This window comes from Varanus komodoensis, unplaced genomic scaffold (assembly GCF_004798865.1).
Source record: "Varanus komodoensis strain SLA01 unplaced genomic scaffold, ASM479886v1 scaffold19, whole genome shotgun sequence".
NCBI classification, from domain to species: Eukaryota; Metazoa; Chordata; class Lepidosauria; order Squamata; family Varanidae; genus Varanus; species Varanus komodoensis.
In genome coordinates this window covers 13,825,582-13,969,760 of record NW_025335550.1, presented here as the reverse complement: position 1 = coordinate 13,969,760, position 144,179 = coordinate 13,825,582, and the positions used below count along the sequence as shown (strand labels likewise).

The 144,179-nt window shown below is 43.0% G+C and overlaps 3 protein-coding genes across 3 annotated transcripts in view; all 3 read left to right on the top strand.

Annotated features, from left to right (window-relative positions):
* Positions 1–8,189, top strand: part of TTC39B (tetratricopeptide repeat domain 39B) — an 83,577-nt gene extending 75,388 nt beyond the window's left edge. Inside the window, exons 18-19 of the mRNA XM_044427623.1 lie at positions 1,068–1,184; positions 5,153–8,189. Of these exons, the coding sequence (XP_044283558.1) occupies positions 1,068–1,184; positions 5,153–5,249 (214 nt within the window). The 3' untranslated portion in view covers positions 5,250–8,189. The remainder of the gene's footprint in view (positions 1–1,067; positions 1,185–5,152) is intronic.
* A 49,483-nt stretch (positions 8,190–57,672) lies between these two features.
* On the top strand, positions 57,673–133,976 carry FREM1 (FRAS1 related extracellular matrix 1). The gene is made up of 36 exons (XM_044428113.1): positions 57,673–57,968; positions 69,222–69,316; positions 71,708–72,009; positions 74,800–74,996; positions 76,070–76,393; positions 77,698–77,806; positions 79,880–80,011; positions 80,837–81,181; positions 82,683–82,825; positions 84,025–84,221; positions 84,768–84,858; positions 86,403–86,570; positions 88,535–88,743; positions 90,107–90,200; positions 91,451–91,703; positions 92,488–92,685; positions 95,895–96,080; positions 97,135–97,331; positions 99,134–99,359; positions 101,948–102,092; positions 105,405–105,550; positions 107,061–107,252; positions 107,899–108,163; positions 112,932–113,346; positions 113,765–113,966; positions 115,543–115,687; positions 119,939–120,068; positions 121,967–122,039; positions 124,619–124,768; positions 126,190–126,419; positions 128,464–128,511; positions 129,141–129,296; positions 130,054–130,182; positions 131,659–131,774; positions 132,643–132,728; positions 133,777–133,976. Exons 1-36 carry the CDS (start codon positions 57,747–57,749, stop codon positions 133,974–133,976), a joined length of 6,516 nt encoding a protein of 2,171 aa, XP_044284048.1. The 5' UTR covers positions 57,673–57,746.
* A 6,422-nt stretch (positions 133,977–140,398) lies between these two features.
* CER1 (cerberus 1, DAN family BMP antagonist) lies at positions 140,399–142,113 on the top strand. Its single transcript, XM_044428111.1, has 2 exons — positions 140,399–140,896; positions 141,820–142,113. The coding sequence occupies exons 1-2, from the start codon at positions 140,399–140,401 to the stop codon at positions 142,111–142,113; spliced, it is 792 nt and encodes a 263-aa protein (XP_044284046.1).
* Positions 142,114–144,179: the final 2,066 nt, after the last annotated feature.

The window sequence follows — 144,179 nt, the reverse complement described above, 5'->3', positions numbered from 1 at the left end:
TAAGCTATATGATCCAACCCAGCTACAACTGGGTAGAGCCAGTGGATGCAAATTCTTTTTCAGTGTTCATCAATGAGAAGTTCAGTAAAAGGAAATCAGAGGTTTCTGACACACTTCCTCAACTTCTCTGTTTATCTGAATAATAATTTAACTTCTGGTTTATCATGTGGCAAGGCATTTTGGGAGCAGCAGGGGCAGGGCTGCTTATAGCTGCCAGTGTTCCTTCTCTACTAAGCTTTAATTGCAGCATGACAAACCAAGTGGTTCATGTATTCCTTGGCACGGGGCAAACTAGAATAAGGAACACTTCACTTGCATGTGTGTGTGATGAAGCAAAGGTGTGGGGATCCCTGTGTTAACTTGCACTTCCCCTGAAAGACCAAGTATGCCATTTGGGAGTGTCCTTGAACTTGGTGCTGTCTGGGGGAGCTCAGGTGGTGGCAATGACCAGCAGTACTTACCACCAACCTAAGCTGGCTCAACCCCGTGTGGAGATGGGATGATCTTGCTTTGGTCTTTCATGCTGTACATGGAGGGCTGCCTTTAAAGGTGGCTTGGAAGCATCAGTTGCTGCATAATGCAGCAACCCAGATATTTATTGATGGGTGGTCAGCTGATGTGGCACTACTACTGTCCCAAGCGCATTGGTTGCCAGTGTGTTTGGCAATTTGAAGTGCTGGTTTCAGCCTTTAAAGCCTTGAATAATTTGAGCCCAGGTCACTTGAAGGATGGCATGCTTGCATTCTGTGATAATTGGCAGAGGCCCTTCTAGCTTGCTTGCCACCAAAGGAAGCTAGGCTGGGGAATACAAGGAGGAGGGCCTTCTTAGTGGCAGCCCCACACCTCTGGAATCAGCTTCCACTGGGTGTTTGCTGGGCCACTTCTTTGCAAGTCTTAGGAAAGTTGTGAAGACCCACCTGTTTATGCTGTCCTTCCCCTAAGTTCTGGGCTGCTGGTTCAAGGAAATATCTGTTATTTTGTGAGGGTGGGGAATATCAAATAATCTTTTAAAAATTCATCTGTTTTGTTCCCATGAATAATGACACAATGTCCCCTTGATTTCTCAGTGAGAAGCAGCTGAAGTATGATAATTACCTAGTTCCATATACAATGTACGAGTTGGGTCTTCTGTACAAACAACAAGATGAAAGAGAAAAAGCAATAAGATGTATAGAAGCTGCAAAGTAAGTGATGGCTCCTCAATCCAATTTCAACAGATCAAAACAATCAAGCTTCTTTTCTTGAGCACACTTAGCAGTTAGTATCCTTGTCATTGGTTTGCATAAGTAGGGAAGCCCACATTGTGGGGGCAGGGGTATCTTACAGCCTCTGCATCCACAAGTGAATTCCCGTTGAGGGTGAATATTTTAGCATCTGTCCCATTTCCTTTCCGTTTCTATGTACTACCTTATTTTCAAATGCAATGGCAAGAAGTAAGGAGGAGTTTGAGAGTATTTGCATGAATTAAAATGGTCAGGGTGTTACACACATAATTCGACACACGCCTGTTTCTAGAAAAGAAATGGAAAAGTGCATATTTGTACTCTGTCAAAATGGTACTCAGAATGGTCAATGCCATCAAGAGGGTGAGGATTGATCCTTGTGCTTTAACGATGCTTCAGTTGCCCTTAGAATGAATACTGTTAGGGTGCAAGTAGAGAACAAATAAAAGCAAGTACGAACTATCTGCAATAAAACGGTAATTCTTTATGATCTCTGTGCATCACAAATATGGGCTCCAGGTCATCAGGGAGCCCCATTTTGAGAAACTTCTATAGCTGAGGAGGTTTGGCAGCAGCCCTTCCCCACTTTCCAAGTGTGCATGTCTCTAGCAGTTTCCTGCTTATTCCCGCAGTTCTCTTTCCCCCTAGGAAAATTCTCTGCATTCAGTCAAATCTGAAAGCATTTTTGCTAAGGTTTCCTTCTCTCTTTTCTTTTGTCTATCATTTTTCATCCCTTCATTTTCCTATGTTAGTTTCTTTTCTTTGTTTATCTAGTGATCCACCCTTGGACAAACTTTTTCCAAAGTATGTCCATTGTGGAAGTAAGCTTCCTCGACAGATGGACATTCTTTGTACCTCTTCTGTGTGATCAGAGGTCGCAAGTGACACCTTACCAAACAAGCCTGGAGAAAACAAGTTCACCAGCTATGGCTGTCTTCTGGAGGAAGGTCCTGGAGGCTGCAGAAGTGCCAGAGGAGAGAGGAGACCTTCTTCCAGCCACACTGAAGACTGGTCCACTTTGCCACGGCCTGCACAAGTGCATCAGCCCATGGTCTAGCTCAGAATTAGAGTTAAGCTGAGCCTCTGAACAGATAAGACCCACCCACACCGGGATGGTTGTTCATACTTCATTTGGCAAAAATGCTAACAAAAACAGCCAGCGCTTCCAAATCATTAGCAGCTGCTGCTGCTTGAGGCTAAAAAGAAAAGAAAAGCTCTAAAATGGTGACCGAATTGGTATGGGACCAATAGCATCATGGCTTTCAATTCCCATTCCACCAACGCTGCAAACCCCAGTACAGATAGCTGGGCTGGTCCCAAACTCAAGGCCTGGTTTCAATCATGTTAATGTTGGAGGGGAAAACCAGGGTTGGTCCCCAAGCCAATTCACCCTGCTCCTTTGTTGTGTTGTCAAGATCAGTACGGATTTCCCACTACATCTTCTTTAGTACAGGAAGACCATGTCTTCAGATGTGAAGAACAGCATCCATGTGAGACTTTGCTCTGGGATAACTTACAGCCTGTGACACAAATTCTGAGCTAGACAGGAAAGCTGTTGAGTCAGGGCCAGCCATGGGAAGCCAGATGTCTGAGAACACTATTCTACGAGGACTCCTAGAGCCTACAGGCTGTGAGGGAGCAGATAGATATAGAAAGCTGATATGGCCTGTCTTTCACAACTGGGAGACCCAATCTTGACAGATCTTTATTGGGGCAGTAAAGGATGTAGCTAGTTCCTGGAATTACTGCCATACAATGTTTTACTGAGGCATGTACCACAGCTCCAGGAACTCAGGTTCCAGCATGAATGCAATAAAAGCACTCAGAGTGAGAAATGCCTTGTGGAAGGTCTTGAGACATGGATGGTTCGAACCACCGTCACCAGCAGTACGCCTGTCCTTGCTGAGATATTGTCCAGGACAGACTGGTTGGTCTTGAACAGTTTGAAGGAAACCTATTTTTACGTCACAACTGAAAGGTCACACTAATGAGTCCTCTGCTTCAGAATTGGTACTGAAACCTATCAGCTGGACGTGCTTCCTCTTGACCTTGCTGTCACCCCAAGGATTTCATGAAATGCATGGTACTCCCAAGTCTTCACATTCCCTCAAGGAGATCTTATACCTGTGAGTGGGATGCTTTCCTGTCCTTTTCACATTCCGAAGATTTTAACCCTGTCCGGTGTGGTTGCACTAAGTTCTTCAGTTAAAAGAGTGTTAAAACTTTCTTACATGTTTATCTGGCTGTGGTTTCCATTTCTTACCTTCCAGTTGAGGGTTTTTCTGACTTCTCATATTCAAAGGTGAAGTAGTTCCTCTGTGGTGCCCAGGATCCAGCCCAAGTTGGAGTCTATCAGTCATCCTGCAAGGTGCTCTTTCCTAAGTGGATTAAATTGCTGGCAGTGATAGATCTTTGCCTCTTGTCTTGCAAAGGGATTATTTTGCTTGCTCTGTTGATCTGTGCCTTGTGTGCAGGCCCTCCTTACCACACCTTTCATAGAGACAAAGTGCTTCTCCAGCCAGCACCAACTTCCTTTCCATGGTGATGCCAGACTTCCATCTCTTACCAGGATTTCATCCTGCTAGCCTTATTCCCTCCACTCTTTACTACACTTGTGTCAGCCTTCATACTCTGGATGTTGGCCAAGCACTGGCCTTTTGTAAGTTTAGGACTGGCCTTTCCTTCAGAAAATAACCTCGTCTGTTACAGCAAGGTCACCATGCTAGATTAGAGTGAGAGAACTAAATCATCTTGGAGCTGGATGGAGACACTATAGAACAGGCAGGGGTAGAAATCGCAGGGTATTCTTGGACTCTGTCAAGAGACTTCAGGCCAGTTAAGTATTGTCTGCCGTTTCTCACTGTCTGTCCCCCAAGCAGTGTGAGGCTCCCTGTGGGTGGAGTCAGGTTCTTTTTGAACAGGAGGAAAGGAGGGGCATGTTCCAGTTTGGAATCAGCTGTTCACATGGATGGAGGCTGCTCCCATGCATCAAAGGGGATGTTACTCTAAGTTACGCTGGCTGTAAATCTGTAGAGCTCATGAAAGGACTGTGCTTCTAAGGTTTTGTGTTGTCTGCTTGGAAAGGGGTTCCCAACAACAGCATGAGAGCAAGCCAGAGAGAGACAGCGCATTCTTGGTAGCAGCCAGGAATAATTCTGCCTTCGGCAAGGGGCAGCATAGAAATGTTTTAATAAATAAATAAATAAATAATGCAAGCTAGTAGTATAGAATTTGTATTTCTTTCACTTTTTTCTGCTTTTCTGCATAAAATGCCCTCAGACAAAATGTGAATACACACATTGAAGTATTTTACAAAACACATCGTAGACAAACATTTAAAGTGGCAGTTTCAGCACTTAAAGTAGCACACAGGTAATTAGGTGGCTAGGGTATGCTTGGAGTGCAGAACTTTTTTCCTTCAAAATCTTCCTAGAATTGCCTCCTAAGGCTGCAGTCCTGTGCTCACTTGCCTTTGAGTGCATTCCCTTGAACTCAGTGCCAGTTATTTCCAAATGCATTATAAACAACACGATAGATTACCCAAGAAAGGGCTACCTGAAAGGTAGATTTTCAAAGTTTTCACATTTTTGCAGTCCGTATGAAAGGAGGAGGAGGAGGAGCTGGCTGGAGCTCCCTATCGAAGAATTCCATAAGTTTGGACCACAGGAGAGAAGGTTGCTTTTGTTTGCCAGCCTTATTTCAACAGACAGACTTGGAGAGTCTTAAGCCTTCAACAGACAGTCTTAAGCCTTGCTTGAGCGTGTTCATCCATAGATCATGAGTTTAGATGTAATAATTTCTACATAGGTTTGCATCATAATTTTCTTTCTTTAGTTTTCTGTTATTTCTGAATGAAAGGGAACAACAACAGCAACAAAGAAATGCTGGTGGGAGTCATTGTCCTACTAATTTGTTTCCACTTTTTGCAGAAACAATTATAAGGAATATTCCATGGAATCCAGGTTACACTTCAGAATCCATGCAGCACTTAACAGTCTGAAAGTGACTCCTGCTCCAACGCCTTGATGTCGTTTGAGGGTGATGTGTAATGCAAGTGTCTACAAGTTAATGTTTGAAAGCTTACAAAAATCATGTAAATGATGTAACAAAAGAGATGTCGTTTATATTTTCTATCATTTGTGATATTTGAACGTTTGTCATCCTTTTGAGTGCTTCTTTTTTCTATGGTCTACATCCATATCTCTGCTTCACATTTTGGAAGAAGACATTCTATTTTGTTTATAAAAGAATTAATTTAATGCTTGACACAAAAAGAGAGTATTTTAAAAACGTTGGTGCAATAAAGAGTAATTCAAACACTTTATTTTTTTATGAGAAGACTAATATTGTTTATGCATGAAACTGATGGTTCTGTTCAGTTTCAGCACTTCATGAAGGCTTGAATTTCTGCAATATCTTTTTCAATTAGGACTTAAAAAAACTTGGCTGCTGGTAGCCGTAGTTGTGTATTTGGATTTGAAGCTTCAATGTACATACCAAAGATCTGACTTATCATATCATAGCCAAAACAATGAATGGCTTAAAGTCATTTCATGAATGTTAGGTGGAATTCAGTGCAATATACTGATAATGCAAGTCTACACAAATTAAGGAAAGGCATTTTTGGTTGCCCTCTAAAACTGTTTTTAGGATATATGCAAGAAGTCTTTCTCAGTTTATTTTTCAATTGTGCAAGGTTACAGTAAAAAAAGAGAGAGAAATCTTGAATAAAAGTAGCAATTTAGTTATTTATTCCATTGTATATATTTAACCAACTGATCTTTCCACTTCCAAGGGTGAGTAGATTTGGTACTCCTCTTACCTTTTTGAAGGGGGTGCCTTCACACTTGAACTTAGTTATGAATATATGTTGAGGAAATTGACATCCATACAGGATATTTGGCATATTATCACAGAAAGACCTTTTTTAATACATTTGTACTCTAAAAGAGGTAGACATTCTTATTGTCTAGATCAGTCTCTTACTGTTATAATCTCTCACATGGAACCTGCAGACAGATGCCCATTTTGTGGGCATGGGTCCAGGTTTAGTCCCTTACTGGTATGATGTAGATATATCTGAAGGCACAAACAACTTCTGTAATTTAAGGACCAAAACTATCCATCATGAATGTTTACTGGATTCATGTAATATTGTATATTTATGATTATACATATAGGTTGAGGTGACAGTTTTTCATTTGCCCTTGGCACCTTTTGTATTTGGGTTATTAATTATGGGCTGCTAAATTAAATGGAAAGTTGGGCTGCTTGAGTTTTATTTTGTTACATAGCAATTCAAGTATAACTTACAAACATAATTATGCTGACTGATAATGAAACACACTGCTATAATCAGTAGTTGTAGAATAAAGGGACAATTCTGGTAAAATTTTCCAATATTTAATAAACAGGCTTTCACACTCATGGATGACTGACAGCTATGTTCAACAGCCTCCTTTTGTTTCTTGCTGTAACTTTTTTTCTGAAATACTATTTAGTCAATTTCAGCTTTTATTAGTAGTAGAGAAAGCATTTCTCACTCTCTCTCTTGGCATTTTAGGGTTACTGCAACAGGATTTCAAGGGAGCAGGTCTGCCTTGTTTAATTCTGGATAAATTCAAAGGAAGAGAATTTGTGCCAAGTCAAAGGGACACTTTACACATCACTTTTCCAGGGATGTTAACACTCTTGCCAAGGAAATCACATTTTTCTAGCACATGTAGCTTTTTGCTTTCGATCCATGTGACAGGTTGCATGTTTGACACTTTATTTCAGTTCCAACATGAGACTTGCAGACGAACAGATGTGATTTTTAAATGATTTTGTTTTATTTGCTGCCTGGTGACTATTTTAATTTTTTTTGTTTCTTAAATGCTCATCCACAAGTATTCTTAAACTTTCATTGCAAATTAGAATTTTTTTTAGTGTTTCTATGTCCAGGGTTTCATGTGGAAAACTTGAATATTTAATACAGACTATTAGACAAAATCTGATAAACTTATGTGAAATCACTTCTAGGTTTAAATAATTGTGATGTTAAGTATAGGGATACAGTTACTCAATATATTATGTCAATTTTGCTCCTAGTTATAATTTTGCATTAAATTCATGACAACAATGCTATGCTGTATATTTAAATGTCAGTTATTTTAGTAACATGCTACTTAAATATATATTCATATATTTTGCTTTTAATATCTGATACTGGTTACCATCTTCTAATAGAAGTGTTAATAAGATATTAGACATTTTTAGAAAGAAGGTTATTCAAGTACATGTGGATTATAATGGTTCTGTTTGGCAGCTGTCTTATAGCATTATCAAGACTGGAAAATAGTGTGGCAAATTGACATAGAACATTTTGCCCTTGTAACATAATGATCAACAGTCAACTCCCATATGAGGAAGAAGTTTGTGTTCAGGATCTGGTTTATTGGACTTGACTGTGAATGTAGCTTTTGTTGTTATACTGCCTGACAAAAAATCAGTAGTAATCTTATTGGCTACTATTGTTACTGTCTTGATTGCATTTTATTCCACAAACCTGTCTAAGAGGATACTCTTCTTAGCAGTGGGCTGTTAAAAAATGAATAGTCTAGTATCCTATCTATATACATTTGCTTGGAAACAAGTCTCTTTGGTTAACTGAAGTTATATCCAAATAAGTGTGCGCAAAATTGCTGCTTTAGTGTGCTGATTACAGTGGAGCACAAGGTTTATAATAGTGTAACAGCCGCATTTGGACAGCCAGAAATGATAACCATACCTTGGTGTGAATTATGGCCAAGGGTTCTGTTACCCTGACTTACTATGATAGAGAAGCAACAAAATAAATATATGTATTTGAAGAAATACTGCATCAGTGATTAATAATATCTTTAACTGGCTAAATAGCTTGTCCTTTGATTGTCAAGGAAGTATGAACACAGATTTAAAGATTAAAGTCCTCCATATTGAAAACAAGAGCTTCCTGCACTGCTTCTCCTTACTGCCCTTTACAGGACTTACAGAGGTCATGATGTGTTAAAGTTGGGTAGGGGGTTTTTTAGGGGGGGGATCAGGATTTCTCTCAACATGTAGCATTTTGCCAAACTAAACACACCTCCCCATGAAATCAGATGACAACCAAAACATAATTCATGCCATGTAGTGCCTAAGGGCATTCATCCTTTCTAGAAATTGGTCTGTGGGTGGGATGTCAGAATATTTGAGTGTTTCTGTCGTCGTAAGATCAAGTTCATGGAAACAGTAGCTAATAAAATCATCCAATTGCACACCATGATCCTCTTCCATGTAGAACATGCCAACTGAAAACACAAATGAAAACAGAATTTTCAAGGTCAGTGGGAGCAATCAACCATATATTGAAAACTTGGTGGTAACTACTTCTCCATCCATCCATTAAGATCATAATGTGCATCATCACAGAAATGCAATTTTAACAACATAAATCATCCCAAGCAGCATCCCCTGGAGCGGGCATGGCATGTGCAGTCCTGCCCCCTTCATGCTAAAGGAGACGTACGAGGGACGTTCAATGCATTCTTGGTATCAGCATGAAGAAAAAGGAATAATACATTGAAAAAAAATAATTTTTCATTATAATCCCCCATAACTTCAATACACTTATTACATCCAGAAATTAACGTTTCAATCCCCTGTAAAAAATACCCTTCCTCCTTGTCTAAAAAATGTGCGTTAATTGCCGCCTGGAGCTCTTCGTTGTCGGAAAATCACTTTCCACAAAGATCTTTTTTTAAATTCGGGAATAGGTAGTGGTCACTGGGGGCCAGGTCCAGGCTATAGGGTGGGTGGTTTATTTCTTCAAAACCACAGTCTCGCACAGCAGCCTTCGAAACCTGCGCTGTGTGAATGGGCGTGTTGTCTTGAAGAAGCAACACACCTACAATCAGTTTTCCCTGCCATTTTTCTTTAATTGTTTCTCTTAAATTATGCAGAGTGGTTGCGTAAGATGCTGCGTTTATGGTTTCACCTTTTTTCGTGTACTCGATCAATAAAATTCCCTTTGAGTCCCAAAACACTGTGGCCATGATTTTTCCGGCCGCTGGAGTGACTTTGAATTTCGTCGGAGGGTCAGCACCATTTTTATGCCACTGCATGAACTCCTGCTTACTTTCAGGGTCACAGTGATGAACTCAGGTTTCATCTCCAGTAACAATCCGGTCGAAAATACTCAATGGATCTTCACCACAGAGCTCTAAAAATTCCCTACAGCACTCAACTCGCACTTGTTTCTGAGGCGCCATGAGCATTCGCAGCACCCATCTTGCACAGACCTTTGAAAGATTAAGATGGTCATGAAAAATAGTAAATGTGGTACCAATGGATACGTTTGTCATCTCTGCTAACATTTTGATTTTTATTCGGGCATCTTCCTATACAAGTTTCTCAATTTTTTTCACATTTTCTTTCGTAGTGGCGGTAACCAGCCCGCCCGAGTGAGGGTCATCTTCAATGCTTTCTCTGCCCCTTTTAAATTCACTTGACTACTTTTGAACAGTAGATAATGAATGTGCAGAGTCCTGGTAAACAGCCACCATCTCTTTGTGAATGATTTTTTGACTTTTTCCTTGTTTTGTAAGGAACTTAATCACAGCGCGGTGCTCCATTTTCTTCAACATTGTCGCCTCAGTCATCATGGTCGTCTTTCACTGAGGATTACTAGGGAACTAATGATCACACTTCTTTGAAATTTTGCATGTATACCCTCAGATAGTGTCATTAACTAATGAAACAAATTACCCACATCAATAGCAAATCAACCCGATACCAAGAATACATTGAACTCCCCTCGTAAATATGTAGATCCTGTGGGCCTCTTACGGCCAGGAGCGACTTGCGCAGTAGGGCTGAAATATGCCCAAGTCTCATGCTACTCCTGCTTGCCTTGTTACTCCTGGAAACTGAACATGCCTCCTGTTAAAGGCCATGCACAAAGCTATGCAACCTTGCCTTTCCATTTCCTCAAAGATTAAATCAAAAACCTTTCTGATTGCACTGAAGAGCTGATATTTTTACCGTCTGAATGAGTGAGGGCACAAAACATGTCGGAAACGGGGCACTGGTATGACAGCTCCACCTACATTCCCACCAGAAGGTCTGAAGTGGATTTTTAAGTACATTCAGTTACCTCCTGTTTATTGGTCTGGAAGCTAAGCAAACATTAGTCTGCAATGTGTATTCACAGATCATATCGCAAGGGTTTTGTCTTGCTCTTTCATAGAAAATAGACTAATTCATTTTGGTGTAATAGCAAGCATTCCAACATCTGGGAATACATTGTGCCAGTCTAGCCTTCTTTAAATTGATAGACCCTTGAAATTAAGATTGTGGTTTTGGAATTCATGACATTCCATGAACTTATGGATTTATGCAATAACTACTTCTGAAATTTTGAGCTTTTGAGTGGTTTTGTGTTCTCATTTGAGGAAGCACTTTTTGCTCTGAAGTAACTAGTCAATGAGAAGTTTGCTGTGATATAGCTCTCTAACTTGAATATATGTTCTTCAGATCTCTCTCCCTCCTAATCTTTAAAATGGACCCTGTTTTCCTGGCAGTTTTTAAAAGACTACATTCCAGTTTCCAATTAATAACAGTTCACTCTTGTTCTTTTAACATGGCTTTGTAACTGCTTTTATTTGTTTCTAAGATTTATGAATTGTCGTATGGCTAATAATTTTCAGGGCAACATTCAATCAAAACAAATCACATATCCATATAAAATCAAAAGCAGCATAATAAAACAAAAGCAGCAGAGACTAGAACAATTGTCATTGCAAGAAGAGTAACTAAAATTATAACTGAAATAAAATGACTAAAGAACGACATTCGAATAGAAATTACTGGAAATTAAAAGTCTTGGGAGAATAAAAACCAGCTTTGCCTGGATCCAAAAAGAATTAAGTTGGGGTTTGATAAACCTGGGGGGGGGGGGGGGATTCCACAAATCAGGGGTGGGGTAACTGCTGAAAAGATGGTTAAAATGTCCAAGCATCATTTCTTTAGGCATGTGGGTATGCATGCTGCATTAAAAAAAACCCTTAATAAAAATCACATTAGTGGCACTTTGATGGACTATTCTCATTTGCTTTGCTATTCCTATATATAACCACTTAAAAAACTATAGCAATCCTATAGGTGTCTACTGAATATAAGTCTCATTGAAATCATTCTGGTTTTCTTTCAGGTAACTGGGTATTGGATTTCAGCCGTGCCCAATGTACATCCACTTAGCAGAACACCAGAATGTAGATGGACAGTGTAGGTGTACGCATATGTTTAAGATACAGAAATACAAATTGCAGTGGCAGAAGGGAGGCCTACCCAGTCCAAGCATGCTTTAGCTTCTGAAACGTTAAGGCCAGCTTTAACTCTCTGACTTCCTACCACCCTTTATGGCCATGTTTCCATGATAAACTTGGGCCCCTTGGTTAGGCTGGCTTCTGTGCGGCAGAGCAGGTTTTCTCCCCCGCAGTTGTGCTCCAGAGTTCAGCTTCTGCCTAGCTCACTGCGCTAAGCAGAAGCTGTTGGGAACTGAGCGCGCCTTTGTTTGCATAGCCCTGTCCTCTGCCCATCTTGGTGGAACCCCAAGGAGCTCCAGGTGGGCTTGCTAGACTGCAGTCGTACCTGTTCTGTTCCAAGCCATGCCGCCCCTCTTCAGTCTTGGGCAATGCTGTGCTCCATTTTCCTCAGCAGATGGCAATCTTCCCAAATGCAAGCTTTCTCCTGATCTTCACAGATTCAAATGCGAGTGCCACGGTATTCTGTGCTTTGCAGCTCACCCATCGAAGCAAATTATCCTGCAATCCTGCTGCTGAGCTGCATGACTCTTTGTCCTCTGAGCAAGACAGAGAAAAGTTTCTCTTGGGGAAGTGCAGCAAAAGATCACCCTGTCCCAAATGACACAGTTTGTTTAGTTTATGTTTTAAAAAGTGTGCTTAATGCTAGCCATGAGGATGCGCTTATGCAGTATTGATCCAGCCCATGAGTGCAAGAAGAGGAATTTAACTGTTCCCACACCTTTTGCCAGGCATACAGTACAGAATCCGTGTAGCTTTGCATACTATATGAGAAAACAATTGGGGGGATTTTGCTTACATGCCATACCTGTAAGCTTCTCAGAGTCACCTGGTTGGTCATGGGTGTGAAGAGGATTTTGGATTAGATTAGCCTTCTCTAGTCAGGTTCCTTCCATTTGTACTGGGCCACAAGCTTGCATGGCCAAACATCTAGAAGGATCTAAGTTAGAGAAGGCAAAACTTCAGTATGATCCGGCAAAGCTGCTATTGTGTAGGAGATATGAAGGACTGAGTAGGAGAGATGCTGTGACTTTTCAAATAATTAAAAGAATAGATGGAGCAGTTGTTTATCCTGTCCACTGACAAGAGAAGGCCTCTGTCTTTTTGACCCTGATAAAAATTGGGGTTTGGTTTTTTATTTACGGGAAACATTGGAAGAAATTCCCATACTACACAGTTGGGCATTGGCCTGTGAGCACATTTTAAGTTTCATGGGTACTCTCACAAAATGGCTTCCATGGTGGGCTTTGTGAGTCACCAAAAACCCATTACCCAGAAGGCAAACTGGTAGAGACAGAAAAAAAGTGCGTACAAAAAAGCTGAATACAAGGTGGGGGTGGGGTGGACTCTAAAACAGCCTCACCCAGAAGGCAACTGAGGAATCTTGGACAGCTTTAATGGTTCAAGAAAGAGTGTGAGGCAGCTGGAAAGTCTGGATCCTCCAGAAAATCATTTCTGTGCCCCCGCAGAGCACAACAGGGACAGACACACACAACTGCACAGCAAGCACACAAACTGAGGAAAAGCACACCACACTAAAATCAACCGATACACGTGACAGCAGACTCAACAAACTAGTGATGCGCACACACATGCGCCATGCACGCATGCGCAGATGCAACCTGCCCTTGCCCTCAAGCTGCTCCTCCAACGCCTGGCCTTTTAGGCTGCTCCCCCAGCAAACTGGTTTGCTCCCCGGTCCCAGTGCCTGGACACACTTCAGGTGAAGCGCTGAGCGGCAGCCTGCGCCTCTTTATTTTCTAGGAATGCTTTAGGCATTCATTCCTTGGAAGACAGTGCTGGAGGCCAGCATGTCACTCACCAACATGCCCGGTCATTTTTTTAAAGAAGAAAATCTTAAAAATATATCAGGAAGGGCAGGAAAACGGTTGGGCCCCAGCGGAGGTGTCCATGGGCACTTGAACGTGGATTATCTCCGTTCTTGATGTCTTCTTGGGATGTTTAAAAGAAAAGGCAGTTCTTGCAATGCTTTAAGTATAAGGCAATTTGCTGCATGAAATGCACGTTCCAATCCGATGTCCTTTTCAATCACAACCTTAAAATCTCCATGCATGTGCGCTTGATTTGGGATGGTAGGCCTGTTGCAGGGAAACAAGATGGTTGATCTGATGTTATTTGCCCTTCCTTTTCCTTGCTTTCTTTTTTGTTTTAATGTAAAATGCAAGCGGACAGGACAGGATGCTCATACAGACCCTGATCCAGTTCTAGTAATATAGAAGTGTTAGTGCCTCCAGAAGAAGGAACGTACCAGTATCAAAAAACAAGTAAGGTCCAGTGGCTGTTGCAAACTGAGTATCAATGTGTGCCAACATCTGTTCTTGTATGCTCAGACGCCTGCTTCCATAGGTGAATATCCTTTGCCGGATTGCAGGGAAATAATAATACCAACACCACCGTCAAATGCTGTGAGGCTATCCCGTGGAAGAGAAACACGTAGCAAACGAAACTAGAGCGTGGGAAGGCTCTTAAACCTGGAAGAGAGACCAGATGCCCTCTTTCCTTCCAGCTGGTGGATTAGTCCAAGCTGAGAAAGGAACAGAGAGCACAGGGTCAGGCCACTGAAATGGCAGCTGCAGCTGCAAGGCTTACTTTTAAACCTATTTCATTTCAACAGAAAGGCATATCTGGCATAACGTATTCACAGCCTCGAACACATTCCTCTGGGGAACATTTCTAGTGGGAGAGAGAGACACAACAGACATATCTGCAGACATTCTATAGATCAGGGAAGTTTCCCTGCCCCATATCGAGTGTTTAATGGATCGCTCCTTTTTTGTGACAAAACTCCAAGCTCAGCTGGAACTGTACTGAACAGACCATGCAAATAGTGAGAGCTTTCTGAGTCCAGTTGGATTCGCTGTGGCACAAAGAGACAGGCACAGAATTCCTTGGCTGGAGAAATGAACAGTGAATGCAGCCTCAGTCACAAAACAGCTCCCTGGGATTTGGCTGTTGAGAAAAAGTAATTCTGACCAAACACTTCCACATGCAGAGTCACTTTGTTTTCCAAGTGGCAACTCACTGGGAATAAGAAACCCAAACCAGTCTTCCTACCTCCCTACAAACAGATGTTAGAAAGCAACTGTATTTGTTTTGTGGAGATACCTCGCTTCTTCCATGAGGTTCCTCCATGTGCAGGCAGTGAGATGTATCCTGGTTTCTAAATCAATGACTGAAGCAAGCACTTTTTGCATCTTTCTTTTTGTCCCACGGTCTCCTTTCCCCCTACTTTTTGGCACACAGAAAACCCAAACTGGATCCCAACAAGTGAGCACCGGCTCTAAACTCTAACAACAATTTATCAGCAAAGACTCCCCTCCTAGTCCCCACTGAAACTATGCATTATTTTTAATGGCATTTTGTTTCACAAATGGGGTGAATATATTTCCCACTAAGACATGTTTTCCTCCAGTATGCATTTGTGCTAAATACTGAAAAGTTTGAATACCAATGGAGAACTGCACTGCGATTTAGGAACTGTGAATTATATAAGTTCCTGCTAAAATGCGAACCAAAGAAAATTCTCTGCCAACCTTGTTGATGTCCCCACAACTGCTGCCAAGCCTAGACAATGCAAATGGCCACCATGTGCAGTTGCCACTGATAGATCTATCCATCATTTTGTCTCATCCTATTGTGGCAGTAGATGCCATAAAGCAAAGAAATGTGAACAATCATTGACGTCCTTTCATATTACTAACCTTCAGTGGGTAAACTTTAGCTAACTTTGTTTTCAACATTGTTATGTATGCAGTTATACAACCTGGGCAACTTGTGGCCATCTAGATATTTTGGCCTTCAGCTCCTATCAGTCCTAGCAGGCATAGCCAATGGTGTGGGATCATAGGAAGAGAAGGTCAAAACATCCCAGTGGCCACAATTGTACAGTAGCTCACAGGTACCCATCAGCATCAGTAAGCTTCCTTTGATGAAACTAAGAATTAAATGGGAGGTCAAACAGTGATGCAGGATACAGTGAAGTTGAAAACCTTGTAGTTTTGGTAATCGTATTTGGTAGCCTTCCACTTGTGAGCCCATCCTCAACGAGGAGCCTGCTGGAAACAGAAACAAACCAAACATTTTCAAAAATTAACCCATCATGATATAAATTTATGTTGCATATCTTGCTGAATCGGAGCATACTTCTTGTTCTTTGCAAGTAGTGATGGTTCCTTCCTACAAGACCAACAGACAGAAACAAGAATGAAGGATTTTATTTATTTATTTATTAAAATATTTTTATGCCACCCCATTCGCCGAAGCCTCGGGGCGGCTTACAAGAAGAGTAAGACAAGCCTGAGCTGGGTGTAGCAGTTTTGCTTTTTTGTTACACTAGCTTCACGTGTAGGGGTGGCCAGGCACCTGCCAAGGGCCACAACTTCAGCAAATGGGGCTGAGCCCCCCCCCCCCCACTTTCAACCTGCTTCACCCACCTCTCGCTCTGGGCAGGCAGTGGTGGAAGGGAAACGAAGGAGCAGTGGATGCCCCTGCCTGTCAAGCAAGTGCCGAGGACGACAAAGGGCAGGAGAAAGAGCAGCGGCAGCCAGAAGCTAGCGTCACTGAGGGAGGGGCCCTGTTCACGGCGTCTTGCGAGGGCCCTCAGAATCCCAGAGCTAGCACCAATGCCGTGCTCTGCCATTCTTTTTTTTCTTCCCCGAGATGCTCAGGACAACATACATATTCCCTCTTCCCCATCTCATTCACACAACATCTGTGTGGCGTACGCTGAGTGGAGAGCGTATGTCTAGTCCCAGTTACCCCTTGAGCCTTTTGACCAAGCGGGATCTGAGCCCGGTCCTCTCCAGTCCATTGCAGTCCATTGCACCTCTCCGTAATGCAGCTTGCCCATGTGCCAACAGCCTCTCGTCCTCAGCATGTTGAAAACAGGTGGGATGCCTCGTGTATGCTATTGAGAGATTAGCACTGCAAATCCATACGGGGGTCTCTCTTCCAGGCAAGTGGCCTGTGATGGATCAGGAAGACCCACACTCAAATTTCACCTTGGCCATGAACGTAGTAGGTGGCCTTCAACCTTCCCCAACCTGTTGTGCTTCAGATGTGCTGCCTCGGGTGTGACAGTCCAACACATCGGAGTGCATTGCAATAGGAACGATTGTTCTGGTACCCTTCCTTCCTTTGGGCCCACCTGCCCCATTCATTCTGAAAAGTGAGAAGGATGTTTCCCTACTGGAATGGGCTGTTATGAGAAGAATTAATGTCTAGATGGATTTGTAAGACTGTGGGGGGTTTTAGTTATGTTCCGCAGGATTTGCTCAATTATCCTCTCTACATGGGACTGCCCAGGTCATCTGAACCCAGCGAGGTCTGCATCAGGCATGGCTTCAAAAACATCCCAGAACTCATGGCTTGCTGTGGGCTTCTGTGATGGCTTGGAAGCCCTGGGAAGCCATGTGTTGTGAAGGAAATCACCCCCCTCCCCACCTGACTATTATGTGCAAATAGCGTTGGAAATGAGCAAAACAAATTTGCCCTGAGTTTACAATTTTATTTCTTTTATTTTATTTGCTTGCAGTTTTTATTGCCATTGATTTTATTTGTTTAATGCTCTGTGAACCTTTTCAGAGTGCTTTAATTAAGGACATAAGCATTCTAGGCATCTGTAAGAATAATAAACATTGCACTGCTTGATAGCATTTAATGACATTGAAACAAACAAATACGGAACAGCAAATTTCAAACTTGTGTACCTCAACAATATGAAAAGCACGAGTGTTTTCTTAGAATTCCTTTTCCTTTCCTGTTTTGCAGATTATGATCTATTGGATAGCACTGGGTCTCCTTTTCTAGCTTTACAGTTCATCTAGGTGTACAGAAACCATATTTTTCAGGAATGCAAACATTTTCCTGGAGGTCCACATTCCAGACTTTTTATTTTTATATTTTTTAATGAAATCATTTTATCAAAAAAACCCCCTACCATCCACCATCACTATGATTAAAACCAAAGGATTACTAAAATGCTCGTCACTTTTGTAGCTATCTTTTGCTCAATATGTTGGATTAATGCTTAAAGAAAAGTAGGCCCAATCATATTTCAGGCCCATTTATACAGATGAACATTCAAGCTATTCCCAAGAGGAAACTGCATGGAGAAAAATGATGCTGGTGACTGCGATAGCTGAGAACAGTTGGAGCGGCAATCCAACTCTTCTGGAGGGCCCACATTGGACGAATGACTTACCAAGCTGGCTCATAGCAGGCACAATCTGAAGTGTGCATTGCTCCTTTTATTCCACATGGGAGCAGAAGCTTCTTCTAAAATGATACCTTCCTTAAATGAAAATAATCTGTGCTTCTTGCTTTAGGCTATTGGTTTTATCATATGCCAATTGAATTCATAGATTGTCTAAAACTCAGACAGAAATGGACGTATCTTTATGATTATTAATATAGTTTCTATACCACCCCATAGTTGAAACTTTCTGGGAGATTCACAGCCATTTACAAAAATAGCTAAGCTAAACAGATAAAAACAGATGCTGCTAGAAGGAAAAAACAATAAAATATAGTGTACAATTCTAATATATGAAATTTAAAACAACTTAAACAAAAACAAATTCAAGAAGAACCAGACCTGTTGACTAGACTCTACTCAGCTGCAGTCCTACTTTGGAACAGCGGGATGGGCCATCCTGAGCTTGCAGCCTGAATAGGCCAGTCCAAATGGCAGGCAAATGGTGCCGCATCATTCTTTTGTGTGTGTCAAAGGGGTATCACTCTCTCTGTCCAACATACCTGAAAGGCATGTAGCATACAGGTAGCTGAAGCCATGGCACTTGCAAATTAATCCTGTGAGTTTAAAAAAGTGTGGGGAGGAAACAATGAAAGACTCATTTTAACAGCGTCTCCTTTTCCCTGTTGCCCTATGTCAGTGCTTGTTTTAGGTTCTGGGGCAATTTCAAAGCTGCCCTCACCAGACACCGGACTGGGTTTCGGCAACATGGGAAGCTGTATGCTGCCAGGGGTTTAGGCAAATCATGTATGACCAGCACATGGGGGGCAGGGAAGAGGAGCCAGAGTGGCTTCCTTTTCCACCACGATCCTGCAGACTCAGCCAGTATCTGCCTTGGAAATAGTTATGCGGAGAAACAGTGCCTCTTTCACAGAAATAGTTATCTGTTTTCTTTATTTACAGCAGTTTGGGAATATCCCAACTATTTCACCATAATCTCCATGATCCGTCTGGTACATGTGTGAGTTCTTTACAGCTCAAATATGACCTATTGGTCCCCAGCTGTTCCTGTCTGTTCTGAAGCGACCTAGCCTCTGCTGTCAATCCATAGCAGATGGGGCTGTATACCAATTTTTGGCAATCCAGCTGCATTGTTGCATTCTTCCCCAATCCCCTTTCAGCTTAGCTTTGCATACCATGAATCATATGAGCAATCAATCCCCCTTTACTGCTCATTTTGTTGACTTCAGAAAGCCATGAATTTATCTTTGAAATCCATTAGCAAAAAATACTTTTTCTTGGCTGCAAATTAATCAATTCCCTTTTACAAGCTATATTTCAGGGTTCTGAATCTTTACTAATGCCCCACCTTAGACATTACATTACAAAGTATTTTGCTTTCCCCTTCCTTCCATCTCCTTAAAAATAGATGCAAAGACTAAACTTGAAATGTAAAATGAAACCTACATTTCACTCCATCATCTACTTCAGTGTTCAGGTCCAGTGAACTATTATTTGTGGAACCGAGAACAAGAAAGAGGCTCACATGTTCTTCCTCTGCTTCACATGCCCTCTTGCACGCTGGGCTGCACAGAAACATCCTGGTTGGTTAAACCAGTTTCCCATAATATCCAAGGTGGGAAACTGATTTGAGTGCTTCCTGATAACCAGGATTGCAAATGTCAGCGCAGTCCTGGTTAGATCAACGCCAGACCCCAGCTGGGCCCTTCAGCCACTGACGCTTTTTTTTCACCCTGCTAATTGCATTGCCTGGTTGTGCTTCAATGCTGTAAGGTAACCCAGAGCTAGAGCTCTGCCCACTTACCTCCTTACAGGAGAGCCTGCACCTGTTTCCACTTCCCCTAGGAAAAGCTGACTCCGCCTGCACGGACAGTGGCCACAATGCACACGACGTGACCAACGGCTTGCACAAGAGGACTGGCTGGGCAGAAGAGGACTGACAGAGGTCTGTGCCCTGCTGAATTCTGCCAAAAGTTCCCTCTAGGACAGGTGTCAAGAACCTTTCTCAGCCCCCGCATTTTTCATGCCGGGGATTACACAGCTGCTAACCGACAACAAGCAGCTTTATTCTGTGGGGAAAAAATCTGCTTGGAACTTGTTGAAAGTTGCATGGAAGTTATGGAACGCGTTAAGTCTTCTAGATGGTGTCTATTTCAATACTGGGAAGCCCTTGGGAATGCGGAGTCCAAAGCTGCAGCTGCGTCGTGAACTCCTTTTTCTTGCCAGCCTCCCTTCATGACTGCGTGTCATGTTGACAATATGTTTTCCTCCTTTCTCCCACCAAAGTGTTAAAGAATTCACAGGAATGTTTTTCTTTTATTAGGGTGTGTTGATACGGCACACTGAGACTTTGGTTTGTGTATTTTGCTGGTCCTAACTGGGTGGGAAGCATATGCTGTGCAAGTATTCTTTTAATGTTATTGTTTGGTTATATATTGAACGATCATGCGTGGGAAACGGCTTTCCACAGCCTGGAGTCTGCCGGATGCTTTGGCATTCAGCTTCCCTCAGCCCCAGTCAGCCTGGTCAATGGTTAAGAGGGCTAGTGGGGTGGTTTGAGTGCTGAACTGGGACTGGTCCTCACTCAACCGTGATGCTCACAGGGTGACTTTGGGCCCGTCACCACCAACATTCAGCCTAACCCCCCTCACGGGGCTTTTGTGAGAATAAAATGGAGAAGAGGAGGGAGAAGAACAAGGACACCTCCTTGGGCCCCCTTGGAGGACAGGTGGAATATAAATACCACAAATAAAATAAATTAAAATAAAATAAAATAGGTTAGCACAATCCAGGCAAATTTAAGCACTTGGCAATACAATCCCATGAGTGGCCATACCCACCTGCGCCCCCAATGGCACCCATCTGATAAACAGGCAACCTCCCATGGCAGTCCTTTTGTGAGAGCTCCCACAACCCTTCTTAAAATTCCAAATGTGCCTCCCAGCCCAAAATGTCTGGGGACCTCTGACCATACCACCAGTTCCACCTCTTGTGAGTCCATTTCCACTGAATCAGTTTCAACTCCTATGTCAATTTAGGAACTCGATTACTTCATTTACTATGTTTTGATGCATAATGGTGACACAAATGCAATTATCCTGTCGATTTCAAATAGACATAGAAATGACTTGTTTCTTGCAGTTCAGCGCCTGTGTCTCTCATTAAGAATCAAGTACTGTTATAGCCAGAAAACACTTCTAATAATTAAAGTATGGATGATTTACTGAACCCATTTAGAGCAGAAATGGATCATCCCCTCAATAGTATTAGCAGGTATGTAATCACCTGTTGTTAATTGTTAGCTTAAAATAGTTTTTGTGGAAATATTGTTTAACTGAGAGTGTTATGGCAACCTCTGAATGCCAAGTGTTGCTTAATTTTTATATATTTTTAATATTTTCATAGAAAGAATTAAGAGACAGATAAAGGAAAAAAGAATAAATATATATAAGAAAAAGAGTATCAAGGGATATTGTACAAATATAGCATATAAATTTCAACATCTAATAAGTTCAAAGTATTGTGTAAAATTAAAGTGCAATCTGATGGCTGCCTAGACAGAAAGAAGAGTCTACTGTTCCCATCTTGCCAGAATGGGATCATTGATCATTTTCCTGTCTGAATGTACTCAGGATTGCAGTTCTAGATTTACTGCACAGCTGCAGCCATGAAACCCACAAGATAATGGCTACTAACTTAAAACAGTGCCTTTTGGATCTCTTCAAAACATACATCTTGCACAGCCCCATTACTCATAGCTTGGGATTAAGAGCCTGATACTGCAGATCAAACAGCCAGGGAGGCTTCATGATTTTATGTGCTGCATAGATGATTGCTTCCACATGTTCACAGCACAGACCTTCCACATGCGCCCAGCCAGTGAATACAGACTGGAGCTAAAATGACAATGTCACCATCACCCTCCATTACTAGCAATTAGCCCAAAGTGTACAAAAGTCCCTGAGAAGGGGAGTTGTTCTTGAAGTCCCCCAGTATTTATGATTCTGCCTCCTGACTTGGACCCTTCCTACACAGGGCTTTTAACCTGCTCGGAAAATTCTCATGCCGTTGTAGCTTGAATCTCAATTCCAGGGCAAAACCTGTCTGGTTTGTGCAACTGCTGTCTTGGAGATTTTATTATATTTAAGCAGCATAAAGTGTAGTAAAAATCAGTAAGGTTATTTCTCCACACACACCCCTTGTGAACGAGCTCCCATGTCATCAAAGTTCAAGTCAGCAGTTCCTGGGAAAGACTCCGCACGGGAGCTGCATGGACGTCTTTTCACAAAAGCGTGGCTTTGCTGTTTTTGTTGGGTACCATCAAGTGGTCTCCAACTTCTGGCAACCTATGAGTGAAAGCCCTCCAGAATGTCCCATCCATAACATCTCTGCTCTGCTGTTCTAAATTCAGGACTGGGGCTTCCTTTATCCATCTCTTACTTGCCCCCCCCCTTTCTTCTTCTGCTTTTGACTTTCCTAGCAAGATTGTTCTCTCCAGTGAAAGATTCTTGTCTTGTCTTGTCCCTCTCATGATGTGTCCGAAATATGACAGCCTCAGTTTTGTCATTTTTGCTCTGGGTTGACTCGATCGAGGGCCCACTTGTTCATATTTTTGTCATTCCAGGGTATTCGCGAAGCTCTCGTCCAATACCATGTTTGGAGTACATCCATTTTCTTCCTGCCAGCTTTCTTCACTGTCCAGCTTTCACACCCACACACAGTGATCAGGAATACAGTGGTGTGGATGATCTCGGCCTTGTTCTCCTATGCAACATCCTTATGTTTGATGATCTTTTCTCCTTCCTTCCAAGTCCTGCCAAGTCTCAATCTTCTTCAGATTTCCTGGCTGCAGCCTCCCCTGGAACTGATAACAGAGCCAAGGTATATAAAACCTTTCACAACTTAACTGTACGAATAGCGAGGGGAAACGTTACTCCAGAACAGCTGTAAACACCTGATGCAGATACAGCTCTCATTTACTTCATTTGCTCTAGTTCAGCTTTTCTGCATGAGTTTTTGTTGTTTCATGATATCCTTTTAATCTTCTTGCCTTATGGAACTTGTCTGAGCTTTGATTTCCCTCAATCCTTCCTGCACCCCCACAGGAGCATTTACGCAACTAAGTTATATGTTTTCTGTCATGTTTAAAAGAGATTACCAAATCCAAACAATTGCCAGAAGGCCTGGAGGAGAGCTTTGTGCATTAGCGTGCCTGGCTCCGTCATGCAAGGCTGTGTTGCCTTTCATCTCCTGCCCACCTCTTTCCCTGAACCCCCTTCGGGGAGCTGGTTTTATCATTTACAGATGGGCCTGAGGAAGGGACACAGTCAAGCTGGCACTTCATGTTGAACTTCTCAGAGCACAAATCACAGCCTCAGAATAACCTTACTGGGACAATGGAATGCAGGCAGTTAGCTGACACAGGACAAATTGCTCTCCTGCTCAGTAAGATAAACTGCAGGGAGTGATGCAAACTTCGTGTTCTTCTAGAGTCCGTGCTTTGTAAAATATTATTACTAGTAGCTAGGTCAAAAACCGAGAGGAAGAGGAACTAGTGATGGGGAACCATCTTCAGCCAAGTGCAGTTACAGCCTCTGCTCAGACATTTCTACTTCAAGGTTGCGGGTAGAGCCAGGGCATTTGTCCCCAAGTCCCTTCCATGCTGTGGCAGTAACACCTGAACTAGGTTCTTGAAGAACAGTGAGGCTGCAGTCCTGCGACCATCTCCTACTGTATTTTGCTGTGGGGCAGTGCTGATGGTATGGCCAACCTTAATCCAGTAGTGGATTTTAATGTGTTGTGTTTAGAGGACCAGGGAGACTCAGGTTCAAATCCCTCCTCAGCCACAGAACTTGGGTGAACTTGTCACAAGGTGACCTATGCTCTCTAGGTGCCTCATTACACACTCTCCACCTAACTTATCCCATACATCTGCTGTGAGGATAAAATGGAGGAAGCAGACTAGCGTATATGATCCCCAGCTCTTTCGAGGAATGATGGGGTTAAGGCATAAAACCTATTCAGTCAGCACACACAAACTGATTTATGTCTTTGGCCAATGAATTTCTTCTGGGGGGGTTAAGGATAGGACCACGTGACAAGTCTTCTGGCAGTGGAGCAGATAACTGCTGCGCATTTTTCTTCCCAGTGTTTCCTTAGTGCTTCTAGTGGCAAAGGCAAGATGCCTGCACCAGTTGTTGTGGTAAATGCACCAGAGATGCTAGTTCACTCACATCCTACTTTCCGAATTCCCAGAGGCAGCTGACTGGCCACTGTGTGAATGGGATGATAGACTAGACAGACTTTTGGTCTGATCCTACAGGGCTCCCCTTCTCTTCCTGTGCAAACTGCCTATTCCACTAGGTAGGTGACATGAGAGCCAGTGTGGTGTAGTGGTTAAGAGTGTGGGACTGGGACTCAGGAGATCTGGGTCTAGTCCCCGCTCAGCCATGGAGCCAGCCGGGTGACTTTGGGCCAGCTGCAGACTCTCATCCCAACCTGCCTCACAGGGTTGTTGTGCGGATAACACAGACGAAGAAGAGGATTGTGTAAACCACCTTGGGTTCCTCACAAGAGGAAAAAGTTGGGATATGCATAATTGTGTACCACTTAATGAGATTATTCCCAGTGGCTTGGATTCAAAGATAAATTAACTTAGAGTTATAGTCTAAATTAACAGATTATATTATATATTATTATATACTATCAACAGAATATAATAATATAAATTAGCATACATTAATATGTTTAGATAGAAAAAAGCCCTACCAGTTCACGCTGGCTGGGGTGTGCTGAGGATTAGAAATTTTTTCACACACTCAAGCACACTCATGCACTCACTCTGCTGCTGTTTGGGGGGCCTGATAGAAAAGTCTCAGTAATCTAGAAAATATGATAATTTTTTTAAAGGCAGTTCAAGGGGTGTAACATTTTAAATTTGTTGTGTATGTGGATGCACACATATGACTATTAACATGTCAGAATTCTGTGTGTCCAAATGCAGTCTGTAATTTGCTGCATTGCTATTTTTAATACAGTAGCTCACTTAATAACAAAAACCTACAACTCATATTATTTCTCCAGGCTGGTCAAACATTTACTCTGATATCAAAGTACTTCTTTTGCTATTTCATTAAAGTCAATTTAAAAATAAAACTGATGCCAAGTGTTCAACAGCCATTGGTACATAGTTCATTCTGGAAATCATTGGACCTTCCTAATATGTTATCCTTTCTGTGATATACAACACAAATGGAAAACAATGTTGAAAGGAAGGTACACTGGGTTCTTTCAAGCACTTAAAACACCTCACTTTCCAGACACTTTTAATTAAAGTGCAGAGCCCTGGCAATTATTAACATTTTATCTGAGTCTTGACACTGTACAAATGTTTAATATAGTTTATGATTTTCCAGGGGTTCTCCCATCAAGAAGAAAATACATTTTATCTTATTTGTCTTTTTAAAACTTTAAATGATAAAATCTTCCATTTAACTACTGGGTTTCTCTGTTCCTGCATGGAACAGTCTGAAAGGTGCGTCGTGAGCTGCAGGCTGTGCTGCTATGAACTGGTGAACAACCAGTGATTTCGTGGGACAGCCTGTCCAGGCTCACAGCGGCACAGTCTCCACTGATTCCCACTACAAGACAGAAAACCTGCACCAAACTTTTCTATAAACTTTGCTTTCTTTTAAGTGCTTCATTCATTGCTTGCACTGGGTCGATCCTTTTACTTCAGGGGTGCAGAACGTTAAGCCTGGGGCCACATGCAGCCTTCCAGGGATCCTTCCTTCCCCTCCTCCTGGCCCAACCCCTTTCCTCCAACCACCACTCATGTTGTGGGTTTCCTAGCCTTTGTGTTGTTTTTCCTCCCTATTTTAAAAAGCCAAAATGTCTTTCCAAATGTTTTGTTAATGTGCTGTTATTTTTGGCCCAACCCCTTTTGCCTTTGACAGCACACGCCACAAGAATGTGGCCCCCCAAAGCAACTCCAAAATGGAAGTCGGCCCACATGCTGCAAGAGATTCTGCATGCCCCATTTGCTTCAATAGAACTAGGCCCATTCAGGGAAGATGGGGATGCACTGGCAGAGCCAAATGCAACAAGCACCATAAGACTGCCGTGGGAACCAGCAGTCTTGAGTTGAGTCCCCCACTTCCAGGAAAAGCTGTGCTTTGCTCAGGCCCCATCATGCCCTTGGCTGTTCTGCCTCCCCACAGCTGACGTTGTGGGTAAGGAACACCTTCCATATAGACGCTGGGACATGGAATACCTTGCTCCAGGTGTTACACAGAACGAGGGGCGATGGAAGACGGGGCTGCTCTTTATGGCAAGCCCCTTTTTCTTGCAACACGTACTTCTCCCGCATGGGTATTAACTGGGATGGCCAGGGAGGCTTTCCTTGGTCGCATCTGTATTATTCTGCTTTTTTAAAATGGGAGTGGCAAGGAGACATCTGTGAAGGCTAAAGGACAGGGATTTCAAACGGCCTTTGTGGTCATGAATTCTATTAGTAAGAAAGGATATTTGCCACAAATCCCTTTACACAGATGTTTCAAATGGGAGGGGAAACTAGGTCAGCTGCTCTCCCCATTCCATTTACTGTGCCTTCTATGTACACTCGCAGTCATGATTCTGTGTGTGTTTGTGTGTGTGTGTGGGGGGGTAATCTATAGATGCTGCAGAAGGGCCGTAAAAATGTGGGAGAGGCAATAGCCATTTCCACAAATCACTTCTGGATGTGTAAGACGTGACTGCTTTCTTTGGGAGTTCCAACACTCAAGACAAGGTTATGTTGTTAATTCCTACCAAGTGTATTCATAAGAGCAAACATCTCAGCGAAATCAAGTGCTCTCTTATGACAGATCACACACAAAGCAGCTGTTGCTCACCAAATATCTCTGGTAGGAAACCTTTCTGTGCTCCCCACCAGTTTTGGAAACCCTTGATGGAAGATCAACACAACAAGCCCACAATTGCCAGCCACACCTCAGTGAGTGCTTTTAACAGGTTCATTTTCCTTTATACCTCTTGGTGGTCTTTTGAACCAGATGAGCTGCTCTTCACTTAAGTTTATGTATCTCTGCCAGTACCGGTCACAGGGCCATTCAGATCTTTTACTCTGGATGGCTCTGAAAACATAAGTTGTTTGAAGAAATTACAGATACGCACACACCACACGCACACACATAATATCAGAACATACAAAACAAAAACAAACTGCAGCATGCATTTAACAGCAGTACAGTTCCAGTTACCTAAGGTATACCACATACACAACCAAAAAACTTGCACAGAGTCCCTGCAGATGAATTCAGGAAAGAAGGGCAAAACCCAAGTTATTTTCAGAGTCTTTAGCTCCAGACTAGTTCTCTTCTTTCACACACCAGGGTTGAAGGGGGTCCTCTCAGTCAATCAGTTGCAGGCCACCGGTCTTCTCCATTCTCTGGTTTCTCTCCCACTCCTGGAAGGACTGACAGAGTCTTTTTCCCCTCCTCCCCCGATCACATGGAAAGATCTTCATTAGGATTACCCGTACATCGTATTTGCCCAGCGGTCATTGGATTTTAAACCCCCTCTTGCTAAATATACACACCTCAGCAAATAATTTTGAAATTTAAATTACTGCTTGTGCAGTATATTTGTAGTAAAGACAAGAGGACCATTGCTCGATGGCAGAGCATGTGCTCTGCATGCAGAAGGCCCCACTTTCAAAGACTGGTATCTCCAGGTAGGGCTAAGAAAGCCTCCCACTGGCACCCCTGTAGAACCTTTGAGACAATGCTGGGCTAGCTCGGCCAAGGGGTTGACTCAGGATAAGGTGGCTACCTCTGTTCCCACTAACTGAGGCTTATGAATATCCTGGCAATATTGACCATGTTATACAAGTGGGAGTCCACCTTACCAATCTTCTGCAAAATTACCACCCTTGTTCAAAAACATATAACTGCTAATGAAATTATAGGACTTTTCAAATGAGCATTTGAAGCAAGCAGGAGTCAGTCAAGAGTCTACTTCTGAATCGCTGGCAGTTGCTCCCCACAGAATGAACTGAAATACTTGTCGATCCTTTTGAGAGCACTTCTAAACACATTCAGGTTTCTTAAGATGTTATCCAGAGGGTGCTAAGAATGTAGAGTTCAGTTTCTGTTTGTGCTTATCTGGCTGAACTTGATGGGAACCATCTGCCACAAAATGTGATTAAAAACCAAGCTGGCTCCTGCAGCAGGACAGCTCCTGCAGGCCCCAGGCCTTTTACTTACATATCTTTGCAGGAGTCAAGTTAAACTTGAAAATGAAGAGAATCAACTTGTGAAGCAAATCAGGATTTAAATAAGAACCATGAACCTGTATTGGGCTAGTCCTTTGCAAGTCTCAATAGTTGTGCAATTTCTGAAAGGTGTAAGATTCTCAACAAAACAGGATAGCCTCTCTTGGAAGTACTAAAGACTAAAGGCCTAGTCTTCTGCTTGAGTTATGCTGGCAAAGGGCTGGTGGAAGACCAGCTGTGCCACAAAAATGTGGAAGATGCAGCAACCATGAAAGGTATACCAGCAGAACTGTGCAGTACACCAATGGTATCACTAAAATGGGGCAGAACTGTAGGTGGCATCAGGCAGCAAAGGGAGAAGATGCTGATGTTGTATCCTGAGCTCCAGACCACATCCCTATGGAGAGCGGAATTTTGTAGTACCCCTGAGATTGATGCAAGAATAATCCTTCCCACTGATTTGAATAGAACGTGGAAGCAGCGTTTAAAAGCCCAGGTCGATGGCCATGCTAGAGAATAGGATAAGATTCAACTCAGCACTAAATCACAACATTTGTTGTTGTTAGTCGCGAAGTCGTGTCCGACCCATTGCGACCCCATGGACAGCGTTCCTCCAGGCCTTCCTGTCCTCCACCATCCCCCGGAGTCCACCTAAGCTCACACCGACTGCCTCAGTGACTCCATCTAGCCACCTCATTCTCTGCCCTGCTTCTCTTGCCATCAATTGTTCCCAGCATTAAGCTCTTCTCCAGGGAGTCCTTCCTTCTCATTAGGTGGCCAAAGTATTTGACTTTCACCTTCAGTATCTGGCCTTCTAAAGAGTAGTCAGGGTTGATCTCCTCTAGGACTAACTGGTTTGATCGCCTTGCGGTCCAAGGGACTCACAGGAGTCTCCTCCAGCACCACAATTCAAAGGCCTCAATTCTTCGCACTCAGCCTTTCTTATGGTCCAACTTTCACAGCCATACATTGCAACAGGGAAAACCATAGCCTTGACTATATGCACTTTTGTTGGCAGGGTGATATTTCTGCTTTTTAGTATGCTGTCTAGATTTGCCATAGCTTTCCTCCCCAGGAGCAAGCGTCTTTTAATTTCTTGGCTGCAGTCCCCGTCTGCAGTGATCTTGGAGTCCAGGAAAATAAAATCTGTCACTACCTCCATTTCTTCCCCATCTATTTGCCAGGAAGTGAGAGGACCGTATGCCATGATCTTAGTTTTCTTGATGTTGAGTTTCAAGCCAACTTTTGCACTCTCCTCCTTCACTCGCATCAAGAGGCTCTTCAGTTCCTCTTCACTTTCTGCCATGAGAGTGGTATCATCTGCATATCTGAGGCTGTTGATATTTCTCCCAGCAATCTTAATTCCAACTGGTGATTCATCTAGCCCCACCTTTCTCATGATGTGCTCTGGATATAAGTTTAAATAGACAGGGCGACAGTATACAGCCTTGCCACTGCTGATATACAAGCTATACATAGTGAGACCAATGTGTACTGTGTGACACTACTTCCTCTGGGCAGATAGCATGCACTTTGTGTTTCCAAGGGAGAATTTTGGTCATGAGAGCTACTGAGAAAGAGTGCTTGACACCCAGTGCAAGCTGCCTATCTCTAGAACATACGGAAATGTAGCACTTTGCTCACTTCTCTTCCTGGAACCTCAATAGGTACCTTGCTATGGGACTCCAGACACCCGAGAGTAACCCACACACCACTCTGACAACTGGGCAGTCCAGGACAGAACACATAAGGAAGCGGGGCTGGTGCAAGCTCTCCCACCACCAGAGATGGGAAAACACACACACGCATCTTTGCTACGTCCCCCCACCAAGTCATCCATTTACCCACCTCCATAGCATGCCATGTTTCCCGCACTACCTGTCATGCAGTCATCTCTCCCGCTGCATGCCACGTCTCCCCCATCTTCTGCTACAACTCTGCCTTCCCACCTTTGTGTTCCACATCTGTATATGCCGTATTTCCCCGATACATCTCCCAACGCCTCCCATCACATCTCCCATCTGCCTCATCCCCAGCCATCTCTCCCAGCTGCATCTCTACTGACACTGTTATTGCTGCTACTTTCTGAAAACCACTGCCAGCCATAAAAAGTGACTGGGGTGGCTCTCCAGAGAGCCGTCCAGCCCAGCTGCCTAGCTCCAAGGTTGTCCTTCCTCAGAGCCAAGTTTTGAGGAAGGCTGTCCCTGGATATCATCTGAACAGGCTATCTCCAGGGACAATTTTCCCCCAGTGTCCAGTCTGACACGACAGAGCCAGGAGTGTGGGCCTGGTAGGCTCCTTGAAGAGTCTTCCTAGCTGCTGGCTGACATGGCTCTTCAGAAGACCTGGATTGCTCTGAGATGACCGCCAGAACAAGCCAGAAGAGGGGTGGCTCCTACTCACTGCAGTCTTGCCTCTACCTCACAGGCAGGGCTAAGGGGAATGAGCACTGACGGAGCATTCACATTTATTTATTTATTTAAAGTTTTTATATGCCGTCCCCTTGCTACATAGCCTCGGGATGGCTCACAGCAATAAACAGATAAAACAAGTACAATTACAATTACAGTTGAAACCTGGAAACACACTGGCTGCATAATTAAAAACTATAAATAAAGATTATTAAAATACTGTTTGAATAAGAAGGTCTCGGCCTGGTGCCGAAAAACAAATAACGACGGCGCCAGGCAGACCTCTCTGGGGAGCGCATTCCACAGATGGGGCACCACCGCAGAGAAAGCCCTCCTCCGGGTGCTTTGCTTCCTGATATCTCTTACAGAAGGCTCCCGGAGGACAGCCTCTGCTGCCCATCTCAAGGGGCGGGAGGGCACATGACAACAATTGCCTAATATTGCCTAGAAAACCTATTCTATAGTAACCAATAAAGGCAAATCAATGCATAAATGCTGCGGTTCCAAAACCTTTTTATCATGCCAGACATTCAGCAAGCTAATGAGTTATGGAAACAATTGCATTCAATCCCACAGAAAATACATTGAATTGGAGAGATGAGCAGGTAGGCCTCACTCAGTATTTTTATACTCAGTTCAAGAAGTGTGTGTGTGTGAGTTTGTGTGGGGGTATTATGAGAACCATAGAACCAGTTTGCCAAGCAAGGCCTCCCTCTCTCTTCTTCAGACCCTGCTCCCGCCCATAAGCCAATTCTAAATTGTCGTTCTAAATTGTGAACCGAGAGGAAGGAATTTATGTTATATTTTATGCTGTAAGCCATCCTGAGGCTTTTTGCGAATAGGATGGCATATAAATATTTTAAATAAATAAATATCCTTAACAATGTTGCACAGAAGCACCTGGGATTTGCCGTTTCTGCTCCGGTAGTAACACCACAGTCTTCGTGTCACCCTGATGTCAAGGCCACGGCAAAGTAGCTTCACATGGTGCCACAAATGAAGGGTCAGCTGTGAGGCAACAGCATACACTGCATAGTCATCTGCATCCCTGGATAAATGCAGTAGCTCAGCCTTCCTCAACCTGGTGCTCTTCAGGCATTTTTGGTGATCCGAGCATTCCTGACCATGGCTGACCAGGGCTCCTGGAAGCCAAACTCCAAAGCATCTGGAGGGCACCAGGCTCCTGCAAGGGCGCTTTGGCCGATCGAGCTCCTTCTTCATGGTGGCTAGATGCCAAGCAGGAAAGGGGGCCAGTTGTGTAGAAGGGGGAATGTTGGCAAGCACGTTTTTTACAAACTTGCTTGACAAGCTGCAGCCTCTCAAAAGTGTTGGGTGGTCCTGGAGCAGGCATTTTCCAGATAGACAAAGAAGAGCAATTGCCAGTTCAAGAAAGCAGAGGTGTTTAGGCTCTAGGTGGAATCTAAATTACCTCTTTTCTCAAAGTCTTGGGGCAAGGGGGGCACGTTTGGCAGAAACATCGACGTGCCTTTTTTCTTGGTTTGCTGAATCGTCCGGGCATCTTCCTCAGGTAACATGTAACTTTTCAAGCCAAAGTGCTGGTGACGGGACACAGAAAATGGCCGTAGAATAGTGCTCTGCATCAACAGCTTACAAATGGCACACGTCAGACAGAATCAGTCAAGCAATCTTCACCCACGTGTTACGTGCAGGTCCATCCCATTTGTAATGTAGCCACCACAGAGCAAGCAGAAGCTTTGATTGCAGCCACGGACAGTGGCATTCCAGGTGATCTCTCTGGCTCTGACCCATCAGACTGTTGAGCCTTTGAACTGGGAATGAACCAACCTGTCCATTTCTTTTTCTCTCCCTTGCTCCTTTAATTAAAGCTTTTCTATCCCGTCCCCTACAAATGTCTCGGGATGGCTTACAAGAAAAATTTTCCAGTCTTAAGATCAGTCCATTCCATTTCCAGAACCATTTGAGATTATATATCTCTATATAGAGATATATAAGCTCCTTCTTTATGGAATTTTCATGCTTAGGAATTTCCATGCAAATTCATATATAGATATTTATTTATTTAAAGTTTTTGTATGCTGTCCCCTTGCTATATAGCTTCGGGACGGCTCACACAAATAAATAAATACAAATAATACAAATACAGTTATAGCCCGGAAACACCCCGGCTGCACAAATTAAAACCTATAAATATTAAAAGTTGTTAAAATATTGTTTGAATAAAAAGGTCTTCATATAATCTATATATGAATTTGCATGACAATTCCTAAGCATTTTATGTGTATTTCTCCTAATGAAGAAATGAGGGACAGATGCCCGAAACCACAGATGGAAGCAGACATGCTTCCTGTTCACTTTCACTGAAAGGCAGCACTTTATGACTTCTCTTTGGCTCATCCAGTTTGCCAGCCTCGCTCCTCTTGCGCTTTTGAGCCATTATAAAGCACAATAAGGGTTACTTGAACACAAGCAGTGAGATACCGTGAGAACTGAACTTGTAACCAAGATGGATATGCTGCACAATGTGATGAAACTTATTGCGACCGCACATTACTCAGAATGGCGCACATTTTAAATTATGAAAGTTTATTGCCTTTCTTGATTTTTTAAATTATTTTTTTTGGACCATGGTCAAGCGGGATTAAGTGAAAACACGGTAACTGAAACAGTGGATACGGGGGATACTGTGCCTACATTGCAAGCAATCTGTATTGGCTTCAAAACTGCATATTAATATATTGAAAAACACAATCCTATGTAATCTGAGATAGAAAAAAGGATCTAAAACTCTCTGCAAAACTCTCTCCAGTCAGGAGTTGTGGGCCATTTTCTCTGTCTAAACTTACATAGGATTCTGTTCCTACAGTTTCTGATGTTAACTATTGTATCCTTTTTATACTTTTACTGTTCTATTTTTTTGTTAGTGATATTGTTATGTTTGGTTTTATGATTATGTTCCAGTTGTGTGGTATGGAAACCTAAAAAAATAAATAAATTGTCCCTAGCTGAATGCATTTTAATGAATATATGATTTTTAAAAAGAGTATATGTTTTTTGTGTGCACTTCCCCCAAAACATGTACTTTTGTTCATATTTTTCAACTGGTGAGTGCTGCTGCAAATTCAGAAAAGTATGAATTTCAAAGTATAATTTCAGTTTGTATATAGGTGTAAAAGTCCAAAATAATTCACATTAAACATGAATTGAACACATTATTTCCGCATTCCTGCCCATAACACTTTCTTGCTAAACAGAGCTTTCAGTACAAATGTTGCAGCATCACCAGGCCATTAATTTCTTACCATGTTTCTTGGGATTAGCAGGACTGATCGCTGTTGCTGCCCATCCAAGGGGCTGACATAAAAAGGGAAGAAGCACGGTTGTCACTAATGCCTCTGGATATTCACATGCATTGCGTGAAGGCGATTGCCATTCCCTGTGGTTTGTTCTCATGTCTGGCAGCAGCATACAAATCAGCACATCTCAAGCTCTTTGACGTTCTCCAGATCCCACCTCAAATCTTGCTTTGGCTTGTTTTCATATCAGATTGTGACCTATGTACACATTTTAGTGTGTATCTCCTGAAATGCCAGCATCACTTGTGCGTATTTTGGAAATAGGCTCATGTTTCTCCCATTGATTAAAGGATGTTTGTGTACATTTTCTAGATTACATTCAGGTTGGCATTTGGTTCCAGGAGATGCACACTGATTAAATTTCTTACATGTATCTACTGTCTAGTGATATATACTGCCTTTGCATGTGGCTAAAAGCTATCAATAAACTTATTCTTTATTAATGTCCTGGTTTTCAAGAAATGGCTGCACTGCACACCATTTGATCAGGTTTTTAATCTCATTTACTGCCATTGCATTAAAACCATTTTCTCTCTCATTTTATAGGCTTAAAGAGTAATTAGTGGGAAAAACAAGGGCCCAGAAGCAGCGAAACTCAGTATGCTATAAAGAAGCTTGTGAGCCAAGATCATATCCATCGCCACACATAAGAAACCTTTGATATTGTCTGTGTAATTCTCTTCCACATAATTACATACCTGACTTGAGTCCATGATTTAAAAGGATCAAACTACAGTCTTTGGCTAGACTCTTAATAGGGGTTTTGTTGTTGTCTAAATCAGGCTGAGTTAATAAAGTTTCTGGCTTGAACATTGACTGATTCAGTAAATTCCATGGGTGGGGTATTAGCGGGGTGGGGGTTACCTTCTTTTGACAAAAGCTTTTAACATCAACAGTGCTATGTTAATGTTTACTCAGATGTAAGTTATTCAGATTTCAGTAGGATTTTCTCCCTAGTAAATGCACGCAGAATCACATCTGAAGAAAGAAAGTCTAATAATAAGTATCTGGCAACCTTTCCTATCTCAAAGAAAATGCAGTATCTTTACCAGCTTCTACATTGTCCCAAATTGGTGGTTGTTAATGTTCATACAGTCACCCAGCTTCATGTGTGGGATGTTGCAGGGATCCAGATGATGTCACCCCCAATTTGTGACTCTCACAGGTTTCCCCCTTCCCCAATTCTTCCATCTTTCTTCTTACTAGGAAAAAAAAATCCCATAAAGAGCAAACCATGCAATAACTGCACAGTAGTTTTTGCTTAGCAGTACAGGCAGTCTCTGAGTTACAAACATCCAATGACAAACAACCCATACTTACAATCAAACTTCCATACAGCCTATTAATTAAAATACTGTGAAAAATCATCATCTCCATAGAGAGAGAGGAAAAGGGGAGAGGGAAGCAACCAAAGCATGCCCATCCAGAGAGGGAAATCTCTCTAGCATTTCTTTGCTGCAAAGAGGATGGTGGGGAGGGGCTAGAGATATCTGCAGTTTTTCCACTTTTGAGTGGGTCCTGAGCCCCTAACCCCCACGAATATGGAAGTCTGACTATATGGGATGTGACTTACATACAAATTCGACTTAAAGATGAATTTCTGGTTTTTTTGTTTTTTTCAGGAACAGAACTCATTAATAACTCAGGGACTGCCGGTACTGTCCGGAAACAAGAAGAAGCTATCAGGGTCACTGCTCAAGAAGCTAACATCAAGTGCAATGACTTCTCCACTGTATCTTTTATATCAGAATCTCTTCTGACTAAGCCTCGTGTGCATGCCCAGTTGATCTTTTGATCCATACATCCATGAACAATTGGAGAGACAAAATATCTTGCATACATTCTAACAATCCATCCATTTTAATATACTCTTTATTTATTTGTTTACCAAGAAAGATCCATCCAGGCCAAGATCAATGGAAGGCACTTGTTGAAACCTCTGTAGGGTAAGTTTTACTTTGCTCTCATGGATTTCAGTTCTTTTGCTATATATGAGGACCTTTTATGTTGGAATATACTACCTTTTGTTGGCCAAAACAGTTTGTAGCTGAACTATGACTGAACTCAGGTAGCCAGATGCCCAACTATACAGAAGACACTCCTCTGTTTGAAGGGTTGTTCAGTCCAAGTCCAATTTGCAGAATAAGAGGCATAAGATGGGAAAACAGGAGCTTTGAATGACCCATCACTTGTTAACACCTTGAGAGCACTAAAGCGTGGTGTACTGTAGTTCTGTTTCGATTATAGTTAGTACTTCTACAATTGCATCAATAGGTTTATTTCATTGGCGGAGGCCTGAGCAAGGCTGCTTACACAGAGTTTCTCACACATGGTGCCAGAAGGAGGCACCAGCCACCTCAGCGTTTCTTTTTTCTTCAGTGTCCCCTGTAGGCCTCGGGCCACCATCCTCACCCATGAAGGCTCCTCTTTCCTCAGCTGTCCCCACCAGCATCCATTCCAACAGACTGAACTGAGAGGTGGTACAGGAGGGGGTTTTTTACTTCTTCTGGAGGTGAATGTTTGGAAGGCGTATTTCATGGACAGCTGTGGTGCCATTGCAAGTTAAGTGAACCTGCTTAGGCAAAGACAAAGAACACTTTGATTAGGGTTTAAGAAATGAAACTGTTCCTCAAGAGCATAACATCCTGAAGCCACTCCAAAAGTTGCAATGGAAGTGAGTAAGTTGCAAGATTTACTCTATACCCTTCCTCTGATGCACTTCGCCATGTGCCTTTTCAAAAATCGCATTCACATGCTGAGTTTCTAAGGATTTAAAATAATGCTATGCATATGTACAAATGTGCTTGAAAGACCTCACTTGTACGTTTGCATACACATGCTCAAAATATGTCTGTAGAGTAACATGTGCCTTTAACATCTAGGACATTTCTCTGTGAGGAATCAAGACATCAGGGAACCTGATATGAACTTCATGCTCCTTGCATTTCAGAGCAATCCCTCTCTCTCTCTGGTGAATCAGTGCATTGCCTACAGGAAGATAACCAATAAGAATTGCCTTAATAACAGACATTAGTCCAAGCATTATTTTTCTGTTTATCTCTCCATTCAGTTGTCCTAACTTTATTCTTAGCAGTTCCTTTTGTATCCTGCAGTCACTTTCCACTATGATTCTTTTTTGTGTATGACATCGGTAATCCAATGACCAGCTGCTTGACTTCAGCTACCAAAATGGTAGCCAGAAAAAGGGGAGTGCGATGGGAACACATCACCAAAAATTGAGGACAAAACAGGATGCAGATTTGCATGATACATGTACCTATTCACAAATACAATAATCTCACCACAGTGAGGACCGTGACCCATGTGCCTGCTCAGTCTCTTGTCTGTGTGCTGTCTCCTGAAGGGCAGTTTCAAGGCCTTCCTTGTCCTTCCCATGGTACTTTTTCTTTAAGCCAGACTTGGACTGACTATCCCTCCTCATAGAGCATTCCTTCAAATGAAGAGCTGTCTTCTGACATCTCTTCAAATAGAGGACTGCAAAGTAGGACACATGGCCACCGTGTGGCTTCTCACTCACTGGTTTTCTGTTATTGTCTCATCTTACCAGGTGTCCCTCAGCAATATGGCGAGCGTCTTGAATGAAATGTACTTTTAAGCTAAAGATGTAGACGTCCCGATGCAGACAAGCAACACTGCTGTGCTCTTGGCCCGTTCTTTAGGGGCTAGTGCAGGATAACTTCCGAATGGATTGGGTTTCATGGTTCAGACCTGCCAGCTCTCGTTCTGTGCCTTTAATGGACTCAAAACCTGCTGCCTCATTTTATTTAATGGGAGAGGCAATTCATAATAACCTAATAATATGAATAACTCCTTTTTTGCACAGGAAAGATATCTTTGCTGGGAGACAATAGGGTATAATGCGAAGTATCCCAAGCTTAAAATGTGATTGTTTCCTGAGTGTGGGGTTTTCTCCTTCAGATCTCAAGAGAGTCCTCCATTTTCCTCTAATTAAATTGTCAACTTAATAATATACTGGCTGGGCACCAGGTTATGAGAATACCTGGAAATTAATCTTTTCAGAGGATTAGGAAGCATTAAGCTGCACTGTTGGACTGAAAACTTCAGCGGAGCTCCCAAACAGCAATCCCACCCACAACTCTGCTTTTTTGGGAGAGCAGAATTACAGTTGTGACAAAGATATATAATTCCAGGACTGTCTTTAAAAAGTTGTACACAAATGAAAGGCCTTTGCAAGCATGTAGACACATTTAGGAACAGTTATAGCTCAGCTTTTATTAAACTGGGATGTATCACTTTCTTGGCCTCACCTGTTCAACTAGGATAATGAAATATAACCTCAAGGTCATAGTAATAGGGTTCCTCTCTTTTTTTCTGATAGAAACCCTGGGTCTCTAGCAACCTTATGGGCAGAAGCCGGCATGAGAAAGCTGCTCCTGTTGAATTTCTACCCATACTATTAAAGGCACACCACCCTTGCTTAAAAAAGGGACAACCCTAGATGATTGGTTCTAATTGATCCAAATCCCCCAGCCTCCCAGATGAAAGAGGAATAGACTTGTAATGCTTCTATTTTCCTACCTACTGAGGATCTTTGTCTGGGCCTACATTGTTTATTTATTCCACAATAGCTTGTCATCCACTACTTTAAAAGTCATACATGCATTTTGCTTTCTTTTGACTTGAGCTAAAGATACGCTAAACAACATATTTGTCCTGTAAACACAAAATAAACTTCCCTAGCTGTACCATATGAAATGACTAAGTGTAAACTAAATGGGGTCATAATGTTTATGTTGATGCGTTTACCCACATTTGCTCCCCAGGGACAAGATGCGTCTGTCTCTGCACTCCCTTTGTCCCCCACCCCACCCTGAGACTGCTGGGCATCATCATCATCATCATCAGAACATTTCTATGCCGCCCCTTGCTGAATCCTCGGGGTGGCTTACACTGAAACCTAAAAGGAGACACCTCAAGCAACCCACAGTAGCAAATATTTAGTAAGGCATCTCTCAAATGTAAACAATGCATTTATCCATTTTAATTACATTCTCTCAAATGTAAACAATGTATTTATTCACAATAATTTACTGGTACCAGGTAAATAGTCACAGTTGGGAGTGCTTCAAAGGGCTGTACCTTTTGCCGTCTTCTTTCTTACAATATATACAATTAATTCTTGTACAGAAATACAGAATTGATTTCTGTATTAATTAATATGCTGATATATGAAAATGTTACAGGTTCTATAGTCGCTCTCTCTTGTGGCACAAAATACACTGTGCATTAAAGTGGAACCTACCATTTCTAGCATTTTAAAGGAGATGTGATCTTTGTGCAAGTTCATTACCCATTTGGTTATATGATGGGCCGGCCGGTCATGCTCTGTAATGTGTTTGCTGACACAACTGGCCATGCTGGAAGCTGCTGGGGGCAATGCTCAACTTGGGGAGGAGAGGCTTTCCCTGGGCCTCATCAATTTTCCCTGCCCATGCCGAACATTAATTGCATGCCTGGGATGCTTTCCCTGTACCGACAAGGGAGGCGTGATTCAATAAATGTATTTCCATGCACAATTGACTGAAGCCTTCTCAGGTCCTGCTGTGCCCGGTGTGTTTCTCAGGGCAAATATATAATGGCTATGACTGTCCAGAGCTTGTTTTAAGAATCATAAAAAAAAGTTCTCACCATTCCTGGCCATAACAAATAAAGTTAAGAGTTGTTCAGAATCTATATTCTGCTGAGCATTTAGAGAAATGCTGGGTCAAAATTCCAAAGAAGGTAGGAAGGAAGATCTGGTCTCAACACTTACAAAGAGTTAACATGTTGGCAATTACCACAGTTCAGTGAAATTATATTCATTTGGTAATCACACATGCAGCTGCATTATAAGGCCTCAAGGGCCTGAGGAAACACAAACACAAACCAGAAACCAGAATTTGCCTAGTTCATATTGTCAAGACAAAATGAGCAGAAGTTGTGCCATAATATGGCTGCTGACACTCCGACACTGGAAGAACAGCTTTTGGCTTAAGGTGGGATTCCTGATTTGATCAGGAATCCATGTTGCAAGTCTTGCTCCCCAAATACACCATAGAAATATAATATCCTTGTCCTGAACGGTCTTCCTTTGGGGGTACACTGCAGACATGCTGTTTGCCTGTCCTGAAGGTTCTTTTTTTGTGTTGGGATGTCTTAATCCCCATTGCTTTACTCTCGTGCCTCTAGCATACTATGCGCATGACCCCCCCCCCCATCCTCCGCAGACTGTGCATGTAACTGTTAGGGCATGAAAATATCTTGTATAGAATCCATCTCTGCAGTCCCTTCAATGCCACATGTATTTCCTGTAGGTCTGAAGAAACTGTAAATATTCTTTTGATTGCACACCCCCAGCATACGTGCTCTCTCTGATTTTTCTTGCCTCTATCTTAGAGAAGATGAGCAATGAGGAGAGATCTAAATTCAATCCCCCAACTTTTCTCTCTCTCATTATTCATCTTTAAAAAGTGATGCTTAAGAAACTCTGCATGTACGCATCCTTTTCAGTGGAGAGAAATGCTCACTCAGTGGTCTCTTGCCTGTCATTTCTTCCTCTGGGCCAAGGGAACTAAAATTTAACATTTGCACAGTTGCAGAGATCATTATAATAATTGTGTTTCTTGTATCCTCAATTGGGAAGGTCTTCAGGCAATGAAACTTCAAATCCACATTGTTTTTGTTAAGTATTTAAAAGTCCCAGTTAATTATCCATGAGGTATTAACAGGCCCAACCCTTGAAAGACAAAGCTGAATTGTGGGGAACTTCCCTTCCATCCCCAAAAGGCATTTCAAGCTCACTACACTTCTGCTGTTGAATCTTTTTTTTCAGAGCAAAGGAGTGATGGGTGTTTTCATGGGGATTAACCCATCTTTGTTTTGCAGGGCTCTGCAGCACAGGAGCCTAAAGCTGCTTGACTGTAAGGATTATACATTTTCTAACTTCCTGAAACTCAACAAGGCTATTGGCCTTTTGCAAGGGGAAGCACACACTGACCTGCCTGCATTATAAGGATGACTTGCTGTGGGTTGCATTACCCATGACGGGTCATGACAGCCATAGCTACCATTTTGGATATGTGATGCAGTTCTACAAGCCCAGTGAGGGTTAAATAAGCCTCACATAATCCACGGCCTGTTCGAGGGTTCTAGGCATGACCTATGCTCACCGGGTCCACATAATACAACAACCCCGGAGCAGGGGTTGCATGTGCAACATGGCAAGCACATGTGCCTCACGCAGGCCATCAGCTCACTCTGGGGACCCAAGCGGGCTGCCATGTAGACTGGACCTCTGTGTATGGGTTCTGGCTCAAAGTGCTGGAAAGTCAGCAGGGCTTGGGGGGCCACACTGCCCCCTGTGAACGCTGTGGGGGCTGTACCCTTCTACACACTGGAAGTAGCCACTGCTGGATGTGGCTGCCTTCACACACTGCCTTCCAGCTCCTTGCTTCACGGGCTGTTGGAAGCCCACTTCTGCTGGGAAACAGGCACATGCACTTTTCCCAGCAGAAATGATGGGATTTGTGGGCAGCAGGGGCGGCAGCAAGGACTAGGTGGGGCCCATTCACTTGGTCATGCTGGGCCAGATGTTCCTCACCCCAGGCCGGCTTGGTTAAAAACTCGCACAGCAAGCACAAAATGAAGACATTTTATCATGGCAGTTGCCTGGCAGAAAATGCAGCTCATGCTCATGCATATATTAAGGCTTCCCAAGCAACCCATCAGGGCAATCAAAGAACATGGTAGCAGCACGGCTATGCATAAATATTGGGGATTGAGCCCTCTTGAACAGGGACGGGACTGACCCACGCGAGACAAACTACCCGGCTGTAAATATGCTGCATTAGGAGGATGTTAGCATGCTTTACTTTGGCAGAATCATGGCCAAGGGACAAAAGGGGGAAAGGGGAAAAGAAGAAATGAGCCACTTGTTAGGCACAACTCTCCAGGCTATAGATTAGCATGACAGGACTAGCGTATCAGAATGTCTATCAGCTGTCTCAGGGCATTCATGATAGGCATGACTCTCCAGGCTATAGATTAGCATGACAGGACTAGCATATCAGGATGTCTATCAGCTGTCTCAGGGCATTCATGATAGGCATGACTCTCCAGGCTATAGATTAGCATGACAGGACTAGCATATCAGGATGTCTATCAGCTGTCTCAGGGCATTCCCTCAGAAAATGAAAAAGCTTGCCAAAGGCGTAATAGGCAAAAGCTTGTCTAAAAGGTGTAAATTAAAAAGATAGACTTACTGCTAACCGATCTGCTTCTGTATCTCACTTGCTTAACTGCTGCCTACCTGACTTTGTAATTTTCTATTGTTCGCTCACTTGACTGTAAGTTGATTGCAAAGGTATAAAACCACCATTGTTCTTCTGCCAGGCCACCGCATTCTTACTAGAATGTTGGTCCCTGCAGGTAATAAACTCCTCTTTAAATTTACCAACTGGTCTCTGGTCTCATCTGCAAAACCGCGAGATACAACACCACTGGCTGCTTTCCCCACCCCCATCTCCACCCTCAGCCTGGAAACTACCCACAAAAAGATTATGGACATTTCTTTAGCAGCTTGTTCTAAATGCTGGAAAGCTCTCATTTAAGCCTACTTGTTTTATATCATTATTTTAGTGGTTTTAATAAATTTATACTTGGTTCCTGTTGTATTCCTTTTGTAATTGCAAGCTATCTTGAGAGATTTCCAGATCAGAGGGCAGGCTGCAAACAGAAGCATATCAACATGAGCAGCAATTTAGAGTTTGAATATTTGTATTGAAACCATTGGAATCCACTGTTGGCCATAGCTGTACCACAAATTTATTTATTTACCATTTATTTCAGAGCATAGTATAAAAAGTATTCATAAATTTTGTTAAATATTTAAAGTATATTAAAAGTATATATTTTCATTTGAAAAAATGTTGCTAGGGCACAATTCTCTGATCTCCTGACATTGTCTGGAAGTCCATAGGAAAGAACAAAGGCTGGCTGGGCCATGCTGAGCTTTGTAGGCTTTTTTCTGTTCAAACATGTATAGGATTGCACCTTAAGTACCCATTTGAAGATAGTATCTGTCTGCCACTCATTCTCCATCCATTTCATTTTAGAAATGAACATTTATCCTTCCAGTGTTTTAATATCAGTCTTTTAGCAGTGCGCAGAGAATAAATGTTCTTTATTTCAAAGGGTTTTGATACCACTTTTCATTTTTAACAAAAAAATTCAAAAGAAGTTTACAGAATATATTTTCAGATTAAGTTAAATAATTGTTTCCAAATTTCCTCATACTTCTATGTTATTATGTGTCAATGTAGGCCACACACACTCATTTTTTAGCTATGCGTGGCCCATCTCTATAAAAGCAAAAGCAACAAACACCACCCACACCTTTCCTGGAATATTGTATTGTAGGTGTTGAACACAAGCTATGTTTTCAGCCTGTCAATTGCCCTGGCAGATTGCTAAATAAATGCTGTTACTTAAGAAGCAGCTGGTCTGTGCTGAAAAATCAGCCTTTAGAAAAGAGCAACCTTTCCCCAGTTCTCAGCCAAATTCTGAATATTTTAATAATCAGTTTCATGCTGCTCATCAATCTTCCTTTCAGATTGTTTGTTTTTTGGCTATTGTGTCTGGATGAATAACAGGAGTAAAATCAGGCTCAATTAATCAATTCCTGAAATCTCATTGCTTACAAATCACGCATGTAGTTGCATGATTAGGACAACATAACTATTTCCTGAATTGCATGTCTAAAAAAGGCCTCAGAAAGCTTTTCATTCCCCATTCAATTGATTTCTTAGGGAATTTTTGCCACCGTGCTGCTCCGCCTATATTTGGCTCCTTTTCTAGAATTAAACAGACCGGGTTTTCTGGATACACCTAGGTGCAGGGGTGAGGGCTGGAGCTTACTCTGTGCTGATCACATCAACAGTCTCTCTTTCCCGCAACCTCACTCCTTCTCCCTTCCCAGCAGATTACCGGAAGAGGCTTCTAACTACCATCTTTTGAATGTTCCAGGTCATCACCAAGAGACAGCCATCTCTTGGTTAAAGACCATCTTGTCTTGGTTAAAGACCATCTTGTCTGGGGAGTTAGTTCGTGCCCATATCAGGAAAGGTGATTCAAAATTGCATTCTCCTCCTCCCTGGTCCACCAAGCAGAGGTGGCTCCCTCAGGGAGGTTCGTGCTGCTTGTGGGCCACAAGGCGGGAATGACGGATGTTACTGGTGGGACACCTTGGTAGCAGCCGTGAGACAGGATAACCGGGTTCAGTAAGGAAACACCCCTTTGGCCTTGAACCTCAGCAGTTTATTGAAAGATCAGTCGGGCCCCGTGCAGTGACTTACAACAGCATGCAACGGGGTAGTGGTTCTCGCCATCAGCTACAAAATCACAGCCCGTGTACAGAGATTTTTATAACCTTCCAATCACATACAGAGTATTAGGTTTCCAGATAATGTTATTACAATGCATCTTGATGTCTTTAGGCATGACATCATGTTCTAAACCAATCAGAAATACTGGCAACGATAGTATGGAAAATATTACTGATTGCTTTATTGACATGTCAATTCAGTAGATTCCTTGCAGTTTGGATCAGCCTCTGTGTCTGCTTAAACATGCAGAGTGGTGGAGTACATGGCCTTCCAGAGCTCTGGGGGTCCAGATGAAAGATGTGGGCTCCAGCTATACTGAGCGTCCCCCATCATCACCTCTGCCCACTCCCATTTCTTGGCCTCATCCACTTTCCTCCAACTACCAGTCATTTGGAAGATATGCCTCTCCTAAGGTTTAGCTATCAGCAGTAAGACCTCTAATCTACTGGATGCTGATATTTCTTGTATTGTTGTGTCCATTTCTTTGCCTTTGCCACTACTGGAATGTAGCCCTCAAGAGCTTTTCTGCAATCCAGTTCAGCCCTTGGCCGAAAGAAGTTCCCTGCCCTGTATAAAGGCATCATGTCTTTACACCACTGGCCTTTTAATTTGTACTTGCCCCTGTGTTTTAAAGCAGCTGCTGTGGTTAGTTTTTTCACCATTCACTTGTGCCGCTGTGCCAATCTGGAACTGACCCTTAATTAGTTACAATTCCTTGCAAGCTTTAATGTTTGGTTTGCAATCAGAAATATTGCTCACTAATTAATATTGTCTATTCAGAAATAAGGGCTAACCCCAGATATGGATAGAAGATTGCAGCCTAATTTATTTATTTTTATGAGTTTAATTGGAATAGTAAAATACTAAATATCAGGTGTTTCATGGCTGCTACTATGGTTCTACGGCACAATGAGTGCTAGTCTGGCAGCAAATTAACAGTGCCTACAATGGGGAAATTGATAGATAAGCCCTTCACAGCAGGATAGGTAACGAATCGCATATACTACCCACACGGACAGAGGCTCTGGGTTACGGAGAACACTTCACATTTTGCAAGGCCAAAGACGATTTCCGGCAGAGCAGTGGTGCTCACAGCAGTTTCTCAAACTCCAAATATGCCCAAGGGTCCAAATGTTGGGAACACCAGTGATCACATATGCTAAGCTTTGATCCGTCCTTGGAGATAGATAGCTGTGAGTGGCCAACTGGTGGACCTAAGTCCCAAATTTACCTCTTTCATTGGAAAAGGTGCATGGACTGTGCGAACAAAGTTCTCATGTAACTCAAGCTACTGTTCCATGGTACAAATATTCAACCAATACCATATAAGTCAGGTGGGTTTTTGTTAATTGAGTATATTAAATGTTCTCTGTCGTTATTGATACTAGGCAGAAAGATGTAAAATATATAACTGCATTGAGAGGACCCTGGCCCATGAATAGCAACAACTGAATCTTGAAATGTATTTCTCCAAAATGCTGCTACTTTGAATTTTGCACTGGGGAGATGAGGAATCCGTGGCTGTCATCAGATAATAAGGGGTTAGTGCTGGACAGTCTGCCATCAAAAGCCTCCTTCCTACATTCCCCAGAGAATAAAAGCACGCCTTTCTGCCTTCCTAATGGAATCTCATGCTTGTTAAAAACTCACTTTAGGCCACAGTTACATGCTTTTTCTTTTCCCAGAAAATGCAGCAGTCATGGACCATGAATTAAGAGGTCAATTGTTTTGTCACTGAGGCTGAAAATAATTTCCCCAAGGCAAGGTGTTTGAAACAGAGCCTTTGAAAGGTTTTCTACTCTCCTTTATGTTAGGCCTTTGAAAGGAATGATTTTGATACTGATCAAGGAAGAACCATTAACAGTGTGTTGATTTATTGCTATCAGTTTGTGTTCCTTCTCTCCCAAAACTTTGCTGGGCTTTTAACATTTGTTTTTGTGAATAGCCAGGTTCAAGATCCTTATCTACTACCAGAGAGGAGATGCAAACCTTTCAGCCAAATTGCATTGATACTTCCAGGAATCCCATTATTTTTTCCTCTCTCTCTAGAAGAAAGGTTCATTTTTACTGTATTATGATGTGTGATAGATGTAAAATAGTAACCATTTATAACATGCAGCTTTTTCATTTTCTTTTTTTAACCTACAGGAATTTCAGCACACAGATAAACCAAAAGGATTGCATTCATGCTCAAATCAAAGTTGTCCCACATGTTTCCTGCCAAATTCCCGTGTTCTTATTTTAGGCATAGATGGCTCTCTACCACCACTGGCAGGAGAGAGGGCTGGGAAATTTATTTATTATTATTTATTTAGGGAACTTCTATGCCACCCCATTCGCCAAAGCCTTGGGGCGGCTCACAATCACAGTGAATGACAGTGGCTGAAAGTGCCCAGTTTCAGCCTGGGAGCTCCAGCAAGGTGTCCCCTGGGATACCAGCTGAAGGACTGAGTGGGACTGACGGAGAAGGAGATGCCTGTGGACACCCTCTGTGCTACATGGTTATAGCCACCCTGGGCTTAAAATATCCTCTGAATCCAACCCTGACATGGGTTAGCATGTTGCCTAGCCCAGGAACCAAGTCCATCATGGCCTGCAGCAATTAGCATGAGTTGCATGGTGAGAGCAGCTAAAACACCGTCCCATTCTTCTTCCTGTGAACAAATTTGTTTCCCAAACGGCCTAGCAATGGATTGTGCCACATCTGCCTCCTTACTTAGCTTCTCCCTGGCTGCACTCCCTCACTGCCTTGCTTAATGAGCAATCGACTGTTCATAACCCAAGAACAAACCATGGGTTCTCTTCATGGGGTGTTCATACTTAACAAGCTATAGCTTGTTATGACAGTTGGGTTCAGACAACACAATAACCCATGTTTCAACAATAAATCGTGGTTCAATGACAAGTCACACTCAATCCATACTCACGCCTTGACTGTGCGTTATCATATATTGCCTGAACCCAGACATTGGGGGAGAAGGGATGTTATAGCCACTGTCTGGAAGGAACATAGTGAGATGCACACATGAGCACTAGATCCCCTGAAGTATGGATAGTCAAAAGAAATTGTGCTTTCTGCTTCCAGCTGAACAGCAGTAGTTGGCAATGCTACCCAGCCTCTGTCTGGAAGCACCCTGAATCACCATTCAGTATCCTTGGATTAGGAGCAGAAAGAAATTTGCTTTTGGTCCCAGCATGGTGTATACTGGACAGGACCACAGATTCCTGCACGAAAGTGTATTGGATCTGGCCAGATGCATCACAATACCCTCTCTCTAGTCAATGCGCTGTCTTTGAGAGCACACACATGCCAGTTGTTAGACAGACACAACCCAGAGCCAAAGCGTGAGGCGTGAGTGATGTAGACCACCCATCACAAGGGATTAGAGGCAGAATAGATGTGAACTGGGATGCTTCTTACAGTTAAACACAGGAAAACATTTCCATGATGAGAAAGCTAGCGCTAGAATTTGCAGCCATGAGAGCAGGTGGGAGTGTTAGTATGCTGCAATCCAGGATATTACTTCTGCAGTGACAAATATATGTGTACACATTAAACAGGCATAAACTTATTACACAGCTGAGTTTGAGCTGAATTTGAGCACAGCATTTCTAACACTCTCTCCACCCCCAACACCACAAGCAAACCCCTTGGAAATTGCTGGAGGTCTCGGCAGACCACTAAATAAACTTTTCATTCTATGAATCAAAGCGCAGAGAGACTTTGAACTGCCTAAATATGCACTGGATTGTGCCCTTAATGGTTTAGTGACAGTATTTCCCAACGTCTATATTTGTGTCTGGTTTGGTTATCTTTACAGTCTGACTGGTGTAGCTTTTTTATCCAGTTTGAATGCTAGGCTATCTTGTATTTTGTTTTTGTTTTATATGGTACAATTACAGAGTTTCAGATTAAAAAAAATAAGAACTGCTTTGCTATAATGAACCATTTTTATTAAAGAAACAGTTTCCTTTTGATTCTGCATGTGGGATGTTGTTCTCTCCAGATGCAAAAGCAGGCATCTTTAAGTCCATCACTCTTTAAGAAAGCCAAAAGGTAAGATAACTGTCTTCAAACTGTCTAGAGATAAATCCTCTGTTTATTTCTGAGAGGATTATGAGGGGACCATCCTATGCATTTTTCGTGTTTTCATTAGATTCCAACACTAGCTTAGAGGTCTTTGAAGTGAAGTCAGTATTTTAGCCTTCCGATATAATGCGATAGTTGAAGCCTCTGTCAGTAGAGGTTGGCTACCAATAGCAGCATTTAGGCCAGCAAGACGAAGGCTCAGTCTGCACATTATAGCAACTTGGTGGCTATAACATTTTTCAATCACACCACTTAGCCAGCTTGCCAGGTGACAGCTCAGAGATTCGCCTCTGTAGATCAAAAGTTGTTGCTGAAGGAGAGGTACAGCAGCACCTGTAGGACTGCAGGTGAGTTAGGCTGACTGAACGGGTAGAATATTTGGAGAGATGTGGCTGATGGAGTGGGGAAAGCGGGGAGAGAGTGTGCAGCCTATTTGGCTGCTTGTGCGGGGTGGAGAGGTAGGCCCCGGGCAGCCAACGAGCAGGAAGAAAAAAGGAAGTTCTGCGGCTGGCTGCCAAAACATAATTGCTCCGTGTAAACACTTGAAGGCCTCTTTAGAATGTCCTTATCTTGGGGAGCACTGAAGCTTTTGTATTCTGGATGTTTTCAAGGCAGCAGCTGTCCAGCAGCCAGCTTTGGCAGAGAGACTTTTTAATGTGGATGTTTGGGACAAAGAAAAATACAAGCAAGCTGACCAGAAAGACTGGAATTTCAGCTCCCCCCCCCCCACCTCCTTGGATTTCTTCCTCTCTCCCTCTCTCCCTCATTCTGCAAGTTCTTTAAACCAGAGATTATTGGGTCAGTGGCTCTCATTATCCTTCCCAGGGCAGGGTCTTCTTTTGCTGGAGCTCCTGAAGGAATACTGTTACCTGTAAGTACTATTATCTGTTCCTAGTATGTATAAACGGGGTGGTCGCAGTATAAAGAGTTCTGGTCTTCAGAAAAATGTAATGTCTTGCTGCAAATTTCGCAGGGCTTCCAGGAACATGCTTGCCCTAGAAAAACTGAGGTTTTAAGCCATGTACTGGTGTGCGCTTGTTTAGGCTGGGGTATAACTGGTGATCGGGGAAAACATCAAGTTCTGACGTTAACATTCAGAAATCCAGCTAGTTCATGTTCTCCTGTTACATCCGTGCTCTTGGTTTACTGGTTTAAGTAATAAGGCAAAATCCTATTCGAAGCAGCCTGTTTCCAGCAACCATCACAGTCACAGTCTCTTGCTGCCTCTGTCACAAACACAGTTTCTGAACAGAAGCCCAGCGCCCTGGGCAACGTGATAGCAGGACTTCGTCCAGTCATACCATGCATGAGGGTGAGGCTTAGAAAGGGATTTTGGCACAGAGTATCCGACACTCCTCCGAGCAGGACCGTATCTGATAGTCCTTTTCTTTAACAGGGTTCCAGAGCCTGCCAAGAATGCTTCCTAATCTTACAGTAACAGTTTTACCTTACTGAGTAATTAACATGTCCCAAAGGAAGGGCAGAAATGATAAAGGCTGGTCAAAAGCACTGTTTTGCAAGAAGGTTATTGTACTATAAAAGGCAGGCATTTCCTTCTTTCAACATTTGCAAACATTTCTGGAAGTGATAGGACTCGGCTTATTAAACAGAAAGGATAATGTGTAGGCTGTACATAAAAGAACATGAATTTTGTTTTAAGATGCCAAATTCCCTTAGCGTAATCAAGGATCTAATAAAGTAACTTGCCCTACATTATTAAAACAAGGTTTGGGCTTTAATCCAGCACACAGACTGCTTAAGATCTCATTAACATTTTAATAGGATTTAGAGCACAATCCTATACAACTTTAGACAGAAAAGACTTACCACTCTGGGCATTCTATGTGTATGCAGAGAAACAGAACAAAGTCCTACAACTCCCAGCATCCTCTAACCATGCCGGGCATTGTAGGTCGTTTTTCTTTCTAAACTTTCATAGGTTTACACCTTCAGGCTTTTGTCCTTAAACACACTTATTAGGGAGTATGTCCTACTGAGCTCAGAGGGGCTTACTTCTGAGTAATCCTGGCTAGCAACTGTGCACAAGACGTCATCTGAGAGTGTGAAGGTCTTTAACCATCTGAAAAGACAATTCATTTCTGTCAACTACTAACATTTTTTCTACCATGTTTCAGTAGAAAATCCACAGGCAACCTTCCTGAAATATTCTCCTTGGTGTCTGAAAGGAAAATGATAAAACGTGGAGTTACACTGTTTTTTAATACACTGTACTTAGCAAAAGAGTGGTGAGATTTGTGATTTGGGGAGGCCATCTGGAGGAGAGAAGTGGAAGCCGCTTAATATGTTATTTCTCTGTAACGTATGAACTGGGTCCTAAAGTTGGCGGTTCTCTTTTAACTTCTGCTTTTAAAAAGAAGAGTTTTTCAGGCAAAGTTTAGATTTGGACACACACAGCCTAACATGGAAATAATATGCTATCTGTGGGCAGATTTCTTTGAATAACTTTACATTTCCTAAATGAGAAAAGGAATTGTAAAACTCTCTAAAGGACTGTGCTTTGGTCAAATGTTTCTCTACAAACCATTGGTTCCTATAAACCTACAAACCCTCATTTAGTGGACAGCTGTAGCATTCACTAAGGGGAAAATCCAGCCTGTTGCATGAAACAGCCATGGTTATCCAATCCGTTCAAGAGCTGGCGTGCAAATGGCACGGTGCACTACTAAGACTGTGTTAAATAATTTGTAAACTGGTGAGGAAATCACAGCTGGCTTGCATGAAGAATGAATATTCTCCTTGGAAGCACAGAAGCTTCCTGGAAGATGGTGGCTCTTTCCTCCCATGGTGTGTTTTGCCCAAGCTGCACAACGACACCACTTTTTGTTTTTCTCCATCATGGTGCCACTTACCAGTTAGCAGACACAGTTAATTCTTCCAACCGGGCCATGGTGGCAGAAATGCCTTCTGAACAGGAGTCTTTGCAAAGGATCTCAGGGCACATTGTTCGTCTAAGTGGAGAACTTGAATATGCAGAGTTCAAGAGGCTTTGGAAACACCTGTGAACCGCCACACCTTAGTTGACTGCAGCTATTGCAATCCTGCCTGTGGCAGCCTTTCAAAAGTTCCCAGAGAGCTGGCGGTGTCTCTTCTGATTTTTCAGGTAACTGTTAACTGCCCGAGTACGTGACCTTGACACAGGCGAGAGAAGGGGATCAATGCTCTTCACAGGACTGGAGGGTATGAAGAGCAGGCAAAGCATGCCCTGCAAAAGAGTTGCAAATGCTCTTTTTAAACACTCCACCTACACACCATAGGAAAGGGCTGTTGAGCAGGGTCAGCAGTAGGCACACACCAGCCAGCTCCCCTTTGTGTGTTCAAGAATGCCGAGGCGCAGGCCAGGAGTCAAGGGTGGATGCTGTGGGGCACCCCGGGGGCTGGCTATCAGAGCCCTCTCCCCCTTGCTAGCTGGGGCTTGTTTGCCCCCCTCTTGCTCTGGCCCCTGGAGGAGGCGGTGGAGCAGAGGATGCCCTCCCTCCTTGTGCACTGGCCCTCAGTCTCTCAGGCAAGCAGGTGGGAGCAAGGATGAGAAGAGGAGAAGGTGGAATCACTGGGGGAGGATCCTACTGCGGAGGCCTTGCCCAAGGGCCCTCCAAAACCTGGAGCTGGCACTCTGTGGGTGCTTTGCGTGGGTCTTGCAGGTGGGTCTTGTGCCTGCATCTATGGGGATCCTGAGCAGTGTTTTTCAACTTGGTGCCATCCAGATGTTTTTGATGGAAATTGCCTTCAAGCCCCAGCTAGCATGGGCAGGGATACTAAATGCTGGGAATTGTAGCTGAAAACATCCGGAAGGCACTAAGCCGGGAAAAGCTGGCATATGGGCCAGTGCTGCACCCACAGCCCATGGCAATGAGGTCGGGACATGCACTGGCAGCAGGGCAACATGGCCCCGACCCTGCACAACCCCTCAAGGCATGCTGAGGAGTGTTCCTCTCATCACCTCTCCACTTGAGAGCTGAGAGAGGCGAAATGGTTTTGCATGTGCACAAGTAGCGCATTCTGGCTTCTGCAGCCTCTTCGGAAAGGGGAGTTAGGGTGAGTTTGTTTGTTGGTCTAATTCTGAAAGAACTGGAAAATGAGGCTTAGTGAATGCAGTCATGGGCCTCAGTCTTCTGGCTCGATAACTTTCTGGGATTCTTCAGATAGCACCTCTCTCTCCAGATCACAACCATTTGGTTGTTTCCTGGCTCTTGCACAGGGTCTTTTCCATGTTGTAAAAGGCTAAAACAGCTCCCCTGGGGCTCCCTAATTAGCAGTGAGAGATTTAAACTAAAACATGCTGGCATTTTTTCTTACTGTGGCCTGGTACCTTTTGTCTTGGGCCCTGTGCAGCTCCTGAGAGCTAATTTGGAACTTAATTTGGCCCTCAGGCTGAGAACACTCCAACATGCTTGCTCCAAAACTTCCCCAACAAGGATTTACAAGGACTTATCACTATTGTGTACTTCTTCTGCCCCCACTCCCTTCCTTTGCCATTTAAACAAACAAAAACCAGCTGGTGGATCCAGCATAATCCAGAATCATGCATCAGTATAAAAGCAACCAATTAAAATGTATACTTAGCCTGGGACAGGGCATTGTTTCTGTGGAGGTATCATTGTGCAAATCCGAGGATGGGGTCAGAGACAGGACACTGCCTAGCATGGTACGGTAGGTGTTTGTACCCCATATCCCCCCCCCCTTTCTTAGACTTGGAGTTCAACCATTTCTCTTAAACCCCATCTGTGTTGTGCTAGTCTTTTTCAAGATTATTATCTTTTACTTTAGCCTTTAGTCTGTTTCTTCCTGCATTGATTTTCTTTGCCCTTTTGCTTTTGCTTACATGTCTGACTTTTTGATTTATAAGATTGTAAGCCTAGGGACAAGATTTTGTACTTTTTAATTTGTTTTGTATTGTGCTGTGGCTTTTTTCAAAGGACAAACTTTGCAAGGTACAGAAGAAAAGTCTCAGTTTTGCATTTTTACCTTAAAGCACTTGCTACAAACTCTGATTGGGAGTAAAGCACTAGCACTGCAGGAAGACAAGGAGTCTACCCCTTTCTCTCCCTGTCATTTTCTTGATTAACTACACACAGGGACACCACTTGTTCCTGTAGCTATTAATACCACAATAGAAGACCTAAAGCTCTGGAAGCCCTTTGCAGCAAGACAGAACCTGTGGTTCCTTCACAAATAGTAATATCTCAGCAGAAGTGCTTCTGTTCACTTTCCCTCTGGCATCCATAAAAACTTTAAAGCACTTCTGTTTATCAACTCAAAATGCACGTTTGATTTTATGTTGGTGCACATGAGGAGCTGCTGCTGCTCTCGTGATGATAAAGGTGGCAAGGCCATCAGTGTGCATGGCTGAGGCCCCTGCCCCAAAAAGCTTACAATCTAAAATTCAGCACAGGGAAAATGACAGAAGAAGAGGGAAATGGAGGCAAGATTAAACAGGGGAGCTAGCTTGCTGCGGTTGATGGAGAACTGGAGATTAGCTGTTCAGGCCCAGAGCAAGGACTTTTTGGTTGTTCAGATATGCATATGCATATCTATTTATTTATCATATCTATATGCATAAACATACACATAAGCAACAGGTGCAAAATGCCTCTTTAATAAGTTGGGACTCTGCCTTGCACTCAGGTCTTCAAAATTGTAAAGACCAATTATGAATGCATGCATTTCCTCAATGGCACATGTTTCATGCATTTTTTTTTTAAATAGGCAGAGCATGCCACAACAAATAGTGTCTTTCAATGTATGCATTGCAGTGCCTTTTAAGTAAAACAGAAGTTGAGGTACTTATGCAGAGAAAAAATATATGATTTAACTTCACTGGATCACAGATGGGCAACTACAAAGTTAGAGAGCCTTGATTTATTTTACTTTCGAGCGGTCCTTAATTTTTGTTTGCCTATAATGACTTTGATTTTTTGTTTTGCTTTTCTGGCACGAGTCACACATCTCTGGGGAGAGCTATACGTCCTGTCCTATGCAAAACTACACATTTTTAAGTATTTACATTTGAGAATTATAAATAAGAACCCAGGAAATGAAACATGACTTTTGCAGTCAGCTGCTGTCAGTAACTGAATAAGATCTTTCTGGGGGTTGGCTTAAACGGGAAAGAGGTGATTGTTTTAACTGCATATAAAAGCTCAATATGGGATCAAAGGAAGTTTTTTTAATTATAGATACCCATTATCTAATTAAAGCCATTCAAAGGGGATCCACTTCAGACGTTGGATTCATAGGAAATAGCGTATAAATCCCTCCCACAGACTAAAACCACAAATGTGGCTGGATTTTATCTGTCAATGTGATATTTTGCATCCTTGAGTTTTACATGGGAAGTATGTTAGCCGTAATTTGTAATTCTTCTGAGACCTGGTTCACAGCCGAGTGCTCATCACTCAGCTACCACAGATGAAGTTATGACTTCCATTTATGAATAACCTGTAGCAGGCAAAGCACAGCCCCTAAAACATTCCTCAACTGCAGCATGCGGGTCTGTGGCCTTATTTTGAAATAATTAGAAAATTTGGACTGGTAAGTGACTTATCTCTCTTGCAATGGGGCAGGCATTGATCCAGGGGGAAGGGCACATCAGAAAAAGGAATGGGGCAGCCATCAAGTAACACCCTTCTGCTAAATTCTCCATTCCCCTCTACAATGCTGTGGTACACCTGAATTGATGACGCAATTGAAGACCATGGACCTACTTTCCTTCAATCCACCTCATGGGGTACCACTGACGGGGTCAAGAAAATGCTCACTGGAATGACACAGGACCTGTGTACATAACTTACTGGAAGTTATCTAGGAGAAGGGAAGTCAAAAAGCACCCCTTTCGGGCAGCATGGACAATAGTGTGTCGTTCTGTCTAGGTCCTTTACATACGTGACTAAAAAGAGAGAAACAATACAAGATGTGTTTTCTTGGTTTTGTTAGTCACCTTATAATGCTGCCGCTTTCTGCTGTGCCTCTTGACCATGAAACTGCTGTTCCTCACAGCATGGAACATGGGACAAGATTAAATTGTTTCCAACTTGACACGATTCTGTGCTTAAGCCAGAGGTTATGACTCTTAGCTCTGTGGGCCACATCTGGCCCACCTGGGCTACCAAACTAGACCTCTGGGGATTCTCAGCCAGCCACTGCACCTCGACTGAGACCATTTGTTAGTTTCCTGGTTTGTACATGGTTTTCTCATTCGAAAGAGGTGAAATGTCTCCCTTAAGATTTAGCTATCAGCAACCAGAGCTTCAAGCTAAAATGAGCAGGTAACTGGGGCATTTTGGCTCCGACTTTATACCTTTAGCTGCACCACCTCTTGCCTTGAGCCGTGCTTGCCCTTACAAGAGCTTCGCTGAAATGGAATTTGGGCCTTGACCTGAAAGACATTCAACACCCCGCACCTTCCTAAATGAAAAAAGATGCTGCATTGGGCTTGTGTGCTCCTCACATATTCTTCCTCTCGTTGTGAGCAAGCTGGCCAGTCACAAAGGATGCTTTTTCTGGACAACTGAAAATGCCACAGGCTTCATAGACAGGACCACATTTCATCAACAATAGGTTTAGGTTGTGTAAACCCTGCCTCTGGCAGCAATGCTGCTTGGGGGTTCTAAAGTTGTTGCCACTGTTAGCTTCACATGTTTCTCAGCATCCCTAAATGAAAGGATTTAGTATCCCAGCATATCTCTGGTTTCTGTTAATGGGTAATTGTCCGCTTAAGGAGGAAAATGGGTTAGACCAGGCTGATCTAACAACTAGGCTGAGAAGCACTTATAGATTAGGATAAAGTTTATATTCTTCCTTTTTCTTCATCTAAGCTACCCATGTGCCAGAAGTGTCAAGCATAAATAATTGTGGACAGACAGGTGAGTATTTTCTGTGAGTGTGGACTAGCTATTTGTGGGGCTAATTTGCAAAATGGAGACCTGTTGATGAAACTCAATAGTCTTGTGGATGTGTCAGACTTTCCTAGAAAATGTTCTATTAGGAAGCTGTCATAGATAGACTGTGTTGAGATAACCTGATAAGCCACACTCAGGAAGTGAGTATGAGTTGGGTGTAGGTTGTCATTGAACTTTGGGTAGTTGTTGAAATGTAGGTTATCATTTTGTTTGAATCCAAACTAAAGAGCAACCCACTTGCGGGTTGCTCATGGCTAACAAGCCTTGTCAGTGCAGCTGAGTTCACACCACATGGTAAGCCACATTTCAGCATTAAACCATGGTTCAGTGACAACCCACATTCACCCCTCAGGTGTGGGTTATGTTACCTAAACCCCAGCACTTATTGAGAATATTGTTCTTTCAAGCTCAGCATCATCTATGCTGATGGATGACTTCTCTCCAGGGTTTCAGGCAACAAGTTTTTCCAAGCTCTACCTGGAGATGCTATAGATTGAATCTGGGACATTTTACATGCAAAACACATTCTTTGCAACTGAAATATCAATAAAAATATGGCTCTTGGGTTTTGGAATATAACTATCATATGGACTTATAAAAAACGCAAGAATTTCAGTGTCAGTCCCCTAAATAGCCATCCTGGGATCAGCTGCCCACAAGGCATGGCCAGGTCTCCAAAAAGCAGTAGGAAGGTGTGAGTTAGAACCAGATTAGGTAATGCATAACAGGGACAGTGGAAATGGAATTTCCTTTCCCAAGACCATGTGAAACATGCTTGAGACCCAGATCTGGAAAAAAGCTTGCATGGTTCCCGGTGAGTGAATTCTGCGTGAACTGGTGAAAGCCGAAATGTGAAGAGAGCGTATGTGCTGCTCCTGGTTTCTTTCCATGCATCTGTTCAGGGCCAGCCTGAAGTGACCCATCTGAAACCACAGATGTTGGGATACCATGACAAAGTGGCAAATGGTCACTTCTTAGTTCTTTTTATAGTTCTTGTCTTGGGCACTAAAATGTTTCAAGCCCTTTCTGCTTCCTGTAACAGGTAAAAGGTCTCTGAACCGGCACAGGCTGACAGCGTTTGGGCTGAGCATGATGATGCCTCAATGATCAGGATCAGGCCAGATCAGGCCTCTGGCTGCCTGCCCCTGCCAGCCTAACTAATCTGATGTCTGCACTGAAATATGGTTATGCAGGTGCCAAAGAAACATGCAATATTTAACATGTTATATTCCTTCTCAGAAGAGATGCAATACTATTGTTTCCATCCTTTCCCCTCCCTCCCCCTCCCTCCCTCCTCACCTTTCTCATCTCCAGATTTTGGAAAAACCACGTTCAGTGTTCTAAATGCTGAGACTGATCCATGAGCTTATTAATGTGTGGGTACTTTGAAGAGCCTCCTTATCCAAGTTTCATTAATCAGGGTATTAAACACATACTGGACCCTGCATTCTGAGGCCTTGGACTAGATGGTGAACAAAGCTTCTCTGGAAGGACTGAGAACACACCTCTGCTTCTAAGAGATTTTCTCCTTCGCAAATGCCATGGGGAACAGCTGGCTCCTTTTGCTCTTTGCATTTCATCTGAGAGGCATCTGCTCCTCCTTTGTCAACGTCAACCGTGGGCTGAAAGTGATGAAGGGTCAGTCTGTCTTCCTGTTGCAAGAGGACTTGCGTTTCTCCATTCCCAGGGAGAAGGATGCTTGCAAATTGGAGGTGGTGATGAATGAGCCCATGACACAAAGGGTTGGAAAGCTCTCCCCGCAGGTATGTGGGGTTACAGTTTCATTGCATGGCCACAGCTGTGAGGACTTGGTGTGTTGGAGAGGAAAGGCAGAGGACTTGTCTGGGAGCTGCTGAAGTGGTAATCCTCAAGCATGGCATTAGTTTCCAGTGTGAGTGAAGGCTGATGGCTAATGATGAATGAATGCCTGTGAAACAGATCCCTGAAATTGTAACAGTGATTAGACTAAGAATACAGTCCCACCTACATACTAAAGGCAGGGCAGAGCAGAGTGCTGACTGACAGAGAGTCCTTTACCCTCACACTCCTCAGAACTGTGGGGTTGGTTGCTCTTGCTGCTGCAAGCTCCCATGAGGTTTATGGCTTTTTAGTTATGTTCCCAGAGGATAACCAGTGACTCCGGGGCAAAGCAGAACATCACTGGGCACTGTGCTACATGCAAGGGCTCCCCAGGTGACAATGGTGTGCCTAAAATGAAGTGCACAGCTTACCATGCAATTTCTTCAACTTCAGGAATTACCAGCAGATGGTAAGCATTAAAAAATTGCTTTTAGTTTTGTTTTCTTTCCACCAGATAGCAATAGACATTCTTGCCCTGTCACTTTCCTTCTACTAATTGGTCTAGTAAACTTTTCCCCATCTGGGCTTACTTGTGGTACATTCTTAGAGGAAAGCAGTATTTCATTGATTTGGTTACCAGTAAAAGCTGGAAGAAGTCATTATGAGAGCAAGGTGGCTGCCCTGGAAAGCAGCAGGCCGGTCGGTATCTCCTCCTCCATCCATAGAGAAAATAGAAGCTGTGAGATGGCATCACCGTGTCCCCAGTTTCCACCACTCCTCTGTCAGCTGCAGTGGAGCAGGACTTGCAGTACAAAAGCATCGTGCAGACCCCACCAAGGAAAATGTGGCCCCGGAACACTAGTTGCTTGGTGCTGTGGGGGAAGGCAGTGTTGTTTGTAGGTTTCTGTGGGATCTGATTAGGCAACATGTGGAACTGGATGTTGGCCTTTGGCCTGATATAGCAGCGCCCTTCCTGCGTTGTTCTTGCTATAACTTGACTATCAGCTGTAACTTTGCTGCCATCTAATACAGAAAAACAAAACCAAGATAGTTGGTCTCTAATACTGAATGATGGAAACAAGTATGCACTGCAGAGTTTTTATCAACAGCTGTGTTGTATATACAATATGTACAGTGATCATATGGTTGAGTATTCACATCTGATGCGTAGGAACTGATCATGACCAGCTGCCATTGATTCTCGTACTCAGGGGCAGGGTAGGTACCAAAAAGATCCAGGGCTCAGGCTTACAAGATAGAAAAATGCACAAATTTGCACATGCTAATTTACTTTTGCGAATATATGCCCACCATTAGAAATAATTACTGTCACTGAAACTGAATAGAAGGCAAGCTAATCAACCTCTTGCGTGCTTTCAGGAAAGAACTATGCAACATCTCAATTTGTGGTTGCTTAAAGCTTCCCTTGCCATCCACGCCCCACACGTTTCCTTGGTCTTTCAGAACCAAGCTACATGGGGAGGGTGGCATGCCTGCGACCAGCAAAGAACTGAATGGGATGTTAAATACCTACCAATTCCCTGCAAACTGAACACGACACACTGGCAAGGGAGAGGGTGGGAATGTATTGCAGACTATAACAAACCATGCTCTTAGACTGCAAGCTTACCCACTTCTTAGAGAGTAACCCCATTAAGCATAAGGTGATTTACTTCTGTGTAAGTCTTCACTAACACGTATGTACCATCAGTGAGAAGCCCCACAGCACTGGAGAGAACAGCAGGGCCAGAGCTCCCTGCTTTGCTGCTTGCTTATTGATTGATTGATTTATACCCTGCCTTTTTCCTACCAAGGGCTCAAGGCAGCTTACATCATTCTCCTCCTCCATCTTATCCCCACAACAACAACCCTGTGAGGTAGGTTGGGCTGAGAGTCTGTGACTGGCCCAAAGTCACCCAGTTGGCTCCATGGCTGAGCGGGGACTAGAACCCGGATCGTCTGAGTCCCAGTCCCACGCTCTTAACCACTACACCACACTGGCTTCTGGTTAGCAGGCCAACTGAGGAGGCAGAGAGAATACATACTGTGTAGTTTCTGGGATTCTCAAACATGTTCTGTTCTACAGTTCTTGCATTCTAACTTCTGGAAATGCTGTAATCTACACAAAATATTACAATATTAAGTTTGTAGCAACTGCATCATCATACAACACAAAGTACCAAAACACATCGTTAGGACCAATTATTGGGACCAATCAAAAGGCCTAATACAGACATTGCCCAACTCTGGTTTTTGGGTTTTTATTTCTCCTGTACTAGCATGGCTACTTTTGTTTATTGTTTATTTTTAAATTATACAATTAAGAATTCCTAGCTTTCTGCCTAGATTCAGCTTTTGGAAAGATCTTCAGGGAGGAGAAGGAAAGGTGCACCTCTAAGCCCATTTATTAAGGAATAAAATTTTAATCTATGTACACTAACCTGGGAGCAAACCCCATTGAATCCTGTAGAGCCTACCATTAAGTAAACATATTTAGGATTGCAAGGAAAATTTTAGGTAATCCCAAACATGTTCCCCAATCAATAGGTTTCACTCTATCCCTGGATGTTTCCCCAGCTCTTGTAATTTCCTACACCATCTCAGCAACTTTTCCACACATAGAAACATAGAAACAGAGCGAGTCAGAAGGGGTCTCTCGGGCCATCTAGTCTGACCTCCGGCACCAGCTGGCTCCTCTATGACATGCCCACCATGTGCACGTTCAGCCTAGCTTTGAATACCCTCACCGATGGGGCCTCAACCACCTCCCGTGGAAGCCCATTCCACACCCTCGGGGTCCTGACTGTCAGGAAGTGCTTCCTGGCATCTAAATGGAACCTTGGCTCCCTGAGCTTTGCTCTGTTGGAGTGCGCCCTGCCTTCCTCTGCGGGGGAGAACAGGTCTCTACCCATCTCCATGCAACATCCCCTCACATTCCTGTATGTCGCCAACAGATCCCCTCTGAGTCTCCTCTTCTCCAGGCTGAAGAGACCCAGTTCCCTCAGTCTCACCTCATACCCCATCCCCTGCAAACCGGCCACCAACCTTGTGGACCTACGCTGCACTGACTCTAACCTGGCTATATCCTTTTTTGTAATGAGGGGCCCAAAACTGAGCACAATACTCCAGTTGTGGGCGCACCAGAGTCATATAGAGTGGTAGTAGTACCTCTCTTGATCCAGAAGCCACACTTCTGGCTATGCAACCAAGGGTGGCATTCGCCCTCTTGACCACCGCATCACACTGCTGACTCATGTTTAGCCTGCAGTCAACCAGCACCCCAAGGTCCCTTTCACAAGCGCTGCTCTCCAGCCACCTGTCCCCCAACCTGTACTTATGACACCTATTCCTATGCCCCAAGTGCAAGACCTTGCTCTTATCCACATTGAACGCCATCCTGTTGTCTCCTGCCCACTTCCATAGTCTGTCCAGATCCTTTTGGATCTGGAGTACCTGTTCCTCAGTTGTGGCCACTGCTCCAGTTTTAGTGTCGTCTGCGAATTTGATCAGCAGACTGTTCACCCCTTCTTCCATGTCATTGATGAAAAGATTAAACAGGATCGGCCCCAGGACAGAGCCCTGGGGGACCCCGCTTGTCACTGGCTGCCATCCCAGTGATTCCCCGCTAATGGTTACCTTCTGCTTTCGGTCAGTCAACCATGCCCTAATCCACTGGACAGTGCTTTGGTGTATCCCAAAATTCCTCAGTTTCTCCACCAGGATATCATGGGGCACCTTGTCAAAGGTCTTGCTGAAATCCAGGTAAACCACATCCGCTGCATCCCCTCCATCTAGCCATCTCGAAACCTTGTCATAGAATTCCACAAGGTCTGTCTGGCAGGACCTGTTTTTGCGGAAGCCGTGTTATGTGGCTGTCAGCCTCCCTTCCCTATCTAGCATCACTAGATATCTCTATTATTTATTTATTTATTTAGAAGGCTTCTATGCCTCCCCATTTGCCGAAGCCTTGGGGTGGCTCACAATAATAAATAAATAAGGACAGAATAAAACAATATAATATGAGTCGACCTGGCCTGAAAAATAAAATAAATAAATCATATTAACAATTAAAATAGCATTTGAATAAAAAGGTCTTTGCCTGGCGCCGAAAAACAAATAATGACGGCGCCAGGCAGACCTCTCTGGGGAGTGCATTCCATAGATTGGGCGCCACCGCAGAGAAAGCCCTCCTCCGAGTACTTACCCTCCTAATATCCTTCACGGAGGGTTCCCGGAGAAGGGCCTCTCCCACCGATCTCAGGGGCGGCTGGGCATATAAGGATGTAAGCGCTCCTTCAGGTAACCAGGACCCAAGTCGTTAAGGGCTTTATAGGTCATCACCAACACCTTGAATTGGGCCCGGACTTCAATGGGGAGCCAGTGAAGCTGACGGAGAACTGGAGTCATGTGAACATAACGCCCAGTTCCTGTCAGCAGCCTGGCAGCTCTATTTTGAACCAATTGAAGTATCCGGACCGTCTTCAAGGGCAGCCCCACGTAGAGCGCGTTACAGAAGTCAAGTCGGGAAGTCACCAATGCATGTGTCACTGTCGCCAGGCAGTCGTTCTCCAGGTAGGGATGCAGCTGATGGATCAGCCGAAGCTGAGAGAAAGCGCTCCTTGCCACTGCTGTCACCTGAGCTTCCAGTGAAAGCTCTGGGTCGAGGAGCACTCCCAAGCTGCGGACCTTGTCCCTAAGAGGGAGTGCAACCCCATTCAGGACTAGGTTCAGGTCCCCTTCCCTGAAGCCCAATCCGCCAACCAACAGGACCTCCGTCTTGTCTGGATTGAGCTTCAGTTTATTATGAGCCTTTTCATTGTTTTTCCTACAATGGACGTAAGGCTAACAGGTCTGTAATTCCCCATGTCCCTTCTACTACCCTTTTTGAAAATTGGGGCCACTGATGCCACCCTCCAGTCCTCTGGAACTTCACCCGTTCTCCACAAGGCCTCAAAAATGGAGGCCAGCGGGTGTGAGAGAACCCCTGCCAACTCTCTAAGTATTCTTGGGTGTAACCCGTCGGGGCCTGGCACATTTGTAATGTCCAATGCCCTGAGGAGCCCCTCAACTTCAAGGGGAGGGTGACTCTAATCTGTGCCCCTAAGTCCCCGGCCTCATCTAATCTCCTATGCGGATCTCCCCCATCCTGCTTTGGGGAGAACACAGAGGCAAAATAGTCATTTAGCATCTGTGCCTGTTCCCTCATATCAGTCACTGGATCTACTTCCTCCTTATTAAGTGGTCCCACTACCTGTCTTCCCTTCCCCTTCCTATTTACATGCTGAAAGAAGCCCTTTTTGTTGCTCTTGATATTCTTGGCAAGTCTCAGCTTGTAATCAGCCTTAGCCTTGTGAAGAATCCTTCTGCAACGGGCCTCCTCCTCCCAGTATACCTTTTTGTCTATTTGCCCCAGTACCCATTTCCTACAGAGGTTCCTCTTTTGTCTAATCCCTCTAACTACCTCCTTTTGCATCCATGGCGGCACTCTCCTCCGCCTCCCCACCTTACTAACTAGTGGTATCGTCAAGGCTTGTGCCTCCAAAACCTCCCTTTTGAGTGCCATCCACCCCTCCTCAACTCGCTTACCTTCCAGTAACCTATCCCAGGAGATTTTCCCCAGTCTGGCCTTCAGTTGGCCAAAGTTGGCCCTCTTGAAGTCCCAGCTTCTAGTGCTCGACCTGCTGCACGTCCCCAGTCCCCTGATCTCAAAGCAAAGGATGGAGTGATCACTCGCATCCAGAGCTCCCCTAATCTGTACTTCATCTATCAGCTCCTCCCTATTGGTCAAGACCAAGTCAAGGATGTTCCCCCCCCCTCGTCACCTCTCGGACCCTCTGTGTGAAAAACACTCCCTCTATAGCTTCTAGGAAGTGACGTGACCTGGCTGTCACCGCCGAGTGAGTCTCCCAAGTAATATCCAGGAGATTGAAATCTCCCATAATTACTGTGTCTCTCCCCTGAGATATCCTTAGAATCTGGCCTGTCAGGACATCATTCGGGGTCTCAAGCTGACACCCCACAAGACTCTTTAGCCATGTCCAGAACTGGCCCCCAGAACATTTTGCTGCTTAAGATGGAGCACACATGGCACCTCCCACTTACCCTGGCACATGGTAACACTCCAAGCCAGTCAAGTTGTTTTGAGTCTTGGGACAAAAAATCCCCTACAAGCACCTGTCCCCTTCCCTGGCAGGTTTACTGGGCTATAAGGCAAATCTGTTCTTCATATTTTTTCACTGAGAATTTTGTGTGGCTCTAGCTTGAAAGGGGAGTGTCTATGGCAGCCTTCCACGGTGGTCTGTGCTCCAGTTTTGCTCTGGACAAGTTTTACCATCTTTCTGTCTCACCATGTACTTTTGGCAGTCCCATCCCAAGTCGTCCGTTGCGCTTTGTCTGCTGCTCTCCTATGATGTCCTTCAAAACAACCCTTTCAGGATGTCACATAGAAGTGCACAATTACACAAAACAGTCCTGGATACCTGTTCTGAATACCCGAGTCAAATTATTGGTGGTGCTCAACTATTTTCAGTGGTGCCGTGGAGCCAGGGCCCACATGTTCAAATTACCGGGGCTTTTTGAGTAGTAGCAATCATAATGTCACCCCCTTCCCACTCCCCGGACTTCCCTTTTCCAGCTGAGCTTAGCTGCAGTCTTCACAGTAGCTCTGGGAAAATGGATTTTCCCAGCAACAGGTTGGCAGACAGATGGGGAGATTTTCCCGGCTGCCAGGCTGGAGGTTCCCCCACTTGCTATATATGGACAGGGGACTCCTTCTCTACCACCCGCTTCTTCCTTAGCGGAAATGGGGCCGGCATCCTCGCATGAGACTTGTGCACGAATGGTGCCGTCTTTGGGTGCCTGACAAGACTCAAAGGAGAGGTCTCTGAAGGTTTGGGGTACTCGAAGGTTTTCAGGAGTACAAAAACAAGCACGTGTTGTCAGGAGGAAGGGTCAGTTCAGTGAGGATGAGGATGCTCAGAGGCCACTGAGCATGGTGCAGGAGGGGCGGGAAGCTGGGCAGGGAGTGGGGACAGCCTCCTGCAAGAGAGGGGGGCTGCTTGACCAGAACCCTGAACAGAAGCCATGGCAACATTTTGATGCATTGACCCCTTGTCTCCCTCCTGGCACTGTATCGCCCTCCCTGTTCTCTGCAATCTTTTGCCTCTGTTCTCATAATCACATTGACTTATTTATTTATTTATTTATTTATTTATTTATTAAAACATTTCTATTCTTCCCTTTCTTCTTTGCCTTTCTAACTCATTACAGACCTAGCTCTTTTCAAAACATTTCTGTTTATTCCAGGCAGGCAGCCCACAGATAGGAAAAGCAAGTCCCATTATCCTTCACCAGTGGCTGTACTGACTAAAGCCGACAGAAGCTGTAATCCAGTAACATGTAGAGGGCCAAATGTCCCCCATCCCATCTTGCCCTTTCTAAATTTATTATTGATGTGATAAATATATTGGTTGCCTCATCCATGTTTTTCCTTTCCTCTTTCTTTCTCACCCCACACTTTATGTGATGTTGGTTTTATTTTTATTTAATTCATTTATATACAACTTACCATATGTAAAGATATCTCTAAGAAGTTTGCAGGATCAGAAATTAAGATACATCATGATAAGAATGAATGAATGAATGAATGAATGAATGGTTTATAAACACATTGGCAAGGGCATTGCATTGTTTAAATTTCCATTTGGCACTCTGGTTGGAATGAGGGGGTAATAAATCATGGCATGAACAAAGGATGAGATGGGGAAGCTCCTGAGTACACCTTTGCCTTACCAGGAAGAAATCCCAAATCTTCTATCGGACTGGGGCTGGGTCAGGGTTTCTTAGGAGGAGATGACATGGCCTCCAGGCAAAGCTGTGAGGTCTGGGGCAGGCCAGATTGATTGGCAGCACACTGAAGGACAGGAGGAAAAATGCTGCTTTGCACAGTGCTGAATTAATTTGTGAAACTCTTTCCTTAAGTTGTGCTGGTGGTGATGGCTTTCAAAGGTGATAGGGCAAAATGCCCGGAGAGGAAAGTATAGGAATGGCTATCTGTCATGATGGCTATGCCATATTACCTCCGGGATCAGAGGCAGCCTACCTGAGGGGCAATAGTAAAGGTAAAGGTTTCCCCTTGACATTAAGTCCAGTCATGTCTGACTCTTTGGGGTGGTGCTCATCTCCGTTTCTTAGCCGAGGGAGCCAGCATTTGTCCGCAGACAGTCTCCGTGGTCATGTGGCCAGCATGACTAAACACCGAGGTGCATGGAGCACTGTTACCTGCCCACCAAAGTGGTACCTTTTTATCTACTTGCATTTGCATGCTTTCGAACTGCAAGGTTGGCAGGAGCTGGGATGGAGCAACGGGAACTCACCCCATTGTGCAAATTCGAACTGGTGACCTTTCAGTCAACCAGCCCAGCAGCACAGCAGTTTAAACCACTGCGCCACCTGCAGTCCCTTAGGAGAAGGCTATTGCCCTCATGGCCTGCTTGGGAGCTCCCACATAGGAGTCCAGATGCTGGAACAGCATGTGGGCTTTTCCTTTGGTCCAGCAAGGCTCTTTTTGAGTTCTCTCCTTATTAGCATTAAGCCCTGTGTGAATTGGCCAGACCTTTCACTATATGACAGCTGCCATGTATTGAAGTGTAACACTTAAAATTAGAAGGGGACTTTGAAACAATTGTGTACAGGCAAAGATTGGCACACCTGCTATTCCTTGAGTAGAGATAGGGTTGCATTTTTTTAAAAAAATAAACACATTTGAGTCTGGCCCCTGCTTTCATAGCTTTTCATACTGGCAGTGTGTAGTTATGGGCAGGTGATCACGTTTCGCACCAGCCATGCTGTGAGTTTCACCTGTCCATCAAGCTACTGCTCAGGATGCAGCAGCAGAGCATTCTGGGCTTTTTCTAGTCAGCAACAAACCAAAGTTGCCCAAGGAACTGGCAGCAGAACATGCCTATTTAGACTCCTGCTCTGGAACTGGAAAGGGAGCGAAGAGGAGTGAATGCAGGGCACCATCCCTGAGCACGGAGAATTGCAACCTGCCCTCCTCTTGCCAGAGGTGCTCGTCTTAACCAGCAACCCCACATTATGCAAGTGTCTTCCCTGTGAGCTCCTCTGCTGTCATTAAACTGAGTAATGTGCTAGGAATGTGTGACAATTTAATTACAAATTGTAATTGAAAAGTAGTTGAAGTGGAAATAAAAACAAAGCCAGACATTAATTAGGAAAAGATTTAGCTCTCCTTTGTTTTACTTGTTAAATTTATAGACAATTATGGGTGCCTGTTCGTATGAAAGAAAAACATATTAGGAAGCATAAAACAGATGTTTCTTTTTAACAAAGCAGATTGTGTCTACTTTATAATCGCTGTCTGTCTATGGCAAGAATCCTGTCAAGGAAAAAGCTTTCATTATTTATCTCTCTCATTATCAATTAAGAAGAGAAACTAATGATATCTTATGGAAAAAATACTGTTAATGAATATTCTGACATTATTCTCTGATGGATAGCATAGCCTATACAAAGTTACAGCTTCTTGCATTAGAAGAAACTGAATTCTCTTGGCTAAATGCATTTGAAATATGAGAGTTAAATTGCCTTTGCGCCTCTCTTGCACTATTTCTGTGAACATCTGAAGTCGTTTTTCAGATGTGGGACTTGAAATGGCTTTGTTTTCAAATCAGCTCCTAAAACAAATGTGAACCTGCATTGACTAAGACATACATCTGGTTTCTTTCAAATTCCTGCACTAGCAGCTTTCATAGGTAGAGACAAAATGAGTACTTTGTTACCATTATTTGGGAAGGGAAGATTCACTGACCATTGATAAAGCAGACAAAGTTGGTCCTGTTATCCTAACCATTTGGCGGGATAAAGCTGGTTGCCTTCGGTGACACATCTGGGAGCATCATTAAATTGGCAGCAAATAGTTTCTCCCCCTACCTTACTGGGGGCAGTGGCCATCCAAAGCTGCCCATCCGCAAGCAGAGTCTACTGCTGTTTCTGTCCTGTAAGCTACCAGTCCTGCTTGTTTCCTTTGTAAGTGACATCCGCTGTTTGCTGCAGGGTGGTTCCAGGACAAGCCCCCAAACAAGCACAGACACTTGTTTCTGGAACAGGGTCAGGGTTCGAGCAGAGCTCTTTGTTTGAGCTCATTTTGTGTTGCCCCCAGAAGTGTTAAATCGCATCGCCTTTCTACAAGGGATGGGTGCCGCTTGCAGAAGGGAACGGTACAGGTCGCTGCTCACTGGGAGTCTCCACTGGCTATTGCCCTGGAGTTTTACCGCCAAGGGACAGATTCCAAGTTTAGTCTTAGGCACAAAAATGTCCGGGGCCATCTTGGAATTCAGAATATCTGATAAAAGGGTTGCATTTGTAATGAAAATGGGCATACTAGATAAAGTTGTATCTGAACTTCAAATCAGCTGAAAGAAGAACTGTTTTACAGAGCATGTATGAAAATATCACTAGGACCAGATCTTTCTACAGTCATTTTAAGTTGCAGTGCTTTGCTCAACATCAAATATACAATGTGAGGGTCAGTAGTCACGATGTTCATTGCCCCCACCTCCAGTATTTGGAAAGCTCCATCTCCATTCTTTAAAGAATACTGCTACATAAGATAATCATAATGCTGTATAGGACCCTGAAGCACTGACTGTCACTTTATGCGAAGTTTGAGGGAAACGCAAGAGACACACACTGGGCTCTTGCAAGTGGTGTTGTGCCCCTACCATGTGTGCATATCTTCTAGAACATTCCACTTCCTTTAAGAATGTGGCTCTCATTAAAGGGTAAGGGAAGGGGGTGACTAATGCAGGTATGTTACTAAACTACCTAATTTCTCTTAGGTTAGCATAATCTGATCAAGAAATAGAAATAACTGGCTTGAGGGAAGAAAACATCCATCACAGCAAAAAGGAGACAGTAGCCCATAGAGAGTCTTTCAAGAAGATCAGGTTATTCAAACTCTGATTTTAGACCTTTCCAAAGAGTATGATAAAAATAGTATTATGTGGTCTACCCAGTACAATGACAGTAACCAAGCTATCTTTTGTCCTCCTACATTTTCCCCACTTTTTGATGCCATATGCTAATTCTGTATATCACTTTCACATTATATGTTTCTTAAGTCAAAATAAAATGAGCCCAATGGATAAACATTGACAATCAACTGCCTACTCTTTAAACAAGTCCATTTTTAACAGGTGTTTGATTGCCATTTTCTTCCCAATGAAGTCAAGTACACTCACAATGGATCTCCGATTCTTGATGAAGACTTAGTCCTGCTGAGGTTATACAGGTAAGCAGAAACAGGATATTGTATTAGTCAAAGGGTATTTCTAATGAAGAACAGGTGCTCCCTACCATTCACTAACATAAAAAAGAAGTTAATGTTGTCCAACTGAATTGTTAGATGTGAACTCTTCTATTTTGTTCTTCTGTGCCACACACAAAGTTCAAGGTGTCCATTTACTGTAGCACAGGGTGCAGGAAACCTATCTTGTAACAGTTCGTCCTACTTCTTGGCCCACCAGTAAAACTGGGCATCCACTGCCTGTCATTGCTTGTTGCTGCTGCCGCCATCAACAAGGAGAAACGGTTCCATCAGTGGTAACATCAATGAGATCTCTCAAGGCAGTAGCCCATGAACACGCTCCCAAGGGGTTGCTGATTCGAATCTCATCTTACTTAAGCACTATTTCGGTGTCCATTCCTGAAGAGAAAACAGAGGAGAGGGAGTGTTCCAGCCCTGCTTCTCTCTGCCGTCTCATTCCTCACATTAATTTTCCAGGATTCTTGCCTGAAGAGCCTCCATGGATGTAGGAGGCCGTCTTCAGGCAGCCATCCTCCACGAGGGGAGAGAGACAGACATGATGAGGGAAGCAGATGGGTCTGAGGGGCTGCCTGTCCTTGTGTGGTGACACTATTCCAGTAATGAAGACCTGAATAGGGCTAGAATCACGGTGATTTTAGGAAGGTTGAAGGCTTCCCAATCCCCAGACAACTAGAACTTTTCTTAAAAACCACTCCAGCTGCAGAAATGGTCAATGTGGTGTTTGTATACTGCTCTGAGCACCCTTTTTGCACAGAGAATCTGGCTTATAAAGAAATAGATACATTAATGATCAATGTGCAGAAAGGCATTCCAAAACATTCTCACCATAAACTTGCAGAGGGTTGCATCATGAGGACATTTAAAGGGTTGCATTTTTGTTTACATTGAAACCTACATATTATATGTCTACTTGGGCACATACATTTGGCCGCTGAGTGTTTTGCAAAATGCATGAAGTGAAATGCTTTGAAACAGAGAATATAAATTTTCCTCAGTCACTTGCATGCACCTGCTGCTCCGGTAGACACAAGTAATGCTGTGGCCTTCACTGCCCCTGAAACAGCCACATTTTGCAACCTTTGCACAGGGTTATAGGTGCTAATGTCATCGTTTTTCTCTACATACATACTATCAGTGTGACCAAACAGTGCTATTTTTTTCTCTGTTACAACAAATTGCATGTGTCTTTGGGTTTTAACCTTTTAAGGAAGAAAGTGTGCATGTGCGCATTCATGTATATTTATGGCTGATGATTCTGGAAGGAAGAGATTGTGGTACGAGCGTGTGACTTGGCTGGTAATGGACAAATGATGGGGCTGACCCGTTCATCTCCTAGCAATCTGTTTGTAGCAGTGGCCAGCCAAGTTCCTTGGAGAAGCTTTAAAGCATCAGGGCACGAGTACAACAGCTCCCCACTTTTGGTCCCTAGCATTTGCTAAACTCTGTGTTGTGGCTGCTTGTAAGAACTCTGTGCATGACAGAGAGAAAGCTCAAGTCTTTGGTGTTAGACACCCCACTTGTAAAATGCATGTATTTTTTCTCTGTCCTCTTCTGCACGTGCAATTCCTTCATATATGTGTGACATGACCTGCAATGTGTAGGATGACCTATTTAATGAGGGTTCTGTGGTGTATGCAGCTGATTTGCCACTTTCCAACTACAGTGGGGTTATGTTGACCAATGAGGCCCAATGCTATTTCTGGGTGATTTTATGTATTTCTAAAAATATTTTAGGCCATCATTTATGTACCATTGATTAAAAGAATTCTACTGGAGGCCACATCTTGCTCTGAATTGCAAAGGGATTTGTGCAGTGCTGTTTTGGTGAATTTATAGTTATTATCTTTGGGTAACAGAGCTTTTAAAAAATGTGGCAATGGACACAAAATGTAGAATTTTGGGGAGTGGGCAAGGAATGTGCTATTCCAAAATAATTTTTATACAATTGAATTATATGGGTCCCATTAGGAAAATATTCTGGACATACCCCTGCAAAAATGATCAATGGGAAAAGAACTGACGGCCCATCACAAAATCAAGCTATGGAGAATGACTTTTTAAAAATCAAATGCATCCCAATTTCTTTGTTTTGTACTTTGTGCTGCAGTATAGGAAAATGGGAGAATTGCAGTATTGGCTTCATTGTTATTTCATATCTCCCACCACAATCTATGTCTCTCTTTCTGAGACACACACACCTACACACTTTTCTTCATGTCCAGCTATTAGCCCTATGAAAATTATTTTTAACCAGTTATAATAATCCTTTCATTATGTTTTGTGGTATTCAGCACATGCATGGCTATTTCAAATTTGTTTCCAAAACAGTGACTGTTTTTTATTTATCCTTTCCAGATTTACAGAAACAGAAACTTTCACAGAAATAGTCACCCTTCTTGTCAAGTTACTTGAACCAGATTGTAATATTATCAAGATGAGCTCCAGTGCTCTGGAGGTCCCCGAGTTTCATGGCCTGTCCAATGTAATTAACAAGAATGTAATTACTTTGGACTATAAGAGGAAGATTAACTTGGAGTGCACTATAAGCCTGATCTCCCTAGAAACTTTTCTACCAGCTCATGGCCAACTTGTTACTGGAGAAACCAAAGAAGAAGAACCTCGTGGAGATCAACCTCATAGATTTTTCCACTCATCCAGTAAGTCATGCTCTGTTTCATTGTACTTTTAATAACTACTACTCTCTGCAACTAGTGAAGATGTTATATATAACTTTATTTAAATAATTACAGATTGAAATATAGACGGTACCAGCTAATTCTATCAACCCTGAGACATTTCCCCGCAAAATAATTTCCTGCAGGTGTATATGCAGGCATAGACCACGTGGTAGTTACTTTCATTGTCACTGTCTTCACCATAGCCATCATCTTACTGCATCTTATGTATCTTATTAAGGGCAGTAGGTGGGCAACACAGCACTGGGGACCCTTTGCAGCCCTCATTGATCCCTGTCGTGCCCTCCCACCACCGCTGCTGGAATTTGCAGAGGCAGTAGAAGCACTGTCAGTCAGATCTGGTGATACTAGGCTCCCATGGCGATACTGCTACAAAAGCTGAAAATCTTTGCTTCCAACAGGTACATTTTGGCTGCTTTAGGCTGCTTTGGTGGGTTGGCACTGCAGGGAACGTGCAGCACCTTGTGGAGGGAAGGTGTTGTGGTACGGCAGCAGCATACCCGCTGCTTTTGTGCAGCATGCAGGGAAGGTCTCCGGTCCAATTCCCAGCATCCCTAGGTGCGGCTGGGGAGAATCCTGTCTGACAACCTGGAGAGCCCCGGTTAGTCATACTGACAGTACTGTGCTAGGTGGCCCAACGGTCTCTCTCAATACAAGACACACTCCTGTGTTCTCCTACCGTTCCCTACACTTTGATTTCAGGCATTTATGCACCACTTTTCGTAATATTTATTCAGAAATGCTTTACAATGCAATTGTTTTGCGCTCATCTCCCTCTGTTTTCTCTTTCTAACAAACCTAAAAGAAAGCAGTTCTTTATTTGAGCTAGACAGTTTTTTGTGATACAAGGTGTTTCATAAGAAGGTTGTTCTCAGGTAGCAACAGTAAAAGGAATTTTCCCTCCCCTTCGTGGGAGCAGCTGTTGCCCATGTGAAGAGTTGATTCCAGAATGAAGACCTACTTTTCCCTTTCTTTCCCAAAAGGCTTGACTCCACTGTCAAGGGGGTTGTACCGTTTATGGGCCAGACAGTGGACATTTCAGAATTGGTCTGCTTATTTTTCTTGATGATGGTTCACAGGGTTAATGAATTTACACCCTTTCTCTTGAAACCCTCCCTATTCTAATCAAACCCAGGGCCGTTTGATTTTCAGCAGCTGCCTTGCTTGTTAAATTTGCTTGTTAACTTCAACATTTCCATGCTACATTCCAACCTGCCTCCTCCTCTATCTAGTTCACATTCCGGGTCTGAACTTTCTAACTCAGAAATGGGCCCCATATATTCCATAAAACACTTAAAATTAGTTTTAAAAAGTAAACACTTGATTTCCTGTGCTTCAAGATAGACATCGACAGGGTAGAACTTGATTAACTATTTTAGTGCTGTGCTGAAAACCTGCTTGCCCTGTTTGACCCTTTCCTTTCCCTGAAAAACAGGCTCTTTATTGCCTCCTTTGTTGGGATGCTGATAGTTTGGAGCAGTTTATCAGGGTGAAGGTCTTCAGGGCTTCCTGTGTCGCGTGGAGGTGGCTGAGGGGCACGTGTGCTCTTTAATTGCGCATTCGCCCCCACCAAAGTCTGTTCTTGCAGCCCCTCTTGCTGCTTGAGCTTTCCAAAAGTTTGTATTGAGGTCTTAACCAAGACTTCCTCCTCTGCAGCTTTCCATGCTGAGTGCCTGAAAGCCCTGTGAGGCATTTTTGAGTTGGTTGTTATTAAGAGTTGTTGTTTCTAATTACGTTGGCTACTTTGCTGCTATTAAGACTCTGGAGCTGCTCCTCAGAGGCAGTAGCACTAGAAAGCCACTGAGAAGAAAGTTTGGTCTCCTTGGATGCTGGTGAAGGTGGCACTTTGAGAAGGGCCCCAGTGGAAGTTCAGAGTGCCAAACTACATGTTACACTAATTGTATAGTATGTTCCTATGGCAACACTGAGGAGACAGTTCTAATTGAGATTTTTCTCCCTAGTTTGTTAACAACCCTCCTGCACTCGCATGAAGGGCAGGAGGTTTCCAGGAAGTAAACTGTGCTTGTGGGGGAAAGTCGAATGATCTTTTCCTGGAGCATCATGTCCTGATCCAAATTGGCACCACACATGCTTAGACTAGAGCCAAACCAAAGACCGACCTTAGCTATGATATTGGAAAAGCTTTGTAAGCTGTCCTGAGGCTTTTGCAAAGGACGGCATATAAATATCCTAAATAAATAAATAAAAATAAAATAAAAGGCAGATTTTTTCTGTAATGGGAGGTAACAGCATCAAACATCATTTGAATACCCTGAATTGCTAGTGGTGGGATCAGGATATGGCAATGCACCCTTCTCTTCTTCAGAACTTCTTCTATAGGAGCTATTTCTATTGAGGGGTTATAAGATCTCTTGCTCAGATGGCGCTTGCATGACTGATAATCAGCATGTCACTTTCATACAATTTTGAGCTCACTGTGGGTGCTTCTACATGAGCAGCTCCCTAGTGCTACCTATCAAAACACATTCTGCAGCAATACCATCTTTGCTTCTTTAGTGGACTTTATAGGAAGAAGGAAAAAGACTGAAGAATTGATGGGAAAACACAGAAAAGTTGCAAGTGGAAGACATAATCATCTCTCCATCCACTGCCACTATAAAATTCCAGGAATATGGAAAAGTGAAGGCATGATAAAAGCCTCTTCTAGAAGCCTCCTGTGACTTGTTTTGATATTCTGTCCACATTTCTGTTATACCAAGTATTTCATTATAATTTCTCTTGGGTCATTAGACCACAGGGCAGGTGAAAGGTGCCTGACCGGGACCTGTATTTCAGGCCTGAAGATCATTCAGAACATCAGAGTGAACTGTGAGGATTTTCTTCTGATGGGCCTTAGATACCAGCATTTGGATCCTCCTTCACCCAGTGTCGATTATATTCCGATCAGACTGGATCTGACTGATCGCAGAAGCAACACAGTGTACAAGGTAAGGGACTTATTTGCTTGAGTGCAGAGAATTCTAGATTACATGATCTTCTAGAACAGGTTGGATAACGATCAGCCAAGATGAGAACCAACAAACCTTGTTTGCATGATCTCCCTGGCTTGAAGAGGCCACCATGGGCTGTGGCTCATGCCTAGCAGCTTTAGAATGTTCAAGGCACACGTACTGCTTGCCATGTTGTCAGACCTTGGTGGGTGGGTTGTATGAGGGTTAATTCTCAAGAAGGCTATGGGATATGCAAGGGTTGTTTAACCTTCACACAACCCACCCCTGCTGATTCTGGGTTGCACGAGAAGCCATGGTTCTGGCTTGAACATTCCAAATGGCCACTTGCACATGTAGTAGCTCACCTTGACATAAGCCACAGCAGGGTTTTGATCATGTGAATCAGCTCAGAGACTTACCTGTTAAGTAGCAAATGTGTTGGTAAGAGTTCCTATGATGGCCAAATAATCCATTGATGCAATGTGAGTGCAATCCTCACATTTGATGGCTGTCTTGCATTCATCCAGATCTAGTTCAGCACTTCAGCTAGTACACTGGGTGGAACAGCAGTGTTCAGGACTGGAGTTTTTGGGAGGCATCTCTAAACAGGAGATGGCAAGGATCTACTGTAGGCCCGCACATGCCTTGCAAACTTGTCAGGCAGCTCTTCCCTGACTTGATGGACATTCTGATTTTGTTTCCTCGCTGGGAATGCAAAAACAGATGGCGATACTCAATACTTTGCATGCTGTGATAGATGAACCATCTTCAGGTTGGTGCCTCTCAAGTTGTGTGGGGTTGTTCTAGGAGAATTTTCTTTTATTTATTTCTCAGCTAAAAAAGAAACATCTACATTACAGTGCAGCATTTTCCGTGCGTAAAGGAATTATTTATTATTTCCACAGAGGGAATGAATAGCTTAAAACAGCCCTAATCCTATGTAATATCTACTTGGGGGTCCCACTGGGCTTATTTCTGGGTATAGGTTAGGCTGTTCAGAAAGAATTCATGCATAATTGGGCATCTGGTTTCATTGCATGATTGTTTGCTGTTTATTTCTTGCTCCATAGTCTGAGCATGCTTGGCTCCCTGTTCGGATCAGAGGTGCAATTTCTAACCAGGCGCCACAAGCTGCCTTCATGGCCACCTTCATCCTGGAAGCAGACCAGTTCATTTTGAGCCCCTTGTCGACAGCCATACTGGATGCTAAGGACAGCGAAACAGCCCAATCCCTGCTGGTCTTCAACATCACCAAGGCACCCCAGGAAGGCTACATCACCCACCTGCAAGACCACACAAAGCGCATTTCCTCTTTCACGTGGAACAGCCTCAACGATATGCTCATTGCCTATCAGCCTCCAAATAGCAGCTACCCAGAGAGGAGGAATTATGAGGTAACTGAAACAAGGCCGAAGGCTGGCCCTGATGCTGCCTGGTCCTTTGCAGCTGAAAGATATGCAAAGCCTGCGCAGTCACATCCGGTACAGTGAGATGGGACTGGGCTTGACCTGTGGCCGCTCAAAAGGCATCTGGTCACCTCAGATCACTTAACGCTCTCCAAGCATCCTTTCAGGCAGAGGTCATCAGATCATGAGGCATCAAGTGATCTGTGTGAATTCATGAGGAAACTGGCTCTGCATCTGAATGCGTGACAAAAGCTGGTTTCACTGTACTAATTGATTAAGGGTCCACACTCCTGTGTACATTTAGACAGAAGAACGGCGGGCAACTCCCAGCCTTCTGGCCTTAAGGCCTGGAGTAACAACCAACGCTGTGGCACAAAACCATGCAGGGTGGCCTGTCTGCTTTGAGGACCCATGATATGTCTGATATGTGATCAGGCACATTGTGGGTCCTTGCCCACCTCCTCCCCACACAGGTATCCCAGGGGACTTTGCAGGAAACCAAGGTTGCCTTCTTCCTTCCCACTACTAACAACATTGGAGATTGCTTTGGCCGAAGGGATTTCTGCCCCTGCAAAGGCTCACAGCAGTGGAGGGAATGGGAAATGTCAGTTGGTTTTCCAGCCAACCGTGTATGGCCCACTGAAGTAGCTTCTGCTGCTGCCTGCCTAAAATGAGAGCCAGGGTGGTAGGGAAGTGGAGATTACGTCCTTCTGGCATTGCCAACCAGACAGGGTTGGTGTCAGGGAGCAGGGCAAGCCTCTGACAGCTGCCCCCAAGTGCCACTTGGGTACTTCGTGGGCAGCTGTCAGTAGCACTTGCTGGCTAGCAGCAAGGGGATTTTTTGCCCAGCAGTTTGATTGACCCACAATGGGTTGTGTCATCAAGGTTCGGACAATGCAAAAACCCTTCATGGGTCAGACAACTCCAGCTCCAAGCCATGAGTTGCCAGGATGGTTTATAAGCCAAAAATTGGCCATCCAGGCAAACTTGTTCCATGTTTGTGCAATACGGCAACACACTGTGGCTGATGAGCTGCATGCTAGTCCAGCTTGTGTCAGCTGCAGTATTGCAGGAAGCATGCCTCACAATGCCATTCACTGGGGAACCCACACAGGAAGATGCTGTCGTGCTCATGTCCTGCTTGTGAGTTTCCATTTTGGTGCCTGGTTGGCCAATGCAGGAGCAGAATGCTACATTGGGTAGACCTTCAGTCCGATTCAGTGGGCTTTTCTGATGTCCTTTGATTTGGTTTTTTTTTAGTAGTAAACAGAGTGTCCATTTTTGTATAACAGGTGGAGTTTCAAGTTCATGATTTATACTTTGAAAAGAGTTCGCCTATCACTCTTTATATCTCTGTTAGAACAACAAACACCAATGCTCCTCGGGTTTCATGGAACACAGGTAAGAATTTACTTCACATGGAAACTCTTGTCTTTAAAAACAGATCAAGAATAAACTCAGACTTTAAACAACCAGGAAAATAACTCCTACAATAAAGATGACCAGAAGAATTAAAAGACCATCAAAGAAAAGTAAAATTGAAAAGTTTGTTTTAACTCCACTTTAATTTACAGTTGTCTGAGGGAGGCTTATCGACGGACAGTATTACAGCAAACAAATTATGGTTGTAATTGAATTATTTTTATGCAGAGCCATCAGTACATGTAGCAGGGATGTTGAATCTCAGGTTTATGAGCCAAATCTGGCACTCCTGGGAACCCAGTCTAACCTCCAGGATTGTCCATATGGTCTTGCCACCCTCCTAGCTCCATCTTGTTCTCTTAACCACCACTAGTTGGTAGCTTTCCACATTTTTCTTATTCTAACACCCCTCTAAAGATTTAATAACAGTCAATAAGAGCTTTAAAATAGAACACACTGGTATTTGGACCCTGCCCATCCATCTTTGACCCTGTCCCGAACAGGAGTCTGCTGAATTTGTTCCTTGGACAGAAGGACATTGAACAGCCCTGCATCCCAAGTGCCTCACAGAGGATGGATTCACAAGCCATGATAATTCATGCTAAAACAAGTCATGGCGGATTGGTTAATTGCTTGCCAAGCCACAGTCTTGGCAACAGATGATCAGGTGCTCCTGCACTTGACATGGTTCCCCCCACTTTATCCCACCCACTTCCAGTATGTATCCAGTGGCCTTTGGAGCACAGGGGTTTTGTTGTTGTTTTTTGTAAAGAGTAAATGTGCATGTTTTGTGATTTGTGGATCCTCAGGCATCTTTGTTCTATCCCTGGCTCATTTTTTGGTCCAAGAATGAGTTCTCCTTGCACTAATTAGCAGTAGCATACATCTTTCCAAAAGTAAAAACAGAGTAAAAAGCACAAATCAACCCCAAAACCACATGTTCATACTTCAACCTATGGTGAGGAATGTGTTGTTGGTTGTTGCGGTTGTTTCTGTTTTACTTCCATTGCTTTGTATAACTAGATTTACATACCACTTCAAAACATGAAAGAATGGTCCACACATTTGGAGAAATTTGCAGAAATGTATTGCTGATGGCTATTCAGTCTGTGGAATTTGTGTGGCGCAAACAGTGATCACAGATGCGAATAGCGATTTCTCATGAACGTGCTGCCAGACTGGCATACAGCTAACAAAACTGGGAGGCAAGAAGTGGAGCAGCCAGGGTCCCTGCCACTCTCGGCAAGTGATGCTGTAGCTTTTTGGCGGAAGCCATCATGGCGGATTTGCATGTCTTGAAATGTCCCTCTGAAAATAAGCTGCAAATAAGAACCCGACGACAAGCCACGGGTTCTCAGAGTGGCTTGTGAGTGGTTCACAAACCAAGCCAAAGTCTCTGTGCAAAGCTGGGTTGTCAGGACAAACCACTCTGTAATGAGCAAGGCTCTCAGCCCACCGAGGGTTTTTGTGCCTGTGAACCAGATCAGAGTTTCAAAGGGCAAAAATAGGCAGGCACTGAGGGACTTAAATCTAAACTATGAAGTCTGCCTTCACAGTCGGGCCCTGTACTTTATGGGAGGTCCATCCATGCTATCTGACCTGTGATAACAATTTCTCATAAATGAGATATTACAGGATAATTCCTTTCAGCATAGCTGTAGCTTTGAATCAGTTTCATGATGAGGACTCACACCTGCATCAGCGTTGCACACAGTCCCTTGCTGAATCAGAAGGAAAATTAGTTCTGGAAGCCACGGCCTGCCCTGCAGTGACATTTCTGAAAACAATTAATGTTTCAGGCAATGCTTCAACAAGCTACCTGCAGAGTCCTAAATGGTAGCTTTACACAATAGAGTCCTGACAGTTGCACCCACCCTATGAGTAAACCAGATGGTTGTTTTAAAAGTCTCATTCACTCAGAGTGCGTTAACTGAATTCACATGCCATCAAGGTTCAATGGCAGCAATGAGCTGAATGGTTCTGAATTGTGCCTTTTATATAAGATCTGGGTCTTTCCATAACCCCCTGAAGCATCCCTCTTGCCTTTTCTAGGTCTTGATCTCTTGGAAGGACAGTCTCGTTCTATAACATGGGAACATTTTCAGATTGTAGACAATGATGATATCAGTGGTGTTCGCCTAGTCACTGTTGATGGCCTACAGCATGGACAGCTCACTCTGAGGGGTATTGTATTCCCGTGGATCTCTGCATGTGGAAATTATTATTGAATTTTGCAATACAGAACATGGCCGATTCACCTTTACCACTACCCTAACATGCAACGCCTGCTGCTGGATTCAGGATAGGGATCATTTATGAGTACTGAGATGCTGAGGATTCTGAGGTAGCTGCCATATTTACCACGTGGCATAAGCTTCACGCTCGACTAAGAGGAAATGTAACATTTTTATTGCTCATTTGTAAGGGCTTCATAATATTTGTCTCTGGCTCCTGGCCAGCGGCTGTTGGTAGCTGGTTATTACCACTCTCCCCTGAGTTCGGAGGCATATGGAAAGGGCGTAAGAAAATTTTAAAAAGCCGTCCTGGATCAGACCAAGGGCCCATCTAGGCCAGCATTCTGTGCCTGTGGGAAGCTCCACAAGCACAACATGAGTGCAACAGCACCCCGTTTCCAGTCATTTTCCCCAGTAACCTGCACACAGAGATATGTTGCCTCTGATGCTGGAAGTGATATATAGCCATCATGACCAGTATCCAGTACCAGTAGATTAATAGGCTTGGGCCTAGGTCTGGTTTTTCTTCATGGCAGCTTTTGCAAACAATGAGAGCCTCTCTTGCTCCTTCTTCCTTCTGAGAAGCCAAGAGAGAGGGCAGTCCTTCCTGTCACCAAAAGTCCTCTGACCTCACAAATTAATTTGTGAAGAAGTGATGTTTATGGACTCCCTGTTCTTGCCGTGTCTTATAAACTTAGGTGTTTCAGTTCCTAATCTTCAGTTCCATTATAAAGTGGTCTTGTTTTCCAACTGTATGGCTTTTGCTGTCTGACAGGGGGCAAAGGGTTCGTGCTCACAGTTGCGGACCTTAAGTCTGGCCTCGTTCGGTACCATCATGATGACAGTGATTCCACAAAGGACTACATTGTCTTCAGGATCTTTGATAACCACCACAGCACCCGCCACAGGTTTCCAATCAACATCCTGCCTAAAGATGACAGTCCACCATTCCTTAGCAGGAACATTGAACTACAGGTGCACGAAGGACAAGCAATTCAGATCCAAGGCTCAGTGCTCCAAGCTTCTGACATGGATTCTAGTGATGACTACATACTCTTTAATATCACCAAACCTTCTCAGGCAGGAGAAATCATGAAGAAACCGGGACCGGACCTTATTGGTAATATAGTAGACATTTCCCAGAGGGAGAAGAGCTCTTTCTTTTGCCTAATGTTTTGAGGTTATTTTCCCCCCTTAATACCTAAGTGGTGTTTTCAATTTATTTCTTATTTCCTTCTAAAACTGTAAGAGTTCAACTGTTGTTTTCATCTGGTTGCTTCCATCTCCTTTTAATTTTTTTTCTTTTTGGCAGGACTGAGTAAATGGTCCATGGATCCTTTACTATCAAACTAAAAGTAGCTTTTAGTACCAAACACACAGATTAAAGGCTGTTTGCTGCAGATTTGCTTATGTTCAAAAGCACTTCAAGGCCATGCTGGCTTCAGATTTAGGCCCTGAGCATAAAAACTCCTAAATATATATAGACTCAATGCCAGAGTTATGTTAATGAGAGGTTTCCTGAGTTGGACCCTGAGCTTCGTGGTTAGCCCCTTGTGTGAAGTGGCACCCCCTTGGCCTCCCCACCACTGCACTGATCTTTAGCCTGCTTTGCTCATGGGATTAAATTCACTACACACAAATGGATGACTGAGTTATTCAGTACTCATGTGTTCCTCCCCTCATCAGACTAACTTTGTAATCATTCATCCGTCATAATAGTTCACTGGCATTTTAATGCATGTGTTCAAGATTGGACCATAGCAATTCCCGGTTAATGGATGGCACGAAAGTGTATACATTAGAGAGGTTCACATGATTTCCTAAACTAGGGTGGGCTGCAGCATGTTTGGGTGGCCGCTTGGAGCATGCCCCAAAACAGTCCATGGATTCTGCATGGTTTGCTAACCACGCTGACAGCTAACTCACTGAATCCATAGAGCACAAGCCTGAATATTCCAAAGTCCACCAGCCTGTTCTGACAGGCACTGCGGCCCACTGTGGGGGCAGTGTGAACACGGTTGCTGAATTATTCCCAAGATAGCGGACAACCTGGTACTTGCTTTGGTTTTGGTAGGCTTTGCAACAGCCGACACAGCATTTTTTTTCATTACAGCTGTATCCTTTCTAGGAGAATTTTCTTATATTTATTCCTTAGCTAAAAAAGCAAACAAAATACAATCTAACAAACAACCCACTGAGTTATCCATAAAATTTTCTTGATATTGAGATCCCTGGAGGTTTTAACTTAGTCAATGCATCATCCATGCTGAATACAAACTAATTACCTCTAAAAGTAAAGCACTGACTCTCTGTCACAGTTCAAACATTATTTTTATGCATTTCCATTACCATTCAGTGAATGCCAGTTCTCTTTTTTAAAGAAAACTGACAAAATGAAACCTCTACAGGTGACTTTGACATAGCTAGCTTCAGAATTTCAGTGCAAGACAATTAATATATAACCGTAAACAATGATTTCATGCAAAGAAAAATGGGAATATATAATAATTTGCCATTGTCTTGAAGAACACTGCTGAACTCTGCATTAGAATGGAGGTATAATTCTTATATGTAATTATAACAGGTCCAAGATACGCCTGCTTCTGTTTGTGATTCAACAGGTTATCCAGTCACTCAATTTCTTCAGAAAGATCTGTTTAATGGAATAATCTACTATCGTCACTTCGGAGGAGAAATATTTGAAGATTCAATTGAACTAGTTCTGTGTGATAGTCATGACCCTCCCAATCTTTCAGAAACTCAGGTGTGTCATTGTGTTATTTATTGCAAGGCCATGCAAGCATATGCATTGTTGGACTGGAGTCCTGAGAGATCCGGGTTCTAGTCCTCACTCATCCATGAAGCTTACTGGGTAACTTTGGGCCTCTTACTCACTCTTAGCCTAACCTACCTCACAGGGTTGTTGTTATGAGTATAAAAAGGAGCTATGTAAGCTACCTTGGGTTCTTCACATGACAAAAAAGGTGGGATATAAGTGCAATGTATTAATAATAGTATAAACGAAGGGTACAGTCCTAAATTCACTTACAAGGGTAAGTCCCACTGAGCACAATGGGATTTCCTTTTACTTAGAACTGCACTCTAAATGTGTGAGAATTTTCTTTTCCTGTCAACCAGATGGATCAGGTACATGGGTCTATAATACTGCTGTGAATGTGCTTAATGGGTTACAAAGCTCTGTCCATATTCCGAAGAGACTTGGCATTATACCCAGCAGAAAATGCTGTCAGCCTGACCTTAAACTAAAGGTCTCGCTTCAGGTGGCCAATAAATGGATACAACCAGGATACAAGAACTCAGTTCTTGGCTTCCTGTGTCTTTCTGCTTTTATAACTATATCTGGAAATGTTTCAGATATTTATGCACATTTTTAGACTTGTATTCATCTTTAAATATAGAAATCAATGATCATGAACATTGTTAAAAGTTTAAATATTAAGGTCTCAGATTTTTTTAAAAAAATGCAAGGTTTTAAATGGCAAATTTAAACAAAATATGAAGAAACATGGGGAACTTGTGGAATACTTTGTTACCTGCTCTTGAAATGTATCTTCCAGTAGATGTGCATAGAGCCAGTGTGGTCTAGTGGTTAAACACCTGGGTCTGCGGCTCAGGAGATTTGGGTTCTAGTGCCCACTCAGCCATGGAGCCAACTGGGTGACTTTGGCCTAGTCACAAACTCTCAGCCCAGCCTACCTCACAGGGCTGGTGTTGTGGGGATAAGACTGAAGGCAGGAGGAAGAAAATGATGTAAGCCTCTTTGAGTTATTTAAAAAAGAAACAGGCAGGATAGAAATCTAATTGTAAAATATGACAGGGTGGTTTACTGTAAATTCTGTAATGCTTTAGTTGCAGTATTTCTGATGATCTATCTTTCTCACCACCATTATGGGAACCCAAAAGCCCTCAGTATATAACAGTCTTTCTAAATCCTTACGCTAGGTAGTAAGAGTACACATAATTCCTGTGGATGATCAGCTTCCCAAAGAAGCTCCAGGAGTGAGCCGCCATCTGGCTGTCAAGGAAACTGAGATTGTCCATCTCACCAAGAAACACCTGAATTACATAGACATGGAAGCACAGGAAAGGGAGCTCATCTATACCATAACTTCTCCCCCATTCTTCTCATCTGTGCATCAGTAAGTCTGAGTGAATACATACATACTTCACAAAAGGAAAAGGTGTGTTTTCCAGGTCTTGCTCAGCAAAGTTGGTGGTGACTAGCAAAGCTGTGACAGGGTGCTAGCGCATCCATTTTGTCTCTTGGGTTAAGAACATGTTGGCTGTTGCCAGTCTCAGCTTCACTGGGCACCAGTTTTTGCCCAGTTTTTCTATCCTAATATGCATGCAGATATAAAAGCACTCCATGCACATAAATTAACACAGTAGGCCGTGAGCAAGAAGGCAGCAGCATCTCACTAGCACTGTTGTCCAGGCCCAAGCAAGAAGCCAGGGAAGGGGCAGGTTGCAACAGTGAAAAGGAGGAACAGACCGGGGTGCTGGTGTTAGTAGGTCCCTGCTCAGTAGGAATATCCGTCCTTGGCAGGCACCTGTCCATGCCCACCATTGACTCTGGCTCCGGATGTGGCAATACATTTTGGAATGTGACTTTGCCTCTTCTTTTGTTATTGAAGAAACTGTATGGCTTTGCATATATGTGTGACAATACTGATGTTTCTGTGCAGCCACACAGATGCTGGAAAACTGTTTATGGTAGACAGCATTCCGAAACTGATCAAGGATCCAGCCACACCATCGCTGAGGTCATTCACTCAGGTCTGTTACCAAGTTGAATATCTATTAGAAGCCCAGTGCCCAGGCACTGCATTGCTCCTCCCTGTACATCCAGCTATGTGTGAGCAGATAAAAGCAACTCACTCTGTGTTTAGTCAGAATCAGTTTCTACTGCATCAGAACCAGGCATAGAGAAGCATGGGGGACCATGTCTGTACGTCATGGCAGCTATGCCATGGGGTACCACAGGGCTCCATTCTATCCCCTCTGCTATTTAACATCTATATGAAACCGCTGGGAGAGGTCATCAGGAGGTGTGGGCTGCGGAATCATCAATACGCTGATGATACCCAGCTTTACCTCTCATTCTCCACTAATCCAGGTGAGGCAGTGGCTGTGCTGAACCGGTGCTTGGCCGAGGTAAGGGAATGGATGAGGGCCAATAAACTGAAACTCAACCCAGACAAGACGGAGGTCCTGTTGGTTGGCGGATCGGGTTTCGGAGAGGGTGGATTTGACCTGGTCCTGAATGGTGCAACACTCCCTCTTAGGGATAAGGTCCGCAGCTTAGGTGTACTCCTCGACCCGGAGCTTTCTTTGGAAGCTCAGGTGACAGCGGTAGCGAGGAACGCCTTCCTTCAGCTTCGGCTGATTAATCAGCTGCGCCCCTACCTGGAATACGACTGCCTGGCGACGGTGACACACGCGCTGGTGACTTCCCGCCTAGACTTCTGTAACGCGCTTTACGTGGGGCTTCCCCTGAAGACAGTCCGAACACTTCAATTGGTGCAAAATAGAGCTGCCAGGTTGCTGACGGGGACGGGGCGTTATGCTCACATGACTCCAGTCCTCCATCAGCTTCACTGGCTTCCCATTGAAGCCCGGGCCCAATTCAAGGTGTTGATTATGACCTACAAAGCCCTAAACGGCTTGGGTCCTGGCTACCTGAACGAGTGCTTACGTCCGTATATGCCCGACCGCCCTTTGAGATCTGCGGGAGAGTCCCTTCTCCGGGAACCCTCCATGAAAGAAATTAGGAGAGTAAGTACCCGGAGGAGGGCTTTCTCTGCGGTGGCGCCCAACCTATGGAATTCACTCCCCAAAGAGGTCCGCCTGGCACCGTCGTTACTGGTTTTTCGGCGCCAGGTAAAGACCTTTTTATTTAAACATCATTTCAATTGTTAAAACATATGATCTGGCCTGGGCAACTTCTTCTTCCTTCTCTTTCTCCTCCTATATTTTTATTTTATACTGATAATTTTAATTTTGTATTTGTAAATCAATGTATTTTTTGTATTGTTATATTTAATGGTAATTTATTATGTACTATTGTATTTCAATGTATTTTATCATGTTGTAAGCCGCCCCGAGGTTTCGGCAAGGGGCGGCATAGAAATGTTATAATAATAATAATAATAATAATAATAATAATGTTCCTACTCAGCGTATTATGTGGGCAATATGTGGGTGATGAAACCTGCCTGGTGCCAAGTGGAGGTGTATTACTGTGGATATATTTTAATTTTGGAGGACAGTCATGTTCCCCTTGCTTTTTATTTATCTGTTTCACTATTTTATGCCTGCAGCATGCCATTAACCACATGAAAGTGGCCTACATGCCACCTTTGCAAGATATTGGTCCTGAGCCTCAGTATGTCCAGTTCACATTTTCAGTCAGCAATCAACATGGCGCAACATTATACGGCATCTGCTTCAACATTACCATTCTTCCAGTAGACAACCAAGTTCCAGAGGTAAGACTGTAATACTCATGTGGATGGAGGAAAACAAGGGGTCAGGCCTCAGCCAGGGTCAAACTGAAGTGAGAAAAGAAGCGAAGGCCAGCTTTTGCAAAACTTAGCCTTTTAAAAAGTTGGCTTAGCTGTTTAGTGATGCATATAATATTTTGAGCATTAAACTAAGTTTGGGGAGCTACTTAGGATTTTTTACTTCTATGTCTATCTTAAAAAGGAATCACATGCTATTCTGACAGTTTCTTGGATATGTGGTCCAAAACACAAATCACTTCAAATCCACATCTAGTACCTGTGTCTTTTAAAATCATTTTTACTTTAGAGTAGACCCAGGGTCCCAAGGACTACAACATAGGGGGTAGTAGAGCTTTTAAGATCTAGGTGGGAGGCCCTGCACCTGCTCTAGAGGTGTAGCTGTTAGAAATTGATTAAAGTAGTATTTGTTTTGTCCCTTAGTATTTTGTTAAAGGTGAATATTTATTTATTTATTTATATTTATTAAAACATTTCTATGCCGCCCCATTCGCCGAAGCCTCGGGGCGGCTCACAACATAAAATTAAAATAGAATACATACAACAAATTAACAATATAAAATAAGTTGCCCTGGCCAGATAAAATAAGCAAATAATATTAACAATTAAAATGACGTTTAAATAAAAAGGTTTGGGGCACAAGATACAGGTTTGGGGCACAAGATTTTCAAGGAGTGGATGGCAAACCTGTTTAATTTCTGTACCTGCTAATTTCTCCCACAAATGCCACCCTCCTTCCAGTGTCTGCCCCACCTGGGCATCTTCTATCTTAAAGTCTGGCAGAAGGAAAAATCAATAATGAAACCTGCCAGAAGACAATGGAGAATGAGTGAGGTCAGGGAAGGTTAAACATATCTTAACATGGTTCATCTAAGCACTCTCATGCTAAGAGAACGACATGGGATTGGAAACCCTCTTTGTTCGGAAAGATGGGCATCTGCCTGTGTCGTACCTTCTTGGAATCAGAGAGTATTTTCTGTTCCCTCTTATCATGTGGATTTTTCCCCTTAGGCCATCCTAGATGAACTATCCCATCTAGGGGCAGTTTAGAGACAAAACCATAGAAATGGACTCAAGTACAATCCTACATGCATCTACTCAGAAGTAATTCTCACTTAGGTCCAGCTAACCAGGTACAGGATTGAAACCAAAGGGTGCAGTCCTCTCACCCCCATGGCAGATGCTATAAGCCTCCAAACGTAGAGGCTTACAAACATCCCGTGCAAGGCATGAGGCATAGCAGCAGAGCCTTTTGCTGCTGGATGTTGCACTCTGCCTTTTCTCTAGAAGGCCAAAAGTTGGTGAGCGCAAGGGAAGGGGGCTGAGATGCTGACTGGAATCAGAAGTCTGGAATCAGAAGCATGCCCCTTTTCCCCAAGACCCTGTTGTGACCTGGGGAGTGGGCAGCCAGTGGGGGGCAGAGCTTGGCTGGAAGGGGCGGGGCAGGGGCTTGATCTCTGGAATCTGAGCACCAAGGTTGGAGGCTCCAGTGCCCAGTCTCCGAAGAATCCTTTGGCCTCCCAGGTGATGGCAGGAAGACACAGGGCTGCCTCCTCCTTGAATTCTTCCCTTGACCATGATTCTGCAATTTCAGTATCTTCAATTGTAGCCAAGTATTATTGGATTTTACAAAGGGTAAGAAAATAAAGAGTTTTAAAACTGTTTCGATTATTCCAATTTCTTTCTGTGTCATTTAATAGAACAAAAAAACTGGCATTCCTAAAGCCTGGCTTAACAACAGCTGGATAAATATTTGCACTAGGCAATCCTGCAAATACTGCAGGTGGATCCATTTATTTGTTTAGCTTTGGTTCAGTGGCTTGCAAAATTGTGTTGCATCCATAAAAAAAAGAAAATGCTACTTTCGTTAGTGTGAGTAAAAATATCTTCCGAGAAGACATTGAATCTGTTGCCTCTTCCCCTCTGCTCAGGTGTTTATAAACAACTTGAAAGTGGAAGAAGGTGGGTCCTGCACCATTACAGAGGAGCACATTTTGATTTCAGATGTGGACACCAAACGAGAAAATATTTGTATCCAGCTGCTAAGGCCACCTCTCCATGGGACTGTTGAGCTGGATGGAAGCTGCGTGAAGCAAGGGGATCAGCTCACTTATGAAGACTTACACATGTCCAAAGTCAGGTTAGAGTGGACAGTCATCTGCCTGTGGATTCTGGGTGCTTCCAGATGTCCTGCTCTTATAAGTGTTGCACAGCTATTCTGTTTTAGTAGATGTTTCTGTAGTTAAAAAAATGAAAAAATGTGGGAGGTTACAGAATGCAAGGTGTTATCATCTGGATCCCTTCTAACATTTTGTGCTTCAGGCAGGGCAATTGTACAATAACAATTTAGAGGGGGAAAAACCTTATCTGGACGTACTCTCTGATAGCTCTACTAAGGAAGTATAAGAACTGAAGGATACAATGGGCCTCATAGTAGTGGGATTTTACAAAACTGTAGCATTTTACATGTAGGTTGAGAATCAAATGTTTGAAGTCTCATCCACATTAACACACATGTAGCACATATACACACCTCTCTGTAAATACAAAACTCACATGTCAGCAAAGCCTGATTTTGCATATCCTCCCTAAAGGCTAATTTTGTTTCACACATTAGATTTGCTGCCTGCAGCCTGAAATCCAGCAGCAACTCATCATGTATGGCAGGGGTGGGCAGCACTGGCGCCTGCTGCCCCCTGCCGCAGCCCCTGCTGTTCTCTGCTGAAATTGAGGTGCCAAAACCAACAAAAAAACCAAAGGGCTTCTCTACAGGAGGCACCATTCATGGGTGCTTTACGTGACATCATCATTCTCCACAGCTTCTGCCATGCTTTGCAATTATTTCTGTAGCTTTCTTGAGAGAGAGAAAAGTGTGCTATTAACTGGACATGATAGAATGAATCAGAATGAGAAAGTTCTGTATTTTCATAGCAAAACTATTTTGGAGTGCCACCTAGTGGCTGTGTAATGGAACATTTAGAAAGACAGAAAAAGAAGAAAAACCAGGGAAAAGCACATATAAAAGTCAATTTTAATCCTGCAAAGAAGTAGAAGCCATGGTAAAGTGGAAAGCTAGCAGTCTCATGTAAGGAGCCCTTCTTCAGTCAAACCCTCACATTTCCCTGTATCAGAGCAGGCTTCATCCCTGACTTATCCAAGTAAGGCTAGGAAAGACCACTGCCAGAAACCTGGAAGGGTTGCTGCCGGTCTGTGCAGATCATGCTGAATTAGACCAGTGATCTGATCTGGTGCTGGATTTGGTCAAACAGGCAGATTTGGTCTGATAGGCAGCATCCTGTGTCCCTTCCCAATGTTTACTTTCCACCCTTTCATCCCTCTCTCTGTCTTTTAATCTTGATAGTTAGCTCCCTAGGTGAGGGCTGTGAATTCCGTGGCATGTGCAGGGTTTGACATATTATCAGAACTGGGTAATGCTGCCTGGAGCAGCGCTAGCGATGCAATCATTGAAGTAAGCTGATAATCTTGCTCCCCTGTTCCCCTAGGTATCATCACAATGGCTCAGAGATTCCACAGGATCATATCCTGCTGGCAGCTACAGATGGTGTCAATTCTTTTGAGTTTATCCTACACGTTAAGGTCAGTGCAAGACTAATCAGAATGTAGGTCTCCTGGAACATTAAAACTTTCAGAGAGCTTTGCAGTTCTTTTGCAAGCTGTAAACTCCCAGGCTGGGTGAGGTTTCTGCTTCACTGTGGAGTTTTAATGTGCCAGCATCAGTTAAATAACAAATTTGGCAGGTACCAGTTAATAGACATCTGCACCTGTTCCAGCTTATTCTTTATTGTCAGGAATGAATCCATTTTGAATTGAATGATGAACAGGTAAGTACAGTAGCAAGAGAGAACTGTTTTGTTTCCAAGTTTGTATGTTCAAATATTTAAGGAAACAGGAGCCACTTAAAAATGAGAAAAACCTGCACTGTATGCACATGTGTATATTGTGTACTTAAGACAGACTGCCCTGTTAAAATTCCTGTTTTTAAAAAAATCTGATTACATATATTATTTGTAAAATTAAGAACATACCAGGAGAGTTCTCAGAGGACTAGATTCTGTGGTTTTTGGCCTCAGTGAGACCCCCTGATGCTGCTTAGGACAGTACAAAAGGGGGAAGGGTGGGCGGTGGATTAACTCTTTCACAGCCTGATGTTTCTGAGCTCAGGATTGTCTTTGTCAGCACAATTCTCCACACATGTGCAAAAAATTCACATTATGAACTACACAGGGGATGTGGGTTGTGACAGAAAGATTTACCCACTCACTTCCCCAGCTACTAATTTACTCAAACATCTCCCAATCTTTCCTATTTAGAAACAAACATTTTTCTTTTCTGAAAGAAGCATCAGGGCTTCATTATGTAGCAACTTAGATGGAGTTATTCAATAAAAGGTAATGTACATGTTTGAGACCATTCAGGTACACCCAACTCAGAACCTTGGATTACCTGCAACTCCCTCTCAAGCATACATTTAGTGGCAAACCTGCATTTTCTACTACAACATGAGCCTCTTGGGCCTTGGACTGTTCACCTGCAAACCATGTTTCACATGTATACATTTTTGTGCACAATGGTTGATAATGCCTACATAGTCTCTGTTCACCTTTAGCATTTTCCATATTTTCATTTGTTGACTTTGTTAGTTGGTGGTCTGATTTTAAGCGAACCGAGATCCACCACAATTTACTCTTTGCCTTAACAGTTCAGGACTCACAACACACCTCTCACTCTGCAATAGCTTCCTTGAGTAAATTTACTCCCTTGAGTAAATCATGCCTGCATATGCAGACAGAAGGACAATGGGGTTTTAATGCACACATTTCCTCCAGGTGATGCCTGTAAATGATGAGCCTCCTGTGATGAATACTGATCTCATTCCCTTCCTGCAATGCCCAGAGGGTCAGGCAGTGCCCATCTCTTCAGAGCACCTTTGTGCTACTGATGCAGACAGTGAAGACATGCAGCTGATCTTCATGCTTGCGCAGCATCCCAAGCATGGGGTTGTAAAGAAAGCTGGAATCGTGGTAGATCGTTTTCTCCAAGCAGATGTTTTTTCTGGAGCAGTGACATACGAACACACAAGTGAGTGAGAGCGGTGCCCTGATCTCTTTTCTTCCTGCCTTCCTTCCCTTGTATTTGTTTATTATTAAACTTATATTCTGCTATATTGGCCCAAAGGCCAATATACTCACCAAGTCTTTACCACTGTGCTGCTGATGAGATCAAATTAAATGTTGTATCCCCTGAATGCAGGAGACCAGAAAGCGCTCACATCAGCATCCGTAGGGTTACCGTAACATTTACCATAACATAACCAAGAAGCATGCAGCATCTGTGTATCAGCATGGATATGCTCCAGGTGACAGATGCTATAATTCAGCCTTCCTCAACCTGATGTTCTCCAGATGTGCTGGAAGCAACTCCCTGGGCATGCTGGCTGGGATGATGGCACTTGTAGCCTAATATATTTGGATGGCACCAGGTTGGGAGAGACTGGTAGAGGTGGTGTATTTCTGAAGTGAGAGATACATGTTTGCAGCAACCAATTGGCTAATAGAGGATAATTAAGTTTCCCCCAATCTTCAGCAAGTAGCATCTTTATCCTAACTGCATGACCCAAAAAAAAAAAAAATGCATATCCTAGCAATTGTTTTCATATGTTACCAACTGTTCCTTAAATGGAATAATGTACCATAATCATGCAGTTCTAGATATTTCTCTTGAACTTCTTGGTATGTCTTTTCATGTTCTTTTGACTATTGCAGAAAATATATTGGCATCTCTGCATTTTTTAAAGAAATCCTTATGGTAATGTTTACCTTGTATTGAAAAAAAATCATGCTTTACCTGTAGTTCCCTTTTCCAGGTGGAGAGATTGGCTTGACTCCTTTATTTGATGTCCTCACCTTTATTGTCTTGGATGATGAACTTGGCCCAGATGGAAATGCCTGTTGTTTTGATGGATCTCCTTTTCCTCCTGTGCCTCTTCATAAATCCTTTCCAGTGTTTGACATTAATATCACAATTTTTCCAGTGGATAACCAACCACCAGCCATTGCCACTGGTAATATAAATAATTATATATTTTTCTTCTTGGTTTTTATGTATGTTCACTCAGTTGCTATAGTTAGAATGTAGACTAGATAATTCCCTAAGTTCAGCATGGGGTAAAATGAGTTGGAGAATCCATAACAGATTTCTATGAATCCAGTTTTTGAACTCTGTGGTAGGCTAACTTTTTCCAAGTAACATGGATTCCATGGACTTGAAGACCAGTTTTAACTTTTGTCAGGAGGCAGGGTTGTGCACATTGACAACTCGCAAATATGTATTATTTATTTACTTAAAACTTGTCTATACTGTCCCATCATAGACATCTTGGGACAGTCTAATGCTAATACATTCTTGTGCTAATGTGGTTTATTACTAATGTATACTTGCAGAAGTATAACAAAAGTCTCATACAGCTCCAAAACCCCCAAATTCCATCAACGAGTAGGTGATAGAATTAAAGATGCCTGATAATCTGCAAAACACAGGCAAAATGGATTTAACAAAATCCATACGGAGAAGGCCATTTGTCTGTTTCCCCACACATCCAACTTTCAACTTAATTCTGTATTTTTTCTGCCACTATGAAGTTGACAATTTAGGGAGGGTGATGTGCAGTAAACACAGACGAAGTTTCAAGTTAGATGGGGGTGATCACAAGTTTCTGCAGAATCTGCTAAGCTCTGCTCAATCCTCTACTCGTCCCATACAAATTTGGTTGCATGAACAGAGCTGGAATGTTGTGGTAGGAGACTTCTTTTTTTGTCCTCAAGTTTTATGGCACTGGGATAATATCCAAATGGTGTTGCCAAGCCAATGAGATAAATGGTGTGGGTACTTCTCATGTAAATGTTGCCTGACCTTTCCAGTGGTTAGGAAAGGAGTCCACGTGATTTGCTCATCCAGATGTTATCTGAATAGTATAGGACAAATCTACTTGGACTGACTCTCATGTCACTGAGGTGACACACGAAGCAGGCCTGCTATGAATCTGTAGTGACTCATGTGAAAGGCCACCTCCAAAACACTGCAAAGAGGATCCCAGAGTTGTATGTGTGAATCTAAATGGCTGTTTTTGACATTTGAGTCAACATGCAAATAAAATGAAGTCCTGAGAGGGGAAATGGATCGTACCATTTCCAGCTACTCCCTATGCAGAAAAAGCCCCTTTCATTAAAACCTTCTTACCAAGGAGTAGCCTAGGAGAAAACCTAGTAGTTTTTACTTGCAAGGTGGTGGTATCTTTTCAAGGCTGGAATTACCATTAGGCAGAGCAATGAATGAGGTGTCATGAAAAGACAAAGGACTGATACTGGTTTAATGTATGAATGTTGTACTTGTGCTGCAAAGAAACGGGAACATGGTCGATGTTGTATTACAGATGTCGGAATAGCTCAGTTGGCCTCAGGCATTTGGCAGCTTTGCTTCAGACAGCAAAGTATTTGGGGGAGGAAGACATTAACAAATGGGGCACATACCCTTGGAGCCTGAGGTGGAACAATCTACAAGGTAGACTGGTGAGCCAGTGTGATGTGGTGGTTAGAGTGGACTGGAGATCTGGACTCTAGTCCTGACTTGGCCACAAGGCTCACTGGGTGACTTTAGGTTAGTCACTCACTCAGCCTTCTTCACAGGGCTTTTGTTGCAAGCATAACTATAGGGTGGAGGAGAACCTTGGAAGATGCCTTTAGTTCCTCACAAGAGGAAAAACGGTGGAACAGAAATGCAATGTAACAATGGTAGTAATAATACTCTGTGACCTTAGGATGCCATTACAGTAAAACCTTGGATTGCGAGCGTAATTCGTTCCAGAAACATGCTTGTAATCCAAAGCACTTGTATATCAGAGCGAATTGCCCCATAAGGTTCAATGTAAATAAGGTTACTGTATTTTTCCGTCTATAACACGCCCCCATGTAGAGGACGCCCCCCCCCACTTTTCCTAACGATTTGCAGCGAGCAGGCTGCTGCCCCCCCGCACCACTTTGCCACCCCCCCTGCACACCTTTGCCCCCGTGTGCGCTACTGTGCCAGTCTCCCCCCTTCCCGAGCATGCCCCCCGTTTATAAGATGCACCTCCATTTTTAGCTAAAAGTTTTAAAGAAAAAGTAGCATTTTATACACGGAAAAATATCGTAATCTGTTCTGTAACTTTTTTTTAATCACAAAAATTTGAAGGCATGCTCAGGGGGGAGGCAAGGGTATTAATTGTACTGCAAGACATTGCTTGTTTATTAAGTTAAATTTTAGAAAAACTCTTTGCTCATCTTGCAAACACTCGCAGACCAAGTTACTCACAATCCAAGGTTTTACTGTACTTTGTCCTGTTCCATTCATACAGCAGGCTAAAGATAAGGAAATTAACACTAATTTAGGATAACTTTAAAGCAGGGTTTCTTTTAAAGAAAAGGAAACTGATGAATGATTAGGATTATACTGTATGATCTGTTAGGACAATGCTGAACTATTCATTTTAAGTAATTACTTTAAAAGCACTTAATGTTTCTGGGCACTATACAAAGATTGCAAAAACCATAGGCTTGACTTTTTAAAGTGTTTCAGAAAGAAAGTTAAGTGGATATCCCATAATGAAACATGGCTGCTAAAGAACATGGGACCTCTTGTGGGTCAGACCCACATGGGCCGTGATTCTTGAATGCCTGAACTACATTTTCCTCAGCCAGGCATCGTGCCCACTCTGTAGCGTCGCAGTTCTAATAAACATTTCTTTACAACTGGCTGCCATTACACAAGACAAAGCTATTTTGCCAGTATTGTATGCATGTTCACCGCTTTTCAAAAATGTATGTATGAGTAAGTTTGTGATTTGCTGTCTATCACCCAACCAATGTTCTGGAAATGAAGCATTGTCCCAGCAGGGAAATTAAGCACTGATGCATAAAAAATGGTTCATTATGAGGAATTCATAACAGCTCTCAGGCAATTAATGCTGTGACAAACAGAGGTAACAACCGATCTTGAGCAGCACATCAACCATACTTAATAGCTTATCGCCAAAATTGTTTTGAAAGTGTTCCCCCCACCCCCACCCTTTGCTCACTTGGTGACAAAAGAGTCCTTGGTGTGACTGGCAAACAAACAGGCCAAATGGTTGAAATTATGGCTTTTCCGGCCAGCTCTCCACTGCCTGCCTCGAGCATGAAATATCCCTGCAATTCAAGACGCTGCTGTAGCTCTGTTCATTGTACCATTTGCTTGCAGGTGCCATGTTTGTTGTGGACGAAGGCTCCTCAGCTGCCATTACAGTTAACCATCTGTATGCTACTGATCCAGACACCGAAGCGGACAACTTAGAGTTTATTTTAGCTTCTCCTCCCCAGTTTGGGTACATAGAAAATATATTGCCTTCTCCTGGCTTTGAGAAAAGCAACATGGGAATAAGTATAGGTATGTGGGTGTGATGGTGAAGAGCAACTCGTCTTTAAAGCCAAGAATGTTGTCACTTCTTAGTCATCTATGGTGCATTTTAGAACATTAGGCTTGTATGTAGCTCCAGCAGTGCAGAACCTCAGTACTGAGTCCCCCTCCAGGGGTCCCCCAGAAGGCCAGACCCCCTTCCCTTGTCTCTGCTTTTTCTACCACCCATCAATCACCCCCCTCCTTTTTTTTGGTGCAGCTTTTCTCTACTCTAAAATGTTAATACATCTCTCCTAAGGCTTAGTTACTGACTGCAAATCCTTAACATTAAAATATATTTTTAGTAGTTTTTTTCCTGCCTTTTTGCATTCAGTCCTGCCCATCACTGGAATGTTGCCCATGAGATTTAGGGCAAAATGGAGTTTGATCCTCAGAGGTTCAACAAGCTTGATATATTTGTTGAAGTTGTAATCTGTGCTAGTTTTGATTGTGGAGTTTAATGTATTGTATTTTCTTTTAATCTGTAAATTGCCTATGGTTATACCCAATGTTATGCTACTGGAAAAATGACAAGAGTTGGATTCCATTAGTGGTTGCACAAGGGCAGGCAGAACTTGTGCAAACAGCAAGCCCATTGAAAGTGCAGAGGAAATGGGGTTTCTGTATGCAGTAGAAGGTTTGTGCTAGTGGAATCAAAACCATCTGATGCAACCACTGGAGAGAATTGTCTGTGAGCTTAGGGAGATAATTCTTATTACCACTGTTGTTGTTATAAAATAGCAGCTGACAGACTCTTAACAATAGGGTCCCTCTGATTTATGCAGGTAGCTTCCTGCATCCATCCATCATTAGAACTGGCGCTGGATTTGGAAGGGTTTGCTGTACCTCTAGTAAATACCTAGGCCCGGACACACTATCAACTCACACTTGCGTAAATGTGTCAGATGCATTTTAGCATAGATAATTTTGCTTTTCTGTGACAGCTTTAATGAAGCAAATGTATACACTATTAGCTTATAGCAGTGTTAGCTGAGAAAACAAAACATGGATTTCTGGTAACTTGTCATTTTTTTCAAATGTCTAGCCTCATTTCAGTTAAAAAATGTGAAGGCCCTGCACATAAACTACGTCCAGAGCAGGCACAAGAGGACTGAACCAACCACAGACCAATTTATGCTGTATGCCACTGATGGGAAACGTCGTTCAATGGAGACACCATTTTATATCTTAATCAACCCAGCAAATGATGAAGTCCCAGAATTCATAGCAAGGAATATTACAGTAAGGAAGGAAATACAGAGTCTGCTAAAATACAACACAGCTGCTCTCTACCCTGTATTTCTCCCCCAGAATAACCCAATACCTTTCATCTTGCATGCTTGTTCATTCAACCAAGTTCAAGGAAACCTGTGTACTACACAACTGTTTGGAGTGAACAGTCCTATAGCCCTAGATGGTGTTGCAGGGGCCACAGGGTGTTTTGGATGCCCAGCTTTTGGAGCTGAGAATTGGAGCACTGACTGCCCTGCCCCACACAGCCAGTGTGGAGGGAACCATGCAGGCTATTCTGCACGGTCAGGAAAGCAACCTTAGAAAGGAGGTGTTTTGGAGGGAGGCAACGTGAGGGCAGGAGACTGGAGGCTGGGAAATGAGGGCTCTGAAGCAGCTCCAGCCTCTTTACCTCAGCCTCTGAAGTGCCCATCTAACAAAATATGCAAGGTAGGAGGACGGTGAGGCAAAGATCCCCTTCCATCATCTTCCTACTCTGTGTAGGATGCCTGTAAGCCTCCAAGTGTGGTGGCTTACAGCCATCACCATAGGACTGTGTCCTGAATGTCTGTCTTGGGCCTCTGGTCTTGTTGCAGGCCTCACCACGTCCTTGTCCTCTGCCTCCACCTCCCATCACCTTCCGCCCCTTGCACATGAGGGTCTGACCTCCCCTCCTCTGCTGTGCTCCTCTCCCATTCCCAAGAAGGCCAAGTGGCAATTATATTTGCCCCCTCTCTGGGAAGGGAAGGGAAGGGAAGGGAAGGGAAGGGCCAGTGACAAGAGCTTGGGCCTGCTTTGACGGCCCTTCAAACCTGGCAAAGCATCCCATCCCATCAGCCCCTCCTGCATTTGTGCACCCCCCCACAAACATCATCAATAGCATCTATATGTTGTTTTCTTGTTCAGCATCTCGCCTTGGCTTGCTTCCCATTTTTCCACTTTTTAACTGTCTTTCTCATTCTTCTGTCCACCTTTGCTAACTTTTATCTTCCTTTTACCTGTTTCAGTCATTTTCTCAAACTGTAGTCTTTTCACACACACACACACACACACACACACAAACACACACACAGAGGTTGGAGTTGTTTACCACATTTTCTTAATTTCTCTCAGGTAAGCACTGCATAATTTCTGTCTGCATTTGTAAAAGATAGGGCTGGGCCTTAAGACAAGCGGGAAGAGCTTATAGAAGGGGTGTAGAACTACTTTCAGCCTGAGCACTGAATTCCATTTTAGAGAAGCTCTAAGGATCTTCATTCTAGTGGTGGGGGAGGCCAAAAGCAAAAGGGGGTGGAGCCAGAATGAGAGCTATTCCAGTTTATTTAATCCCAAAGTTCTTACTAGCAGTAACCAAACCTTCTAGAATAGGGAATATACACACAAAAGCTGGGAAATCACCAAACGCCCTTTGGAGAAAGGGATGGGGCCAGAGGAAGGCCACATTTTTTGGGGGGCACCCAAGATGGCTGGATTGGAATCCCCAAGCGGGCCTGAAGCCTTGGCTTGTGTGTGTTAGTTCATGGACCTTCACCAGCTGTTGTCTGCAGGTGCAAGCAAACTGTCAAGAAGCTGGTTTATTTGTGATCCCTTGTAATGGCAGCACCCGGGATACCTGCTTTTTGGCCAGTAATTCAGGCTCTTGTAATGTTCCTTAAAAGTGGGAAGAGAGACTTTTGCATCACAAATTGATGCAAATCAATTTGCAACTATTTATCAGTGAGTATTTATTGGATGGGCTGCTTTAGGGTGGGAATGCCAGTTCATATCATCCTGTTCTGCAAATAATCAGCATTTCCCTTCCTTCGGCTATTCAGGTGCAAGAGGGCCAGATGAAAGAACTGGATCCATCTGTAATCAACGCTGTTGATCTGGATGTACCACAAGATATGTTGATATTTACTGTTGTGCAACAACCCCGACATGGACTCCTTGTTAATGGGATGTATGGCAATAATATTGTCCGCTACAAACAAGCAATGAATGGCCACCAGCATCATGAACTTCCTGTGCATGAATTCTCCATGGAGCTTTTGAAAAATGGTAAGTGTCCCTCTGCCTTCTACTGGACTGTTTCTTCTGTGGATCAATTACTGCCAGATAGTGCAACAATAAGAACTATTTTTATTTCTCAACCTGATTCAGAGGCTGCCTTATTTATCTGCTTGGGAATAGCAGATTAAAACTGTAATACTATGCACAAGAGTGTGAGTAAGTCTTGTCTGATTTAGTAGGGGTTTTTCTAAGTAAGGATGCATCGCATATGTCTAGACACACTTTCCTAGGAATATTGCTGAGTAAATGTGCATAGAATTTAAATTTATGTTCCACCTTTTAGAACATTTCCTGATGAGGCAGCTTATATAAATTATTTTATGACAGTATAAAAATATCATAATAAAAAAACCTAAATGATGGTTGCATTGTAAATTGACTTGTGCATTTTCTAGCTGTTTAAATGGAGTTAACTATGAGCAAAAGGGATTTGGGACTGAATACCCCCCTTGCAAGGCTAAAAAATTTGGGGAATTTAAGTAATAAGTGCCTGGGATAGGCACATGAAGAAGGGCTATAAAATTATGGAGAACATGGAGAAAGTGAATAGACAGGTTCTTCTATCTCACTTATAATGCTATAGCACAAGGCCATCCAATGATACTGAATGGGAGGAGCTTAAGAACATAACGTGTGACATTTTCTGCCATGACAAGTTGTGATGAACCACTAGTTTGGATGATTTTAGGAGGGAATTAGAGAATTTAATGGAATATCAGGCTATTATTGGCATTTAGTCATGAGGGTTATGTGTGGCCTACGGTTTCAGAGGCACCAGCAGTACAACAGAAGTAGAATGTGAAGACTCATGTGTTGATTCTGGGCTTCCCAAAGGAATCTAGTCAGCTTTTATAGGAAATGTATATTGTGGGGTCTTTTTTCTGATCCAGCAGGGCTCATTGTATAATGTCATGTAGGTTCATAGACCCATGGAGTTGGATGGGCCAAAGGGCCATCAGGTCCAACCCCTGTTCAGTGTAGGGTTCTCAAGTTAAATTATCCCTCTCAGATAGCTGCCCAGTGCATCTTGAATGCCTCTAGTGTGGGAGAGCCCACAACATCCTAGACTAATTGGTTCTGTTATCATACTGCTCTGTCAGGAAATTTTTCCTAAAATCTAGCCAGAATCTGACTTCCTGTAACTTAAACCCATTATTCTGATGATCAAGAAGAGATTGTGTACTTCTTCTTTGTCCTCTTTCAAGTACCTGTAGCATGCTATCATATCACCCCTCAGTCTTCTCTTCTTCAGGCTAAACATCTCCAGTTATTTCAATTCCTCCTCACAGGGCTTTGTTTCCAGCCCCTGGATTATCCTTGTTGCCCTCTTGTGAACCCTCTCCAGCTTGTCTGCATCTTTCTTGAACTGTGGTGCCCAGAAATGGACACAGTACTCCAGATGAGACCTAACCAGTGCTGAGTAAAGGGGAACTAGTATTTCATGGGATTTGGAAGTGATACTTCTATTAAATGTAGCCTAAAATAGCATTTGTCCATTTTGTAGTCGCAGCACAGCATTGACTCATATTCAGCTTGTGATCTACAAAAATTCCAAGATCCTTCTCACTTGCTATATTGCTGAGCCAAGTATTTTGGATATAGTAATGATGCAACTGGTTTCTTTTTCCTAGGTGCAGAGCTTGGCATTTGTTCCTATTGAACTTCATTATGTTGTTCTGTGCACCAACCTATCAAGAGCACCATTCATGTATATACTGCCCTATAGCTATGGCTATCTAGGCAGTTAACAAAAGTTTAAATTTAACAAAAGGTTTAAACACACAAACATCAGGACAGCTTTAGCCTTTCTCTAGTCATCTGGCACTTCCCCTGTCCTCCACGATTTTTTCAAAATAATAGACAGAGGTTCTGAAAGTTCTTCCACTGGCTTCTTTATGACTAGGATGTAGTTCATTGAGCCCTGGAGGTTTGAACTCATTCAACCCAATTAGATGATACTTGACCATTTGCTTATCAAGCTGCCATCCTGCTCCTTCAGTTTACCCTGAAGTAAGGACCACTAAGTTCTATGATGTCATGGATATCACCCCCCCCCCCATTGGATGGCAGCCACTTCCAGTGTTGCACCAGATAGATAACATCAGAAGTCCCTGCCAAGTTGGACACATCTACCTGGGAACTCCTCCCAATCTTTCAATAAGTAGCATGAGAGAATCAGAACTATGGCAATTATTTGTAAGAGTGTTAATTACAGAAGCTGCACATTTTAATGTTAAGAGGGATGGGAGGCAAATAGAAGTCCACTCTTTGGAACCAAGCAGATTGTTTAGAAAGGAGCTTTATGACTCGAGCAGGCCACAAGCATGTTCTTGAGACAATGGGGTGCTGAAGGATTAATAAAGAGCTGATCTTCTAAGGCTTATCCCATTCCAGTTGAAACACCGTGGTGGTGACCAGCAGAAATGTGGAGGGTCGGAGGGACTACAGAAACGGAGGGAGATGCCATGAAAGCAATTTTGAGAAAACCGGATTCATTCCCCCCTCCCACCCTCTCTCTCTCTCTCTCTCTCTCTTTCTCTCTCTCTCGTTACCATCCCCTTCACCTCACCTTCTAGGAATGAGGCTGATGTATATGCATGATGACTCCGACAGCCTAGCTGATGGTTTTTCAATCCTGCTATCAGATGGGAAACATAAAGTGTCGAAAACCATTTCAGTAGAGGTCATTCCAGTTAATGATGAGAAACCAGTGCTGAGCAAGTAAGCCACATGTTCCTGTTCCAAATTGGTAGATGTGATCTGACAAGACGATTCGGCAGTGATTGAAACAGCAAATTAGTGATTTATAGAGCTTGTCTTGCGTAAATAACCACAATGCCGTACAATGTATCACAAGATGACAGTCTGTTATGAGCAAACTAGCCAGATCTGAATCAGAAATGACAGTGAACATAGCTATGCATCTTGTATGCATATATTCAACTTATATACACGTATGCAAATATTATGTACACATTCAACAAGTACACAATCTGGACTTCTTTTGGAAAGTGATTTCAATGCAACCACGATCTTTGCACACCCTCTGCTGGTCATTCCATACTTGGAAGCAGACTTTTTCCCTGTTGCATTTTGCTATCAGCACCAAAGCAGATGAGAACTATTTCTTGTGCCATCTAGACTAGATATTTTACAACTTAATTGCAATAAAGGGTCACTAACTGTACAGAAAATACAGACTAAAAACCTCCCAAACAGCATTTTTCCACAAATGGTCTCTTTGCAGAATGAATGGTGGAAATTGCCATAATCACTAATGGAAGTTAGTAATACAAAAAACGGGAAGATCGAGTGATGGGGATGGGGGGACTTGGGAGTAGGGATGTTTGGCCTCCCCATTACTAGCCTCAACATTGAATGAATTTGGCTTTTTGAGTGTTCCAGGTGTGTGCTGAAAAGCCTTGTGGATTTCTTTTTTGTGCATTAAGTGCAAACACTATTAAAAAGACGTCCCTGTAATCCCCCCTTTTCTTGCAAGTACCTCCACAGCCCACATTTCCCAAGCCAGTAACCAAAACTGTTGCTGCTATGCACCATGGAGAAGGGGCAACAGAAGACCCGCCTCCACGCAGGACAGGTGTTGTAAGACCTTCCCTAGGTTGCCGACTAGCACACAGCCCCTTCTGCCTTTGAAAGGGGCACCCTGCTGCCTTCTGTCCTCCTGCTCTGAGGTAAGGTTTCCTCTTAGGGAGAGTAACAGGAGATCTGTCGCAAAAGACAGCAGGTGGCTGAGAAGTAGAACTGTTAGGGAAATCCACAATGGATTCCGTTGAATCTGGATTTCTATGAACCTGACCTGCAAATTCTGCAGAAAAACAGTTTCTCCTGCATTGTATGGATTTGGCAGAGTTGCAGACTGGTTTTCTTCTTTTGAAGAATGATTTGCGCAACTGTCTACTTGCATTAATGTGCAGCTCTGCAAGTAAAATGAACGTCGTATGTCCTGTCCCTCAGGTCCCATTTCAATGATGAGTAGAGGATGGTATGAAGGACTCGTGCCATTCTGCAAAACACAGATGGAATGGATTTAACAGAATTTAGATAGCCCTACACATGGGCACCTTTTTAAAAAACTGGCCCAAGCTGAAGGGCAGCCGATTTGAGTTTGCCAGAGGGGGAATCATACTTTGGACTTCTTAATACAAGGCATTTTGTGTGTTCATAGCCCTTCACTCGTGGAAGTTGGTGGGTCCTTAACATGACATTTCCATTCTTGAAGGACCCCACATTTTACAGCCATTTTGCAGCTTTTTAAAATGAGCATGGATAAGTGAGATATTAAATTTTAAAGGTGCAACAAACTGGAATAAAGGCTTGTGTAATTTAGCAAAACCAAAACCCTGGAGGAAAAACCTATGGGTATAGGACACTCTCTTTCTCCCACAAAGAAAATGGAAAAAGAAGCCTCCATGAAGCACCGGTTAAACACTTCCTGTAGAGAAGTCCCTGGAGCTTTCACCATTCACCATTCCTAGGTGGGATAGAAAGGAAAAAAACCCTATCTTTGTGATCTGTTTTATCAAAAGGGCATTTATGGAGGAGAGTTCTAGTCCATAAATGGTAGAGCAGGTTCTCTGAATGCTAAAGATGCCAGGTTGTGGTACGTAGTTGTTCTTGTAGGCAAGGTTTATACTTGTTTGCAAAATTTCAGGGAACAGTTGTAGTAGCAGCAGATTTGAGGGTACCTATGGCAATTTCAACAGCAGCAATAGGGACATAGCCTCCAGTAGATTCTGGGAATGGGCACTGGGGCCTCATGAACCCCAAGGAGTTGCCCCACCACACAGTAATATGTGGGGTGCTCTCCTCTCACTGCCTCTGCCCTTGTGTCTTTAACACAGAAATTAAATAGGCCAAGTTCTTTCCCCACTACTTATATCCATGTCTGGAAAAGCGTCAGCTGCTGGTGCATCTCTTAGGCTACCTATAAGCACACGGCCAGATGACCCTGTTCACATGCCGGCTCCCTTTCCACCAACATGCTGCAATAAGCTAATGTGGCTCTCTCTTACCTTTGGGTGCAATCCTGCACATGATAAGGCAGACTTGAATGTGATGAAACTGCCCACTATGCGATATTCCATGCCAACAATAGCCTGATGCTCTGCATTTTTAATCAGAAACAAGGAAACTTATACCCAATTAGTTTGTTGCGACGTGCCATTGAAGTTGTCTCCAGCATATGGAGACCTATGAATGAAAGCCCGTCAAAGCCCCCTCAGCTCTTGTAAATTCAAGACTGTGGTTTCCTTTATGGAGGAATCCATCTCCTCATCATCATCATCTGCCTTCAACTTTCCCTAGCCTGATTGTCTTTCTCCAGTGATTCTTGCCATCTCACTCATCCTATGTGCCTAAAGTATGACAGCTTCAATTTTGTCATTTTCGCTTCCAGGGAAAGTTCTGGATTGATTTGTTCTAGGACCAACCTATTTGTCTTTTGGCTTGTCCAAGGTTTTCATAAAGTTCTCCCTTAATGTGAACTTTTGACACATCTATTTTTTCCGCTCAGCTTTCCTCGCAGTCCAGCTTTCACTAGTACTCACAGCTGAATTGTGCGTATTTATACTGCCTATTTGCTGTGTGAGAGAAAGAAGGGGAAATGTAGCATCAAGCCCCTCTCTTAGTCAAAAGCAGGTACATGTGGATAAATGCTGACTTTCTAGAAAAGGACCTAGCGGAACCAAAAGCATATCCTTCTTAGCTCCCACGAGAATCCCACACAACGCACTAGGGAAGAAAGGGAGAAGGAGTCTGTGTTCTTCCGTTATTCCTTATGCTGCTGTACATGAATTGGTCCATAATTTAAAATCTCAGTTTTATTTTTGGGTCTCACCTGTATTATAAAAATGAAGCCTTACTTGCCTGGATTTGAAGAGTGAGTGTGTGTGTGTGTGAGAAAGTGGGGGTGTGTTCTTTTAGTAACTTTTCATGCCATTATCTTGGTGATTATTCTCTATTAACCAACAGCACCAGCAGTTCTTTGTTTGTTTGTTTGTTTGTTTGTTGCAGGAAGGGTAAGATAGAGGTGACTATGGGGGAAGCCAAAATTATTTCTAGTGCTGTTCTGTCAGCTGAAGATAAAGACACCCCTAGGGAACAAATTTATTATTTATTTCAGAGAATCCCAGAAAATGGACATCTCCAGCTCAAGGTCAGTATTTGTATTTCAACAAAACAAAATAAAATATTGGAAATGGAGATCTCAGCCTTCTTGAGTTAGAATTGAGTGAGCATAATCCTTCTGTTTCTCAAATGCCTCTCATGGGCTTGAAACACACTGCAGTGGCTAAGATAATTTCCATCCTGATCCTTGGAACAAACCAGTGGTGGATGTCCTGTTTGCATTAGAGGAATGTTTGTCATCAGAGTTCAGTCAGGAGAAGTGTGTGTGTGTGTGCGCACGGGCATGTGTGTATGTGTGTGTGAGGGGGAAAGAGTGAGAAAGCATTTGTCCTGGAGATATACCACAATATTCTTTTTATTCTCTGTGTGCTTAATATGCATCACTGCTTGTGTTCTTGGATTCACATATTTGATATGCCTATAATGAGTAAAGGCTATGAACAGAGAACACATCCGGGGGCAAATTGATGGAGTAAATGGTAGTGGATCATCTTTAGATTTATTTGAGTGGAGTTATTTTTTTGGGCCCCTTTCAGTCTGGCCTTGGCACTGAAACTGCTTTGATTATCCTGGTGGATGACTAGTACCAGATGGAGAGAAGGAGAGAGAACAACCTGTTTGATTCTGCTAGAATTCTTAGTAGCTTTTGTTACTATCAACTATAGTATCCCCTTGAAGCAGCTGCATGAGGTGGGAGTTGCGGGCATTGTGCTATGAAGCTTCCTCACCTTCCTGGAGAACCAGTTTTCAAGAGCAGCATGGGTAAACATCTGACTGGACCTGTGCTGCTTGCACTGCAGAGTTCCACCAAGTTCCGCATGCTCCTTAATAGCTATGTGAATATGCTCTAGGAAGTCATTTGGAGTGCTGGGATGAGGTCTCATCAGTAGGAAGATGACGTGCAGACCTATCTCTGCCTTCCATTTCAGGAGAAACACTGTAGGAGCTGGACTAGTGTCTGGAAGCAGTAATGGGTTGCATAAGGGTCAATGGACAGCATAAGGGTCACTGACAAGATGAAGGTGCTGTTAAGAGTCAGTTCCCAAGTCAAGGAATTGAGTAGAAAGGATATGCTGCGTAGGGCTGCCCTCTTCATTAAGCAGGAGGTGCATAGCTCCTAGACACAGTCGTCACAGGAAGACCAAGTCGTCACAATAGATAGGATGCATCTGCTTAGCTCAGGCTGGTTCACCAGCGATGGCCTTTCTGGACACAAGAGAACCTGGCCACCAGGACCCGTGCCTTAGTATCCCCAAGACTGCAATACTATGATATGCTCTACATTGGGCTGCCATGGATGATGGCTCAGAGGCTTCAGCTGGTGCCAAAGGTTCCTACTCAATTACCGATGGGCAGGGTGCGACATATATAGGTAGGCTCACATTGCACATATTTTCCACCATGTGCTGCTTCTTGCCTTCAGCACCTTCTTTAAGGGTTATTGATGTTGACTTGTAACAAACGAACAAACAAGCACAAGAAAAAACTTCTGAATTATAAATGGAATTTCATGTATTTAGTGCTTTTTTTTTTTCTAGGTAGACCACGACTGGGTGACACTTCATAATGGGATGAAGTGTACCCAGGACCACATAGATATGAACTCTCTGAGATATTTACACACTGGATCGCTTGGCTCGACGGGACAAGACAGTTTTGTGTTTCATTTGTGGGATGGGAACAATAGATCTCCAGATGTGATTTTCCCTATTACAATTAAGGATATGGAAAAGGGTAATTCTATTTTTGATTGTATGTTCACTGTATTTCTTCATTCTAACCATTGGTTCATACTAGTGAACTTCTCCACATGATTTTGTATGTGCCTCCAGATTGTGCAGAACTGGAAACTCTTGCCATCACAGCAACTGATGAGAAAAGTGCAGTCATGGCCATACTGATGGTTGCTAGCCCCCATCCTATGTACAGACATGACTAAACCATGGGTTCAGATTCTGGGTTGTGTCTCCCACAACAGTCCACAGTTCTGGATTCACGTGCCATGGAGAACAACTGAGGGACTGGATATCTCTGGGCGCAGTGCAGTGGATAGTGCAGTGGAAGCAGGCAAGAGGGCAGGATCCTGCATGCTCATTCATCCCCTTGCACTCCCAAACATCCCATGTTTCTTTAATTATTGTTTGGTTGATTCTTTTGTTGTGTGTCAGGTGGATCCTTGTGTGTCCTGCCCATTGTTCCTAGCATGAGGATAAAGAATGCAGATCACTTTTTTAAAAATAACATCATGAATTTCCTATTTAAAGCCATGCATTATAAGCATAAGATGCAAACATTTAGCTGTCCAGAAGTGGAAAGAATGTTAGGAAAGACTTAGAGAATATTATTAATAATTTTGTGCTGTGTCTGACGTATCCTGTAGGAAACATTGCTGTTTTTATGAAGCCCCTCACTGTGTTGAATGGTGACCGAGGCCTCTTGACAACTGACATCCTTCTTGCAATTGATGGCACTGAAAAACCTGAGGAGCTCCTCTATGTGATAACTTCCCCACCTCAGTATGGACAGATTGAGTATGTCAGCTATCCTGGAGCTGCCATTACAAGTTTCAGCCAAATGGATGTGGCAAGCCAGGTGGTTTGCTATGTCCACCATAGCAAGGCAACTTCTCCCAAAGATAAGTTCAGGTAAGCAATGAAGAACCCATGTTTTACTTATTAATTTAGCAGCAAAATTGATCGAACAATGGGAAAAGAAGGTATCGTCAATATTTAAATGGTAAATGTTGGTACATTACTGTCCTTTTGGCACGGCACACAAGATCTTTGGTTGAACTAAGGTAAGGATGGTATGGGTGATTGGATGGTTCACCACCATCTATAGGTCATAGTTGACATTCTGGTGTGGTTTAAGGTATACTGTTGTCAATGACAGGAATGTGCAGCATTGGTGGATTGTGTGTTGACATTTTAATCCTCTCCTAAAAGCACTGATTAAAATTATGGCTTCATTGATCCCATTGGGTATTATTTTTCAAGAGGAGGAGAAACAAGGTGAGATTCACTAATGCAGATAAGGTGTTCTAGGCAGGAAAACTACTTTTCTGGATGGAGACTTAAACTCATTGTAGAGAGCATGCAGGACCAAAACAAACAGGCAGCCTGTTAAGCTGTTGTAAACAAAGGAGTTGTGTGCTTCCCGGAACCAGCCCTGATCAGCAGCAGCATTCTGGAACAGCTGAAGGTTCTGAACAGTTTTAAAAGGCAGCCCAACACAGAGCATGTTAATAATATGTCATTGTCAGAACAACACTTACTCTCATGCTGGGGACAATGTTCTGTGTCTGAACGGCATACCCTGGCATCAGCCATTTAAAGGGAACATATAGAAGTCAAGCCAATGTTACATCTGCTTTGCAGATGGGCACAGGAGAAGGCAAAGTCAATGATATTAATAGTACAGGAGCTCATTTGACATTTCAGCTCTGAACTTAGAAGCAGGTCCAAGCATGAAGCCTCTTTACTTCCAAGGAATAGGGTTGTGTTATTATTTTCCTATTTCATGGAAAAGCATGGAAACCTTGATAGTGGTGGAATCAGACAGTGTATCTTTCCCTCTTAACCGAGCTTGAATGTCGGAAAAGTAGAAGTTTGGTTTTTAAATCTGAAATGACTCCTGTTGAAAGATACTCATCTTGATTCAGGTGACACAGTTAAGATGGTTCTTCTGCAATATTAAATTTATATTCCATGTTGTTCTGAGAGGTATTTTCAGTTCAGTTATTCTAGTGAGATACTTTAACACAATTGGAATCCCTTAACTTGCTGATTGGCTGGTTAAAAAGCAGGATGGCTAATTAATAAAACAAATCTGTATCTATTGACAGTTCGGTATCAATTTGCTCTCCTCATCTGTGATATTCTCTTTTTAATTGATTAGTAAGCTTGTTAAAAGCCAGATAGAGAACGTACAACAAGTTTTTGTACCCCTTTATCTAAGAATGTATGTGTGTTCACGTTCAGCTAGAGATACCACTTTGAGTACTAATGTGCACATACCTGAGCTAGAGATACACATACCTGAAGTTAAATGCTGTGACATTGCATGTAGATGTGCTCAGTGCCTTACGCCCAGGCCAGACACTCATTGTCAGGGTATTTTAATGAAACGAAGATATATGTGTCTGTTTTAATCATTGTGAATGATGTTCCTGGCTGTTAGTATTTGGCAAAGTATTTGGTTATACACTGAGATATAAATACTGTGGCAGATTATTAAAAAATAAAACACCAAGGGCTGGTGACATTTAATTAAATGGGGGGTTTAAATGATCAGATTTTTACCGTGCGTTAAGGCACTTTATTCCATCATAAACCTCCCAGCATTGTTTGATGCCGCTGGCCTGGAAGAGGGATTTGGCACTGCTTGCTTTGGACAGATGATTTCAAGTGATTAACAATCTGACATCAGACGCTGGCAGCAGGATGCTAAAAGAACATGCTAATGTCTTCCATTTTGACATGGTGGATCAGTTTTGTAATGAGCTGGCGCAATTTCTGATTCCATTTTTATATTTTAAATGCCATGACAGATGGTAAGTTCTGCAGCCAGCTCTATTGCCATGAACTGCAAAAAGCATGAAAACCTTGGTAATGGTGAAATCAGGCCATGTGACTTGCCCTCCTGACTAAGCTTGAGTGTTGTCCCCTCACATTTCATCAGAGAGATGAGAATGTTGGCTGCTTTCCATTCCTGGGGAAACATGGAGCCGAGCTAAGCATGAAATAAACAGCATGCTGGAGCATAGGAGCATGGTATGTCCTTAAAATAACAACCTCATTGTCTGGAGGAACCTAGCAAAGCACACCATTTGCATGGTAATGATGAGTCTTCCTCTGAAAGTTAAAGCACAGACTATCTATCTTCATGTCCTGAGCTGTTTGCTGAATTGCTCTTGCCTAGTTAGGGTTCAGACTGATGTCTCCATGGGCTTTTCCAAAGTGGGAATCTAATAATTACTTAGCATTAATATTTTTGCACCCTTGACCAGAGCTGGCCCATTTCAATAAGCAGTACAAGAAATTATCAAAGGAAGCAGAAGAGCAGAGGATGTCTTCAAGGGAGAATCCACCTCACAGGCCGTTGAACAGCGTGGTCTGAATCACAGTACAACTTTCCTTTCCAACTACTGTTTTTGTTGGTCACTCCAGACAAGTAAATGGAGTTAAAATCCATTCCATTCACTCCATTTGCTTGCTTGGAATAAGGAACAGGAGCTGCAGTCAGAAAACCCTTTCAGGAGAAAGTATAGTTCACTTTCTCCAGCTGGGGAGTGAGTAGAATTAATTTTTGCCTAAGGTTAGGAAAGCAATTTGACAGCTTGGCCCTACCATTGACTAATATCTTCTAGAGGACCTACTCACCTATTACTTGAAATGGCAAAGATCATCTCTCTCTCTCTCTCTCTCTCTCTCTCTCTCTCTCTCTCTCTCTCTCTCTCACACACACACACACACACACACACACACAGAGAGAGAGAGAGAGAGAGAGAGAGAGAGAGAGAGAGAGAGAGAGAGAACATGAATTTGTATAAAATGCTTGTATGCCAATGTATACTCACACATTTATTTAATGCAATATAAATAGGAAAGCAATACTTCTAATCATGGTGGTGAAGATTATGGCCCAGTAGTATGACTGCTCAGTTTGCTGTCCAGCTGTGAAGTGCTGATAGGCAACGTCAAGACTGCTGGCGCCATCCTTCTCTTTGTACTCTTTTGCATTTTTCAACTAGACAGCCCTTCAAACAGAAGATACTCTCAGATTTAGAACTGTTCTCTCTAAACTAGGATACCTTGCCACCATAGTGCTTTCCTCCTTCACCCCAACATCCCCACACTGTCCTTTGATAGCTACATCTTTTTTTCTCATTCCAGTCGAAGATCTGATATAACTAAATTGTTGACAGGGCATCCATTTTGCCATTGGCGCAACTGTTAGGTCAGTGCAGACAGCTGCTGCACTGTTCCCAGATGGGAGTAGTGCCCTCCAGTAACTATATTTCTTACTCCTATAAAGTATCTGGCCTGCCTGTTCTCGTTCCCATCTGTTTGATGGCATCATGCCTACACACAAGTTCCTCAATTTCTAATCATCAGTTGAAGTGAAAGTTTATTAGGATAGTACCCTGAATATCAGCAGTTTCTCTGGCCAGGAGGTCACAAACCCTATTGCTGAAGGTTGTTAAACATCAGGCATGGAACCTCAAAGGTTTCAAAATGTTTCTGACCTCAAGCGTTTTAGGACTGACCTTTCAGCTTACTTTACTGCTAAGGTGAAGCAAATGATCCAACTATTCATTGCTTATGTAGCTGAACCGAAAGGCCGTAGCTTAATGTAAATCTCACTTAGGATTTCAGCTCATTTCAAAGGCACTCAGATTGCTGGGCTGGCCCATACCTTTGACCTTGAAGGCCTGGCACCTCTTAGAATCAACAGTATAGGGTGAGAGGGGCCATTGACCAACATCATGGCATCCAACTTGCAGGAATGTGAAGATCTGGAGTTAACATAATATTTCAGTGGATCATTTGAAATGATGTGTGGCAAAAGTAAAGTACATGCTGAATGCTTTAATTAATAGTCCTACTACTGATGGGTGATGCCACTGAAAAATAAATGCCTGCAGCAAATTCCTGCTTGCTGGGACTGAATAGATGGAGCATATCTTGCTGACTTCACTGTTTCCCCATCCATTTCAAAGCCCAACCTAACATTCCACTTGTAACAGGGCCGGGATACATCACAGACCACCACTTCCCATATAAGCTCACCCAGGTTTTAAAGTTCTCACCTGAATCCCTTCTGTGAGTTCCTAGGCAGTCTCTGAAGAGTGATGGCTTGCAGTGGGGCCTTCTCTGTTGGTGCCTAGCCTCCAACACCTGCTCCTTAGGGAAGCTTGCATGGGTCTGACTTTGTTTTCTTTTTGGCACCAGGTGATGCCTCGCTTATTCACCCAGTCGGTTTAATGCTGCATACCTGAAAAATGATATCTACTGTATATGCTTAAAATAAATTAGTATTGCCCCAACACTTTGCTGTGTGCAATCAAAAAGAAGAATAACAGAATACTGAATTGTGGGTATAACAAACTGTTACATACTGTTGAACTGTTGTAAACCCCCCAGAATTTTATCTAATGGCCAGTACAAAAATAAATAAATACCCCATCCCATCCCATCCTATCCTATGGTGGTAGGTCTGGTCATAAAACATTTGAATGCTGTGTCTAAGTTTCAGTCTGCTACTGGTCAACCCATTCTAGCAGTGATGGGCTCTTGTTGTGTATTGCAAAGGAATAGGCAAGCCCTTTAGTAAAGGTGTCTGTTATATTTCATTCCAGTAGATGGTGAAACACGAACACATGCTGAAGACTGCCTTGCCTCTTTTTGCCAGATTCATCATCAGCAACGGGTTAAGAACTAAACAAGGAGAGTGTGAGATCGTCTTGGAGACAGTAGATGCAGCTCTACCCACAGTAGTCAAGAACAAGGGCTTAACATTATTTGAAGGTGGCATGGCACTCATTACTCCAGATGTGCTGCAGCTTTCAGACCTGGACACGGCTCCACAAAACCTTTCCTTTGTCCTCGCACAGCTGCCACTGTATGGCCAACTTCTCAACAGCAAGTCTGGGCGATGGCAGCAACGCTTCAGCCAACATGATGTGGACACTGGAAACGTTGCCTATCGACATGGAGGAGGAGATGCTCAGATGGACAGATTTACATTTGTGGTCACAGATGGAGTGAACCAAGGCTTCATCGTGAATGGCAAGGTTGAAGTAGAGCCTGCGGCGTTCATCATTCAGGCAAGTCCCACACACATACGATCCCATCTGGCTTTCCCACCAACCTCCATACCTGATGCATCAGCCTGAGAACATGCGTTGTGCCATCCTGGAACTGTGACTAGATGTACACTCCCACAACTCTCTTTTATGTGCCACTCCCTTTCGCATGACTCTTATGTGAAGGGGGCACTTCATCTCTCATTTAGAGGGGCTTGTTTCAGTGCATCTTCCTCCACATTGGGTTATACATGTGTCATGCTTTGGTTTTCGTAAGTTCACTATACGTATTTTGAGATTAAGCTCCTCTGTTTTGATTGAGATGGTCCAATGTTTACTTTCACAAGGTAAAGCTGGGGTCTTCCCATCATCAATATCTAGCTTACTACTAATTAATTGTAGTGTTTAGTAATAGTAATAATGGTATTTTTCATCTCAGGTGAACAAGCGAGCAAAATCAGCCCCAGAAATCATTCACTTTCGTTGTGCTTCAGATGTGGAGCTTCTGAAAAATGGCAACTATGGTATTTACATTACTGTACGATCACTGAAGGCATCAGATTGTGATACAGTTGATGATCAGATTATTTTTAAAATTTTACGAGGCCCTCAGTATGGTTACTTGCAAAATACAACAACAGGTATTGTGCCATTTCATCTTTTTAATATAGCACACACTATCCTACATTGGGTAGAATTGCATCTTGTACCTCTAACTAAGGATGAAAGTACAGACCATGTTGTATGTAGGGGGTGCAGCTGTTTCTAATTGCTTTGCCACTTTAGTGTAACCTTGCAAGGCCCTGATCTGGATCAGAACCAGTACACACCTTCCACTCCACTGTTTTCCCCCTTAAATCACCATCACCCATATGCAGGGGCTAAAGAAAGAAAGAGAAAGCAATAACTCCATTGGCACGCTCTGTCTTTTTGCAGCCTCTGTAGGTGTGATTGTGTTGGGGTAGCATAATACCAGCTACCCATACACATTGTTCCCAGATCCCACATGCTTACACTAAAAATACATTTTAAAACTTAGGATGATTTGCATGCCATGAGCTAATGCCATTTAGTAGTAAGTAGGCTTGCTGTTAAGGGACTGCAGGTGGCGCAGTGGTTTAAACCGCTGTGCTGCTGTGCTGGTAGATCGAAAGGTCACTGGTTTGTGCACTTTGGTGTTTAGTCATGCCGGCCACATGACCACGGAGACTGTCTGCAGACAAACGCTGGCTCCCTCGGCTAGCAAACGGAAATGAGCACCGCCCCCTAGAGTCAGGCATGACTGGACTTAATGTCAAGGGGAAACCTTTACCTTTACTTTACCTTTAGGCTTGTTACAGAACAAGACCATTTTTGCTAGAAAAGTTGTCAGAAGAAGGACCCAAACAAACAGGCTGAAATAGAGTTTGTATGAAGTATGAAGAAATCAAGCTCCTGCTATTAAATTATTCTTTCAATACCCTCATTATATGACACTATTCTATTCTGCACACTCAAAGCAAGTCTCATATTGCAATTACCTCCTAAATGGCAAAAAAAAAAAAAAAATAGTCACATGGCTCTGTACAAGGGCAAGGCCTTTCAATCTGCTTTCCTCCTCCTCCACAGCAGTGTGGAGCACTTGCAAAACTATGGTGGCATGGGCCGTGGGAACTGGGCAGTGAAGAAGACTTTTGTACCTGCCTGTGTATGAGACGTATCTGAAGATTTTAGGTACTGTGGAAGGGAGCCATCATAAAACACTCAGGCTCAAACCAGTAGGAGAGCAGGTAGCTGAAGGTTTGCTGAAAGGTTCAGCACAGCCCTTTTCTTTTGGAGGACCACAAATTATGTGGGCTTGGGTGTCTGGGGCACACAGGAGGGGGGAAAGTTTAGGATGTAGCACTTGCTATCCATGTGGAATGTTTCGGGCTCAGCCCCTGGTATTTTGAGGTAGAGCAGGAGAAGCTAGCCTGGAGAGTTATTGTCAGTCAATGTTTATAATCCTGTGGTTTGTGCACCCCTCCTCTAGCCCCAACTTTTCCCTAACAACCTGTGATGTACCATGTGACAAGGGTTACCTCCAATACCCAAAGAACATAACATCAATTGAACATAATGAGGTTTTGGGAGCAGGGAACCCACCCCATTTTCCTCAGTGATTTCTAAATTAACTGGCCAGTAATTAATAGCATTTTGAGGGTGTTGTGTTTGTCCATGTCTCCCTTATTTCCTTAGGTGGATTTATTCAGGAAGAATTCAGCCAGAAGGATCTAAATAGCAAAATAATACTCTATGTCATTGACCCCTACTTGGAGGGGACTTCAGACAACCTGGAGATCCAAGTTACTGATCCTGAAGGAAACTCTGCTACGCCTCAAAAGTAACTTGGAGTGTTAACACTTCCCTACACTGTCCACGGCACCGGTTGCTTGTTTCTTTCTTCATGTCAAATTGTTTGCAGACGGTTCAGAGCAGGGGTGATGGAGGTTTAAAAAGCAGTCATTGTGGCATCACTGAAAGCAAAGAAACTTGGTGACTGGAGAGTTATTTCCTCTGCTGTCTCATAATAAATAATTGAGATAAATGATACTTTATACTGCTTTCAAAGTGCTTCACATATATTAGCCTGTTATAATCCGTAACGCAACCCTGTAATGTAGGGCTGGCCAAGGGCTTCTGTAAGGTCACCTAATGAAGACATGGCAGAGGAGAGATACCAACTGAGAACTTCTTGGTTCGTACCTCAGCCTCATAGGCATTATTCCAGAGGTGTGCAACTTATCGCCCTCCTGATGTTTTGGCCTGTAACTCCCTGTAACCTCTTGGGTACAACAGCCCCTGAAACAAACCATAGGTTGTTAGGAGTCCTTATTGCCCATGAACAAGTAACCCTTTAGGAAATAGTTCAGGTTCACATGACATGACAGTCCACTGTAGCTTGTTACCCATGCTTTTGTGTCAGGAGAACCCTGTTGCAGTCTGACGTGAGAGCATAAATAAGGCAATTATCTAACCAGGTCATCTACTATGTTCAGTTCTGGAACGTGTTTTTATTGCTGGAAATCAGTCCTGCAACATTTACAGTTAGGATGAGAAGAATGGTCTTGAGCATGCACAGTGTACTTTTTTCTGATCCCTCAAAATTTGAGATTAAAGATGAAAAATCAGGTGGATGCTGTCTGTAGCATTTGGAATGTCTATAAAAGAAAACTAGTCTGTTTCTTAAATATCCAGCAGTTACCAAAACCTGCACTGGTTTGTGGCCTGGCATTCATCAGACAATTTTTTTCACATTTGTGTACCCATTTGAACATAGGAAGACATTGCCGATAATGCTGTGCACACTTGCTTGGGAGTGAGGACATGGAACATGTGGCCCTCCAGGGGTTGTTGGACTGCAACAACCAGCATCCCTCACCACTGATGATGCTGGCTAAGACTAACAGGAGTTGTGATGCAACCACCTCTGGAGGGCCACATGTTCCTCACTCCTGCTGTACAGGATTATACCATCAGTTGCTCCCGTCTATCAAGCCTCCTCTATAATAATAGGCACACAGTGTTCATGGGACATGAGAAGGGCTGACAAGTACTTTGCTCATGATGAAATATAGCAGAAATAATATTGATAATGGCAATGACGAATGGTGTCCCTGTGTGCAGAAGAATGATTTTACTGTAAATTAACACCAAGGCAAATTCCATTGCTGAGCTACAATTAGGAAAGAAGCATTTGGATGTACCTTTTGGCAGCTAGAGGTCACTCTAGATCTGGATTGATAATATGTCCCAAATATATGGAATAATTTTCAGTGTAATAGTTAAGACATCAGGTAACAAAGAAGTATAATTGATATTTGAAACCATTCCTCTAATTGTACTTCTGTAGCAGTGATCTCTAAATGAACAAGATAGTACCAAAAACTGAAATAAATTACATTTTTATTTTAGCAGGTATAAAAACAGATTTACTAAAAATGTATATTTTGAGTCCTGTTGTGTTTTGAACTGCATTACCTTCATGTCTAGGAAGTAACTGGCTTGTCTAAAATTGCAGCATCCCTATTGTGGAAGATATATCAATGTTGTATATCCATCCAGGCTTCTATTTTCTTTTTTTGGAGATTCACTATTTAACAATGACTCTTTCCTACTTTTAACTGTTTTATATTATACCTTTGCAATAGTAACCCATTAGGAACTGTAGGCATATGCTAAAGAAATCAGTTTCTGGATTTTAAAAAAAAACAATCTCTAATATTTACAAAACAAATATACTTTCAGTCATATAAAAATACAGATAACATTCTATGCAATGTGTGGCTGGATTTTTTTCCCTTTCACTATTTTTATTTTATTTTGGTAGAATGAAATGATACTAAATTATACTGAAACAATGATATGAGAAGGTAGGAATACTTTGGGTTTTATTTAAGTACCACTGAGGCAACCTCCTGGAGGGAGAAAACGGAGAGGGATAACGAAAAACATGAGTACATCTACCTTGGTTTTGTGCACATAGTAAATTGTTTCAGTTCCATAATTGGCCGCTAGATGCCTCTAAATTCAGCCTCAAATAACTTGCAGGCTTTTGAATAAGGGTAGAAATTTTACACTGAATTGTTGAAATCTTGCATGCATTCTAGATGTGGGATGAAGGTGCTATTTATTTCTCCATTTTAATAATGCATAGGATGCAACCCAAGTGGTTTTATAAACAATAGTATACTAAGTTCCTGAGCAGTCAACCAGCGGCACTTAGGTCACAAGTGGCACGGGCCAAAAGTGATATGTGGCACTCCTGTATAAGAACAGGAAGGCCTGCAGGCTTGGCTATGGAAGAGATACAGGTGTCTTTCCAGGAGTCCTCCCTGCCTAAGACTGAGCCATAAAAGCTGGTGTTTCCAGAGCCCACAGGCGACTAAGCTGTAGCATATCAGGAGCGTCTGCCACAAGTCCTCCTCATGAGTAGGGCTTACTCACAAGGCATAATTTACCCATGAGAAGCTTTCCCTTACATATGGGCATGTCTCCTTATCAGCTTGGTCTGCCTCTTGAGACACCACCCTGTTTGGGAGGTGAATGGTTGCTAGGTGTCTGTCTCAGAGGCAGAGTTCCTCAACTCCTGTGGGGACGGACCAGCAACCATCGTCCTCAGGGTCCAGATTTTGCCTGGTCTTCTGGCATGGTCTGCTCTTTGATGCTGCTCATCTTGGCAAGCCTTAGCTCTTCCTCTGAAGAGGATTCCTCAGTGGGGGCGTGGCAAAGTTGAAGTAAGATTCAACTCTCAGACCTTTTCTATTCAGAATGGGGGAAGGTCCACCTCAGGCAACTAAATGTCTTTGGAAGGCCCTGTTTATGATAATTGTACTCTACCCTTACTCCAAGGCATTCAAACCAGCATAAATAATGTACTGTTTTTTGTTGCTGCTGCTTTTTCCTCACAGCCACATCATTATTCATTGTGCTTTGTGGCTGATGGTGAGTTGAATCTAGTTTTCCTTCATCCGTGCCATACCATCTGCATCAGATCATTGTTGTTTCACATCAGATTAGGGAGCCAAACCAAAACAGAATGTTCAAGTTGAACAATGAATATCAGAGTTTGACCAAGACACTCTGATGAACAGTTCTGTATGATGAGCCTGTCGTGACGACCAATGATCGCTTTCTTTGAATAATCAAGCTAATCAGGCAAAATATTGGCAGTTCAGCAACTTGAGCCCAGATTTCAGTGATGAGTTTTTATATTAAAGAGAAGAACATTTGCCCATTTATATATATGTGTGTGTGTGTGTGTATCTTAGCATCATTGAAATTGACTTTCAAAAGTCATGAGTTCTATAGATTAATCCATATTGCAATTAGCACCAGTTTTCTGATGTGGAAAGCACTTCTTGCTTGGTAACTGTGGAATGGCTGGATTATTGGGACTACAGGACCTATTTTGCAATAAACAAACACACAAGTAGGAATAGCCAGTTAGAAAGTTCTCCTCTTCTCTCTCCCAAGAATTGTGTGCTTATTAGACATTGTGAAATTACCCCTTCGTAAGGGGTGGGAGAGGGGAACTCTTTTGTGTCACTTACATGACAGGACAAAATAACTGAAATGAGGTGCTTCCTAATTCAGCCTGACCTCCTCCTCTGCATCTTAATCAGGTTTGCTCTTTGTTTCTGTAACTTAGCTCTAATTATTCTAGCTCGATCCCATGTTATATACAAGTTTGCAAGCAAACTGGAATGATTTGTGTTTGTGTGTATGAACTTGTATGTCCAAAATGACACTTAAAAGCATAGGAGTGGATTGTCACCACTCCCTGGTACAGGAAATTCATTCTGTGCATGCTCAGAGGCACTTTTATTTAAGTGAATACATTGCAATTCCAGGACTGAACTTAAATATAAAAGCACATTCAAGTTTAGCTCTGGTAAGCCTTTGCTCAAATTAAGCCCTGGTTAGTTTCCTCCTTAACACAATGACAGATTGATAGAAAAAGTGTGTTTGTGCAGACAACAAACAAGAAAGAAATTACATCTGTGTCTAATTTGCAGCCATGTGGGGTTCCTTTTGGAATTCCTGTTAAGATCTTTCTCATACCTCATTTTCTTTCTCTTCTCTATCCAAACAGATTGGAATTGAAATGGTCTAAAATTGAAATACAACAAGACAGTTATGAAGTGTGTGAAAATGTGGGGACACTGTCTTTGCAAATCACTCGACTGGGGCACACCATGGATTCTGCTTTTGTTGCAGTGAAGGTAGTATTATTGTAAAGGAATACTACTGGGTTGGAAAGAAAGCACGGTTTTCTTGTAGCAATTTTACTAGCATTCTGATTTGTACAGTTACAGTGTGCAGAGCTTCTGCACTCCTTTACTAATTTAACTGCATAATCCTATCCATGACCTCTTAGAAGCAGGACACACAGGTTTTAGTGAGTAAACGACTGCAGCCTAATTGCATTTCATATGCTATAAAGAAAAAGGAACTCTGGGAAATGTGAATAATTTGCCCTACAGATGAATGCCTTAAACTTTGCCTTTCTATAGACAGCCTGATTTCTCTAATGCTTGCTTTTTCAGGTGACACAAAACAGAATCACAGATTTCTGGGGCGTGAATGAGGTGGGGGGAGTCTTGTAGATCCTCAAGCTTCTATGAATGCCTTTATTAAAAAGATAGCTGCTGCTTTTCCTCCTTCCTTGTTCACACCACGTGTTTTTCAAATTTAGCGCCTCAAAGCAATTGTATGTTGAGATTTGCATTCAAGGGGAGTACAGAGCTGAGTTAAGCACTTCTCAGTGCCAAGGCTTCCATGCTTCAAAAATGTGTCTACTTTTCCTATGGCTTCCCTGCTAAATGCTGAGTTGCACAAGAAGCCATGTGAGGTGCTGTGGGAAATGTCGTTCTGCATTCAGTCCACTTTTGTGGAACAGGTTGCCTCTTCTTTCCTTGTATTGCACTGGTCAGCTAGAGAAGAGGCTACAGTGCAGCTGGAGGAGAACTCGCACAGAGCAGCGCCCTGGAATTTTGAGGGGACAAGCATCTATGCTGCATATATTTACTTTACCTTTTATCCTTACTTTCATAAGAAGATAGTTACCTTTTCCTGACACCTGTCTGCCCCTACGTAGGGCTTGACTTGAAGCCAAAACTTTTGGGAACAAACCACCAATAATAACATGACTTAGCACAAAATAATTTCTTTTACTTTAAGCATCGTGGGGGGGGGGGCAGGGGGGCTTTGTTTTGTGACTACCTGCCTTCTCTTTTCATTTTGGTTGCAATTTTTCCATATAGCTAAGCCAAGAATTGCATCTGTCTTGCATTCACACCTTTCCTCTGGGGCCTGACCTTGGATCTAACCTGGTTAATGAGAGTGGGCTGTGTAATTCTCCGTGTGCAGAATTTAACAGGGGTTTGTAACATAAGTGCCTGGGATTGGCAGCCAGCCTGGATTGGTCAGGTGTGGTAGCAATAGAAGAAGTTGAGTTAGTAGAGCAGTACTTCCTGCACTCCAGAGCCCTCAGACCCAAACCATAGAGTATGCACAGGTGTGGAGCATGTGAGCCTTTGGTGGACTGCTGTTTTCATTAGTCCAAGGCAACAGAGCCTATAATGAGCAAAGACTGCATGTTTCCCATCCCTGGACTGTGGAGATCTGAAGCTAGCTGATGTGTCTTTCATTTTTTGACATGGATCTCACTGCCACTGCCATGGCATTTTACTTGACTTGTTTCCCCAGTGTTCACATCTACTCTGTTTCCTCAGGAATGTGCCAAACCTGCATTCAGACTTCAGAGAAGGCTGTTGCTTGCTAGAGCTTTAAAGTGTAATCCTCCCATTAGTGCTTCTTAAATAAGCACAGGTCTCTATCCCTTGTAAGTATGAGTGAAGCTGACAGTCGGCCTTAGACATTTGATTCCCTTTTCAGTTTCTTCCATGGTAGATACTTTTATACTAGCACTTGCATTGCATCTTCTAATGGTCAGGATTCTGCCCTCTCCCCTTCTTGAACTGAAAGTATCAGCCAAAGCAAATTGAGAGTACCAGAAGATTCACAGGTTTAATTCAGACCGTAGGCCACCATTCTGCAAATAGTTATGTTACATCTTGCCTAACTTCACATAGTGTTTTCTAACAATTTTCTACTTTAGGTCACTGAAGTGACCGCTTCACCGGGAAAAGATTTTACTGTGTCCCCCTCCAAACTTGTTCAGTTTGATCCAGGTAAGTCCTGATTTAAATTGTATAACTTGAAAATGTGATTTTACTCAGAGAGGCTAACCGAGAAAAACAAACTGAAGCCCATGCAGCCAAACAAGGTACAGAGACAGGGTAACTTTTTGTTGGTCTGAGCTGGTGGTAAGTTTCAGCCATTTGTTTGTTTGTTTGTTTGGCATTTCATTCCTCCCTGAGGATCAACCCCCACCCCTGTCCTTGTTGGAAGATTCAACCTTGTCTTGGAAGTCAAAGTAGCTGCTTTGACAAGCAACCCAGGTTGTTATGCCAGCTATGAAGCCCTCTTGGATAGAGATGGTTTGCACATAGTTAGTTATCCATGCTCTGATAATACCCATTGGGTTACTACCACTCCTTATTATGGGTCTACCTTTGAAAACTGTACAGACATTTCAGCTGATACAAAATACTGCAGTCAGATGGCTAGGAAGTGTCTCACCAGTTTTGCAACAACTGTGCTGTGCAGCCCACAATCCAGAGTCACTTACGTTAACCAGTAAAACTCTGTACAAGTTGGGAACAACACATCTTAATGCCTGTTTCTGGAACATACATCTCCTTGGCTCCTTAGACCTACTTTGGAGACTCTTCTTTAGGTCCCCAACATCTGAAGTGAGTGTTGTTGACCCAGGATAGGGCTTTTTTGGTGGTGGCTCTCCATCTTTGGGATGCCTGTCAGTGACAGGATCACCTGGCTCTGGGTCTGCTGATTTTTCACTACCAAGCAATATCCTTTATATTGGTCTAGCCTTTTAAGTTGCTGTTTGTAACTAGGTTTTGACACTGGGTTTTATGAGATTTCAGGATATACCTCTTCTCTGGGTGGTTTTAAGATATCTCCCTCTTAATATGAAAGATTGGTTGTTTGAATTGTCTGCTTTTAATTATTAGCTGCTCTGGAAGACTTTTGGGGTTGAAGAATGGGGCACATATATACCTAGTTGTATCTAAATATGTGGGGTAGTATCACATTCTTACTGGAAATGTGCTGGAACCCGTTTCCATGAGGGGGCAAGTCATCAGAGCTCCCAGAAGGGAGCTCCACTCATATTTCCTGGCTCAGAAACAGCCATTTCTGGTGTTAATTTTTGAGGTAATGATCAGCCCAGAAAGTACAGCAGAACCAACAATGTGGCCGACTGAATATTATCCGCAGAATGTAGTTTTAGCTTAGGCTCATTTAAAAATTATACCATCCTAGACAGTAGGCTAACACTGCATTGGAAATTCATCTTTAATGTGTCCATTAAGCTGCTGAGAACCACTTCCATCTTGTGGGAGGTCCATATGGCTGCTACAACATAGATAAGTGGTGCACCGCAGGAATCTGCTCTTTGGCATGGAAAGTCTGTGCCTGCTTAGCACCTTTCTGGAGTCCTGGCATGGGCATGAAGCCTTTCCATGTGGTAGGTCCAATCCATGTGTTGAGCGCTTGCATTAGCATGGCAGCCTTGCAGAGCCCAGCTAGGCAGAAGAGCTGTTCAGCAGCAACTGGGCCAATGCACACACCAAACTGTACACAGAGTGGAACTTGTGGGCCTAGAGGGGCGGGAAACATTGTCCTGCACCAACCATCCCCAGCCCGATGCCCCCCAGGTATGTTGGAGTACAAATCCCAGGATTCCTGTCCATTGCTCATTCTGGCTGGGGCTGATGGGAGTTGAAGTGCAAAACATTGGAGGGGGGGGAACAGGTTGGCTGAGGTTCTCTTGCTCTGTTTACATCAGAACTGTAGCCTGTCAGCCTCCTCTCCCAGAATGTGGTCCCTCCTGAGAAGTTCAGATGCTCCGTATAAAGGCTTTCTTGGTTCGTTTGAAATTCCTCTGATCTTTTGGCCAGGCGAGAACATCCAAACTAGCTTTGAAATTTTCGCATCAGGTGAAATGCTGTGGCAATTAAGTTTGTTTGCCTCCCTCAAGATTCCTTGGACGTGTCGGCCAAACCAACCTGTCCAAATGTGCCTTGTTACTAGTGGCAACTCTGCCGCTTCTCTCCATAGTCCTCAATGGCCCTTCTCAGGCACAGGTGTGTGCGGCAGCTACCACTGCTCAGAGCCCATCCGATGCTAACGGATAATGCGGCTGAGAGACTGTTGTTGCATCAGGCACTTGACAGCCGTGTCTGAACCTGGGAAACAGAGTTGTCGTGGATCATTGATCATGACAATAGTGGATTGTCTGAAATTAAGATTTCGATATAAAGGTCTTCCTTAGTGTCTTGATTTTTTTTTCCATGAAGATGCAACTCATTACCCTTGAACTGCATGCCATTATTCCATATGCACACACGCACAAACACACACACACCCTGACCAAAAACAAACAAACAAACAAACAAACAAAGCAGGTCTTTGTTGTGGTGTGAATGGAATCTTCATTGCTCAGGAACAAATTTGGTCTCTAGTTAGTGTTATTTGGGAAAACCACAGGAGTCCAATCAGTGGGCAGGAACACAGTAGTATATACAAGCCAGTCTGCTGCAGCCGTAGACATGTTAATATATTTCTTCGACACCTAGGTTGATTGAAAAAGCAATTAAAGTGTAATTAAAATGTTTACTTCTGGTAGGAATGTCAACCAAGATGTGGAATATAGCAATTACCTATGACGGATTAGACGAAGACGACGAGGTCTTTGAAGTGGTTCTGATCTCCCCTGTGAATGCCGTTCTTGGCACCAGGACAAAAGCTGTAGTGAAAATTTTGGACTCAAAAGGAGGTATTCTCTTTTGATCTTCTTAATAAAATCTGGAGCGGTCTTGGCTGAGAACTCACTTATTTTTCAACACAGAAATGCTGTCGCTTACCTTTGGATCAAAATGCTTAATTTGCTTGCCTTTTCTTTAAAAAAAAACTCTCAAGAGTTTCAGACTCTTTCTTTTCTGCCATTCTGCATTCTGAATTCTTCTTCAGCTTATGACACAACCACCTCATGGACAAGTCTGATATTTGGTTTGTCTACCACTACCACTCCTTGGAAATCTCTTTTGGTGGAACTAAAAATAATTCCCCCTTCTCAGTTGATGGTATGCCACTTTTTCACTTCTTGGGCAGAGCTGTCAGGGCAATGGTCCCTAATTAGTTTTAGATTATTTCCAAATGCCCCAACGAGGCTAGTTGTTTTACAACAACAATAGTTGTGGTGGAACAGTTGTTCTACATACCTTATGAAAAATGATCAAATTATTATTCTTTTTAAAGGTACTGAGACCCCAAAGAGAGAATTTGGTTCTTTGGAAAATGCTAGAAGGCTTATCTAGCAAGGTAGGCCCATGCTTAGCAAGCAGCTGCTGTGAAGAGGGTTTTTGCTGGGTTAGTACCCAGCACATACACATTGTGATGTATATCTGGATACAAGAGGCAGCATCCAGTATGATGCTATTGCTAATGTAAAGAATGTTGCACTAGCCAAAGCAACCTCTACCACAATGGCAGTAGCATTTGCTGATACAATGAGTTTTCCATGGAGCCAGCGGTACTCAATCCACTCCACTGCTTGTATGTTGGTGGGGCAGCAGTCACTGGCGGTGGCCCAGGCAAGGAGTGGCAAGGGGTCTTTGCCAAGCATCACCTATTTTGGGATGGAGTTCAGCACCACGGAGAGCTCCTGTAAAGTTCAAAATGAAACTTGCAATGGATGAGCAGCCAAATGTGACTAACATAGGAGTCCCAGGCTCTACTGCCAATTAAATTAAAATAAAATAAATGCAAGTTTTATGAATTTCCATCCTTAAAGTGAGGGATCAATTAATGTGCAAATGTTGCACCTCAAGTGTGATGCTTCTCTCAAATAATTCCTTACACGCATGGGGCAAGAAGAGAACAGTGATTCTGTCCCATGGATGCATAAACTGGCTCACTGTGTGTTAGAATTTTAGGAACCAGATTATTTCCTTTTCCTTGATTTGAAAGTGATACTTCCTGTGCCCTGCACTTTCAGTAAACTTCTAAAATTGCTTCTCAGTTGGCAAGCAAAGCAGAGAAACAAGAGCTAGAAAAAAGGAAGATGGGCAAATCAACATCAGATGAAAAATCATCCTACTTCTAACAACAAGCTGTTTCAGTGCCCACATCAATGTGACCAGCTATCTGTTTTTATCTAAAAAGGATTGACCATCTGCCATTTTGTTTGCTTTTCAGGTCAGTGCAGCTCATTTCATTCCTCAAGCCAAAACAGTCACAACTTATGGATGAAAGGAACATTGCTTCCAGGCTCCTCTTCATCTTCCAGGCATGGCACTGTTCGCTTGGAAAGTATCCCAGTGCCTGCTTCCAAAGAAATGGTAGTGCGGAGAAGGGACAAGCTACCAGAATCCAACTTGATGGATCTTGAAAGGAGCAGGCTAAGGACCACTGGAAATGGCCAAACAGTAAGAATCACCTCCTGAACAGCAGGAGGAGAGGAAGTGTTCCAAATTGGTTATGCATTGCTTTCGTATGAAATGTCAGCCTATTTAATGAGAGGGCTTTGTCACTAAGCACTGATCAGGCAACACTTAACTGAAGTCAGGAAACAGGAGTGCCTAGTGCAGCAAGGCAAGGGTATGGCCACGAAGGAACCAAAGGTCAGTACCTGGTAAGGCGACAGAGCAAGGAAGATGTATCTTGGGGCAGGACAACCAGGTGGAACACAAGAATAGTGAGGCAGGAACTGGACTACACAACAGCAATGAAGAGACCTGTGTTGCTGAGGCAGAAGCTCCCTCCAGAAGCTTCTTACATAGCTCTCCCTGCCCTGACTCCGGAACCCTGGAGCTGCCAGATCTGGACGCAGGATCCCCAAAGCCCAGCATGGCTTATTTAAGCAATGTGTACCAGCAACGGTTTCGAATGTTCAACCCCAGTGAAGGGTTGCACTGGTTTGTTACGTGGTCCAAGCCTGAGTTGCAGAGCTTGCTTGAGGCTGAATAACCCTCATGGTCCGTTGTAGGGCTCTTCAAGGATTGTTTATCCCTCTGATATCTCCTGATGTCCAGGCTCCGACAACATAGCAAGCCATGTTCAATTCAGTGGGGGTGGGATATTCAAAAAGGCCATTGGTATGTGTTGCAAGCCATCGTGGCTTCAGTAAATCACGGGAGGCTGCAGTGATCGTGGAAACGAGCTCATTGTCTGCAGCTTCAGACAAGTAAAGGTCTTCATGAACAGAGAGGGGAGGGAAACATATTGTTATGAAAGCAGTGGAGGTGATGAATGAAATACTTTCCAGATGAATTGATGAAGGAACCTTTGTGTTTTCCATTTTGCTGTCTGTTGGGGTTGAAAAAATATTTTCCCCTGCACACGTTGCCCTTTTGTGGGAAGAAAGGATTTTCTCCAAACATATGATTTGAGCATTATTAATAGGCTTCCCTTGCAACAGGAAATTGCTCAAAGCACTGTGTAATATAAAGGCAATGAAGAACAAAGCAAACCAATTAGAGGCAGATTATAAACTCTGTGGGCTTGTTTGAACTTGGACTAATAATAATATTAAAATATCATCTGCAGACAGATTTTATAAACATCTATTTCAAGCTGGGCAAGTCAAAATGGATACTTCTTTTATATGTGTGGCTAAACATACCCACGTTTTATGCCCCAAGACTGGGGTCTTCAATGTGGATCCGATATCTCTTTTGGCACCTGCCAGACTCTGTCCCTCCTGACTGTGTGGTGTTTTAATTTCTGATTTTTTAAAAAGAAAAAGTATGACTAGGAAGGCTGACATACTGCAAAGTGCAGTGCTGTGCTCAAATGCCATATTTATTTGGCTCCAAAGGCATACTTTTGTGTTGGGAAGCACGGACCCTGACTCTTTCTTGTAGGTGGGTTCTTTGGCAAATCACTTTTATTTTTGTCTCACCGGTTTGCCTTCTGAGAAATGACTGTCCTGTGACTGGCCTTGCCAACTGTTGCATCCATTTTATGATCAGGCAAGCCCCCTCACTGCAGCCATTTTATGACAGCGCCCATGATGCACTCGCAATTTCAAATGCTTTCGTCCATCCACCTGATGAACGAATGAGGCCCCTGCTAAGCCTTTTTGCCACAACTCCATCACTTAAATTATCTAGTCTGTCTGTCTGCTTGCATGTTTGCAGCATGTACCGTCAGCCTGTTTGTGGCACGCTTTGAACTACATTGCCTAGACAGAGTGATCGATCAGGGGCTGGTGTGAGAACCTTGTGTTGCGGCCAGCAGTGGGACTGTGGGATCTGCAGGCCGTATGGTTCTGTTTGTCTACGTGCAAACCCTTTTGCCTGCGGATAGGTTGCTTCTCCTATCCCCTCTCCTAGGTGGTATCTCCTCCCATTCTGTACGTGAAGAAACAGTTAAAGAGTTAATTGCATCCAGGTGATTGCACCTCCACTGCCCTCACTTTTTGCTTCCGTTACAGAGATACACTGTGAGCATGTCACCTTTTCCTTACAGGTCCATCCTTCTTCCAAGTTTAGAAATGGGACCGGTGTGTTTTTTAAAGTAAGAACATTGCTGAGCAGCTGCTTACACGTTTCTGTTGTCTGAGCTATGTTGTGTCATATCTTTACTACATCTACCATCTGATTAGCAAGGCTGACTTTGTTTGTCCACTGAACCACCTCCTGTCTCAGTCCCCCTTCTGCTTCCATGTTAAATGTGATGGTGGCACACAAGCCACCGAGCAGGGCGGGGTGCTAACAAACAGGAGAGGGGCTAGGAGCGCAGGTCTGCTTTTAAGAGCAAAAGGGGTCTCTAAGAGAGCAGAACGTGATAGGCTTCCCTTGCCCACGTCTCTCTCACCACCCAGACACCCCTGGGCACTTCCTCCTAACCAGATGGCGATATCGGCAGTCAAGGGGTTGGGAGAAAGTGATGTCAGCATGGAGGAACACTTCCACTCGCTTGCACCTTTGCATTTAAAATTGGATTCCCTTGCTACCACATGTTATATGTTATTAGAGGCAGCCCAGCATGAGTCAACTGTCAGCACAAGTATTTTGAGCCTTAACCACAGTTTGTATTTCAACAGAGGCTTTTAAAGTTCTGTGTCTAGAACACTTTTGGAATGATCTGATGAGATATCCATTCTTTCCATTTGGTGGTGGTGGCGGTTGTTCTTTCTCGTCAAGTACCATGGGATGGCCATGCTAAGAGTGGATGAGGACAAGCCGCTGCCTAGCAAAAAGAAAGTGGCAATCATCGCAGTCCTCAGTCAGAGAGAACCAGAGAAAAATGCGGCTCCTTCCAAGAATATGGATGCCCTGCAAGCAGATTCCAGCATTCTGGTATACAAGTCTTTGTTTGTTTATGCTCCCACAAGGGCTATATTTTGGAAACATTTAAAATTGACTGTATTATCGTTATTACATTTATATCCCACTCTTTTGTTTTGCAAGGAAGCAAAGGCAGCTTACATAGACTTCCTCTATATTATCCTCGCAACAACCTTGTGAGGTAGGCTAGGCTGAGAGAGCGTGACCAGCCCAAAGACACACAGTGAGCTTCATGGCTGAGAGGGGACTAGAATTCAGGTAGCACAAGTCCCAGTGCTTCATTCCAGCCACTGTGCCACACTGACATAAGGACGGCAGCCTGGTTCTTATGTTTCAGCAATCTGCTTTTAGTGCACAGGAATGGGGTGTCTCTGACTTGTTTAGCTGCTTCCACAATAGCAGGAGCCAGGTGGGAACAACTCAGGCACAAGAACTAGCATGCTGGCCAGTTGGGCTGACTGCTTAAGGAAGCCAGCAGCAGCGGTGGCGCTGGCAGCATCATATGCTTAGAGATCAAATTGGCCATGCTATGATAAACAGTAAAATAAGGAAAGCTGCAGAAAATACTGCTCTTGAAGGCTCCTCCCAAAAGGCTTACAAAAACAGATCTTGTTATTTTTGATCACGCATCCATCAGCCAAAATGTGTTCTCACAATTCAAACACATCTCTGTAAAACACTAACTTTACACATTCAGGGGACTGCTTTGCAGCACTAATTCTAGATGTTGTTTCTACTTCGTCGTTGGAAACATTCCTTCCTTTTCCAGGTTCAGAGCCTTTCTTTTCCACATAAATGCTCACCAGATTTGAAGGGCCTCTTGCATTTTGAAGGACACACCCAACAGATGTTCCAGTGTGATGGTATTTCTTGGACCTTATGGAATCACACAAATAAGGTAGCAATCTGCTTTCCTTGGAGAGAGAGAATGTGTGTGTGTGTGTGTGTGTAAATCTTGTACTGTAAAAAAAATACAGAAAGAAAATACTAAAAGTCCCCTCTCTCCAAGCATTGTAGGACTGGGAGTTGTAGAATTTTTTTCTGGCTAACCATGTGTATGATTGTGCCCTTAATGCATCTATTTGCTTGTGATTCACTAGACAAAGTGAAGGAGCTGCCTCAGGTGGCAGATGCTGGAGGGTGAGAAATAGATTGAGGTGTTGGAGGACAGAGCTATGGGAGGCGACTGCTAGGTCTGTCCTGTGTCTCCTAAATGGGAGTCCTGTGTGCCTTACTAGCAGCCATCCTCACTACCAGTCCAATCAGCTCTTTTTGGGTGGGTCCCGTCTTGTCCTTTACCTCGGGGAGAAAAAATACTTTAGACCAGCCCTGTCCCATGATGGTGCACTGGCCTGTGATCGTGAGGAAAACTAGGGTAAAGGCAGATTGGCTAAGATCCAAGCTGTTGACCTTGATTTGTAATGTTAGTTGTCAGCTGCTGGGTTATAAACTGCAACTGGTTTAACTCTTTTTAAGGGAAAGGAGAAAAAGAAGGGGCAGAAAGAAAGGGAGAGGGAAGGAAAGATGGACATACCTGGCAGAAAACTCAACATTTGTCTATTTTGCAAGTTGGGGTTAAAGTTGGTTCATGGGTCTTAAATGTCTGAAAATGATTTATCTGTACCTGTGAATAAAAACTAAAAACTAGAAACTCAGCCTTTGGCTGAATACTTCTATTCAAACAGCAAACATTACATAGGTTTATGGCAGTACATACAAATTTCTTATATACACCATTTGTCATTTAATTCTTTTTAATGGAATTGAAGTCTCAGCTTTAATGATGATGCTGAGGAAGCTCATTCTCACCTGGAAACAAACATCCCACTCATAATGCTTGGTGGAATTAGAAATCATGTCCTTTGGCGTGGCCTCCCGTTTGCAACAGCAACGTCCCAGCAGCCAGGGACCAAGAGCAATGCAATTTTCCCATTATAATGATTAATGTGGACAACTGATAGTTTGTAAATTACATCTGCTGGGGCAACTTGTACTTAAGGTGTTGCTAAGTGCACTGATACCCACACTCAGGTGCCCTGAGAAAGTAGTGTTTCCTCGAGTCCTTGGTTCTTGACCTTTCTGTAGCATTCAAGGCACTGGGAAGGGAAGAGGCATTCAATGAGATCTTGCTACTGCCATTAAAGAAAAGTGGGCAAGGAGGCAGGACACATCGATGGGGCATGAAGATGGGAACATCAGGGCTGAAGCTGTTGGGAATGCAACAGGTTCTTTTTTAGAATCCAGATCAGGAATCCAGCTTTTTCTGGAAAACCATTCTGTTTTCCAAACCTCATTCTGAATTGAGCCAATGGCTCCTCTGCAAAAGTAGAAATGATTTAGCAAACCATTCTGAAGTAAACTTATATAATTCCAGGATGCTAATATGAAAACCTGTCCTCCTGGCTGGAGCCATTATAATGGAAGCTGCTATGTCCTGATCACTGATCCAAAAGCCAGATGGACTGCAGCTGCCCAGGCTTGCAGGAAGTGGTATGAAGCTCTCTGAATTTGCATATGCCTTTGGTCAGCCACTGTTTCATATAATCCAGTGCTTTACAGAAATAAATGTGAATGCCAAAGTTAGCGCTGGTTTGTGATTTTATAAGTATCTTCCTGCTTAAGGTCTTGGGCCAAAATTGGAACAAAGCCATTATAACAAAGAAGTATTAGACATACTGTGTATCATAATATGCTGTGTGTATATCTGAATAGGCACACAGTGATACCTTACAAAATAGCCTTCTAAACGGCTTTCTGAAGGGTGTTTTAGGGCCCTTTCCTTTGGGTTGTGTCTCCGTCAGAAGCTTCCAAGTATCCCATTCCTGGCCAGGCCGCTCCCAGCAAAGTGAGGAATAAATGAGGCAATTTTTGCCTCTCTTCCCCCTGTATTTTTACCTCTAGAGAAGCCTTTGAGGTCATCTAGACAGGCCTCTGAGAGGGCCTGCACTGGCTGGAGAGTCTATAGGACACTTTGTAGCCTGTCCTGTCCCTCTCACTTTGTCCCAGAATACCCCCTTTCAGGCCTCTGAGAGGTAGTCTGTGGCTGCGTTTGCATCCTTGGAAAGTAGGTGCCATGTTTCTTTCCATGGGTGGGGGGATTGGGTTTTGCAGCCCTCCTCCTGAAGTTGTAGCAGTTTCAGGAGGGAGAATCCCTATGGTTTCAGGAGGGAGAATCCAAAAACCTTTGTCATCTCTTGGACATTCTGCAGGGAGTACAGGAATGTTTTCTTAGTGACCCCCAATACTGACATCCACTTTTATAGCATATGCTTTACATACTATTGTTAATTGCACACATTGCACCTGGATCCACAGGAGAGGTTTTACTTCTGAGTCTAAGAGAATTCTCTTGTCCTAGGTACCAGGGCAGTCTAGTCAGTGTGGCTTCCAAATCACACATGCAGTGGCTGTGGAACCTCAGTGGAAGGAGGCCTTTTTGGATTGGTGAGTATGGAGCAGAATGCCCTCCATATACCAGTTGCCTCCATTTCCCACCAAACCTTCTTCATATTAGTGCCCCAATTATGGAACTGACTCCCATGCAAGATTGGGCTGGCACCAACCCTTTATTCTTTCAGGTATCACGTTTTTAACTTTTACCTTTTTTGTGACTATTCTGACAAGTGAGCTGATTTGTTTTGGTGTAATGGTTTGTATGGTTTATGTTGTTGCCGCCATATTCTGTTAATGTTTGATAAACTTTTAGTATGTATAATTTTTATCTATGTTATTAATTGCTTAGTTTTATGTTGTTGTTTTTGTTTTTATTGCTACCTTTTTGGTTAATTTTATATTGTGTTCATTATAAATTAATTGTATTGTTAATTGTTGTTAGAATGTTGTTCTTATGTTGTGAGCCACCTAGAGAGTCTATGGCTAATGGGGTGGCATAGAAATCAATCAATCAAACAAAAATGATATAGCAAAACAAAGAGAAAGCATGTTCTTAAGTGCAAATTTTGGTGTACTGTTATTTTAAAAGATGTTCATGCTTAAAAACCTCTTAACATCTTCCATGGAAGGCAAATTCTTGGTCTCTTAAGTTTCTGGCATGGAGCTCCCAAATCCATCAAGCTCTGTCCTTGTGAGTCTGGCCTCTCTCCCAGCCTGTCCCTTTCTTCTGGAGCATTTCCCTGCTGCCCCAAGAGCTCATGGCTCAGCTTCATGTTGGATCTTGAGAGGCACGGGCCTTAACCAGATGGTATTGGGGCACTGGCCAAGGGTCAGTGGCTGCAGTCCCCTGCTGCAGGTACCAAATCTACTCTTTTCCTAGTCTAAACCCCAGCAAGGTTTAAGATTTCAAAATAAATCTCTCCCAAACTAAAAGTTCCTTGGAGATAGAGTATATCTGTCCAATTAGGATAGCTACAGCTAAGGGGAAGGAATCCATTTTAGAGAGTTCAAGATAAAAATTTTTGAGAGAGAGAGGTAGGTTGGAATCCTTCACCAGTTTTTCCATTTCATCCAACTTGTCTGTTTTAATTCATTTTAGGCTTGAATGACCAGAGAAATCCCGGCCAATTAGAATGGGAGGATGGAGAATATGTTGCTTTCACAAACTGGAGGAAAGAACCACCTCATTTTTCAAAGAAAGGAAGGAACTGTATTTTAGTACAGCAAAAGGGTAAATGGCAACGAAAGGACTGCAGGAAGGGCAAAGGACACAACTATATATGTTCTAGGAAACCATGAAGAAAGCTGCCTTTCTAATACATGCCTGGCTTTGTGTATAATAAAACATATTTATTTGCAACCAAGGGTGCTGCGAGGGCTCAAGAGTGGGGGTATCAGTTGTCCTATTTGCAATAATAATGTTCTTGTACAGGGCTGCAGGGAGATTCAAATGTGATGGAGAAAACTTTAACATCCCGTATTCACACACCACCCTCACCCCTCTTCTCCCCATCTCTGGTGCTTTGGGGTGTATATTGACTATGAGTGTTTGTTTGCCCCAGAGCCCCATTCAAGAGAAACAAAATATGCAACAATTAGGTAGGCAGCTGCAGAAGACCTGTGGGGTGTGGACATTGTGCTGTATGTCAGCTACCCCGTTTTTCCTAGAAAGGTCATTTTATCCCTCATAGGAATGCAGTTACTTCTCAACCTGAAGTGGGAAAGAAAGTCAAAGTGATGCCCTTCTCCTTCACACATACTGAATGGAGATGGAGGTTGAATGTGGGAAAATGGTGCCCTCTATTGAACCTGCCATCTGCTTTGTATTGGCCCTGAATTTTTAAATTCTCTTTCCAAATGGAGTGCGGGCAGCCCTCAAATTGTAAGTTCCAAAGATCATTATAAGGTGGATATGGCCCCAATGTCCTTTGATTTCAACATTAAAGAATCCTAGTGGAATTGTATAAATATGTGCTGTTTCTCAGTGATATATTATCAACACTAATAAATGCTAAAATGTTTTTGCATATTACATTTCTGCTTCAGCCATTCTGCATTCTCTTCCATATTTTCTTTGCCTTAATGCAAGAGTAAACAAATATTTTGGTCCCCAAAGCTACATGTGATGCTGGCTTATGGGTCAGAGATCACATCACACACACACACAAATGCATGCCTATACACTCATGCATGTACACACACATACACCACATGGTCCTGATAGAGACTGCTCTTTCCTTGCTGCTTGGAGTGGCAGAAAAAGAGTGAGCTGTATCTCTAGAAATGGAACAAAAAACAGGTGACAGGGAAATCAGCTGTGGGGAATGGAGAGCACCAGGTTGTGCTCTCTGCCCTAACATTTAGCATGCTATATTTTCAATAAGAGCCCTTAAGACATGCGCTGCATTTTCTCTCTCCGTACAACACCATCTCAGTGTGGACAGCAGCAGGGGAATTATTAGCACTAATCCCATAAAAACTACAATTGCTGTATTAAAGGTAGAACTTGCAATCTGAATATTTACCCTCTCCAAAATCTTTTCTATATGAGGCATTTTAATGATTTGTTACTCAATTGTTTATAGATTCTTCAGACAATGTTGTGATTTTAAAGAGCACATTCTTTAACATTCTGGTTTGGTTTTTTAGAGTGTGGCAAAATGGTATATTATTTCTGAAAGCAAAAGAAGAGGTGCTTTCCTATTTGCATAATTGCAATATTATGCCATAGCACACCACCAACTAGATATTATATAGCAGAAAAACAACAAAGGAAAAGCTCTTTGTGTATAGTCTGGACCTCAGTCCTGTGATGAAGCTGAGATACAGCAATTAATAGCCATGTGTAGAAAAGCTCTAAGACACACGGTGTATACTAAACCCCTGCAGATAACCAAACTATCCCAGTACTTTTCATGGTCATCTGCATGGTCCCAGTAAGAGCTTTCTTACATGAGGATTTTAACCTGTCACTTTACCACATCTTCTGCTTCTGGAATCTGTGCAGGAAAAGACTGGCTCCTTCACATGCTTTCCCCCCACACTGGGGGTGTTCTTAGGGTTTTCTATATATTCCATTACACAAGCACAAGGTGGTGCTGGGGCATAGTGGAATTTGCACATACACAAGGGTTTCATGCAGAGACCAGTCTTTCTTCGGTCTAAGAAAAGCTCTAGAAAAGGTTGTAAGGAACAAACAGGAGAGGCTCAGGAAAAGGTGAGTAACCTGTAAATCATCTGCAAATGACTTTTAGTACCAAATGATTCTTGTAGAAATGTCCCAACTGGCAGTGACGTGGTTCACACGTCTGACAGCAATTTCATTGTAAGAATAAGCATAGTTCTTTCTATGGGACTATGGAAATGAGCATAGTCCATTCCTAGGATGTTGCATAATGTGCAAATCCAGAGCCTCCAGGTTATTTCTGGGTTAAACATCTCAGAATTAACCTACCAAGAAAACATGGGCAAATTGTTGGGTTGATTGTTTAGCCTACAAACAATCCAGAGTTCTGGGTCTGCACGCCACAAAAAGCAGAGATAACAAGTATGCAGAAGGTAGCATGCTCATTGTTTCACTCACACCAAGCAATTCTTGGGTTAAATAGCCGAGCAATGGCTGTTAAGACACACAAAGCAAAATGGAGTATTGCATGTTGCGGTTTTAAAATGTGTAAAGGCAATGGGGACGTATACTTCCCCATGCCACCCCCAACCTTCCCATTATGTCAGCAAATGTGTGTGGTGACACAGTAGCTCCATTCTGCTGAATGTGGTTACACCAGTGTAGCCCTTGCATGATTGGGACCCCTGTGGCAGATTGGAACTGTCTCAAGCTGTACGTGGCCATGGAGCTTCCCCATCAACATGGAGAGATGTGGATGTTTCCCATACACTTCTTAAAATCTGAATGCCTGAAGAGAGCTAATGTAAAGGTGATCTGTTTGGGTTCATCATGAAAACTTCATGATGCATATAGTATTTTCTGAGGAGCAGAGCAAGTGGGAAAGAAAGGTTTTTTCTGGTTTTGTTTTACAATTCAGAGTGATTAAAAGACAATACATCTTGACATGTCATCCAGCCCTTAGGAGGAAAGAGTTGAGTATACCATTGCTAAATTAGAGTTGATATTTGTAAAATGTTCAACATATTTTCAATATCGATGTTAAAAATACAGTTGCTTTTCAGAAATCATTATTTTTCCAATGGGCAATTTGCATTCCTTTTTTTGACTTATGCCCCAGGGAATATCCAAATGAGAGGATGGGGATTTTTTGATGTTGAAAGGTATATGTTGTTTTCTGAATGCTAGAAGAAATAAGTTTATCAACACTGTGGTTTGGCTTTATTTAAATTTAAATAGGTGCTATAGGAACAATCCTATGATTGCCTAAAAGGGGGGCGGGGCACTACAACTCCTGAACTTGCTATGCTATGAGTAGCAGTTTTTTTTTCCTGGTGAAATATATAAAGGATTGGAGCCTAATCTGTTTTTGCATGCTATATCCCCTGTTATGCACTGTAATACCTACATAGATACTATAAATAAAATGATGCTGATATAATCAATATGCTAGAGTATACACTGCTCTGAGCGATTGATTGAAGCCTATGGAACGACCCTAATCTGGTAAGCATTTGGCTGAGAAGCACCACCAGCCTTCTTTGAACACCCTTGTGGAGGCCCGATCGGTGTGGGTGTTCAAAGATAGGCTGGACATGCACATGGTGGGCATGTCATGAGCGGAGCTGGCTGGTGCCAGAGGTCAGACTAGATGGCCCGGGAGGCCCCTTCTGACTCGCTCTATTTCTATGTTTCTGTGTTTCTTCCCAGATGCATGACTGTCATCGCAAGGGAGGAAAGCAACAGCAACTCGCAATACCACTATAAATTGGCCCCCTCCCCTGCAACTCTGCAGTGGAGACAAAACAGGGAAGGGACTTTGCCCTCGGATTCCCATCCTCCTGCATCCATCTGCCATCCTGGAAATGGTTCCTCATCAGTGCTGGCATCTTTTTGTGTTGCTTCTCCAGTAAGAACAGGCTTTTGGACTAGGACTCTAAAGACTCTCCGACATTATCCATGCATTTTTGCTTAAATTTCTGCTTCTGCAAAACCATAAACGCTGAATCATCACCAACACAAAGTATTGCAGGCGAATGTGTGGAGTAAGATCAGGGCCATAGAGGTGGCAAAGAGTTAAGTTCCTCTCCGCTCATGCCATGGTCCAAATTGGCTCTCCCTCCACCACATGTCACCTATTTGTTAAAGAAAATTCAGCCATGCAAGTGCAAATGATATTGGCAAACATCACGTCTACTTTGGCCCTGAGTGTCCTTCCAAGAAAATGTGTTTAGGATTCTTTATTCTTTTTTCTTCTGAAAATACGAGCTACCGTTCCCCCCACTCCTTTATATTACATTTGCTGGCAAATGTTTTATTTGTTTTATATGTAGAGCATTTGGGGCAATCAATCTAAAAGAGAGCATAGTTTTGACAAATTTAATGAGAAATAAGGAATGTTCAAGGAATTCTGTGGGGCTAAAACTGCACCTAACATATAAACTAAAATGCAGCATTATCACCAATAACACACAGGCAACCAAACACTGAACATGCTTCCAAATCAAGATGATTTCTGCAACTCATTACCTTGATTCATTCAATTTGCAATCTCTGTGTAAACAGCTGTTTGTGTATTCATGATACCATTTGCAGTTTCCAGGCATTCTGCTTGTTTTTCATTTGTCCCCTCTTTTTAAGTCCCGGGACAACACCATCCACATTCAACGTGGTTCATTCATGCCAATCCACAGTGCAGTTCAACTGAAAGAATGCCTTCAGACACTCAAGTAAACACTGTATTAAGCAGGGTACAAATCCAAGTTGCAACCCAACAGAGTGGTGGAAGAGGCTCCTTAAATTGTGTACAGTTTCAACTTTGGTCTCAGTGTTTACACATTTTTCCCGTTCTGTAACTATGTGACCGGCTGTGCTTATAGCTGTGTGTTTGTGTGCTTGCCAATGTCAGATAATGTTTCATGCATCTGCCACAATGAGCTTCAGTCTGGAAAATCTTAATGCCGCAATAAAAGTAATCATGAAGATAACGCAGGACTCACCACTTCTATTAGATTAACATTATGATTATGCTGGAATTCATTCATTCATTCTGTGTCTCCATGGAATTCTGTTGTCCTAGCTCCCAGAAATCAGAGACTGGCTTAGGTGCCATTCAGACACTGTGCTGAATGCACTGATGATAAAGACTTGAGGTATGTCCGAAGGAATTATGTGTGAATTGGCAGACTGGCCAATAGTTCTCACAGTAAACCAAGAAGAAACTGTATGGATTTGAATGGGTGTAATACTAACAAGAAAATATATCAAGCCCCAAACGCTCTGGAATAAAAAGATAGGAGGCTCAGACTATTGTGGTTTTGTCTTGAACAATCATCCAATATGGTCATCTTTAAAGAGGAAATACATGCCATAAAGAGCTCAAATGCCCTGAGTACGATTTATGTCAACATCCTACAATCTCAAGCAGATACTTGAACTGGAATGCCAGGATGTGACTGACTTCTCACTACATATGTTAATGATTCAGTGTTGCTACACCTTAGAAAAGTAAGAGGGATTATGGAAAATTCCTGGCAAAAACTGTGGCACCCAACACGTGGAATTTCACATGAAGGCAAATTGTGCTGCAGCACAGAAGTTGGCCATAGTGTGCCTGTTGCATTTTGGAAGCCAAGGATAACCTGAGCCAAATGGGCACACACCTTGTGGCATGCATGCTTGTACAAGGCAGCAGTGGCAGGAGGCAAAAAGCTGAGGCCAGCTCCCATTCCAGACCACACAGGGGGCATACACTGGGTCTTGTATGATCTGGGGCTAAACCTTTCCCACTGATTGCAGCCACTGATTGAAACAGAATGAGACTCTAGGTCAGTCTTGCCTGACTTGGTACCCTCCAGATAGTTTGAATTGTAACTCCTACCAGCCAGCAAAGTCCAAAACATCTGGACATCACCATGTTTGGAAAACCTGTTGATTCTTCTCCCTTGAAGAACCCTGCATTGAGCAGCAAGTTGCATGAGGGGACCCCGAGAAGATCCATTTCAACCATTGAAATGAGATTGTTAAAGTTCACATCTATCTAGAAACTGCAACAGATATGCAAGTGACCAATCATTATTCTGATGTGTACTCTGTACTTCTTGAATGGCTGAACTATATAATTCCAATGGGATTTTACAAATACATGTACTATCCGCCTCTTGCTGAGAAAAATTTGAGCTTGATTTAAAGAGTGCCTGCAAATGAGCCATTTTCCTCCGGAATGCTGCCTTGGAGAGCCTGTGTAGCTAATACACATCGAGGAAGTTTCCACAATTCCAAGGCAACAGTTAAACAATTTAAACATTTAAAATAATCCCTGCTAGGAAAAACAGATGCTGTTGGAGATACAAACTTTGAATACACATTCTTCGAGAATAAAAGCAGAGATGAGACACCTTTAGCACAGAGCCTACAGTTAATGAGTGTTAATGAGCACCACCTATTGGATCTCCCTTTGTTTCTCTCCTTTTATGTGCAGCCCCGGAACTGAAAACTGTGGGCCTTCCTTATAAATGTGGCAGTCTGCCTTCTACCTTAAAAAAAGCACACTGCAGGCAATTGACTGGAAGAACTACCCAAAAACAAGGGCGGTATTATGTTTTTCTTATTGCTTCAGATGCTGTTGATTTCATGGGTCGGAATAGCAGAACAAGGTTGTGAGTTGCGGGAAAAAAGGGGAATGAGAACATCTTATCTCCTAGCTCAAGATATGCTAACAAAATATCCTGTGGATGATGAAGGACCTCGGGCAGAGACCGGTTTGTTGGTGCCACACTTATTAGGAGAAATGGAGAGAAGGAACCAAGACAACCCAAAAATGTCTAAGACCAGTTCTCCATATCCTGATAGTCCTGCAGCTCAAGATTTAGGAAACTGGGCTCCCACAAGAGTACTCCCATATTCAGAGGCCACAGAAAAGACACCTTCTCACTCACACAGCAAGAGGGAAACAGAATCGCTCTTCAAGAAAGATGCCAAGAAATTCTGGGACCTTTTTATGTTGAAAACCAAGTCAAGGTCGGAAGAAATTATTCTCCCAATCAAGACCAAAGAAATGTACCAAGAGATCTGTAGCACTCTCCCTTTTTCTCAGGTAAAGTTAAAGCTCAACTTTGGCACTTACTTAAGCCTTCTTCTCTAAACTCCACAATATCCAGTGAAACACTGTTACTGTTTATTTAGTATTCTTTAATTTGCAAAATGGTTCATCCTCGTAACAACTGTGTGAGATAGGTCAGTATTTTCTCAATTTTTACAGAGTGGAAACTAAAGTGAGGAAAGTGGCTTGCCCATGGACTTATTAGCAGTTAATGCTAAAAGTGAGAATTTTATAAATGTGAGAATCAAGAAGCTTGCTGCATTTGGACATAACAGTTATTTTACAGTAGCCTTTATGCTTGTTCTGCTGAGGTCACAAAAATTGGAAACATGTAAATGTTTCAAGTGCATAATTTCTGTTTTACACTGATTAAAGTTTGAGATAGATTTAAGGTTATGGCTTTTAGACGTTTAAGTACACGAAGATATCTGTACATACTGAAATGAGAGGATATGTTGTCCCTAATTAATATATATCACTGACTTTCAGAAGTTTGATTTTATGAAGCCAGGCTCTATTTCTTCCAATCATTACCAGCAGCAAATACCAATTTTCCCAAATAATTTTTTTAAAGCAAACCCTTGCCATTTTGTGCATGGGATACTGGTATTATATGGAATTGATATAGCACAGTAAATGTGTGAGATAGGAGCAGAGAACTCCTGATTCACATCTTTGTTTTGCTGTGAACTTGTATCCAGAAGCAAGCAACTATTTCTTTACTCCTGTAAAGATAACATTATTGCCTTACTGTACAGGATAGATCAAAAGACTATGAAGATGCTTATTTAAAAAAAGTTGTGTTGTACAGCCAGCTTTGGCACAAATAGCTCTATTAACATATTTCAAAAGTAATTCTGATCTTTTCTAATGAAATATTGCAGCAAGTACTTTAATAGTAGTGTGCTTTCTTTTAGAGCATTGCACATGACAACTGTGAGAAACTGGTGATCCAAAACAACTTGTGCTTTGGGAAATGCAGTTCTTTCCATGTTCCCGGTCTTGAAGATCGCCTCTATACCTTCTGTTCCCACTGCTTGCCAACCAAGTTTTCCATGAAACGTTTGGAGATGAATTGTACCACAGCCACTCCTGTCTTCAAGGTGGTTAGGTTTGTGGAAGAATGCAAATGTGAAGCTCAGAAAACTACAGACCCTGAAAGAGGATTTCTACATTCCAATCTACAGGCAAAGGCATACGAACAAGATTAACCCTTTCAAAACTACCTTTATCGTCAACTGAATATCGCATTGATAAGAGCCAAGACTTCCACTAAATGCCATCAGAGCATCTTTCTTCTGAGATGCAGTGATGTATATGAGAACTGAAGACCTTCCAAACATGAATAAACTAGGGCTTGTTAGTTATGGGCTACCATATTTTAAGAATGCTTTTTTAAAGTATACAGCTCAGCTGTATATACAATACACTTAAAATATTAATGGAACAAATGAGTTAAAATGAACCTTCAGCTGCAATCAGAACTGGTGGCAGTTCACCATTAGAATATATACTCAATAGTGAACAAAGTTTTTCATTTTTTTAAAAAACCATTCTTCTAGCTTTTGCAAAATGGCACCAAATATGTAAACCATGTAATAATGAAATGTTTGTATAGAATACTGATTGTTATATTAATAAACTATTTTGTAATAACCTGAAGCAATGTATGAATGAATACTGAATAAAACTGTTGTCTGCACAAGTTAGTATGGTGGACAAAACATGTCAGCTTCAAATCATTTAATGTACATTTTCTCCAAGGTATGATTTTCAGTGGCATGGCTTCATCAACTCTATTCTTGATCAGTTTGCTTCCTGTGCCTGATCTTACTGTTGAGTCTCCCTTTTCATCCCCAAGTCCCTAAACCTGCCTAAATTGGCTCTGTAAACTAGAAATAATGTTGCATGCAGTCCTTTATGGAAACGTGGACAGTCCAACCTAGCCAGAAATAACCAAGTGTGCAGTTGTAACCCAACAAGTTGGATGAAAGTCATAATCAGGTCTGCCTGACCCGATTATGAATCTCACAGTATTGTTGTACTTTAGCACTTCCTGGCCAACTACAAGGCACATTAAATTCATGGGATCGCATTGTGTGCATCTTTTAACTTATAGAAGAGACCCTGCTCAGGAACAGAGTGGAGTAGTTGTCTGCTTCCTGCTGTGATCCACTCAATGACTCTCCTCTTGTCTCTCTTTTTCTCCTCCCAGCTGATACTTGTCATAGGAGGACCACTCCCTCCCAAGCTACAGGGAGCTTCCTGCTAGCTGGCCAGATAGCAGCTTGGGGAAAATTTCATTTGAGAGACAGTCCATACCTCCCTGCACTCCATGGTCCCAGTTCTGATCATTGACCACCCCCCTCCAATGCCTGCAGTTTAAAGAAACACAGGATGCCATTTTAAAAGAAATGAAACTCCATGGGTGAAAATAAATGAGAAAGCCTGGTTCCTAATCAATGTCCAATACACATGCTCATTCCAGCTTGCTTAATCACTGGAATAAACCTATGACTCCTCTGTAGACATTCCTAAGTCTAGCTGTACAGCTGATCACTCAGTTTCTCTAATATTGTTCTGCTACATAATAAAAAAATGGGGAAACCTAGTGAGAGATGTCCTGTTGACTGTGGATCCAACCTGGGGAAAGTTAGGTATATCTTCATCAGGCAATTAAGCATTGAACTTACATTGATTTCCTTTTAATAGGGCTTATCATGCTTGATTACTTCCATGGCTAAAATTCCATTCCAATTTATTATATGCAGATCTACCCACTTAGTTCAGTACTGGACACAAAACTGTAGCACAGCAATCCAACCCTAAGCAGCAGTGTGTTAGGATTGCAGACTATATGCCTTTTAAAACTTCTTTAGTTCAGGCTTAAAACTCCTTTAACTGACAAACTACATACCAAATCAGCTATGTTTTAAAAGAGGAAAAATGAGTTCAAATTAAAGGAGAAAATTCATTTCAAATACTCATCACCCACATTAAAAAAAAATATGTTAAGCAATTTCTCTTTATGTCTCCAGATCTTTCAGTAACACAACCAAGGCCCAGTTTTCTAACCTTTTATTCCCAAGAAATGCCATCCAGATCAAAGGAGATTCTCTGAACTTATTGGATTGGGCCCTAAGTGTGAATATGCACCATTTAGAAAGGAAGTGTAAAGAGAAAACAGCAGCTGTAGTAATTGTTAATTAGATTAGTGCCTTAGCTTTTGGGGGTGAGTGTTTAATTAACCCAGCAATGATCAGCTGCATGTAATTAA

Bases quoted from the DNA above. Each gene is read 5' to 3' on its own strand.
- CER1 (XM_044428111.1), top strand. From the start codon at position 140,399: ATGTTTTTCTTATTGCTTCAGATGCTGTTGATTTCATGGGTCGGAATA. The intron at 140,897-141,819 runs GTAAAGTTAAAG...GCTTTCTTTTAG, and splicing joins GCACTCTCCCTTTTTCTCAG to AGCATTGCACATGACAACTG.
- FREM1 (XM_044428113.1), top strand. From the start codon at position 57,747: ATGGGGAACAGCTGGCTCCTTTTGCTCTTTGCATTTCATCTGAGAGGC. The intron at 69,317-71,707 runs GTAAGCAGAAAC...TATCCTTTCCAG, and splicing joins GTCCTGCTGAGGTTATACAG to ATTTACAGAAACAGAAACTT. The intron at 86,571-88,534 runs GTAAGACTGTAA...CCCTCTGCTCAG, and splicing joins TAGACAACCAAGTTCCAGAG to GTGTTTATAAACAACTTGAA.